The sequence below is a fragment of the Chaetodon trifascialis genome, chromosome 20, assembly GCF_039877785.1.
Source record: "Chaetodon trifascialis isolate fChaTrf1 chromosome 20, fChaTrf1.hap1, whole genome shotgun sequence".
Taxonomy (NCBI): domain Eukaryota; kingdom Metazoa; phylum Chordata; class Actinopteri; order Chaetodontiformes; family Chaetodontidae; genus Chaetodon; species Chaetodon trifascialis.
In genome coordinates, this window is record NC_092075.1 from 20584726 (window position 1) to 20708088 (window position 123363).

General features: G+C 40.9%; 3 protein-coding genes across 4 annotated transcripts; 2 read left to right on the plus strand and 1 right to left on the minus strand.

Annotated features, from left to right (window-relative positions):
* The first annotated feature begins 11027 nt into the window (after positions 1-11027).
* slc12a2 (solute carrier family 12 member 2) lies at positions 11028-84759 on the plus strand. Of its 2 annotated transcripts, XM_070989829.1 has the most exons (27): positions 11028-12067; positions 37196-37315; positions 39041-39116; positions 41077-41172; positions 45432-45571; positions 46344-46454; positions 46588-46696; positions 46812-46936; positions 47254-47338; positions 47449-47609; positions 47733-47840; positions 47979-48102; positions 48583-48684; positions 51769-51924; positions 52582-52681; positions 53765-53876; positions 56960-57100; positions 58709-58815; positions 60850-60929; positions 64241-64384; positions 68420-68467; positions 69551-69673; positions 70881-70992; positions 74574-74660; positions 77233-77368; positions 77687-77754; positions 79848-84759. In XM_070989829.1, the coding sequence occupies exons 1-27, from the start codon at positions 11483-11485 to the stop codon at positions 79981-79983; spliced, it is 3492 nt and encodes a 1163-aa protein (XP_070845930.1). In that variant the 5' UTR covers positions 11028-11482; the 3' UTR covers positions 79984-84759. The 2 variants fall into 2 exon arrangements, with proteins under 2 accessions (XP_070845930.1, XP_070845933.1); XM_070989832.1 differs by lacking the exon at positions 68420-68467.
* Positions 84760-86195: 1436 nt separating this feature from the next.
* On the minus strand, positions 86196-89694 carry LOC139348348 (major intrinsically disordered NOTCH2-binding receptor 1-like). Its single transcript, XM_070988347.1, has 3 exons — positions 89551-89694; positions 87733-87975; positions 86196-86387 (listed from the first exon to the last, which is right to left on the minus strand). Exons 1-3 carry the CDS (start codon positions 89692-89694, stop codon positions 86196-86198), a joined length of 579 nt encoding a protein of 192 aa, XP_070844448.1.
* A 1590-nt stretch (positions 89695-91284) lies between these two features.
* ajm1 (apical junction component 1 homolog) lies at positions 91285-114198 on the plus strand. The gene is made up of 2 exons (XM_070989656.1): positions 91285-91495; positions 109381-114198. Exon 2 carries the CDS (start codon positions 109435-109437, stop codon positions 112711-112713), a length of 3279 nt encoding a protein of 1092 aa, XP_070845757.1. The 5' UTR covers positions 91285-91495; positions 109381-109434; the 3' UTR covers positions 112714-114198.
* Positions 114199-123363: the final 9165 nt, after the last annotated feature.

Here is a 123363-nt window from a genome sequence, read left to right on the forward strand (position 1 = left end):
GCTTTGCCTTTATGCAAATCAGACATAACACTAACCAAAGGAACTTCAGAGCACAGATTTTTGTGTATCAATATTGATTTTTGACATAAACCTTCTTGTTTCTTTAATGAATTGATGTAGCACATCCAACTAAATAAATACAATAGTTAAATTTATTTCATGAAAATAAAAATATTATATGAAGGGATTTAGAACAGGAAAGCCTGGTGATATTCTGATATTTCAAACCAACAGCGAATGTATCCCACTAACAAGTATTGTGTGTGTATCACAGCCTGATGTACCTTATTCCTCTGTTCCATCGAGCCAAAAGCTGTTAAAAACACGTCAGTGAGTCACACTGTTGCACTAGATGCCATGTTCCTTCATTGCCATGAACACACACTGTAGTTTATTTTGACTCAATCGCACATATGGGCTGTATTCCAAAGCGCCTGCTCCATACTATAGAGGAAGGTAGTATACTGTCCTCATGGACCTAGTGCATACTGCAGTATGTAGTGCATACTGCAAAATGAATGTGATATTTCCCCTGGAAATTTGAAATCAGCGTCAAAACATATTTTTGTAAACGTTTCGATTTTTTCACAGTGTTCTGTGGTGTTTCCGATCTTTTGCTATGAGGACAGCTTCTTTTAGATATTTGAAAGTACCACTCTGTGTGCCTATTTTTCTGTAGTCCAAGAACAGGACTAATACAGTAATCTTGCTGAATTTGTGTAGCTCCAGAATAAGCACAGTTATTGTGAGAAAAACAGGAATGAACTGTTATTCAAAGTCCCAGTGAAAGCTCTTTATAAATGCTGCCACTTACCTGCGCCCCAAAGGAGCTGCCAGCATTTCCTCAGCTCCATGCTCCAGTGACGCCTGCCAAAACTGAAACACTGAACAACTGTCTCTCTGTGAAAATGTCACTCCCATCATTACATGTTTATATAAAATTATGTTTACACACTTACAAAGTCACTTGCTGTAGAGTATTTCGGTTTGCTGAGTGTGTGATGGGCTGGTGAAATGACACTGGCAGGTGGAATATTTCAGTGTCATGTTTAAGCCTGTGATGCATGTGAACCCCTCCTAATATATATTTTTTTTCTGTTTGGCAGATAATATCATGATTGGTTGTGCCTCTATCTTTTCCACCTTCTATAAATCAGACAGGCAGCTGCACAGGTGAATCATATTAAAAGACTAAATTGTTGTTCATACAGTTCACTCACTGTTTTCACTTTTCCATTCATGTATTGTATTACTGCTGTATTACTGCTCTGTTAGTTGAGCAGTTCTTGCCATATTATCGATGACTACAGTACTTGAATAGAGCTATTTACTGTACACCAGCACTACTTCTGCACAGCACAACTGATGGTCTCTAACACATTGGGAAGGCAAGAAATTCCACTAAATAAGTTGTGACTGAAAGTATCTGAAAAGCATTCCATTTCATTAGCAAGTGCAAAGCTGTCATCAAAGCAACCAGTGACTATTTTGAAGACTGGAGATAAAAAATTCTACTGTGATGAATAAAATCTTATTTGTTTTTTTTTTTTTCATTTTATATCTTTATTATTATTATTATTATTATTATACTATTCAGGTTATTACAAGTCATGTGCACTACGCATTACTGATGATCCTGCTGCTGTAATTTTTTTGTATATTTTTTTGATCATTTGTATTCATACTCCGCCCAGGAACAGTGTGAGACACTGTTGAAATTTTGGTGTAGTGGTCATAATTCGAATCACGGGTGACACAATACCCCAAAATGGAGATGTAAAATTCACTGCAGAGCAACACACAATCACAACCACTGGGACAACTGTACACATGAAGGAGAGTGTGTTCTCGTACTCCTGGGCCTCACGTTGCAACCTGTCAGGTACCTGGATGGCAACCTACATCACCGATTATCGCGGAAAGCGATCCATGTCCAGTCTTTGTCAGGAGGTGGGATGTGAAGAAGTGGGTAGACTGAGATGTGCTGACTCAGAAAGACAAACTTACTTTGTTTTCTACCTGCATCACACTGACCTGTGGAGGGGGCTATAATGCTCAGAAATTCTGTACGCCCACTCGAGAAAGAGCATGTAGTCTTTTTTGACACAACTGCTGGGGGTGTAAATTGATGTTGTTGTATCAGGTGAAGAGGGATAAAGACACGGCACTGTGTTTAATGTCACTGTGCTGCATTGTGTATTGGGAGTGAGGAGAAATTTGACACGAAAAGAAGCAGAAACACACTTTGACAACTTGCCTTAAGGCATTCAAGTGTGTGCATGGCAGCCTGAGATGTTCAACTTGAATCAAATCATTAATTAGAACTAATTAAGAGATGACAGGGACTAATTAAGAGGGCAATCTGAAATGATGAGGAGGGAAGTGTGAAGTGTCACCGTACACAAGAGAGATGTGAGGAAAGAGAGAGAGGAAAGATGAGAAGGTGTTTGTCAGAAATGCCTTATCATAGAATCAGCATCCGTCAACAGACAATCACAATGCTGTGACAAAGTAAAAGAAAGGTGTGAAAAATGTAACAGATATAAATGGAATTCAGTTCTCCCCATTTTTATCCATTCACACCTCCATCCATCAGTTAAAACACTTATCGTGTTCAGTGGCAGGGTGTTGGACGAAGTCCCTGTGTGCTTTAGGAAAGAGACAAAGGCAAGGTACAGCCAGGAAGAAGTCCCCAATGTAGGACTGAAAGACTCTCTAATACCAATCACACCTATACAGGCAATTCAGAGTTACCAATTCACTTGTATGTCTTTGGACTGTGAGGAGGGAATTATCAGAGAACATGCAAAAGCCACACAGACAGTTCCACACTGGAGGATTCAGGACACCTGAAGGACAAACACACATTGTGTCTTGATACTGTCTCTGTGCAGCCATTTATGGAAAGAAGGGTAAAGATTTTCACTCTCTGATGCACTATTCAATATTCAACATCACAGATATATTTATATCTACTCATTCATTGTCTGAATCAGGTTTGCTTATACTTTTTTCTGAGGTGGATTCTGAAGATGTGCCTTATTTCAGAATATGAAACACTTCAAATGCACTTACAGGAACAACAGGAACAATCTGTGATCATTGTATGCAGTTTGCATTTGAATGGCAACCACACACATGTAAATACACAGGACACAGTTGGAACGGCGTCATGCAGTGCATAATATGATGGTTGGTGCTATAGATCAAATACAGACTGAATTTGTTATTATTTTATATGTTATTCCATTTTTTGATTAAAAGAGAGGCCACTAAACTCATTGTGTAACATTTTGTTATAGATACATACATATATATACATATACATCAAGTTATTTTTTTTTTTGTTGAATCTTATTATGTGCCCTTATTACATTATCCACAGTTACTACTTCATGAGTTTTCAACAAATTGGATTTAAGTTCAATACACAGACATTCAGCCATACTCATCCTCAGTAATGTTTTATCATGTCTTCCCCAGTTTAGCTGTGCAGTGCCGAATTAAGTCTGACTGATGTTCTCCAACTGTTATTTTTACCCCAATATATACTGACACTGTCAGAAGAGAGGAAACTGAGGAGCTGAAGTTCTGGACCATCTCCAAAGTGCATGTTAATTTGCTTTTCATATCTTAACAGGATGAACCCATAACTAACCAGTTAGTTTACGCTAAGGAGCCTGCAGGACTGCATCTCCCAGTTAGTCATATCCTGGAAGATTTCAACATCCCAGACAAATGGGGAAAATTCCAATCAAATATTATTTGTGTTTGTCCATGTTTTTGTGTCTAAGTGACTAATGCGGGCAGCAATTTTTGAATTTGGTACATTATTGAGCAAGAGTGCTGCAGCCATCAGGCATCAGCCACAAAAAGGTCTGCAGTGTAATCCTTCCTTCAATGTACCTCCACTAAAAGCTTTTGTTTTTGCTACTGATGGGCTCAGATTGATGTTCTAAGTGTCTGACAACATTATGGAAAGGATCCCTACAGAAATAGACCTTTTTGTTCAAGAGTACGATCGCTATTGTTTCACCAGAAACAGTTGGTACATTGCTCTCGCCAAAGACCGTCTGTGTGTTAAACTGATTTAAAACATAGATCGAAGGGAGAACACACACATCAGTCTTGGAGATCATATGTCTGAAAACATGACATCTCTTTTGGGGTTGCACAAGGGAGCTGCCTTGGTCTGTTACTGCTGTCATTGTGCATGCTGCCACTGAGTGACATCATTAGAGAGCACAGTGTATGTACAATTACAGTTACAATTAGTCACTTGGCAGACGCTTTCATCCAAAGCAACGTACCTATGAACATATGTTTCCATAGTTACGCAGATGACACACAACTGTACATTTGTGCTTAATCAAACAATGCTGCAGCTATAGACTCCATAACTAACTGTCTTTTGGCAATAAATTAATGAAAGAGCAATAATTTCTTGAAGTTAAGTGAGGACAAAACTGAAAACCTACAAGCCGACCCTAAAACAAAAAGAGAATGCTGTTTAATAATCGATGTCTTTTTATGTGAAGAACTTGGTGCATGTGATTTCTATGTTGTAAAGTAGCTACTTTGAGCTGCATTGCTGCTGTATTTGACTGACATATGTCAACAAATTAATTAAATATGTTCTAATTTGTACACATTTGTGTTGAAGTTAACATTTTTAGACAAATTGTAATACAAAAATTGTTTGTAGATTTACTCATTTGGATCAGTTTTTAACTGATAGAAATTAGTAAATAGTTGGGTAATTATACACCTAGTGTTTTACCCTGAAAGGTGCAGAGTTCCTACTGTTTACTTCTATATTGGTGTTGGGCACAGCTAAAACAAACAGTAAAAAATTACCTGTTGAACAAAAAAATGGTCTTTTTTTCATTAGATGAACCAACTTAATATGAATTTTGTCTCCGTGTTTTACCTGTTTTGTAAGTGCACTCAAGTTTTGACCACCACCTGGAACCTGTCCATCCTGGTTGAGCGTGATGTATAAAACCAGTGAGCAGTAAAATGGTGGTGATGATAGTCATTAACATCAGGGATGATGGCAACTCATATTCCCAACAGACTATATAACACTTTGCAAGTCATTTGGGATTAAGGGAAAATAAGAATTTTATTCTGAGTTTGCAGTACTGCATGTTGGACGCCTTGTATATAAATAAAATAGAATCAGAAAAGTCAAGAAGAGAGTAATCATTTGGAGCAGAAATGCATCATTATTGTAGAGGCAGTTAGAGCAGCACAGGACTGAGCATGTGTCACAATAATGACCTCCTGCTGTAGAGAACAGCATTAACTGGATTAGCAGTCCTACTGGCTAATGAGCAGGAGAAACTATCTGGGGGGTCTGACCTTCCACGCTGCCGTGAAAAGATACAGCAGAGCCTGCACAGTGTGATTATCAGCATGACAGCCTGCTGAAGCACAGGCAGCCAGCTAGACGAGGCGAGGAAACTTTAAACCTGCTGTCATGTCATGGAGCAGCAGGAGCTCCATTTCTGTCTTCTTAAATGCTACTTAAATGCAATTAAATGTTTTCCCTCCTACAGACATATAATTCCTTTCAGAGGTACTATATTCTAATAAATAAATTGATATGTATGTTTCTGTGTGTGTGTGTGTGTGTGTGTGTATGTGTGTGTGTGTGTGTGTGTGTGTGTGTGTGTGTGTGTGTGTGTGTGTGTGTGTATTTGCCCACATTTGAGTCTCTTTCTCTCTGTTGAATGAAGTGACAACATATCTCAGAATCAGTCAGTGATAGGCACATTACCATGAACTTGGCTGCTCATTCTCATGCTCACCAGACTATGAATCCAAAATGTTTTTGGTGACCCTCTGAGCTTTCTTTTGTGCCACCAACATTCCACAGCTTCCACTTGCATGCGCAAAATACCACAAACTAATCAGCATTATATTTGTTTTGACATAACTGAAAAGCAAACAGACTCCTGATGCGTGAAACACATTTGTGTCACTCAAAGGTTGCTCAGTTTCACCCAAAGTTGTTTCCACATGTCCACACCCACCTCTAATGGACCAGGCTGTTTGTGGGTTGTTACTGTAATAATAACATTATTCATGAGCCTTTACTCTGATTGGCTGGCAGCAGCTTTGGCCCACACGCCCTCCTTTGACAGAAACAATAGCTGCTTTGCCAGAGAAAAGATGCTCATCAGTATACAAACAAAACTGGTTAAGATTTATTTACACATTAAATAACATCATTTGGTCCCACTGTGACGTCTCGTGGAGGGAGCAGTTTGTAGTAGTAGTTTCATACTCTGGCAGCACTTCGTTTAACACTTCTAACAGCAAGATTTAACACAAAGTGATTAAAGAAAAGGCTTTGCAGCTTTCTAGTGTCAAATGAAAAGATCACTGTAAATTTAATCTCCATTTGTCCAGTTGAGACAGGACTGTGTTAATAGCCAGGTAAAGTGAACAGCTGCCCCGAGGCCCCAAACCCCCAAACACACAAAGCTCACTGTTAGCTGCTTTTGGGGTAACAGGACTGAAATGCAATATCAGCTAAAATGAGTTTTTACTTGATGTTGTGGCCTTTCTGATAGAGTGGCCAGGTTAAAATCTATTTGTAAGAATTAAATCATTTGAGGATTTGCTTGTACATCACAGATATTTCTACATAAATTTCTGCTCAAGTTACCACAAACCAGCCAACACAGAGAAAAGTTGGGGTCAACCTGAAAGTACTGGTGGGTGTCTGGGTCTCTGTGTGCACTACACCTGATGCAGCATGGAGTAGATGGGCTACATATGTACAGAAGGTTGGATCATTGGCAACCAATTTTGTCTGGGGCCCCCTGATAGATCATTCTGGAAATGAGCAGGGAGGTAAAGTGTGTGTCTAAAGCTGGCTTAGCTGAGCCTAGCAAAAAGAATAGAGTCACTTGGAAACTGGGTACAAAAACATGGAAAAAGGTTGATGTCATGCTGAGATCGCATGATTGGAAAAAAAATGATACCAGTTGTTTGTTCTATGAATCCAGTTAAATCCGTCTGTGTTGATTCTTTATCCACAGTGGAACATTTTTGTCCAACATTCTTGGCTTTGTTTAAATCTATGTTCTTTGTATTTTTTGCTTTCCATGAAAGATATGTTCTTTACACTGGGCTTGTCTGTTGTACATGTTCAATGTGTAATATCTCATTTTTAAACAGTAAGCCTGCAGGCATCTTAATCTTGTTTGTCATGCTTTTGTCTGACTTGGATGCCCTTTAATTGCCTGTTTATTGATTACATTTTGGCAGCCTGCATATGTGAAAAGACATTGCTGCCTTTTCAGTGCTCAGTATAGTTTTCTGCCAAAGCTCAGCAAAAGTCTGGTTTCATGAGCTACCATTACTGTGACACTGTGATCATATTGTTAGATGTCCATGTATATAAACATATTTTTCGTTCTGATACCACACACTCCTTCTGCCCTTGGTCAATGTTAGCAGTAATGAATGTCGGCTATATGACATCATAACTAATATGTTGACACAACAGTTGTGAGCCACAAATATTCAATGGGCATGATCAGCTGTGTAAACAAGTCTACGCTGTTTAAAGAGCAACAAGCACTGTCTTAAAGGTAAAGATCACAGATCACAAAATATATCCTTTCCAGTTATTCCACCCGTAACATTCTTTATTTTGACAAAAGCAAAACTCAATCAAAAGTAAACTTACTGAGTTTGGAATAAACCTGTAATTCTGAGCTTGTTCAGCCTTAAAGTTGGTCCTTGGCACAGAAAAACTGTTTTGGTTTTCAGCTGCTCTCAGTCTAGCTTTCACTGTCCACCTTTACTATTCGAGGTATGCTGTAAGATAATGATAGGGGTAAAAGAGGATTCAGGTACTTTGTGTGTACAAATAATTAAAGCTGTAAAAACATTGTCATTCATATCAAAGGCCTTTGTTGCAGTACCATGGTGATCCATGTGAATCAAGTCACTGAGCTACCCCTGGCCTAATTTCATTTACCACCCAAACAGCCAAACCTGATTACTGTGATTCAATTTGTGGGGACAAAGTCAAGCAATTATTATTATAAGGTCAGAGTGATCAATATGTCAATACACTGGTCCTAATGGTTCCTTAAAGTTCCTGTCTGCATCTACCTTCCAGTTATTTTTGCTTGCTCTTTGTTCTGTGATATTAAGGGAAAAATTAGCATTAGATTTAGCCTCAGTTCTGAGCGATACAGCTTGCAACACCAACCTGATGATGAATAAGCTGATAAGCTGTCCCAAAGCATAAACAATACCCATTCAGCCAGCACGGTTTAGTGAGGCTCAACACTGGCTTCCAGTTCATCCCAAAGGTGTTGGGATGAACTGGTTCAGTCAAGTTCTTCCACAGCAAACTGGGAAACCCATTTCTTTATGGAGCTGTCTTGTGTACAGGCCCAGTGTCATGTTGAAACAGGAAAGAGACAAACACAAAGTGCTGACACAAAGTTGGAAGAACATGATTGTCTGAAATATTATGGTATCCTGATGCATTAACATGTCCCTGCCTCAGAACTAAGGGCAGAGACAGATTAAAGGGGAACTCTACTGATTTTACACATCAAAGTGTGCTTACACATGTTGGGGAGTTCTACTGCATGGGACAAATGGGACAAAACTTATATGAAGCCTTTGGGGCTCTAGAGTGAGCTGTGTGAAGTCTGATAAATTGCCTCAGCAAAGTGATTTTGCTTATATTTAGCTGATAATACTTCTGTAAATTTATTAAAAAAAATTTAATGCAGGACTTTGTAACAGAATTTAAATTGCAGCATTACTTTTAAAGTAAGTTAGTTTGCAGAGTAAAGGATTGGAGTAATTCTTCTGCCACTGGGAAAACATTTAAATGTATACCTTTCCTAAACCTGCAATAACGCATTAGTTTTAGTAACATGACCACTCATTTGGAGTCTTGTTTCTGCCCACCTGATGAATGTAACTCTAATACTCACTCCCTTTTTAGCCCAGTATCACACCAAAGTGAGTAACAGACCCGTTGATCCATGAGAGGATAGTGAGTCAGTGTCTCGTTTTGCCTTGCCTAGGCCGGAAAAGTGTGCAATGAAGTATGTGTTAAGGTGCAGTGCCAGCAGGGGGCGATAATGACAGGAACAAAGGAGGAACGTAGTATAAAGAGCAACAAAGTGTGCCTATGGAGGGTTTATGGTTCAAACACAGGACTTTTACCAAGGAGAACAGGGTTTATGTCCCTGTTTATGTGTGAAAATCAAAAGTCAACGCTGACTATTTTAATCTCAGTCACATATATAAGATCAGATATGTATCGTCATGTATTTACGTAACATACTCAACTTATGTAAGATACATACTTATTTCAACCCAAACCAGGATCTTTTCTGAAACCTAACAAAGTAGTATTGGTGACTACACCAAACGTGCAACTGTAACCTGAAACGTTTCTCAACAAGCTTTACTTTGAAATTGTAACCAGACATTGAATATCTGACCACAGAATAGGAATGTGTTCCTTTCACGCTTAGCAGAGGCAAAACTTGACACTGACTTGGTGGACCAGGGGGTCTATTACATGCTTTGGCATGACACTGGGTCTCTTTTAACACCGCTAATGCCTTAGGTAAAAATCTGGCTGTTTAGTTACTAAATGCTCAGCTGTTCACCAGCCTAACTGTGTCATGTTGCTGCTGAACGGGTTGCGTAGAGTGGGTTTTCAGAGTTCTTCTCTGAAAATGGCTTCCCGCTGTGGCCAAAACCAACACTATGTGAGCAGTGAGAAGGGATCAAAAAGTGAAGGTGGTGGTCAGACTGCTAAACAATGAGCTGAAACTCATAAAAAAAGCTCCACAAAGCTGAGGGGAGCTGCAGAGGTCAGGTGACAATTCTCTGAAGGTTCATCACTGTGAACAAACCTGTTCACAATGTCACATTGTTTTCACATTGTCAATATTAACACAATAATAATGATTATAGGACACTTTAAAATGAATGTCACTATTGGCTATGTAAAGTTGTCTTTTGTTTTTTTCATTTACCATAAACCACGATTCCAGTAATGGAATTCACAGCTATAAGTATTCCCTTGTGTAGGATTACCAGTGCTAGTCAACCTTTTGGCTGCTTTTGGCCACAAGTTCTCCCCCACATCATACCTCAGGAATGGAGAATAAAGTGGTAGCAAAAATGACACCATCCTTTAAACAGTGAAATGCCATGTTACATGTCTATTACGAGTTTATGTGTTTTTAGATGTTAGATGCAGATGCAGCAGAACATAGAAAATTGCAGTCTAATTTATATTGTACAATAATATTGTGCTACGTTTTGAAAGTGAATCTTATGGTTTCACAGTCAAATGTAAACATGTGCATACATGCATGGGTTTTGTTAGTGAGTGAGTTTGAGTAAGAAAACTAATTTGAAAAATGTGGAAATAAAAAGTGACCCACAGTTTATTCCCACTGACTTATGCCGAACAGAATGTGAAGTTTTGAACAAGTGAGTTAGCAACTGAAAATACTGAAAATGAAAAAAGTTTTTAGAGGTTACTTAGACTGCTGTGTGACCATGTGCCAGCCAAGAGGACACAGGTGTGGGGAAAAATCTAATTCTGTCATGGGCCCTACAAAGATTGGACCACCTTGGCTCCAATACACTAATTCAAGGCATATTCTGACAGAGAAGAACACCATGATACTCACTCTTGGGCCACATGGCAACAAACACCCTAAAGGTGTCACAGCCTACCCACGTGAATACAGGAAACTACAGACAGACAGACAGACAGACAGAAGCGCGCACACAATGAGTTTTGGTTAGCCTGTTGGTGCAGTTTTAAACCCGCCCCTCCTCGTCCTCATCTCTTCCTCTCGGCTTAATAACGTCACGCCTACTATTTGGGTATTGTGATATCTTCTCGCGACATTTCCCTCCCTCTTCCCCACAAAACGGAGCCGAGCTCGAGGACATCTCGCGAGCCCCCCCCCCCCCCGAAAGGGAGCCCACCCTTCAGTGATGCCGACTGCAGTGTGTATAATAGCAGCGAGGGAAGCTCCGAGAGTCTAGGAGGAGCTGCGGCAAGGTTGAAAACAGCATCCTGCCCTGAACAACAGAAAGACCAGAGGTGGACTGGATTAAGTCCGGCGTTTAGCGCGTGAAAGTCACCGGGGGAAATTTGGATTTACTGCCGCTTGAGAAGGAGGAAGAGAGTGGCAGAAAGTTTCGAGCCTGTTCGTTAGCCTCATGTTCCGAGGCAGCTAACGAGCTATCCTTTACTCCTAAGTTGCCGCTCTCCTCACGTCTGTCCTGTGCCGTTTCGGACCGGGCGGAGCAGCGTGTTCTTCCCTGTAAATTGGAAGCTAGCTGTGCGTGTGTCACGGAGCACCTCCCGGGCTTTCACGCTCCCTCCGCTTAGTTTGGCGAGCCGTAACGTGGTTTTTTTTCCCCACACGGTTTTACGTTCATTTGTGGTTTTTGTGCCATGTCAGCGCCATCCTCCGCGCCTTCCGCCCCGGCAGAGAGCGCCGCGACGGAAACTGATTTTCTGGCACCGGATCCGGCACTGAGGCCGGCCGGTCCGACGCCGAGCCAGAGCCGCTTCCAGGTGGACCTTGTGGCTGAGGCAGCGGGCGCCGCCGACGATAAGTCTCCTAGCTCCGACGCATCCACTACTGTCCCATCCAGCGACAAGGCAACTCCCACCGCTCCTCTTGATGGTCCGAGTGCTGATCCAGGAGTAGGCGGAGAGGAAGCCAAGGGCCGGTTTCGGGTGGTAAACTTCGCCGATCCGAGCGGAGCGGGGAGCGCGGCCTCTTCGGAGGCAGCGCCGGTTGAGGGGCTACAGAACGGCGACACGGTGATGAGCGAGACCAGCTTGCATTCATCCACGGGGGGCCAGCATCACTATCACTATGACACCCACACCAACACCTATTACCTGAGGACTTTTGGCCATAACACCATCGATGCCGTGCCCAACATCGATTTCTACCGGCAGACAGCTGCCCCGCTGGGGGAGAAGCTCATCAGACCCACCCTGTCGGAGCTGCACGACGAGCTCGACAAGGTAAGCCGCCACACATGGCTGTGCGAACGCTGAGTGAGACAGGCACGACGCCGCTGATACTGTCTCATGGAATAGAATTCAGCTTAGAACGATAATACGTGTGGTACTAACAAGGAATGCACACTACGTCTGCAGAAGACGATCAAGTCTCAATTCATCCTTTAATACTACGTTACAGACCCTGTCGTTTCATTTCAGGTCATGTGTTGTGCTTAGATTTTGTGCACATGTGCAGAGAGAAACAACATGTGCTTTTCCTCGCTACTTCTAGGTCACAGCAAGCCTACACGACTGCTTTGTTTTTTAGCATTGACAGATTAGGTCGTAAGATAGAAGCCATGTCTGCTGGAGTCGAGTTAGTGTCTTATCAGAACGACTGGGGCTGGTTGCAGGTGTACAGCAGATGTTTTTGGTGCTCTGTCATTTTCTAAAATGATAACAGCCCCACTCTTATCAGAAAGCTTTTCTCCAGAAAGAGAACCTGGCTGCTCTCTTCAGCCACAACAGCATTAGTGAGGTCCATCAATGATGCTGTGCATCAGGTCTATCTTCTGGTTCATCCTAAAGGTGTTTGGTGGGATTGAGGTCAGGGCTTGTGCAGGCCAACATCTTCTTCTTGGAGCTGCCTTTGTGTGCATGGTAGAGCTGTACATTACATTCTTCTGACATGACACTGGTGCCACAAAGGTTTAAAGTATTGGAGCACAGGGAACAGCATTGTAGTGTAAAATGTTTCTTCCCCCATCTCTAAAAACAACCACAAGTAGTGCAGTTCATCACTGACATGTGACTGGCAAATGACATTAATGTTGAGGAGGGCGCCATTCAAAGATCAGCTAGAAATGTTTGCAGACATTTTATTTGTTTGCCCATGACTGTAAATTACAGGGACATAAAACCTCTGTTATACAAAACATGTTCTTAATACCAGGCTGCACGGTGGCGCAGCAGGTAGTGCGCATGCCTCACAGCACGAAGGTTGCCGGTTCGATCCCCGGGTCAGGCGGGGCCTTTCTGTGTGAAGTTTGCATGTTCTTCCCGTGCATGCGTGGGTTCTCTCCGGGTACTCCGGCTTCCTCCCACAGACCAAAAACATGCTCATTAGCATGCTCATCTAAATTGTCCGTAGGTGTGAGTGTGAGTGTGAATGGTTGTTTGTCCTTGAATGTGGCCCTGCAATCGGCTGGCGACCGGCTCAGGGTGTACCCCGCCTCTCGCCCATTGTAGCTGGGATAGGCTCTAGCCCCCCGCAACCCCGAAAGGGATAGACGGTATAGATAATGGATGGATGGATGTTCTTAATACCTTCGAATGAGCGGTGTATGATCTAATTAAATTTATATAGTCACCCATACAATATTATTGATAGTAAATTCACATTGATCATACAGTAGATCTCTATAAAGTGGTTTTATTCTCTTGTTACTGATTTATACCAGAGTGTAACAACTAAAAATAATAACTGTACAGAATGCAACAGATTCACGTCATTGGCCAAAATGAAGGTCTGTGGGCAGACATCTCCTCATAAAACGAAGTCTCTCTGCACCAGCAACAGAGCAAGAGCTGTGTTCCTTACTTAATTTGACTTTGAGTTTGCTTAATTCTTTTACCTCAGTGTTGGTTGCAATTATATCTTCTTTTTTTTTTGCCAAATTGGAAATAAAGTTGTATGTGGTAATTTTACAATGGAGTAGAAATACTGCATATAGTAGGAAACTAATTACATAGGATAAGTTGATATCAAATGTTATAGAGCTCTCACTATTGTTATTTACTTAAGATAAAGTACTATAGAATGAAAACCTGCATTTTTAATTAACCAATAATTCTATATCATAAATACAAGTGGTATTTCTAACAAAACAAGTTGAAAATGATGGAAATCGTAAAAACACATTATTTTACATTGTGGCTTGATGTCTGGCATTGATAGACATACCTGCATCAGGTGGCAGGGCTTCCCAGGGGTATGAGTGGACAATCTGGCCGAAAGCTTCTTTCGAAATGGAAGATTTAAGGTTCCAAATGAGAACAACAGATGCAGTAGAGCTGCATTATCAACACCAACTGTTGCTCTCAGGTCATGAGAGAATGTGGTGAGCAGTCCCTGCTGAAGAAATCATGTGACCTTGTGAGACAGCTGGATTGTTACATCGTGCTGCCCACCTTAAACGTATAGCAGAGACACTAAAGCTGTCCTCATAGGAACTCTGGACAATGTCCGCTGAATCAGATCCAGACATTGTCCAGAGATGTCTCGTCACACATGTAGCACATTTGTCTGTGTCAGACGAGTTCTAACTTACTGGAAATACTTAAGGTGAGGGGTGGTGCCTGGGTAGAGCGTGCAGGAGGGGGACTTATCTGCAGTGATGGCTGTGTATGTGTTGATATCAGTACTGTTATGAGGTATCTGCAGTGTGAACAAAAGAGTGAAAGGCAATATACAGGCAAAGAGAAAAGAGTATGAAGCAGCTACACTACATGTCATCAACATGTCCACTCACTCGCAGTGTAGCAGAGCAGTGATGGAGACACTGTGAAGGACAGCGCATAAATACGGCTTCAGGGAAAGTTCTCACAGTGAAAACAGTATTGCCAAAACTCCACTGGTGGACACATTTCTACCTTTGCACGGTATATACCGACATATCGCCCAACCTTACCCAGACCATTATGGCTGCCATGTTGACGGGCCCAGAACAAAAGTATGTGTTCTTTGTCTGTGACCAAGGCGCCTTAAACCCTGGAGGAGGAGTGGTAATTTTGAAATTGGTCAAACAATGTAAGTGGCTAAATGAAAATGGTAGTTACACAGCAAAAGCACATGATTTTCTTCACCTCATCTGTCAGCGTGTCAGTGACATAAGCTCAGTTTGGCATTGATGGGCATCAATCATGTCCCATCATGTTAGAGTTCCCCCCAGGCGTTTCTCCTCTGTGGATGTTACTTTCAGTGAAATCAGCTGCTGTGTTTGGTTGGAAGGACACTTGGGTCGTAACTGCATGTGACTGATGACGGTTCTTGGAGATGATTCTAAAGAGTGATTTCTACTGGAACGCAGTGAACTGGAGTATGTTTATCTGAGCCTCAACAGCCTTTAATTGTCAAGGTTAAATTTTGATAAACTTCAGAGTGACTGTTGGCAACAGTAGCCTGGGAAGTACATCATAGCCCCGATAAATCTGCACTGGCTACTCACTCTGGAATAGAGAGCCATTCCAAAGGCTCGTTCTGTGAACATGTAGACTATGAATGGAAGACATTCATGAAATGCAGTACGTAATCTGTGGCAGCCCCCCTTTTAAATTTATGTCCAAAGTGTTTTTTTCTAAATTAGTAATACAGTTCTTTGATGTAGCTGAGTCAGATGATTATCTAGACTGATAAATCTGGATAACAGCATGAATCAGTGGAGCAATGTGGATAGAGCTGCTTGACTGTGTTCTGTTAAGTGTTGAGTAATTAAGTCAGCGCAGAACTCTGATCTTTGTTTCAGAAGTTTTGAGAGAGCCCAACTGATGAGAGACATGAGAGGAAAAGATGAGAAAATCATCTTCCTGCAGTGAAAATATTCATCTGAGCTATGAAAATAAAATTAAATAAATGAAAGAATCATAGAGCTGTCTCTGTTCTGAGTGTACAGAACTCATATCAATCATCTTATCTAACCTCCATCAAGGCTGCAAGCAAGAGCATCTTGTGTTCCTTTAAAGTCAACAGCTTTTGTCTGTTTTTCATCAGCAGATTGGTCGACCATTGCTCATCTGATTTTTCTTTGTCTTATTTTTCTGAAAATTTAGCATGTTGGTTTGTCATGTTCATAGTCTGCTGTAGTTTTAGTGCAGAATGATGTCTGTTGCAAAAGTTCAGTGCTATGTTAAGTAACTTCCTTGTGGCGTTTTGTCATGCCATCACTAGTTACATGATTGCAACACATCGAAGTTTTAAAAGTTTTATTATTACTATTGCAATTACTATTGTTATGTAATTATATTATAAAATCAAGTATTGTCAATAATAATAATGACTATTATTTTTATTTGGCCCGCTGCTCTGTTACATATACATTTGTATACAGTGTAACCTCTAATATTTTGCAATGCCAGCACTGCATGTATCCTAATGTGTGAGAGGACAGATGAACTTAAAGCAGTTCTTCAAGCAATAGCATCTGAATGTTGTATGTTTTTGACATTGTCACAGTTTAGGTAATCTATCAGTACCGCATAACTTCCTGTGGTTATTTTTTATTGTTGGCACATGGACTTGAACGTTCTGTACCACGTTACCATATAACAGAACAAACAGGTTTGATGTTCACTGTGAGGGATTACGTAACATAGGGTAGGTTTGTGTCTCTGCAGGCTGATTTTGAGTGTTTCAGTGTGATTAACACACTGAAACACTCCAATATGGTTTGAAACGTGATACCAATATATGTGATGTTGAGTAAATATCATGAATAGTAATAAAAACAGTGGTTGCTTTAAAAGTAGTAGTGTATGATTTGGTACTTTTGTTTATAATCTGTGAATAATTGACATAATATTGCAAAATGTGTGAATAATCATTTTGAATCTCTTTAGGAACAGCATTTAAATGAATGACATCACATTTATCACAAATTTCATACTGCCTGAGAAACCCAGTATGGGTTGGGCTCTAATTGGGCCCCAGTGGTGCCATACATTCTGACTTGCATGCAATTCTAGAAAGACTTTTACTGCCCTGAGCCATACTGTTACTACTGGAAATGACCATTAAGCCTATCGATACACAGGATGTGATGCAACACCCAATGGATTGTGCATGTCGTTGCTGTATTGAGAGTAGTGAAATGCAGCCTGCACTTGTGTGTAAGTTGTTCCTGTGCTGGGCCTGTTGAAACATTTATACAGTTATCAAGAACTGCAAACGTTTCCAGGTAACCTGCTGGGTTAGCTTCCTGGGACAGGTTAGATCTTGAGATATTGAGGTCTAGTAGTTTGTCTACTTTGCCTATAAGACAACAAGCACAGTGCCTTTGTCTAAGTTCACTTCCTGCACTCAGTTGTATAGTAAATGAAAAAGGGTGAAAAGCAATCTCCCTCCTCGTAATCTCTGATGCAGCTGATGAGCTGTTCCCACATCTAGCCATCAAGTAGTTTGTGATGAAAAGCTGCTCTCATATTTTCTCAAGGTTGTGTAGCTGAAAGAGGGCTCCCATTGTCCTCCTTAGTCAGAATATATTGGGTCTTAATGGCAAGTATGCAGTACAGAATCAGGAGTCGAGCCTGTTTCATTACCACAAAATTACTGCTGCTAGCAGATATGTATGATCAACTGATCACCGACAGGATTTAATTAGCTGCTGTGGTTGGCTCACATTCACAGAAGCAGCAGTCTTTGGCTCAAATGTAGGAAATAGCTTTTTGACTTCAAAATTCAGGGGGTTTGTGGTGCTTTGAAGGTCATGGTGACCGTGGTGTTTCCACTGTATCATGTCTAACAGTGAAGAGTTTTCCCCTCTCTGTACCAGATCGAAATGTGGGATGGAAATTCCACTGTGCCAATTGACTGTTGCCCATGGACTTTTCACAGCAATCAATGAGTCACTCGGTGTACTCTCAGGGTATTTAAAGAAATGCTGCAGCATTTCCTGCATTACCACTGAACACTTCAGGTTCTTCATGTAACCTGAGAAGGACAGTGATGGGGAGCTTGAGAAGAAGAAATTTGGGTGAATATCGGACATCACCAGCAGGGACAGACAGGAATGTCCCACTGTCCTGGTGTATTTGGCCCTTGATCAGGCCGCAGTAGCCACCACAGCAGTGTGCTGTTGGTGACAGGGCAGATTTATTCAGTCCGAAGCAGCCAAGCATAAATATGTTGTGCTTAAATATTGATGTCACCCTCTGTGTTGCTCCAGTGTAGCTGTCCATGCTGTCTGAAAAAAGGCTGGGCTATCATGCATAGCTATAGCATAACTTATAGCTTAACTTTTTGACTAAGGAGTGATATAGTTTGACAGTGGCATCTCAGCCGTATAACATTTCTTTGATGTGGCCTTATTGCCTATGCACACATGCTGCAGTCCTTGTGCCATTTGTTGCAGTTGTACTATCTTGCTGACCAGTGGCCAGAAGTGACAATTATGGGGTAGTGGTAAAAGCTATTAGAAGAAGGTGGTCTGCACACTGTATATGCTCCAAAATGTATTTACTCAAAAAGGCCTTTAATCTACAGGTGCTAGACAACGTGCTAGACAATATAACAGGTATTAGAAGAAGGTGGTCTGCACACTGTATATGCTCCAAAATGTATAAAAGGCTTTTTTAAGCTGTGGGTGTGAACAGAATTCAAGCTAAGACATCTTACATTCCTTCCCATTGCTCATGCAGTTATGACACCGATTGGTCGGAGATCACACACACTGCATGAATCTGAATAATGTAATTAAATCAAGCTTCACATTATGTTCACATTCCACAGCTGGACTGGCTGAATGAATTAATGCTTTTCATCACTGACCCACATTGTTGTTTACACAGTGTGTACTCAGTTTTCCCTGCAGTCAGCCTCCAGAAGTTTACATTTGGAGCATTTGGATCACATTTACATTTGTGTTATGTTATGTTATGGTGAACATGGTGGAAGATGGTGTGAACTTCAGGGGCATCGGGTAGATATGTTTTCCTCTTACTTACATCAGTAATTGGTCAGTGTATGCATCAATTCCTTTGTAATACTGTGAGTAATACATGACTTTAAATGACAAGCAAGTACCTGATTCTCAGATTGGTTATAACGTAGTATAGGTACATCTCTAATTTTAACTTCTGGATGTACTCCTAAAATCACAGAGAGATTCTCAGACATTCTCAGCTTCTTTCATTGCATAAAATATGATGAAATACAAAGTCTCTGAGTATTGTCTTATAGTCCTCAGAGGCTTACGGCTGAGCAACTGAACATGTCCTGACATTTGTCCAGCAGTGTTTCCCACAGGATTTAGTGAGACTTTGGTGGGTGGACCTTGCACCCTGTAGGGGGGCCTGGGGCATGCTCTCTCAAAAGAAAAGTTTGTACTTTTAAAAGTTAAATCCATCAGTCTGTTGCACACACTGTGAAGAGGCTAGATCTATTAACAGCTTTGTGCTCTTGTTCTGTTCTCTGGTAAACAATTGAATCATGAACACACTGGTTGTATAGATATGAATGGTAATGACTTGGCAGAAAGTCACATCCACAAAGCACGTAACGCAGTTTACAAATGGTCACAACACAAAATTGATGAGAGCATGCATTTGAGGCATCAAAGAATAAAAGCAAAAGTGTTTCATAACCATCCAATCGGTGGTAGCCACAGGTGTGTACAAAGGGCAGGGTCTTAATCAATGCCAGGTTATGACCCACACTCACCGGGAATTCCTTGATATCAATGATAACTTCTGCAGTAAGTTTATCTGTTTGCCATCATACATTGATAATGACAAGCTTGTGTTTGGACTAGTGTATAATGTCAGTGGAAACTGGGAGGTTAGTTAATGTGACTTTCAGCAAACAATGTTTTGTCCCCAGAAGCACAATGTTTTCTTTTTTTATTATTACAAGAAGTGCAAAGACCGTTTCAGTTCATTATGAAACTGTGACAGTCGAGGTAATTAATGGGAAGCACTCTCCAGCGTACTGAATCAATCAGGACACTCATAAAATTGGAGTTTAGGCTGACATCTTCATCACCCCCACAAATCTTTGTAATTGTGAAATTCTAGATTTTTTTTTAATATAAAAAAGGAGGAAAACAAGATTCCAGCCGCTCTGCTCAGCACACGCTGCCTGAAAAACAGCGAGTGTACAGATGTTGAGTTTGCTGCTCTTTACAGGAGATGTTGTGAAGTTGCACAATGGAACCTCTGTTTGAGTGTTATAAGAGCTTTTCTTTTTTTTGAGCAAAAGTCTCCCTCCCCCTGTTTCTACGCTGCCCCCCTTCTCTTTGTTTGCTGCACAGATTGTACACAGAATACACAGAAACAGGAAGCGAAGGACGCCCTGGGCTTCTGGTGTGGCCTTTGACAGGAGAGAGAGTCCTTTTGTCTCAGCATCAGGCTGATGGCCTTACAGCTGTTGTAACACGCATGCATGCACGCACGCACACAGAGGTTTACGAGCTGTTGCCAACTCTGTGTGTGTGTGTGTGTGTGTGTGTGTGTGTGTGTGTGTGTGTGTGTGTGTGTGTGTGTGTGTGTGTGTGTGTGTGTGTGTGTGTGTGTGTGTGTGAGAGGGAGGTACTGTGTGCTTTTTGTCTGCCGAGGACCTGGCCTCTTTCTTATCCCCACATCCAAGTGCGTCATATGCAGCCTGATGTCAAAAATAGCACAACAACCCCCCCCCCCCCCCCCCCCCAGACCATTTGTACCAGCTTACAGTAATTAAAGTGGGAGCATATGGGAGTTTGGGTTTTTTTCCCCATTTACCTTACAATAAGGTGAGGTGTTCACAGCAGTCGTACAGATTCAATGTAAAGCAAGCAGAATTATTCAGACATGACTGTTGTATGTGTGGGAATGTGCTTCAGTCTTCATTTCATCTATAAAATAATCCTTCAAAAACACATTCCAGTGGTTGGTTTTACCAACTTAGTACATGCTCGAGAATAAATGGCAATTGTCCTTTATCACAACTTTTGTCCATCATTTTTATTGGTTTGGTTGGTTGTTTTTATTTTTTCTTTAGCTGTGACCCAGATACATACTAAGCACTAACTATGTAATGGTGACACTGTTCCTAAATTTCTTGACACTAGAGGTGGAACAGCACTAAAGTCATGGTTTGGTTCACACCCCATAGTTTAGCCTGAGTCAAGTATGAGCATACCTTTCTTTACACTTATTTTGAACAGACAGTAGTGCGGGTGTCAGACAGTCTTGAAGTGGTACTTTGCCCACTGGGAACATTGGTTTCTTATTTCCTTTAAAACATTTCACTGAAACTTCTGCTCCACTGAGATAAAACATGGTGGCAGACAAACACATCAGAACCGTGTGGAGCGATGAGACTCTAACTTTCCTCAAACTAATACATGAAACAAACAGAAATGCTGTTTTTCCGTCATGTTTTCTACATCGTTCATCACTGTCCTTCCATCATCTTGATGCACACTTTTCTTCTGCAGTGGTATTATGGCACCTGGCTGGAGAATTGGCATCAAATCAAATCAAACTTTATTTATATAGCACTTTTCATGCATAATAAAATACAACACAAGGTGCTTTACAACAGTTAAAAACATTATAAAGGAAAACAGAGAAAACCCATCCCTCCCACTCTCTGTATGTACAAACACACACACACACACACACACACACACACACACACACACACACACACACACACACACACACATAACAGTAGGGGCTGGAAACAAGCGCTCATAAGCATTTTCTTTTGCTTTTAAAATGTGCAATACATTTGGGTGGAAACCAGTGATATATCTAATAGACTGGTAAACCACCAGTTTGTACTGATAGCATTTAAGAATGTAGTTTGGATTGGTGCTTCAATGGAGCAGTTGGTGCAGCTGTTCTTACTGCTGCAACAGCAGTAAGAACAGATTAGCTACTGCCAGCTGTACTCCAGTTTGCAAACACTATGTTTGTATTGACTAAACCAGACATGCCAGGGTTTAACAATAATGGTTGCCTGCTGGCGTAAGGCCAGTAGAAAGACACTCAGAGACAGGACACTCAAGAGCTGACTCTTGAGCTGATCATTGGCCTGACTGGTAATGTGATCTGATGCTCAGCATTTTTCTAATTGTCGGAATCGCAATTTTTTGATCTGATTGCTGATAAAATACATGAATTTGTAATGCTACTTTGGCTCTGATGCAGCCACCGCTGACTATCTGTCGTCAACACAGATTGGTTAGACATCACGAGTAATAGCCTATCGCCACTGAAGCCCTGCAGTGCCACAGATGGACACAGAGGAACACATTTGCAGACTTAAGCAGCTTCAGTGAGTGAGCACAGCTGTGTTTTCATGGTGAGGCAGCAGATATTTCAGAAGTTACAAACATCACGATCCTCTACATTGAGGCTCAAAAACACAACAACCTTAGGATCTGTTCCTTTGATGGCGAGAATGCCCAGTTTCTCAGTTACACCAGTGAAAATGTACCAATAATGCATTTTATTTTAGTGGTATACAGTTAACTATAATAGACTTTATTTATGTCACAATTAGGGCTGGGCGATATGGCTGAAAACTCTATTGCGATATAAGTGTTTTATATTGGTTGATATCGATATTTTTTATGACCTATTTAAAATAAGGACTGGGAGAAAAATACATTCAATTTAAACATTTTTATTTTAAATTGAACCTTCCTCTGATTATAATCCCCTCAGCTATCAAGGCAGAAAGGAAAGGAAATGTCAACACAGCCATGGAAAACACTCAAAGAATAAATGTAAAAAAAGTGTAAAAATGTAAACAGAGAGAAACCTGAGAACTTTTTTTCTGCAGGTTTAGTGCAGGAAGTTCACGAGCTGATTCACCTTCTGCTGAATAAAATGTTTTCAGATATGTGCAGTGTTTTGTAAACATAGCAGAAACTGAGGTAGACTTGACATCTGTAACATACAAACAAACAAACAAACATGATAGACAGTACAGTAACACTGACTGAACTATAAAACCAGCCTAGACATATGAACAACTTTAGTTACTCTTCTTACTATAAACATACATGAACTATTCAATTATATTTTTATTGCAAGTGTGTTTAAAAAAAAAAAAGCACGTGTAAGAGATGTTTATAACCTGGCTTCTCCACAGTGCTCAGTGAAGCATGTCTTTAGCTATATGATATGCTGCTGCCTCTGTTACGTCTTCGTGCCTTTTAGATGATTTGTCATCAGGCACTGAAGCAGATACCTCTGCATGGTGGTCTGCTGCTTGTGCGGTGGTGCTGCTGTTGGCGGACGTTGGCGAATACGGCTGCGCTCCAAAGAGTGCGCGCGGCTAAGGTGGTTAAACAAGTTTGTGGTATTACTGGTCTTGGTGGAGACGACAGTCTTGCATAAGTTACAGACCACATTGGTCTGACTACGGTCCAACTTATAAAATCCAAAAAACTCCATACTGACGAGCTGACTTTCCCTGTTTTATCGACAATTTCTTCGCTCGCTGCAGCGCTTTCTTTTTCTCATCTCACTCCTCGAGAAGCATCAAACACGAGACGGCGCAACCGAACATGATACTGTTACATGATTGGTGTGTTAGCGTGTCTCTCTCACTGATCAGCGATTACTCCCTACGTTGCTCGGTTACCTGAGAGCGAGTGCCTTTGTTCATGCAACTTCGTCGGAAGAAACTTCAGGTTTCTTCCGACGAAGAAAAAAAATGATCGAATGTTTTATCGAGCGCATTTTTTATTGATATTGATGACGTGTCTATCGCGAGACATATCACCATCGTTTTATCGCCCAGCCCTAGTCACAATAGCTAACTATACACTGCCTGGCCAGGAAACAAAAGTCACCACCAAACAAAAGGTCACACACTCTAATATTTTGTTGGACCGCCTTTAGCTTTGATTACGGCACACATTCACATTCATTGTTCTGAGAAGCTTCTGCAATGTCACAAAATTTAATTCCGTCCAGTGTTGCATTCATTATTCACCAAGATCTTGTATTGATGATGGGAGAGTCAGACCACTGCGCAAAGCCTTCTCCAGCACATCCCAAAGATTATAAATGGGGTTAAGGTCTGGACTCTGTGGTTGCCAATCCATGTGTGAAAATGAAGTCTCATGCTCCCTGAACCACTCTTTCACAATGTGAGCCCGATGAGTGCTGCCATTGTCATCTTGGAATATGGTTGGCCACCAGGGAAGAAATCCATTGATGGAATAACCTGGTCATTCAGTATATTCAGGTAGTCAGCTGACCTCATTCTTTTGGCACATAATGTTGCTGAACCTAGACCTGACCAACTGCAGCAATCCCAGATCATAGTACCGTCCCCACAGGCTTATACAGTAGTGACTAGGCATGGGTGCATCATTTCATCTGCCTCTCTTCTTACAGAGGAACAGAGTAACGCTGGACTCATCAGACCACATGACCTTCTTCTATTGTTCCACAGTCCAATCTTTATGCTCCCTAGCAAATTGAAGCCTTTTTTCTGATTAGCCTCAGTGATTAGTGGTTTTCTTAAGGCTACACAGCTGTTCAGTCCTAATCCCTTGAGTTCCCTTCACATTGTGCGTGTGAAAATGCTCTTACTTTCACTATTAAATGTCGCCCTGAGCTCTACTGTTGTTTTTCTACGATTTGATTTCACCAAACATTTAAGTATCGTTGATCACGATCAATCAGGATGTTTTTTCCAACCACATTTCTTCCTCGAAGACAATGATTCCCCACTACCCTTCCAGTTTTTCATAATGCCTTGGACAGTTCTTAACCCAATTTCAGTAGTTTCTGCAATCTCCTTAGATTTTTTCTCTGCTTGATGCATGCCAATGATTTGACCCTTCTCATACAGACTAACATCTTTTCCACGACCACGGATGTGTCTTTTGACATGGTTGTTTAAGAAATTAGAAGTTACTCATTGCATCAGTTCAGGTTAAATAACTTGTTGCCAGCTGAAAGATAATCGCCCATGCAGTAATTATCCAATAGGAGGCTCTTACCTATTTTTCTTAGTTTAATCCAGATGGCGACTTTCTTTTGGCCAGGCAGTGTATCCGTGAGTACTCGGTACCAGTGTAACTACTACCAAGGTACTTATTTTAGCTACCATATTGTGAATGTAACCTCACTTGCCCTAATGGGTTGGTGTTAACTTGTTAGCGTTTTGTAGGTGAAGGTCGTAATAATGTTAGCTAATGTTGAGCCTCATAGAACTAACTTGAACAAGATAGTGAGTGTCAACAAGTTAATTTTTTGATCCTTAATAGCCAGCTGACTGGCAAAACAATTGATAAGATATAACGTTACCTCTTACTCATCACAGGGCCGGCCATACTCTCATTCTCAACTCATGACTAACTGTTCCTAGCAACATTACTACAGTGTCTCCTGAAGCTGTCACTGACTGAGTTGCAGGATATTGTTGTTCGAGACTTGAAATATAATGGATCTGCATGTCTGTTTACGTAATCCATACATGGACTGCATAGATGGCGTACCGTTGTCAGAGTTGAATAGTCATATCTGTTGCAAATACGGAAAGTTATCGTCTTTGCTCCAAGGACCTATTCATCCCAAGTGCCCCAAAAGTCTTTACTGAGCTGGGAAAGGGGGCCTTTAATGCCACATTTCCACTAGCGCGGCTCGACTCTACTCTACCCGGTTGTTTTGTGTTTCCATTAGGGATAGTACCTGGTACCCTATACTATTTTTAGTACTTGCTCTGGCGAGGTTCTAAGCGAGTAGAAGCGATACTATATGTGTGACGTCAACAGCCTGTCGGCCACTGATTGGCCGGAGAGTGTCGTCACTGGTCTGTGACGTCCAACACCGGAAAAACAATCCCGCCCCCTCCATTGTAACGCCAGGCAACAGCAACCGCTGACTTTATTCTTTATTCTCACTCAAGGGAAATGGCTGCTCGTAAAATATCACCGTGGTCCGTCGACGAGGTCCAGACTAAAAAGCCACAAACTGAGCAGCAAATACAACATCGCCTCGATGTCCTCCATTGTTTGTCGGCTCTGTTTGCGTCCCGTACAAATTGACATCATGGCAGTTTCGCACAGCCGTGGTATGACAACCCCGCCTACGTTGAGGAGGTACTATGAAGTACTCCATTGTAATGGAAACTCAACCAAACCGAGTAGAGTAGAACCGAGTCGAGTAGAGCTGGAACTGTGTAATGGAAATGCGCCATAAGTGTGCTGCTCACTCTGCTCGGAATCAGTGGCAAGATTACGTGAATCTAAATGAACTGGAAGCAAGGACATCTGGCTGCAGATGTTTTCAATGTTGATGAATGTTGCTTTATTATTCTGTAATTTGTTCATTTTTTTCATTTTAATTTGCTACTACTATTACTATATGCTTGTTTTATGTTTGCTGCCTGTGTAATTTTACTGCTGCCTGTCTTGGACAGTACTCTGGAAAAAGAGTCTATGAAAACGCTGAACGATGACTTGCGCTATCAAAGTTTCCCATTTCATTTTTCAGGAACTTTTACAAACTGATGAGGCACATTGAAAGTAGCAGAGAAAAAATGTGGGTTACAATAATATTTTCAAACAGCCCACGCAATATTCCCCCCTTTCCTTTCTCAGAGCAGTGGAATTTAGTCCCCTTCAAGGAACACAACAATGGTGACCTTCATAATCACATTTCCTGTTGCCTGCAGTCCTCACTCTTGCAGCACTCGGCAGTGCACGACAGATCGACTGTCCTCTCCCAGCACTGCAAAGCTCAGCACTTCTCAAAGCACATGCACTATTTTCACCTAGGGGCTCAGTCACAGTATGAGGGGTGAATGATGACATCACCGTCTCACGTGATAACACCCCCCCCCCCCCCCCCCCCCCACCGCCTCTGCAGTATGGAGCAGCAAACGGCTGCTGCTATGAATGGGTAGGATTGATACAGGAAGATTAAATGACACCAGAATTGACTGCAATCAACACAGCATACTGGAACTAACAGTAAATGCTGATATTAAAAACATGGCCAGGAGTTTTCTGACAAATAATGGTGCATTTGTATTAATAAAGTGTCCCAGAACACCTCCTTGGAGTCATGCGGAAAGAAGCAAAGGCTTGCTGTAACTTGTCCTCCTCTAGTTCTTTTAGGCCAAAGTTGCTGATATTATATCATCATTTGGCTGATTTTAAACTGTGTTTTATTTAGGCAATGTTCATGTATGGCTGCACTTTGGGAACCTTGGGAAAACAATGAAAAATAGTGCAAAAAACAAAACAAAAATGTTTTCCCCATACTTTGGTATTGGAAAAAAATATTGGGTACTGTGCTGGCACTGATTTTACAAAGCCAAATAACCAAAACCCACAGTAAATGACAGTTAAACAATTGTGTGTTCTTCCCTTCATTTGAATTTGCCTCTTCTCAGGAAATTAGTGCTGTCTCTTTTTCCTTTCAATAATGTTCTAAGAAGTAAGTCAAGGTTTCCAGCACTTAATCATTCACCTTGAACTGAGGACACTTTGACAATGAGAGCTTTTGTCTGCGCACATCATTATAACCCACCATATGTCTGCAGAGCTGACATGTGATATGTTCTTTAGAAGAAAGTGTTTGGTGAACAAGTCAATGATCTTTGGAGGTCATTTTGATGTGATAACAGTAGCCTCTCCCTCCGCCTGAGGAGCGAGCGCGAATCAACTCCTTGTGAGCTTGTGGTTAGCATCATGGAAAATTGGCAGACATCCTTTGATATACATGTTTACAAGCTGCCACATGTGTACTTATGTGTACACATGCAAGCCGTATGGCAGGAAGCATCCACAATCTGGTCAATTTGCATTCAATTGCAAAATTAAATCGTTCTTGGTGGCCCATTTCTATAAACACTTGTCTGCCAAGCACATGTGATGGAAAATTAGACGTTAACAGAGCATCGGAGCAGAAATGCCTGAAAATTGTGTTTGTTGTCGCCAAATATTCCTGTATGTTTGGGACACCAAGCTTTGCTTATAGTCGGGATTGAAGCAGAGAGAGCACTCCTAAATACACAGATCTAAGAACATTGTGAATGGCGAGGCACACAGAAGGCCTACAGAAGGGTCAGACTTTTCTGTTTGTAATTTCTGTCTAGACAGATTATCTGAACTGCTGAATTATTTAGTTTGGAAGGCAAATTGCTAATTGGACGATAAACACTGAATGGCCCACAAAAGAGGACATCATGGCCCTGATATCTGTTATACGTTATCCAGATATTTACTACTACGCTTGAGGCCCGAAACACTGATCATTTCACCCAAGGACTAAAATAGCTGATGGGTTCTGAGATTGAGCGTCGCCTGACCAGTGAAGGAGAGCAGACTGGTTTTTGAGAGCCCTAATAACTGTTCCATGGATTAATCTATTATTTTAACCTTCAACACTCAAAAGTAATCAGAACATGAATGAAAACATGAGCAGATGTGTAAAATTAAGTAACACAGACCTTTCTAGTCAGCTGCCCTAAACTTTTAAAAACCAACCTGCTCCTGTCTGGTGTTTTTGAGGGTATTTTATATTCTTGTCCAACAGTGTTGCAGGTCTTTGCCTTCATGAACAGTTTATAAAGTTTGATCAAATCCAAGGCATGGAGTGATGTCATTATTTTTCTGGAAAGTTTGATACAATATCATGATATATTTTTTCTTCACGCTGATACGTTTGGCCCCAGTGTAGCCTGAAAATGTGATACCGTCACATTCCTACATTCGTCACGGGCAAGTCTTCATTTTAGATTCACCAGCTTACAATAGGTTTGTAAAAACTGAAACCAATTAAGGGCACATCCCTGCTTCCATTGCCTAACACATACTCCCTTCCATTCCCAAAACTTTAAACTTATCAGTGTTCCCAAAACTGCCTGTCTAGAGTGCATTCACAGATGCTGTTACCTCACCGAGCAACAAAGCTCCTCAGTGTTTTCAGGTGCCTCATTCATCACCTCTTTGACGGTCATGCCAGAGTCAAACAGTAATTCGACACAATTCCAAAACAAAAATCTCTGCAGTGTGAGGCCAGGCCATTTTGGTTCCATCAACAGGCCTCAGTGGGCAGCAGGGAATCCAACTCTGGGAGAGTTTCAGTGCAGTAAAAGAATAATGAACTGAGTGGTGGGAGGTTTTTCCAAACAATGGTGAGATGTCGGAGACAGTGGACATCTGATCGTTCCTCTCAATCACTGATAGAGTGATGCAGGGAGGGTGGGGGGCTCTGTCTGAAATGGGTATCTGAGAATCCATCAGCCAGGCTCAAAAGATGCTTGCCACAGCAATGTAAACTAATACGTATATGGGACACAGTGTACCTGTGGACAGTGTTACTGTCACAAATAGTAAAGGTTTAACAGCCACAGAGGCAACTCCCATTACTCTTCCAACAGTCAAAACCCTGAAAATATTCACTGTACTGTAATAAATAACATCAGAGAAGCTGCAACCAAAGAATGTTTGGCATTTTTACTTAAAGGTACACTGTGCTGGATTTGTTGGTTGCAGTCTGAAAACAAACCATTCAAAGTTGGCCCCTCCTCCCGACTCAATGAGAATGAGAGAGCAGTGGCGGTCAGGCGAGCCAGAGAGTGAATGAAGAGAGGGAGCCATGTTGGCCAGAACAAAGCCGGGAATCAGAGAAAGAACCTTGTTTTTGGATTCTTTCACTGTCATTATGTTCTAAAGCACAAATAAACACACCCAAGGTGCTGCACTGATGGATTTTGGTTGAATTTAGATGAAGTGCACGTTTCTTCCTGTTGATTGTTTGCCTCTCTTCTCTGTGTGCGTGAGTCCTGCCTTGGTTAAACACTCACAGACCTGCACCTCACGACACACGCAGCAGAGGAAAGATGGACTCAGCAACGTAACCTGGCCACCAGGTTTTGAAAGAATCTATTATTTCTGAAGAAAAAATGTTGTTTACATGAAGTGTCAGCTCATGCGATGGATGATGATGATGCATGTGACAGCGATACTTTGAAAAAGCACTCCAGTGAATAGGCGATTTTGTTTTCATATCTTTGTGATATTTTGCACTAATTTGGCACACATTTGACAACAGTAGGCCTACTGTTCTGCATATGTTGTTTAGAGACCAATGAAGAAATCAGCATTGAAGTGGTTATAATTAATGGATATTAGTATTGGACACTATGGCTTTGAAAGTTGTGCTTGGACGTGGATACAATAATCCGATTATGGTTGCTACATTTTTCTGCTATTAGGACCTTTTAAGTTAACATGAGGATTCATATTCAGGAACGATTAGATTTGGTCTTCTTGTATTTCTGAATATGGTAGTGAAAATGCCGCCTTCATTGCACAACGCCCATGTGTCAACCACCTACCACCCACCTTAACAAAAGACTATCTTCAATTTACAGAGCCACGTCTGAATGGACCTTTCCCTCTATTTCTACCAATACCAGTTGTATTGCCTTTTAAGTTATGTCAGGCAGTGTGAGCTTTCCAGTTCAGGAACAAAATAAGACTCTCCCAGCTCCTTGCTTTAAATGATGCCAAGTTACCTTCAGTATGTGGTTTTTAATTCATCAGCGCTCTCCTGTTACACAACCCAGCACAACTCTCTCTTCAGTAAAACTAATTGCCTGTAGTGATGCCTGTTTTTCCATAAAGTTCAGAGGGAAACTGGCAGTTGCAGCCTCACTGACATAAACAGGAGCCGTATTTGTTTTTGATTAGGTGTTTTGCGTCAGTCCTGATAATTTCTGGCAGAAGAATTATTCATTAATATGTAGTCAGCAGGACATGACAGTGTCTGCTGACTACAGTTGGCGGGTCCCTCAGGATTTGTAATAGGTCTTGAAAAGTTCCTTAAAACCTTGATTAACTTAAGTCCCAAGGTTAATTTATCTAGTAACTAAAATCTAATTGCTACATTAGGATTTCTTTTTTGTAATGATACCCTTCATGGCAAGTGATGGTACAGTTTGCACTGCCGTGCTAAGCGCCCGATGCTTTGTCATTGTTGTGCAAAGCCAGCCTTTGTGTTGCTTCAGCGATGTAGATAATGTTCACTAACTCATCCTGTGTCGTCTGCTCTGTTCTCTGTGCTGTGCATTCAACAGTGAGAGTGAGCCTCAGCCACATCAGGTCCAGTTCTTGAGTTTACGTTGGTATATCTGACGTGTGTCAGCCTTCCCCACTGATTTTGTTGCTCCCATCTACCTCTTAATAGGATGGTTTTTTGTATTATGTGCTGTAGTAATTTAGAGCCTTTTAGCCCTTAAGTGGAACTGCTGTGGCAGGGAGATTTGCACATCCTCTCTTGATCCCCAACATAAACAAAACGCAGTGTATCTAATACAGATTTAAACCAGCATCAGGACTTCTGAACTGTTTCCACCTCACACATGCAAGACAGACATGCAACATGAAGCAGGAGCCAGGTGACCTTTCCCAGGTTTTTCTTTCAGTCTCATAAACAGTGGGTCCCTTTATATTTTACCCTGCTGCTCTGTGATTGGCTTTAAGGAATGGCAAAACAAAACATTACATAGATTGGAGATACTAGGATTCTTGAATGATTCAGCACTGATTTGTAAAACTCCCTAAATAAAAAAATCTGAGGGCTCCATGGGCAGGGTTTTTCCACAGTTTAAAGATTTTACTCCCTAAGCTTCGAGGTATAGGTAACCTTTCATTAAAACACTCAAACATTTGTATTTATTTTATTTATTTTGTCAGAAGAAGTCATTCGAAAATGACTGTTTACCCTATGATGTACTCCATACTGTTTTTAGGACTTATCATTAGTCGATGCTAATAGAATGTCTACAGATCATAAGAACGATGCTAGGAATCCAGTTTTTCTATGTTCCTGAGCATCAGCATCATTAGTGCCAATAAGATGAATGAATACAAGCAAACAGGCAAACATTCTTGCAATGTACCAATGTGCAACCTGAATAGGTCATAATGCTCATAATGTGAGGAGCCCTAAAGAGACAGAGCTGGAGTTGACAGCAAGTCTGACCTGCTTCTACAGATCACCCAACAGATGCTCCCTGGTTAACAGTGTCCCTAATGCCACACAAGGGCAGCAGACCTTACTGTCAGTGTTGCATAATGACATCAGCAGCATGACCTGACATCGCTCTGAAACTATGAATGTAATATCCCATTGCCCAGCTGTTTCAATAATTTGTGCCAGAAGCAGATTTAATTATCTTTGAATTATTAAGCCAACCTCGGGCCACATGGAAGTCACTCAGTTTGCTTTTCAAATGGTTCAAAAAGCCACAGCCATGTCCAACCAAGCCTGGTTGTCATTTAGGGTTTGGTGTCAAAGCTCAGTAGTCTTTTGGAATTGATGTACCAAAGCACCAAAAACAGCTAAGTACCAAAAGCTCTTAACAAAGTCTGGTCAAATTTAGCATTATTTACTCATTCTTTGGTCAGGTAGTCCATGATTGAAGCCACAATTTTTCCAGTTTTATTTTGGGTTTGTACAACTGGTACTGTACATCATTTACTTAAGCTTTCTCAGATCAGTTAAAAACACAACACTATTTGTCATTAGCTGGCTAGCTCCTAAAATCATTGGGAGATTTTGCCTTTTAAGTTATTGGACAACACTTTGTGTGACTTAGTTCAATTAAAGCATACTGAAGTGTTCAGCACCAGCCTGTAGAGCTTCAGTTTCCCTTGGCCTGGCTTAAAACACACTTGGTTGAGACCTGTGTTGACCACACTTAATTAAAGCTGGTATGTCAAATGAGTCTGAGGTTATGTCGACTATGATTCTTAAGTCTTCATCTGCTCACTGTGAACATATGGCTGCTGCACACTTGAAGATTTTTTCTTAGCCATTACATCTGTATCTGCTAGAAGCCATTAATGTAGGCTCCGCGTCATTGCCCAGAGCTGGATGATATCATTACCTCACTTTCAGAGGGTCACTGCCCCCCAGGCTTTGGACTACTGCAGGGTTTCTTTCAAAGAACAATGGGTGAGACAGCAAATACTTCAAATTAAAGGATGGGAGAATGACTCGTGTGCTTGGAGACTTGCAGTAAGAGCACACTGTCTGTGTCATGGCCGATTGGCTGTTCAGAAAGGAATTCTCCCTTTAATTTCCTGCCTTGTCCTGTGTGTCTGTGTACACTAGCTATCTTTTGGGCTGATCCCAACACAGCCGCTGCCAAGAATTTTATTCTTACCCTGACTGATTTCTGTTTGATACCTGACATTTATTTTTATCCCAGCAGACTGTTTGCACTGTTTACTTTGTGGAATGAACTAGTCATGTATACCTTGGGGCTGGCTGATGGTGTACATCCGCCTATTGTCTTACTGTCTCCATTAAAGGGAGGGGTGGGGTGGTAACTGTAAAAGCAATGCAGGAGCCATGTGGTAATCAGTATGATATACTCTATCCCTCCAAATACATAATTCATAAGTACTCTACTAAAAATGTTATACCTTTAATATAAATGTTATATGTTCTCCTATATGTATGTCAAGTGAAATTTTCTTTTCATTTTGGATGCTTTTGCTGTTGTTAAGACTGATGCTGGCTCTGAGGCAACATTACCCCATTATAGTGATTCAGTCCCACATCTTATTTGTGTTTGTAGCTGCTACAGGGAATGCAAAGTTTCTCTGTTCTGGTAACTCAGACAAGACAAGGAAAAGGGTTTGCAGCATATCTCGCATAGTTTTGCTTCTGCTGGGTTTTCCAAGCCTCCTTACTAATTGGAAGCATGGTAGTGCACATTTGAAATGTTTTGATAAAAAACCCTTTAATGACACTTTCTAATGTATCATTGTTTCACACCAGTCATTCATACAATAATGAAGTTTAATACTAAAATTATTATTCAGGAAATATCAAAGAAATGAAGACTAAGAATCTTACTAAGCAATTAATGCCAGCTTCCAGTGCTGGCTGTGATACAGACGTATTTCATTCCATGCCCCAAAAGTATCGAAGTTTGTTAAACAACCCTAATTGGAATCTGCACCACCAATATCAGGTCAGGTATTTTCCAAAAAAGACAGTCAAGCTCTGTCCACACTCTGTCTTCCACACTCGCTTCTGGCCTCCTGGCTTCTTTCATCCTGAAAAGTAATTTTTTTTTCTCCTTTTTTTTAATCTTCTGATTTTTCTTTAGGGCTGCAACAACTAATTGATTCAATCAATTAAAATCCGTTACATCATCAGTTGCCACTATTCGCGCGCCAATGCCACGTCATGTGTGGTGATAACGCCGTCTGCTTTGGCTCTGGGTTAAGCACTTGCAAAACGTTGGAGGCAGGGATCAACTATGCAGCACAGAAATGCACAATTATAGATTCTAATTTATAAAGAAATGTAATCCCATCCATCCGTTTTCTCTCCATTCCAGCCTCGGATAAAGCTGTTTTAAAGCTAATGCTCAATAAAGCTAACTCTGCTGATAAAGCTTGATCCATCACAAAACGGAGAGAAAACAGGCGGAAGGTACTTTTGTCTGTTATATTTGTTTTTAAGTTAACTTGTCCTTGTGTGTTTGCCCAGCAAAACTGACACAAATCTTTTGGAGACGACAGATTTATTGAACACTAATTAGCTGCAATAAATATATTTTTAGCGCGTGGCTGCATTCCCAGTTTCCGTTTATTCAGCTTTATTTAACAGTAAGACAAGGAATAAGCTTTGTTTTTTGAATTATGGGAAATAAACAAATGTAGCTTTTTTCCCCCTTTTATCCAATTAATAATTCATTGAAATAAGAATTGGCAGATTAATCCATTATCAAAATATTTGTTAGTTGCAGCCCTACAATTCTTTATGCTTAATGCTAAAAAAAATCAACAAAAAAAATCTTTCATTTGTAACAATGCAGCTGTATCAGAACATCATCGTTACTTACATGCTTAAAACATAATCACAGCATCTTTGTTGATTTTATTAGTAATTAATATTGCCCCTTTAGCCAAACAGAATACCCTAAAAAACCATGACTGAATAAAACCCTTAATGAGGAAAGTCATCCTTGACTGGTGCGGAGAGGGATCTCTACAGCCTCTCTAGCTGCCATTGCTGGAGGGTTACTGAGTCATTGAGGGGACACATGCAGGGTGTTCATGTCGACAGATGGCCCAGGTGAAGTGATGCTGAGTGATGTGTTAAGCCCAAGCCTTCCCCCCCACAGGTCAGCCCAGCACATGCCAGAGGCTCGGCTCTCTTGGATAATTTATAGCACCTGTTTATACGTCCAGCGGAGTGTAACAGAGCCTCTCTGCTCAGAGATGTTCATTTACATGTCTGTCATGTTTCCTCTATCTTACCATAAACTTTGTTCCATTTTCTAGACATTGTGTTACATCAACAATTGCTGATGAACTATCCTCAAATGAAGGCTTTGTTGGGGGGGGGCACTGTTAATTTGCACACTGAGTGTTTCGCTCTTGGGATGTGAACAGGCTGGAGTTGTATCACCACACTTCCTTTCCACTGCTGTAAAATGACACAGTGGAAGAGGATCCATAAATCCAAGGTCATCCATTCGCAAAGGAAACTGACTGAATATGACACGCTGCTGTAAAAAGACACCTTTTCAATGGTAATGTAAACATATTTGTGCAGCAATAACATATTATTACTAATAGGTTAGCATTTTCCAAGAATTTGATTTTATAGCACAATGTGCCACATACATTCTTTTTAACGGGGTTATGTAACCTGCCCTTGACATGTCCAGTCCATTATGACAGCATTATTCTAAAAATACAGCAGGTATAGACTCTGTGCGTACTCGTGTCTGTTGGCAGTGGAACTGTATTGAACATTAGCAGCATGTTGATGGGCTCCAGAGTGAACTTTTTTACAAGTTGATGGTTACTCTCAATATGAACCAGAAGGGGTTTGTGGTGAGGGGTTTGAGGCAGGGCCCAAGAATGGTGATGTCTACCGGTATTTGTCACTGATATTCCTGAGGGATTTGTTGACTCCTGCCTGCCATGATTAGCCAAAATGTTCATTCATCACAAAACATTTGTGTGAACGCATTACCTGTTAAGGTTTTGATGGTGCCCTGTCAGTTGCAGCCTCTTTGCCTGTCACATGCCCGTTAAAGTGATGAACTGCACTACTTGTGGTTGTTTGTAGAGATGGTAACAGACATTTTTAACTTGTGCTACAATTTTGTGGCCTCTGCTACAAAACTTCAACCTCAAACACCAGTACAACGTGCAGAAAAAGTGAACGTGCAGCCCTGAATTGCCTTGACATTTACTGAACACATTCATGGCTCTCAGAGAACATTTGAAACATTTTTAGCTTTCAAGGGAGCAAGGCTTCATTAACAAGCAAATTTGTCATTATGTTTTTACTCCTGAGGGCAGGAGCAATGTGCATTGCAGAGAATGGGCTAACTAACTAAATAGCATTATTCTATGAGAATTATAGTTCAGCTGATGTCAGAGCTGTTCTGAAGTCATGCTGTTAAGCTTATTTTAGTTTGACACCCTTATGTACAATTCTACTGGCCAGTGGAGGGAGGAAATGCGGAGAAAGCTTCACAATAGTAAGTACAAAGGAGTCGTGTGCGGACATCCTGTATTGATCCCAAGGTCATTACAAGTGCTATAAACTGCAGGACGGACAATCTGCTGGATACCCAAAGAGTCCTGGCAGTGAGGCCACCAACGACACAACATTGTCTGTGCACAGGAGGGAGGCTTCCTGTGTTTTATCTGCTGCAGGAACACATGCTCTGTCTGTGTGTCTGTCTGGTTTAAAGAGCTGGTGTTGTCTAGAGAAAAGTGACCTGTCAGGCAGAGGGTTTCATCACGTTGATATTCCATGATTACTATGTCATTTCATGGCGGCTCAGGAGGTAGAATTGCGGGAGAGCAGCCTCAGCAGTCTGCATGTCGAGGTATCCTTGGCAAGATACTTATCCCGATGCTGTGCCATCGGTGTGTGAGCAGGTTGCTTAGCTGCCATACGAATAAATGGGTGAACGTAGACTTGTGTCGTAAAAGTGCTTTGAGTCGACTTCCAGTCAAAATGAATGAAGTATTGCCGTAGAAAAGCCCAAAATTTTCTTTGGAAACACAAAACCTTTTTCAATTTGTTTCCTACAATTTCCTGTTGCAGTTTTAAAATTTTTAATTTAGTTTTACTTTTGCTCAATTTTGATCATGGTTGTTCTATTGAAGAGGTATGATGGTCAAAAAAGAGAGGTATTTTTTGGGACATCTTGATTGACGTTTGTCTCAGCTTATCATAGTCTGCCATGTGGATTGCTTCTTTGTCCCATCACAACTAACACCGTGGATTCATCCCCTTTGACCAAATTCCAGTGTTCTGGCTCCAAGGTTACCATGAGTGGCAGTTTACAATCCAGGACTTGGAATGTCTTTGAAGCAGGCAATGGGGACAACAGTAAACATGATTTTATGTTTTGCTTTTCAGGAGCCATTTGAGGATGGGTTTGCCAATGGTGATGAGCTGACCCCAGCTGAGGAGGCTGCTGCTAAAGAATCAGCTGATTCCAAAGGAGTGGTCAAGTTTGGCTGGATTAAGGGGGTGCTGGTGAGTCCCTTTCAAAATGCAATGCTTTTTAAAAAAGCCCTGCTTTTTAGCTATTTTAAGGTGTTTCTTATTCTTTAAGTCAAGTTACCCACAAGCACTGTTAAAATCACAATGTAAAGTCAGTGTGTGTAAAAGTTTGGATAGTTTAGATGAAACTCTAATTAAATATTTGATCAAGGCTCAAGAATATATACTGTGTATAACAGTCAAAAGATCTACTGTATTACTCTGAGGTAACACTGGCTGTTCTAAAATAGAAAGAAACCCTAAGTGTTCATGTTCGTATGTTCAAGTGGTAAGTTAAACTCAGTGAAGTGGATTACAAGCGATAAGTGTGGCACTATATAATTTGAACTGTATGTGCAAGTAGAAGACACCCTGTTAAGGATTTTGGACCATGAGTGTGAATAAGTGGTGGATCAGATTTTTTTGCTTGGTCGTGGTTACACCACTGAGGAAGAAATGACTCACAGCAACTGAGACATGTTTAATTTCATTGAAAGTATAGTCAGCAGAGGATGAATTTTTCATGTTAGAATGTGTCTGGAGATCATCATCCTGCATTTATTTTGACATGAGATGTCCGTACTTCCTCTCTAATATAAACCTTGCCCTAATTCTTGTGTTTCTTGGAATGTGATAGCTTTGATCACATGGTCTAGGATATTTTCTGAATGTAATCTTAAAGTGATACTTGGCTGGTCTCTGCAGAGAGAAGGGGGTGCTAGGTCAGGGTCAGCTGATGATCTGTGCACCTAGAGCTCTTCACGTTGCCAAGACTATTCACCAGAGGGTGGAAATGAAATATTTTAGTCAATATCTGTTTTGTTGTAAGGCATAGAAAAAAATACAATAATAAGAATCTACTTGTGGGACTGAATCATATTAACCTACACAAGTATGAGAAAGAAGTCTTAACTGTATGAGATCAAAGTAAAGATAAGTGGTTATCCTTCAAGATCAGAAGACAGGAGAAGGAAGTTGAAATTTTCATTGAAAAGTCATGTCAATATGATTACAAAAGATAAAGAGTTAATAAAAGGTTATTCTCTGCAACTCTCTCAAACTATTCTGACTTTCACTTTTAATATTCTGAATTTACACTATTTACACAATTTACACAATTTCCAATTCTTTCCCAACAGTTGAACTATAAAGCTAATGAAGTATCAGGTTTGATTCGGTGCAGTTTAAACAAAGAGGGGGAGTTGTTCAAAATGACAGCAAATAAAGTGGCATTCAGCTACCTGTTAGCTTGAGAGTCAAATAGGTACAACATCTATTATTGCTTTGATTAAGTCTCCAGAAATATTCAAATCCAGTTCGAAAACTTTTATCTGTCTCTGCATTTAGACGAATCTGTGCTCGACAGCATTCCATCTTTTACTCTCATCACTTTGAACATGCTTTTATCACGACAGAGAATGAGCGTGTGACCTTACAGGACATCTGGGGGGTGAAGTTGTTGTGTTTTAGGCAGCTACCTCTTGCTGGTATGAGCCACATGCGCTTTAATTTTAATCCTATCCCTTAAAAATCCCTGTTTCTGTGTTGCAGTGAAGTATTAAAAGGGCAGCCAAATATTATTAATATCAAACAATGGTAGATGCCTTCATTGGTAAAGCCCGGCAGTATCCTTTGCCAGAAAACAGAAAACCTAGTGTCTGGTTGACGTGAACCTGTCCCCCCTCATGCACCCACTGTAACAGGCCTTCCTCTCTACAGGTCCGCTGCATGTTGAACATTTGGGGTGTGATGCTCTTCATCCGCATGTCATGGATCGTGGGTCAGGCTGGAATTGGTAAGGAGACATCACTCATGAAGAACTGACAATTTTAAATACAGTTAACTGTTTAGAATCTAGCTTTCAGCTCTCAGTACATTTACAGTGCCCTGTCCTCCAAAGGAAATTGTGAATTTGTGCTGTGGACATGGGAAGTTGTGTGTGCAATGTACCTGTGGTTAATGCATGAGAACAATGTTGCTTCACAAAAAGTAGATGGTGTAAGACTCAATGTTCCTTTTAAAAACATGGGATTATTTTGTTTTCTGCATTGCAATGCCATGCTAAGGAACCAACAGAGTAGACAACAGTGGCAGAGCCAATAAAAGCATCACATGTGCACTCAGTAAGCTAAACCTCTACATTTTATGGCAATATTAATGTGGTGTAGTTCTGCTGTTTCTGAACAGCTGTCACATCACACCATTACAGCCCCAGTGTGTGGTCAGTGGCTGGTGCCCTGCTGCCCCTTACACACTTTTGAATCAGTCAGAATGTGAGGACTACAAGCAACCAGGAACAAATTGTGTTAAACAGTTAAGACAAATTACTACAAATAATAAATACTTGCACACTACTCTTCCAAAGCATGCCATAGGTTTTTGACATTGAGGCTCAACTTCCAGGCAACTGTTGCATTCAGTTGATTATAGTATGAGATGATGTCAGCTTGAAAAGCCTTGAAACTTCTATTTTTTCAGTTTTAGTCAACATTTCTACTTTTACTGTGGTTTATGTTATTTTCACATGATACTGTGACTTATCATTTCAAGGCTTGAAATCCGTTTGCATTTACTGCACGGTTGCAGTTACACTGGCAAAACTGTGCCAAGAATGAACAGTCACACTGTTGTATGTAATGAAGACTCTATGCGAAGGCTCTACAAGATGATTTTCAGACTGCAAACCAGTTGAAAAAACACTAGAAAATGCTAAACTAAAATTATCGGTAATGTGAAGTATACATGACTCGCAATAAATTGGGTGAGAGGTGCGAAGCTACTGTGATGGTCTGAGAGTGAATGTTGACAGTGTGATCTGTGGAGTATCCAGAGAATGAGGGACACTACATCTGGAAGGAGGTGATGCTGTCTCAAATGTCATTTTTCAATACTGTGACTACCACAAACTAAATTCTGTTCACAATAACCTTACACATTTCCAAAAACCAGGTTACAAAGTGCATCACACAAGGCAGCAAATCAACAAATTTTCTAATCAAATGGGAAGCTATCAATATGAAGTGGAACCAAATAAAATGAGTAAAACTGCTTCTGATAATTAAAGAAAAGAGAACTAAAGAAATAAAAGAAGTTAAAGAAACATAAGAAAAAAATTAGGATATGTTCTCCGAAACAAAAGTATATTTTAAGAAGCATTTTAAAAAGTTACACTCACTCAGGCAGTGAATGTGTTGGGGTGGATGCAGAACTTTCAAACTGGACTCATGAAACCAAAAGTATCTGCATCGAGAGATACCAGGTGACAAAATACTTCAACCGACCCCTTAATGCCCCTTTTTTCTCAGACCGCCAGGGGCCTATTTGATACACATCCAATGTTTTACTTTGATGTGACAAAGACTGCACATAAGTGACAAATTCAAATATCACTGTCCAGAAAAGTCACCAAGCAGTGTGGCGCACAGCCCGTGTTTATTAGCACTGCGGCGCTCACTGGGTGGTCATTTCAGACGCAGCATTCAACGCTCTGTGTCAGCTACTTTCTCATTTCACACACAACACAACGCCCCACCGCACTTCTTGATAATTCTCCACTTTGATGTGAAATGTCACCACGAAGTGACACGTGGCAGACTTGACTGCAGCGGCTCGTCCTTGTGCCCGCGCTGCTACTTTTCACAGAGCGCTCAGAGTGATTGGATGGCCGGCTAGAAAACTGTTAACAGTGTTGCACATTCTTGTCATTCAAGCGCGGATTCTGTAATGTAAAGGTTGTCATGTGTTTTCTTCCACAGCTCTCGCCTGTTTGATCGTCGTCATGGCTACCGTAGTGACAACCATCACCGGCCTCTCCACCTCTGCCATTGCCACCAACGGATTTGTACGAGGAGGTATGCATTATTTTGTTTTCTAGAATGATAGGCTCGCTATAGTCATGAGAGAATGTGTCACACAAGCAGAAAACTATGGTGACTGGTGATTTACTTTGGAGCAGCAGAGTTCTTTTGGCCTCTTCCTGCTGTTTGGTGTGAAACGAAATGATCCTCGTGTGTGATTTTAAACAGCATGAGCAGCCATCAGTCATCAGACATGGTATAATATTATGTGTGCAGCTTTATTTGAAGTCAGATGGAAGAAGGGTTAAACACACATCACGTCTCAGTGAGAGGAGAAACGCACACTTTGTGATGAAGTGAATGGAAGCAAAAGAAGATCCTAGTTGGTGGTCCGACATGGGTATTAAGGCATTCCTCAGGCACCGCATCAGGCAAAATGGGCTTATAATTAGTTCAATGTTTCTTATTGAGATGAAGACAAAAATCATATTGAAGTAGAAAAGATGTTGTTTTTCCATAAATTGGATTCCTTTGCTGCTTTGAGGCAGACAGAAGTAGTGTCAAATATCTTAACTCTTTATGGACTCAGGGTTTTTTTCTGCTTCATGGGATAGAACCTAGACCTAGTGTTTTTGCTCATGCTGTATCACTGTTGTTTTTTTGTTCTTGGTCTCTGCTCTTTTTCTCCTTGCTGATCTTGCCTCAGCATCAGCCATAAACACAAAATATCACGCAAAAATGATCTGAAGAAAAATGTCCCCTGCTTCCTCTTAACTGGCTAACTTGCTGCTCACTGTGAAACTTTGCCAGGGAAAATGTAAACACAGACTCTTCTGGTCTGTGAGTTGTAAATCGTTTCGTCTGATTCTGCGAGGAATCCGGGCACAAGCATTTAGAATGACTACATGGAAACAACCAGTCTTGTCCCCAATGGTCTTGTTTGCTTGTCGGCCATCCAAAGGCATCAGTGTTAAACAGGGACTGTTTCATAAGCAGTAAATTTGCAGTAAGTTTAAACACCTGCTTCAAATGTATGGACTCACTGGGGATCAGAGCGCGGAGTGTTCTGGGTGCTCAGGTACTGCTGAGAACATGAAATGAAATCCAAATCCAGGAAGGCCGGTTTGAGTAATAGATCACTGACTTTGAAGGTTTACCAGGCACCAAAACACTGCAAAACAGTTTACAATTCCATGAGACAGGATTTCATAACTGTGCCATTTCATCCTCCATCTCCAAGATGAACGTAAGCAGCAGAGTTACCCTGTCACATCACCAAGTGGCTTACCAGGAATTTCAGCTTGCATGTACTTGATTGGCCAGCACAGTGTCTTGCTGGATGATGACACATTGCTTTGCAGCAAAAGTTGAACCTTGTTCAACTCTTTTGCTTGGCAGTGAGTGCATTAAAATGAATAAAGGAGCGGTGTTTTTTTATGCTGATGTCAGTCTAAACCCTAACGCTAACCATTTTACGATCCAAACATCTGTACATTATGCTTTCTAATTTTAAATCACCTGCTCAATACCATATTAGCAGCCTTTTAGTCCCCGCCTTCAACTCCCTTTCCTGCCATTCTCATGGCATTTCAGGGAAGCCTTGCACAGTGGCCTCAATTCACTGCCTGCAGAGTAGTGTTTGAAATGTAAGATGTAAGTGAAATGTCAAAGCGGAGCCATTGAGGGTAATTAATGCAGAGCTGCTTTCAGTTACAGTAGTGTTTGTTTTAGACATGATTACATTTTACTTTTTATTTACATTATGTCTATAAATGTAGGTTTTGAGTCACATTAACTGTTAAGTTCTTTTGTTTAACGGTTTCATGTTCTTGATTTTCTTTTATTCCTCATCCCTGGTCATAGTGGCATTTGGTTACCTTCACAGTCACACCCAGGTTTCCAAAAACGAGACAGTCATCTTAAATGTTTGGCCTTTGCTAAAAAAGGATTAGTGAATCTGTTTTAAATAACCTTAGCTTGGAATTTGATAGCTTCCATTGTCAAGACAATTATAATAACAACTTCATTTATATAGCAGCTTTCAAAACTGGCATGCTTCACAACCAAGGACAAATGAGAGAAGGCAGGAAAAACATCAAAACAACAAAACAGCTACACATAAAGATAGACAGAAAATAGCAATTAAAATAATTAACAGATGAAATAAGTAAGAAAAGTCAAACTATAAAGTTAGTCTTGAGAGACAATTTAAGGAGGGGAGTGAATTTTCTAGTGTGAGTTCCTCAGGTAAGCTTTCCCAAAAGGTTGGAGCCCTAAATTCTTCAGCCTTGACTGGGGAGTAGCTAACAGGGCCATGTCAGAGGAGGTCAAGCTACAGCTGGTGAGTAATGATTGAGAAGCTCGGCCAGGTAGCCTAGTGCCATACTATGCAAGGCCTTAAAAGTCAAGATTAAAGTATTGGCAGTGAGGTGAAGCAAAAGTCTTTACTGCCCTACACAGTGTGAGTGGATTTCATCACATGCCACAGCACTTACTGTAATACAGTCAGCCAGAGCACTGTTTGTTTTCTAACCATATCAAAACCCACATCAAACCGGATCAGTTTTCCAAGGTTTTTGTCAAGTGTTTGCTCCTTTTACCTCATCAGATACTTTGTTCTTATAAAAACTTTACCTTTGAATGTGATCAATAACAGATATGGGACAGATGCGACTCCCAATACTGAATAGTTCTTTGCCAGTATACATAATAGTACAAATAAAATGGTACTTTGCCAGTATATTGTACCTCTTCTCTGGCTCAGGAGGAGCTGTGAGTTATTTTCTTTTTGCAGTTAGCTGTGCTATGCAACACACCGGTGATGTCATAAAGGCTGGCTTTCACCAGTAAGGAATATGTCTTTAATCATTGTAAATCAGTGTTTAAACCTGTTGCACAAACATGCCAAGTCATTTTATTTATACAGCTCGATATTACAAATTACAAATTTGCCTCAAGGGGCTTTACAATCTATGCAGTATACAACACTCTTTTACCTCAGGCTCTCATTTAAGAGTTGCAAACACAGCTCCTTCAGTTAATGTCTAGATATGTTAAGGGTTGCAGTGCAAAGTATGTGAAAGAAGCTAATGCATAGCAGCCTGATGCGTCTCAGGTGTTTGAGTGTGAATGTGGGGTGACAGACAACCACAGCTGCTGTGCTGCTTACACTGTGCATACAAGGTGTATAAGGAGGGAGCAGTGAAGGTGAATTTCTGACACAAAAACAAGACATACAACAACAGTTGCCAGTTAAACTCTACCTAATAAGGTTTTTTTTGTTGTTGATTGTGGTAAGGGTTTCTCACTTGTAACACTCACTTCTGGTGGAGCTATATGTAAGAACACCAATGTCTGATTCAGTTGGAGCGGACTTTAAACAGATTTTACCTTCTAAGCGAGTGAGTGGGCACGTTGATGATGTTTCAGTCATGCCTTGGCAGTCCCTACCCATGCTCTACCGACACTCCACCCAGACTCCACCCCTCACTAACGGAGTATTTTTGGTAGATCAGAACACGGCTGACACTGACATTGCCTGCTGTGCACCACGTGTGAAAGGAAAACTCCAAATAATGTCTGGATTTCGTATGAGAAAATGGCTTATGAGTACAGATCAGAGCCAAGAGTTAGGAGTACCATACCCAGTCAGTCACGCTGTTTCAAACAGCTGATTGGCGGTGTGATATGTGATCCTGGAACTAAAATAACCTTTTGCTGTGGAGCATGGGCTGCTGTGGAGGCCTCTCCCATCTGTCGCTATGTGTTGCTGTGGTGTTCTTTTAACAGTCCACACCCAGAGAGGATAGTGCATAATTGACCATTTGTAATTGTGTTGTTAGAAGCCTCTGATGGCCCTATTTGGCTCAGACAACACACAGGTCTGAGGATGAATCTGGCTGGAGTAGAGCAGTTGTCCATAAATCAGAATGTCCTTGGGCAAGATACTGAACCCCAGATTGCTCCCGTTGTTGTGCCATCACTGTGTGACTGAGTGGTTGTTGTTCCTGGTGAGCAGGTTGGACCTTGAATGGCAGCCTCTGCCACCAGTGGAGGAATGTATGTGTGAATAGGTGAATGCTGACTTGTGTTGTAAAGTACTTTGAGTGGTCGGCAAGACTAGAAAAGTGCTATGAAAATGCAGTCCATTACCATTTCTATTTAACTCCATTTAACTCTTTGGACAGCTGACAGTTTGGACCACATTTATGGTTCACGGAGACAGACTATTGACAGTTATTTCCCAGTGCAGTACTTTCAGATGCAAATAAGTTAACTTTTGCAAACATCTTTTCTTTTACCCTCTTTTCCAGGTGGAGCATATTACTTGATTTCAAGGAGTCTGGGCCCAGAGTTTGGAGGCTCTATTGGTCTGATCTTTGCCTTCGCCAATGCAGTGGCTGTTGCCATGTATGTCGTGGGCTTTGCTGAAACTGTAGTGGAACTTCTTCAAGTAAGTCTCTGCGTCTTCTAGTGCTTTAAAGCTGCTAGTGATTCCTGCTGTGTCTCTTGTTGTTGGTGCAATTCCATTTCTTTGGCTCTCCTGGATACCTGACCTCTCTTAAGCCGTACAGACAGTTTGGAGCACAAGAGCGAACGTTAGCAATATGACACCCTTTATATAGCAAGTTAGGTAAGTTAACTATACTGAGGTTGTTTATTGGCTGTCCATTCATTCATTCATTAGCAATATCCCAGCTAATCCCAGCTGACAGTGACACTGAGGGAGAGGACAGGTTTGTCAGTCAGTCCAAGGACTGACACACAGACACAGACAACCACTCACATTCACACTTACAGGCAATTTAGAGTTGCAAATTAAGTTAACCAGCATGTCCTTGGACTACGGGTGGAAACCGGAGAACACAGAGTTAACCATCACAGGCACAGGGACAATATGCTACATGCTACATTCCCTCTTCTGTGCAAACATACATTCCATCCAAGTTCATCTGAAGAAAATATGAGCATCAGAAATCTGAGTTAGACTACTCAACTGAATATCCACCAAAGTTAGCCTTTTTTTCGTGCAGAGTTACCTTTTTCTGTTACTGTCTGCATGTCAATTTTAGTTTCATTTGTAAGCTCCCCATCATTGGATTTTTGTTTAAACTATTATATTGTCTTTTGCAATATCAAGTAAAAAATACATCAGAGAACTTGAGCGTTCCCCCTTTGGAAGTTCATTGTTATTCTATTTAACAGCTCGTTGTATTGTCTTTCAGAGTGTAGATGCCATCATGACAGATAACATCAATGATATTCGAATCATCGGCACCATCACTGTAATCCTTCTCCTGGGCATCTCTGTGGCAGGAATGGAATGGGAGGCCAAGGTATGAACAAAGTTCCCTCTCTGATACTGCATGTTACTAGAAATGCTTAAGTCTAAGTCTGAAAATTCCCACTACAGGACACACAGTATGATTGATGCATAACTAATGAAATAGTTAATGTGCTTCTCTGTAGGCCCAGATCTTCTTGCTAGTTGTCCTCATCACAGCCATCATCAACTACTTCATCGGGACCTTCATTCGTGTCGAGTCGAAGGAATCTAAGGGCTTCTTTGGATATGACGGTATGACCATGCACTGATTTCTCAAGTGAAAGGGTCTTTTAAGACAGGAATGACATCTGTACCACCTCACAACCTTGCTGCCTTTTCTGTGTTTAAAACTCTGTCTCGTTGTCAGCTTCAATCATGTGGGAAAACATGGGTCCAGAATTTCGAGGAGAAACGTTCTTCTCTGTCTTCGCCATCTTCTTCCCTGCAGCTACTGGTATTCTGGCTGGAGCCAACATTTCAGGAGACCTTGCTGTAAGTCACCTGGAACTATTAACAAAACACCCTTTGAAAAAGAGATTATAGACCTCAAGGGGTTTATCCCGATGAAGTACATTTGACTAAAGCTGGCAAATCAAGCAAACTAATTGTCTGCAGATTCTTTGGCACTTATCTTTGTCAGACCTCAACTTTAGCTGGTACCCCAACTCCTAGTCAGACCGCTACAATTGATGACATCGTTGCAGGATTAATGACATCATCTAAAAGCTCTTTATTGATAAGAATGAAAGTGTTTGTGAACTTCTAGATTGCTTGTAAACTTAAGTCTGTGTTGTGGTTGTTTGTTGCAGGACCCACAGCTGGCCATTCCCAGAGGAACGCTTCTGGCCATATTGATCACAGGAATAGTCTACCTGGGTGTTGCAGTTTCAACAGGTGCAGTATTATAGTAAATGTGAGATTCTTTAGCTTTAAGAATCTGCGCTTTTTCAAGTGGTGTCACAGTTCTGACCAGACTTTTAATATGCGGATAATACTCACACCAGGCTCCTGCATCGTGAGAGATGCCAGTGGAAACGTGAATGACACAGTCAGTTCTCAGCTCTTGGCAAACTGCACGAGTGCTGCCTGCAACTTTGGCTATGACTTCTCCGCCTGTAGGATCAGTGAAGAACCCTGCCGCTATGGCCTCCATAATGATTTCCAGGTATGAAGCTGCTCTATCAGAAGATGGTCATTATGCACATTTCAGAAACAGAGGTTAAAATAACTGTGTTGTTGCTCAGTGCAAAAGTCAAACCGCTCACCCAGCATTTAACTTTCCTTTCAGGTGATGAGTGTAGTTTCTGGTTTTGGGCCCATCATCACTGCCGGGATCTTCTCTGCCACTCTGTCCTCAGCTCTGGCCTCTTTGGTCAGTGCACCGAAAGTTTTTCAGGTAAGACTCGACCCGAACTGCATCAAGGTATCTTAACAAGTTACACTGATAAGCAGTGAGCAATTTACTCTTTGATTGTGGCACATTTTGTAGTTTTTGATTATGAACAACTTCAACGCGAACATTCTGTTTCAACAGGCTTTATGTAAGGACAACATCTACCCCGGCCTGAGCATGTTCGCCAAAGGCTACGGCAAGAACAACGAGCCCCTGCGAGGCTACATCCTGACCTTCGGTATCGCTCTGGCTTTCATCCTCATTGGTATGCCTGTGCACACTGCTCATTTGTATTCTGACAATTAGGCATTGTTATTGTATGAGATCACAATGAATAAAAGCCTAAAAGCTTAGAGATACTACCAGTCAGTATACTGCAATATGATGACGTTGGACTAAATTATATCTGAATTTTATCTGTAATGTCAGAATCATTTCCGTTTCCTGGAAAGAACAATGTAATTTGGTAGTAATTATTCCCATTTGCCTATAATAAGCACCAGATTTCCTAGGTCTTTCCTGAAAACTTCCTACAAAAACATTTGAAAATTACTAAGAAACTATGGACCCCTAAAACAAAGTGTTATTAAATGTACTGTTTCAGAGACCTTACTATTTGACAGACTGAAAATAATAAGTTTGACAGTAGTATGTCAGCAAGAACATGGTCTGATGGTGGTGTTAGAGGAAATTGCAGGTTTGACTTTTGGCCAATCTTAAGTTAACTGATGTTTTCTTCTTACAGCCGAGTTGAACATAATTGCGCCCATCATCTCCAACTTTTTCTTGGCGTCCTATGCCTTGATCAACTTCTCTGTGTTCCATGCATCACTGGCTAACTCGCCAGGTAAGATCAAGATCCAAAAATGGCAGAAAATATGATGTAAGACGTGCTAGATCAAGACGTTAACACAGCAGAGGAACTTATTAGGAGAGACATGCCTTGTTTGAGTGTAAAAACAAGCAGCAATGATAGCAGAGTCACGAGTAAAATGCTGTTTAACAATGACTGTGATGGGAAGTGATGAGCTTTCAAAAGGCATTACTTGAAGCACTTAGACATGTCCTGAGCTCTGAAGTGCCCCAAAGAGCTTAGGGCTCACAAGACTGGCTCTATCAGACCGTCCATGGAAAAGCTAAGAGAAAATCTGTGGTTGAGTGAATGTGTGTGAATGTGATGTGAACACAGTTTGCTATTTTTCAACAGCATAAACATAAGTGTCAAAGTTAACTGAAGTAAATCTCAGTGCAAAAAATTAGCAGCAAGCCTGTCCAGTGATCGTGGTAATTTAAATCAAGTGCTTTTGTTTCAAAATCTATGTGTGATTGACATTTACTTTACTTTTGGGTGCCATAAGGCAGAGACTCTTGGTAATATCAATTCAGTGGCCTTTGGGTTGAACAGTTTTAGCTTCAATTAAGGTTCGTACTGAAAGCAACACAGTTAGAAAATACCATGTCTATTTATTGTTAAGCTTGCTGGAAATGACAAATTACTCCTTCACTGAGTCATCTAAACAAAAACACACTTAACATGAAGTTCAATATTCAGGTATGACAAATGAATCCATTGATATGTAGGTGCATGCAATGACAACATACTGCACACACACACATGCACACGTGCAAATATTAGGCGTGTAAATCAACAATCTTTATAATTTGTAAAAAGCTCCTCAGGAGTAGGATTAAACTTAAACAGTTATTCAGAGAACTTTTTGGGGCAAAGAAAAAAATAAAATACTTTTTTGAGCAGTTTTAACATGCTACCAAAAATCAAAGCTTATTTGTCAGATTCTCCGTGTTTCCCTTTGATAGTACAATAAGCCTGGTCAAGCATCAGGCTCGGTAGTTTGAGGAAGAAATCTTAAAAGACTTTGTGACATAGTAGATTTTTAATGAATGATAATGCATTTTCTGTCAAAATGAAAGAAAAAAATTACTGATACAAATTGCTCCCTAATTCCTTATTACTATGTAATGTACTGTTCTTAGAAAGGAGATTAATCAAATTCCCCTGTCACCCCCCATTTTCCTTCAGTCACTCAATCACTATGTTGTTGCATTGAAATATATTTCTGCAGAAGAGTGTAGGTCAGTGTTACTGACTGTTACTGAGTCATTTTACATGATTCACTGGGCAACGATTGGAACTGACAGTTGTGTTCAGTTGAAAGCACGTTGAAGCCCTTGTAAATGTACAGTACGTCATTTCAGTGTTGTTTTGTTTGGATTTGCTGTTTACTGACAAATGCATCAGGAGCTGTAAGGTTCCTGCCTGACACAAACGAGGTATTGTCAGTTTCCATTAAAGTGAGGAGAGATCTCTGCTCATGTAGATCTACATAAACATGTCTGAATATGTCATTAGCTTGTCAGAGGTGATGTACAGCATACGAAAAATACTACCCTGTATATTTGCTAATTTTTTTTGTTCTTTAAAGGGTCAGTTCACCAAAATTGTAGAAAAGCATTCTCAGTTACATCCAGTGCTATCCATCTATGCAGATAGATTATTTGTCCAGGTCTTGAGATATCCAATACAATGGAATTTAGTTTATGACACATACAGAATAAAAACAAAGACACATAAATACTTCAACAGAATTATTTCTTTCCATAAACAGTTTTCAGGCTTCTCATGTTTTGCCACATCACCAGATGAAGATGTCAGCTTTGGTTCCATAAATTATTTGACAAAAGGCCAAAATGAAACTTGAACTTGACTTGAATTATTCATACATTTATTTCCAGATATTGAAAGACAGATTTGATAAGGGATTAGAAAGGATTAGATTCAGTAAGGAGATTCAGTGATAGATTTACTGTTGAATTATCTGTTGAGTGATGGCAACATCGTTTCTGGAACGATCCCGAGATCCTGCTCACCTGCCTTGCACTGGAGTGGAAATAGAAATGTCAGACACAGACATCTCAAAGCCTGGACACATGAAACCCAACCTAACTGTATGAATGAAAGCCACTGTAGGTGTGTGAGAAAATGTTTACAGTTTTGGGGTGAATTGACCCTTTACACTGTAGTGAACAGCTGAATGAAATGCATGTAGTTGATTTTTTTTTTTTTATACTGAGTACTGTGCTTTTTCCCCTCAATACCAAAGCTCTAGCAGAACTCCAGGTACAGATTCTCTATCTGCTTCTAATTCCTACGAGCAGGTCATATAATTACATGGACTTAAATGGTACATGACTCAATTAGAGGTAAGCAGCAATGTAGACATTGACAAATGGATTTTACTGCCTCTGCAACCACAAAGTGTATAAAACCCATTCGGTGTTCTGACCTCATCAGTGCTGATCTCTCCCCACGCTGGGGGACACATAAAACCCCTGCATGGGACTGAGAGGAACAGCACTGTCAATGTACCCTTTATGTCCTGTGGTTTGTTTTAGACTCTGTCATTGTGTAACCACACACACTCTGACTGTATCCCATCACTAAAATCCCACTAGTCTAGTTTCTGTGATACTCTGTAAACAAATATGGCCCCTAATAGCTGGTATAATCTTCTGGTATCCAGTCTAACAGGCTGCTAACTCCCATTCTTTAACCCCGGCACGTATCCAACTTTAACTTTATCCATGCTCTTTAACAGCAACATTTAATATTTTAAGACCATGTTGATGATGAAGCTTATGGCAAAGTGTTTTCTCTCATGTGATGACCACGCTTACCCTTGATTTTTAGTCTTTTGAATTGCAGGTCTGACTTAATTTGGTCCCAATTAAAGAGTCTTTGACAAATTGAACTTCTGCTCAACCTTAACATGAAGTGCATTTCCTCAGTTTACCATAACTATTAATTTTTAATTCCTGATATCCACACAGTATGCGAGTTGCACTCTGTTTGCTGTTAAATGTCCTTTGCCTTGTGTCGCAGTGATGTGACTTGTTTTCATTGGTGCTGTAGGGTGGCGTCCCAGCTTCAAATACTACAACATGTGGGTTTCTCTTGCTGGAGCTATACTATGCTGCGTGGTGATGTTTGTCATCAACTGGTGGGCTGCTCTTCTGACCAACGTCATTGTTATGGGTCTTTTTATCTACGTCAGCTACAAGAAGCCAGGTGAGCTAAGAAGTATTCATTCAGCACAATGTGACCAGTGAGTTCACATTCTTGTTCCTAGCCATGGTTTACAAGGGTGCAGACAAACATTTTTACCCCCAGAATATATCTAAAAATTGTTCTAAAACATGATGCACATAATAACTTTAAAATGACAATATTGATGATTGACAAAAATGATTAACTTAATTATCTTCCGACTTAAAATCATGTAACAGTTATTTTGCTTCAGTTTACTAATTTCAAGACACACAAAAAGCAAATGTGTCTCCGTGCAATGAAATGAAGAATTTAAGGGGTTTGAAGCAGGGTTAAAGGGTTGAATATCCTAGCTTAGCATCACCAGAAGTGAAAAACACACTGTCCAACAAGTCAAGTCAGTTTTGTTTATATAGCCCATTGCTACATGATTCTGAACTGTCAAGTTGTTCCACTTCCCAACACACTTTCTGTCTTCAAACACATGGCTGGCCTTGCAGCTCTGCACACACACCTGTGTGCACGCTCAGTTTGACATGCAGCTACACACACATTCGAGGCCTTCTCAATGTCTGTAACACCACATGGGTCAGATGGCCTTTGGCCCAGCGGGACGACCTGTAAACACACTTCCTAACTGCACTGTGTGTTTCTGCCTGCATGCGTCCTCCCCTCCAGATGTAAACTGGGGCTCATCGACCCAGGCTCTGACCTACCACCAGGCCCTGACCCACACTCTGCAGCTCAGCGGAGTGGAAGACCACATCAAGAACTTCAGGTACCAAACACGAAGAAGCACCCCTACTAACTAACTAAACATGTCTGCAGTTACTACCATGAAAGCTGAAGCATGCAGTGTTTTTATGAAAACGTCCAGCAATCTCATCAGACTGAAAGTGTAGATGATCACGAGTTATGACCATGCATGCTCATATTTTAATTACCATGCAAATCAGATCATTTGTTAGCTTGCTAAAATATTACCCAGTGACTAATGTTTTGACACACAAAGAAGCACAGTAGCTGTCATCACAAATAATAATGGAATAAACCCACTTTCCATGTTTGGTGATAATAAAAGAAACGAATGGGCAGAAACTGAAATGTAGCTATTATGTGACAAAGCACAGCTACTGTACCTGCTGGACTGTAAGCTTCAACTAATGTTCAGATGTACGTTTTTATTACTCTTTAATATGTGAACAGTATAACAAAACATGTCAGCTGCTCAGTGCATCAATATTAAACATTTCCTCATTTAGATCAGTAACTGTCTGGTCATAGAATAAGTAAATAGGCCCAAGATTGAGCAACTAAATGAATTTTGGGGTAGTGTTCATGAGACCATGTGATGGACAATTTGGGTAAAATAAAAACTAACTAATCAAAGATCATTAAATTGTAAATTAGATTTGTAGAAGAAAAACATCATATCGTGGGACCTAAAGCAGGTATTATTATTTATATGTCCACCATGTTGGTCATTCTCTGACAGTCTGCACATGTAGCACATGGTGCGGCTGTGTTTTTGAGGAGGTATTAGTGATAATGTGCCTTTGGACTGTTCCCATGGCAGCAAACCAAGCAGGAGATTAAAAGGCATCTGATGATGTCTTCAGAATGACTTGTGTGTTCCTCTCAGCTCCCTCTTGTCTCCTCTCACCGCCTCCATTAAATCCCATGGTGCTTAACATATTTGCTTTGATGTGCGCTACTCTGCTCCAGTTTCTTTGTCCTGTGCTAAAAAGACAGGAGACCACTGCAAAGGTCAGAGGAAAGTGGCTGCCGATGGAAAAGCTGGTGATGCTGTAATAATCATGGCAGAAGATGACGCTGACATGATATTTTCTCTTGACTGTAGACCTCAATGTTTGGTGATGACTGGTTACCCCAACTCTCGCCCAGCTATCCTTGACCTGGTCCACACCTTCACCAAGAATGTGGGCCTGATGATCTGCGGTCATGTTCGCACGGTGAGCAGATACTGTTACTGTTGTTCTCTTTCCTTTTGTGATTATTACAAAGATGCTCTATAAATCCACAAATGCTCCTCAAATCTTGTGAAGCTTCCAGGTCAGACAAATGTGATGTTATTATTGAAAGAATTGAATCAATGCTGCACATGTTTCTCAAAAGAAGCTTTCAGACCGACTTCATGATGTCAGCATGTTGACTCTATGTCACACATATGGCCATTAACAGGAACTAAAATTATCCTCTTACTACATTTGCATTCATCGCAAACGCTTCAGTTTTTGGTAAACAACCAAAGTGAAATAGAGGCTTTTGAATTGGGCTACACTATGTGTAAATCCTTCATTTGGTGACTCTGCAAAGTCCTCCCTGAGCTCTTCATAACTACTAGTTAGTGTGAAACTCGCGATTCAGCAAATTGAGTTACGCCACCCAAACATCATTACTGTCTCAGCTTGCACAGAGCTTAGCAGTGTGTTAATCATCATGAGCAGCAACAAAACTGCCAAAACCAACATGATGAAGCCAAGTGATGCAACAAACTTACCTGCCAAGCCCAGAATGACATACTAGTACTATAATAACAGTAATAACAGTGCTAACAATAATAAAAGTATAATAATAATAATAATAATAATAATAATAATAATAATAAGTATTACATAGTAATATACAGTATTGGTAGCACTAATAATAATACAAATAATAATGATAATAGTAGTTGTAAAATATTAATATGCATATACATCATTGTATTGCAAGATTAAGAGATTAAGGTTAAGATCGATACTTTATTAATCACCACACAACATATCATGCATCGGTGAACACAACAACACACACAACATGTACATGTCATGTTTAAGGTGAAATTATTCATCTGCGTTTGACCCATCCTGGTCAGTCCTTCCTCCACGGCAGACCAGGAACGATGGGCTGCCAGGCGACAGCGGCGCCCAGGGACCAGTTCCTTGTTGTCTCCATTGGTCAGGTGGTGATGTTTTATGGAGGATACCCCAGGTGAACACTGGGAGAACACGCAAACTCCACACAGAAAGGCCCCTGTTCTCAAGCGGCAGGCACCGGAGGCATGGTGGAGGACACGCCCCCCCAGCGCCCACAGCAGGAATTGAACCCAGGACCTTCTAGCTGTGAGGCGTTACCACCGTGCCACTGTGTCACCTAAACATATACATTGTTGTATTGCAAAATTGAATTAATGCACATGTTGCTGAGATAATTATAACTATGAGGTAATGCAGCCTCTGACAGGGCTGAAATCGAGTCCAATAAGTCCAGGGGGCCAGTCTGTTGACTCAGAGTGAGTGGCACTGTGAGTTAAATAGTTTGATGACCGCCTGCGGGAATGACTTCCTGTGCCGTTATGCGGTGCATCTCGGGGGATGAGTCTCACGCTGAATAAACTCCTCTGCTTGTCCATCAAGTCATGGAGTGGGTGAGAAACATTGTCCAGAATGACCCTTAAGTTGGACAGCATCCTCTTCTCTGACACTGCCTCCAGAGAGTCCAGATCCACCCCCACAGCGCCAGCGGACTTGCACATCGGTTTGTTGAGTCTGTTGGCGTCTGCAACAGTCAACCTGCTGCCTCGGCTCACAGCAGCAAACAGGAGAGCACTCTCCACCAACATTGTCCAGCACATGTTGAAGGACCTCAGCCCTGTCAGGAAGTTGAGATGGCTCTGGCTTTTCCTTTAGAGTGCTTTAGTGTTCTTAGCCCAGTCAGTTTATTGTCACTCTACACTCCCAGTTACTTGTAGTCCTCCATAATGTCCATGCTGACCCCCTGGATGGAAACAGGGGTCACCAGTGCCTTGGCCCTCCTCAGATCCACAACCAGCTCCATCGTCTTTGCCATATAGAGCTACAGGTGGTTCTTCTCACACCATGTGACAAAGTTTCCCACCACAGCCCTGCACTCCTTGCCCGTGCTGATATATTCAACTGTAGCAGAGTCAGAGAAGTTCTGAAGTTGACTGGTCCCCTGCTGGGCACCAGTGTTGCTGACCGCTCTGTCTGTCAGGTGCAGGTGCACAAACAGTGGTCTGCCAGTCAGGTAGTCGACAACCCCGGACACGAGGGGGGCCATCCACCTGCATCGCTGTCAGCTTCTCACCCAGTAGAGCCGGCTGGATGGTGTTGAAAGCACAGGAGAAGTCAAAAACATGACCCTCACAGTGCTTGCTAGCTTGTCCAGGTGGCGGGTGGGTGGGGAGATGAAAAAGCTCTAATGGAATGGAAGCACTTCTGTGTGACATTTCTTGTTAGTGATCAGCTGACATTTATTTACGTATTTACTGTATTAGTGGATGGATGAATATAAGCTAAAATTGGTCCATACATTGACTCTGCTGTCCATGGGCCATCTTTAAACTTACAAAGAACTGCTGCATACAGCTCAATATTTTGTCTTCTTGCTTGAGGTTAATTCACTGTTTTATTCATGTGAAGCTAATTTTCCCTTTAAAACATCATCATAGATCTCTTGTCTGTCTTCGCTCAGACACAGTAAAACTCTCTCTGAGTCAGCTTAGAGCTCAGAAATGAGCCATCAGTGAGCCACAGTGGTGATACGTTTGATGCGTTTGTTCCACCACACAGTGTAAAAAGCCTTTTACAAATCCCCTGCCAGGCATAAATACTTCACAATGGAAAGTCCATTTTGATTGGATGAATGAGGCTCTGTGCAGTCCAGCAGCTCTTTGGCTCTGTTGAACACACTGAGTGGCCACTGATCTGCCTTCCTGCCTGTTTCTGTTGCCTCCAGTAGGACATTAGGAGAGAGAGCAGGTGAAGTTTTGTAAACATTCCTAGCTAATGGCATTACAGTTTCCTGTCTGCAGAGCGTCTCGTGAGCTCTTTTTGTAAGAAATAAACAAAGTCCCTAATGAGAAGATTCCGAGCAGACTTTACATCTAATTTCACTTGTTCCAAACTTCCAACTTTCTGTGTGTGTGTGTGTGTGTGTGTGTGTGTGTGTGTGTGTGTATGTGTATGTATGTGTGTGTATGTGTGTGTGTGTGCGCGCGTGCGTGCATGTGCGCGGACATGCCTCCCCACAGGGCTACAGAAGGCCAAACTTCAAAGATCTTGCCACAGACCAGGCCCGGTACCAACGCTGGCTGCTGAAGAACGAGACCAAGGCTTTCTACACGCCGGTGTTTGCTGAGGACATGAGGCAGGGCACACAGTACCTGCTCCAGGTATGAAGACCGCACCGCCACAGTGGTGTTAGGCATGATATCTCAAATGGATTCAGCCTCTTGCTCTGGAGGATATCAGTGAGCAACAGACAGCAGTGTTGGTTTAGTGTATTCTGTATTTGTTTGTGTGATAAGCAAAAGCTTCTAATGACCCGTTTTCACTATTATTCAAGAATGTTGCCAATGAGAAATGTTTGAAATGATTTTTCCTGGTTGAGGAGCGTTGCAGCAGTCAAAAGTAATGTTATTTTAGTATCAAATACAAGGCCTCATTGGCTACATAGAAATTCTTCACTCGCCTGCTTCAACCACTGGAAAGACATGATGTAGAAGATGGCTGGACACGAAGAAGAAAATTAATCAATTAACTGATGTTCACAAATGAACTGATTAAACATGTTTAATGTGTCTTTTGTACACCATTTCTCTGGAGGTCACATATATTAGCTTTTATACCATGAAAGGACATATTTCATGAGCCACACTAGAATATGTGCCAGGCCAATTTTTGACAGATGACATGACAATCTACACAGAGCAGATCCAGCCAGACAGGAAGTCAGACACAGGAACTGTATAAAGAATTTGATAAATTTTCAAAATATGACTCCCTGTTCAGACTTCTGATCATACATCAACAATAAACACAAAAACAGACAATAAAAGAAACTATTTAATTACAAAGCCTACTTACTCATGGTTGAAGCATAAATATCAAGGAAAAAAATCCGCTAAATCTTAGTAAGTCAACACAAACACAACCTCTGAAAAACACCCGTTAAAATTTGGGGCTGTGTGTGAGACGGAACAGAAACGCTTGTTCTGTATTTCTCTCATTGCCCACAGATCCCTCACCAACAATGCGTGTCAGTAGACTCTGTGTTCTCAACCTGGTCTGTCACTCTAAGCTTCAAGCCCATTGGTTCCTGCTGAAGATGGAGTTTTAAAAAGGACCAGAAACTTTTCAACAAATGTTACTCAAACAGGAGAAAATATAGCATTTGTTGGGACTATTTTAAGTGGCAGATTAATCGACATGTGTTGCTTTAGTGAGTATTTGGGGCAGCAGTATGTGGGATCGAGTCAAAATAAACTACAGGGTGTGTGTTTATGGTAATGAAGGAACATGTCAGTGCAACAGTGTGTCTCACTGATGTTTTCCACAGAGGGATAAGATATATGTCTTTAATACACAATGATGCCTGAGGCATCATATATGAATATGTTTAACATCTGAAATTGTTGAAACTAGTTTTTAGAACATGTTTTGTGATGGCCTAGTGTGCTTTCCTTTCGGTGAGAACTAGTTTCCAGATCCACAGATCGTGTGGAGGAACAACACTTTCTTTCATTGCTGAATAAATTGATTTTGTTTAAATTTAAATGCAAACAAAACAAAGGTGAAATGTGCAGGCGCCTGTGAAACTGAGGTAATGCTCAGAGAGGTGAGTCTGCCAGAGTTTCCATCTCAAGTGCTAAAACTGGTCAAGTTCTAGTCTTGAGTATTTGCTGCTCCAGAATGACAGACTCGATGATGCTGAGCAAAGTGGCCAAGAAAGGAGTCAAGGTGTGAATCAGTTTGTGATTCCAATTGTTTTCCCTCTGAAGGCTGCTGGCCTGGGTCGCCTCAAGCCGAACACACTGGTGCTGGGCTTCAAGAATGACTGGAGGGATGGCGACATGATGAATGTGGAGACTTACATCAGTATGATCCAGTAAGTTGATCTGCTTCACAGAGACATATTAAAACCTGAGAGTCATCAGTCTGATTATTCTCTCTGTGAGACACAGCAAACAGTCTCGTACTGACATAGCCCAAATGTAGACAAAGGATTTTAGTTTTTGTTGGAAATTAGATGTTAAAATGCTGAGTCATTTGACTTTTGAGAGCTAGACATAAATGTTATTATACACTCACACAAACTCTCTAAAGAGGAATAATGATAGCTGTGAGAAGAAATACTCTCATGTCACTCTACTGGCTGCTTTCAGCAGTGCTGTGCTAATGGTGGATGGCTAATACACTAATCCACTGTTTAATACTGATTCTCTGAAAATATTGCCATGTTTGTATTCTACAGTATGGTGCTTTGCTCAGACTAAAGTGAATTACATGAAAATGATTGTCCATGGCATGTGAGAGTTCGCTGTTAGTCAATCTTGATCACCTGCAGCCTGATCAAATAAAGTGCCGGCACAGTATCCACTGACCTACAGAACAACGCAACGTAAATAATGTCGCACACTGTTTAAAGCCATATTCCCGTAATGCCAAACTAGCTAGCATTAGCTAATTTCATGGGGATTTTCAACCCAGTTACCACTGGTGGAAAGTAACTAAGTGCATTTACTCATTTACTGTATTTGGGCATAAATTTGAGGTTCTTGTACTTCACTCAAGTATTTCTATTTTCTGCTACTTTATACTTCTACTACACTACATCTCAGCAGTAAGTAAAGTAATATATACGTTGTATTTGAATAAATTTTAATTAGCTCCACATTTACCAGATCCATCATTAAACAGATGAATATGAACAGCATCAATAATTAGAATTCAATAATATATATTCTCTACTTTTGGTAGTTTAAGCATATTGTGATGCTAATACTTAGGTAGTTTTAGTCAAGTTTTCAATGCAGGACTTTTCAAGCTGTACTTGAAACAGAGTATTTCTACACTATGGTGTTACTGTACTTGTAAACATACTTGTGAAATGCTTGTACAGGCTAAGAGAGTTAAATAGAAAGAAAGAAATGCATGAGGTGTTCTCCCTCTTCTTACCCTCTCTCACCCCCAGATTGCCCCACTCTCTTCCTCCCTCTGTCTTTTCCTCCCTCACTGTCTTCCTCCCTCTGTCTCTTTCTCCCTCACTGTCTTCCTCCCTCTGTCTCTTCCTCCCTCACTCTCTTCCTCCCTCTGTCTTTTCCTCCCTCACTGTCTTCCTCCCTCTGTCTCTTCCTCCCTCACTCTCTTCCTCCCTCTGTCTCTTCCTCCCTCACTCTCTTCCTCCCTCTGTCTCTTCCTCCCTCACTGTCTTCCTCCCTCTGTCTTTTCCTCCCTCACTGTCTTCCTCCCTCTGTCTCTTCCTCCCTCACTCTCTTCCTCCCTCTGTCTCTTCCTCCCTCTCTGTCTTCCTCCCTCTGTCTCTGCTTGTGAGACTCAGCACTCTCTCCTCTCTCTGTGTGTGTACCAGTGTATCAGCTTATGCTGTGGCCCATCTTGCATGTCGTTAGACATTGTGGTAATGGAGGAAACCTTATTTGTTTCCAGGGAGGACTGTCCCTGGACGCCCCTACCCGATTATAGTTTTGCGGCTTGCCATCTGTTTCACTAGTGTAGATTTTGTAGGTCTGGTATTAACACAGGAGTACAGCGTTTGTCCATGTGAAATCTTGTCTGCCTGCTCAACCCTAAATCAGTCATGTGAGACTTTGCGTGAAGGACTTAAGCTGAATGAGTTCCTCATTGTAAAGTGTGGGGATTATGGCATTTGAGCTGAAGGTCAGAGATGGTTCAGCCCTACAATATTAAAATCACAGCTAATACGCTCAGCAATGTGCCCTTTACTTTCCATCCAGTGAGTAGCTGTGGTAGTGTACACACTACAAGGTTCAGCCTGCAGAGAAATATGTTGGAACCTGGTTTTTGTGGTCCATGTCTTTGTGACTGGAGTCTCTGTTTCATGTCACACATCATTCTGTCCGCTGCTGATTTTGACCCTTTTATTTATGTGTTTTCCCCTCAGTGATGCCTTTGACTTCCAGTTTGGTGCTGTTATTCTGCGACTGAAAGAGGGCCTGGATGTGTCCCATATCCAAGGACAAGGTACCAAACACATGAGTACACACATAGCTTGGTTCTAGAGATATGCTTAGCAATATGGTTAAAATCGGTATCGTTCTTCCAATATTCATATCTACAACCACGATTCCAAGTTTAGACGCTGTGTACGTTAACAAATTAACAAAAATTAACAAATAATCACAAAATTGTTTTTGTTTATGTTTTACAGATTCACAACTTTTATGGAATCTGGGAAATAAAAAAATCCCTACCAACACAAATCATAAGTCAATACTTAAGTCAAGTATTCTAAGTTGTGAACAGTACAGTGGAAAGAATAAATATTGAATGAATGGATGATAATGCATAATATATGCATGTATACATGTCTGTATACATTATGTACTGCGTGCAAGGTTTGATATGACATTGCAGAGCAGGATGATAAGAATGTGCATTTAAACCTTTAAAAAGATATAATCTGTAAAAATATGATCTCTAATGGAAGTAAGTGGATATTTTGGTGTTGGTTATTGACTCGATATGACTGATTTAACTTCATCTCAGTGATGGCCTGTGGGAAGAAACTGCTCTTTCACACAGAGCACTGTAGCACCCACCAAAGGGGAGAAGTTGCAACAGGTTGTGTCCAGGGTGTGATGGGTGTACAGTGATCGTGGGGGGGGATCGTGTGGCCTAGCTGTGGCTCAGGTGGTAGAGCGGTCGTCTGCCAATCAGGAGGTCAGTGGTTCGATCCCTGTCTTTGGCAGTCCACATGCCCAAGTATCCTTGGGCAAGATACTGAACCCCAAAACTGCCCCTGATGTGATACCATTGGTGTGTGAATTCATACGTACATCGTTTTGGATAATGCAAATGACTAATTGTAATTGTAATCTTTGCTGCTCATATCCTGACTCTGGAGGTGTGTAAGTCCTGAACTCTGAGCCAGTAGGCATCAGTATTTTCTCTTCAGTCCTGGCTGTATGCTGGAGTCAGTTCCTGTCCTGTTTGGTGGCTGATCGAAACCAGACAGTGGTGGATGAACACAGAGCAGACTGATAATTGAAGTGTAGAACTGGATCAGCAGCTCCTGAGGCAGGTTGAACTTCCTGAGCTGGTGCTTCCTCTTCTGGGCCTTTTTGATGACAGAGTCTATATTGGATGCCCACTTTAGGTCCTTGGAGGTCATCTGAAATCTAAAGATGCAGAAGCAGTGTTGGTGGACTGAAGTCTGCGTTCATCTCCACAGTTTTGAGCGTGCTCAGCTTCATGTTGCTCTGATCTTACTAGCCTCACCCAGCCTCACTCACTGCCTAGTCTTTGTCAGGAAGTTTGTGATCCACTGACAGGTGGAGGCTGGCACAGTGAGCTGGTACGTTTGGAGCAGAGAACTTCAGGGATGATGGTGTTGAACAGGATTCTTGCCTATGTCCCAGAGGAGTTGAAGTTATGAAGACTGTAGTGCAGTCCCATGTTGACTGCATCATCCACTGACTTGTTGGCCTGGTAGGCAAACTGCAGGGGGTCCACCAGGGGGCCTGTGATGTCCTTCAAGCGGGTCAACAACAGTCTCTCGAAGGATTTAATAACCACAGATGTCAGGGTGACGGGCCTGTAGTCATTTAATTCTGAGATAGTTTTTGTTAGTGCTTCCATTGCACTGGTGAATAATGTGGCTTGAGGTCAATGAAAGTAGTGTCTAAGTGAGGAGCGCGTTCTTTAACACTCTGACATCTATACACCAACTGCTGTTTATGTACAAGTAGATTCTGGCTTCCCTCATTTTCCCCTAATAGCTCTGTTACATGGTCCACTTGTTCCATACCAACTTGTTGGACTTGGAAGTCCGGTAGATGCAGTGTTGTGTCTAAGATGTGCTTACCAAACCAGGTTTCAGTAAAGCTAAGGGCAGCAGATCTGCAAAAGCCTGTGTTTGCTCTGGTGAGGAGCAGCAGTTCACTCATCTAGAACTGCTAGTATTACACTTACATAAAGTTGGGGCACTCGTGAGAGACAGGTTAAAAAAGAATGGCCAAAAAAAGAATTAATAACTGTCACTAAGGGGCAAGCTCCAAAAACACTGGATCCTACATTTCCCATGATGCAACTTGATAGCATCTTTTGTTGAGTTTATCAGGCTTATCTCAATCCCCGGATCTGGTCTGGGGCCAGTGTTTTTGGCGTAGCCAGCAGATGTGTAGGCCAAGACTTCCTCTTCCATGCACCAGTCAGTGTTTGCAGTTTGATGAGCAACTTGACTTTCAAACTCAACAGCTCTACATGACAGCTAATCTCTATAAACAGATATCCGCATATGGCTGCAGATAAATGTAAAAGCTGATAAAAAGCTAAATCGTCATTAGAAGATAGCGGAAGGGTTCTGAGATTGCCTTTCGGCAAATGTGTTCTACCTCTTTTGCTGGGTTGCTAAGTTAAAAGACGTGTTTACCAGGCAGAGAGTTTAGAGATGTCCATGAGCCGATTCTAAGGCTCTGGATCGGTGCTGATCTGGCCATATTTTAATAAATTGGTATCAGCTCAAGTAAAGCCTGTGAAAATATCAATCCTGTGTTTTATTCTATCTCAGCCTGCTGGTGTAAGCAATGCAGATCTGCTTTACCACAGCCGGCCTGTCCAGTGCATGATTTGGGTGTACAAGTGAGTGACTCACACTGAGTCTGGCAAAATATATGGATTTGCTCTGCTACGACACTCATTACCATTAGTAAAGAGCAGTGCTAAAAACATAGATGTAGGCTGGCAGCTTCCTGTTTTTAACAGCAGATCATATCAGTTATTGATAATCAGTATTCATTTTGTGAGTTACTTGATAAGTGGCCAAAATGCAAGTTGTTTGCCTGCAGCTTTGTGTGCTCTTTGCTGCTGGTGTCTGCACTCACCCACAGATTACTTTAAGGGAGCAAGCTCCACTCTTTAACAACACTGTACAATCAGAGTAGACTATTCCGGTGCCTCTGACATAGTGAGACATCGTCCTTCTCCCATCAGTGTCATGAATTGCAGTCTCCCAGTTAAATTTTGAGAAACTTGGGGACTTAATAGTTTATAATCAGAACCTTCAATATTTGGATGGAGTAGCACTTTAGATATAAGTTGTGTGTCAGATTAAGCTGTTATTTCAGTGAATCTCTAAATCACTGGACTATCCCTTTAACCCAAAAGAGATGCTGTTTTTCTCTCTAACTTCAGTATTTCTGTGTGAAGGCTGCATAAGCCTATAGCTGATTTCATTGTGTCAGCCTCACAGGCTTTAAAAACCTTTTCCTTATTTTCCCTCTCATTTCCTGCACCTCCCCCTCCATCTGTGCACTCATTCCATTTCCTCCCAGATGAGTTGCTGTCCTCCCAGGAGAAGTCCTCAGGCATGAAAGATGTGATCGTGTCCATAGACACCAGCAAAGACTCTGACGCCGATTCATCCAAGCCGTCCTCCAAGGCCACCAGCCTCCAGAACAGTCCAGCTATACAGAAAGGTCAGCCAGCCACAGCATGACACTCTCCACATTCATCTTAATGACTTTATATATTCCCACAGAGTCTACTAAGCAGACTTTAGAAGGAGGCTGTCACAGTGACACCCAGGTGACCTGCCAGTAAGGAAATCATTCATGAAGTTAGAATTTATTTCCATATATTCGAGCCGTCACAGAATTTACATACATTAAAAATCTCATGCATGCATCTAAGATTGTTTAGTGTGTGTGTGTTTTTTTAATCAGGGTTGCCTTGACCTTGTAAGTGGTTGGATTTCTGAAGCAATAAAGAGGTCCTTCAAAGTGCTTCAATTTAACCAACGGGGATCTCTGAGTTTGTGCTGTACCAACTCAGAATTCACCTATGATTCCATTTTTGTGCATCTGGAGCACTGGGCCAAGCTCGATACACTTCCTTTCTATCCATCACTCTCCACGTAGGCTACAAGCATACAGCAATTTGCTGATCTCTGTGAGGTATCATTTGCTGTTATGTTATGCTGTCATTGGCGTTCCCAGTTCAAATATGTGGCCGGTCACCCGCTTTGTTTAGGTCCCCCCGCCCACCACACCCAGTGCATAGTGGTGCAAGCTAGTGAGAAAATAATGAAAGAATGTGTGTGTGTGTGTGTGTGTGTGTGTGTGTGTGTGTGTGTGTGTGTGTGTGTGTGTGTGTGTGTGTGTGTGTGTGTGTGCTCACTGTTGAAATAATTAATTATGCAATGTGTTTATGTTCCTACCACAAAATTGTAACCTTCGTTTTGCATCACGTCAGATAAAAGGGACTTTAAGCAGTGACGTTAGAGGGACGGCTTCAGTGTCCGCAATACATTCCAATGGAAATCAAATGTCACTAAGCAACATTTAACTCTAACAATGGCTACTTCTAAATGACCTTTTGACATATTGCTAGTTATAGCAAACCAGGTAGCGGACATTTGTGCTACAGCATCAGGAACGACGTAGCCATCCCGTCAACCACTGCTGCATCAAGTCCCCAATGTTGCATCGCCCACAGCTTGTGTTCTTTCTTTTTAATATTCACCAGTTTGCTATGTTTTTGCCATCGAAATAACTGTATGAATCACTGTTGACACTTGCCCTGTCACAAATGTTGACATGCTTAAAACGACAGTGATAGCAACTGCAGCGAGCCAATAATTGGCATACAGAGCCTTTTAAAGGAGTAAATAGTGTTTCTCCTGTTGGAACATTTTTACAACCAATTCAGTTGGTCGGGTACTAAATTACGCAACATGTTCTCTTGTGCAAATAGAGTCTGCAGACACTCGTTGGATGCAGCAAAAGCACAACACAGTGTTTTTACAAGAGTAGGTAACACTGAAAGCTTCACTTTACATTGTTTACAAGCTATTAGCAAGTTAGACAGACAAACCAGGACATTTTCCCCATTCTGAGGTCCCCACATCATGCATTTAGGTAACAGTTAACTTGCCTTGCATTTGTTATAGAGTAATGGGTGATGGTCGTAAAGGTGACTCATAACGTTTTGACTGTTTTACACAGAAACTGGCCATAAAATACCCTTTTTTTAGTTAAACTACCAGTACAGCTTTTTGTGATATCTTTTTTCACATATCACTTATCATTTTCTTTTTTATAAGGCATGTTATGTGGGAAACATGGTCAAAAATTGTGTTTTCAGCACATGACATGTTTTCCAACATAAATTGTTTAAAAACCACCAGTACTGGCTACGTAATCATCGATCACAGTAACGCAGTAAGAAAAAACAAACGACTGTATTTGTTAGGCTAAAAATGGTTTGCGAGTGGTGAATGGCCTTAAATTTCTTCTGCCATCTATGTGAATTATTGGCTCTTAACTTTTAAATATGTCCTTGAATTGTGATTGAAAAGTCCTTGAAATATATTATTATGAATGAGTGGCAACCCTGGTCTATGATGCTCAGACACCAGTTCAGGTGACAGAGGAAGGCTTTGCATCCAGAAAGTCAGAGACCCCTCTTAATCCAACAACAGTTTCTCTTATTCTGCTTCTACACACATACACACACACACACACACACACACACACACACACGCACACACACACACACACACACCCACACACACACACGCACGCACGCACACACACACACACACACACACACACACACACACACACACACACACACACACGCACACACACACACACACACACACACCCACACACACACACACACACTGCCCTGTCAGGAAGTCGCCTCAATGACCCTTGACCCCAACATTCCCACTGGGCCCAGTTTGTTAGTCCACAGATGTCTTTGGCTACACTGTGTGTGTGTGTGTGTGTGTGTGTCAGTGTATGTCAGTATCGTGTATTAGTACCACCCACACAACTCTGATCAAGCATGCACAGGCTGTTCCCAGATTGTGGAACTGTAGTACCAAACATTTCTGACTGGAATCATGAATGCTGATAAAATATTTGCTGTTGATATTTGTTGTTGTTAGTTTGGTCAAGCTTTTCATATACAAAGAACAACGCATGCTGGGTATATTGGCTGAAATGTTGAAAATGGGATGAAATCATGATTTATTTGGTCAAAGTTCAACGACAGTATTAAATCACACAGGGCAGATCCCCCCAAGGAAATACCACTCTGTGCCTGTATCACCTGAATCTGCCGACCCAGGAAGAGATGATTTCCATTTCTTAGAACTTGGGTTTTATTTTTGTAGTTTGAACCATCATTTCTATCTCTGTACTCACCAAAATAACTGCTGAGCCCTATTTTTTGGTGGTACCTTCTCAGGTGATGGTAAAGATTTGTTGTGGTTGCTACTGACCAACGGTCTTAATCTGTGCTTCGTCACTTTTGAGATGTTTTAACAGAGATATGGTCTAATTCCATTCAAATTCACTTTTTAATTGTAATTGCTTCAACCTTGCAGTGGCTCAGCAGGCACAATCCACAATCCTGGTAGGCTTTAACTGGAAACACATACAGGAAGTGTTGAGTTTCATTGACAGTAGCTTAACAGCAATAGCAAAAAGGGAAAGTATAAGCAAATGGAACTAATTAGTGAAAGAAAAGAGTGTTTGTTCCAGAATAAGAAAATCGGAGTAGTATGACATGACTGTTGTTGCACTGATGGTAATGAATAGCATGTTGGGTTTACCATGTGAGCCCTTATAAAGACAGCTGAAGTATGATCATGAGTCACCAAACTGTAATGTAGAAATAGGCATGTATTTATGAATGTCCTCTCAGAATAATGTTGTTAGTGGTAATTGATGTGTGTCCTGATGGAGGATTCCACACACATTGCGAATATGTTGGCCTGATGAAGGAACAAAAAGTAGCAAAGTGAAGATGAATGTCTCGATTTGAGTAAACATCTGAGTCCCAGCCAAAGCTCGTACCTGAGCCGTCATTAAGGCAGGATCTCTGCCCAGCTCCCCTCCTCTCCACGGAGTTAATTTCCTTTCTGAGTCACCCTCCTCACTGTGTAAGATTTTCATTTTAATCCAAGCACAGTCTCAGTGGACTAGTTCAGCTTTGAGAATTAGAACTGATTCATGCGTATTTAATACTCTCACATGTCCATGAATGCTGCTTAACAAATGGCCAGTGGAAGCCAGATTGGTTTAACTAGAGAGCCCTGGTTCAGAGCTGCCGCTTTTATTGTTCGGATCAGGCCTCAGACGTTTCCAGAAATTGGGGAGAAAAAGTTCTCTGTTAAAACTCCTGCCAGTGGAGGAAAGAAAAGGATCTTGTTTTTCCATGAACCTGATTGCCAGCCAGTTAGCATGACGCTCACTGCTAACTGTTTTCCTCAGGACCGTGTGTGTGTGTGTGTGTGTGTGTGTGTGTGTGTGTGTGTGTGTGTGTGTGTGTGTGTGTGTGTATGTATGTGTGTGTGTGTGTCTATTCGTACTTCCGATATTCTTTGTAACTGTACATTTTCTATTGTACTTTATCCTGATTCATGACCAAGAAACCTCAGTTGTAAGTTGATGGCGCATCAAATCAAATTTTTTTCTCTCCTTTTGTCTCACATTCCCCAGATGACGACGATGATGGCAAAGCTACAACTCAGCCCCTGTTGAAAAAAGGCAGGACATCCACTTTATTGGGTTGCCTTAAAACCTTTCTCTTGCTTTCTCTGCTTTGTTTTTATCTCACTCTTCAATATATACAGTGTCTTTTACCTTTTGTGTGCGCCTTTCCTCTTGCTCTTGTGTCTTTCTATCTCCTCATTCTTCACAGTATACTTTGAATTGCTCTTGTATTAACATACCGTCTTGCACACCCTGCTGTCTCTGTCTTGTGTCTCTCCCTGTCTGTCCAGTCTTTCAGGCCAGCTAGCTACTTGGCTTTGGGGAATAACATTTTGTCTTTTCCTCTCTTTCTCCTGCCCTCCTGTTAACAGTCTCCAGCTTGTAGCTCAAGCCCAGTCTCTGAAGTTACACTGTATGTGATAGTGCCTTTAACTCAATCCAAGTCTTGAGTATTTAATGTTGTGAGTGTGTGCCAACATTTCAATTTCCTCCTAAAGCGTCCTCAGTCTCTCTTGCCTGCTGCTTCTTGTCTCTCTGGAGGTGACAGTTTGTCTGTAGCTTTCTTTTCCAGGATGAAAACTGCTCTTCTGTTTTCATGTTTCCAGCTAACTCCTGAGCCTCTCACAGCTTCTCTCCCTGTTTGTTTGCTGTTCTTAGTATTGATGGTGTTTCCCCTGTGATTCAAGAAATCACCCAGACACGTGCAAAATAGTGAACCAATATGTAACTTCCACAAAGAAAAAAGCCAAAACTACAAAACAGTCTACAGGGGAAACACTGATCGCATCTGTAGAGTTGAGATTTGATAGCTTGTCTTTTTCGAGTTTATTAGAATTGTGTAATGTTTTAAGTTCTCACCGTCACACTTTTCTCACAACCACAGTAGTTGTACTGAACAGTCCACAGAGCCAAACACTACATAGGTCTGACAAATCCAACCTATACACAGTTTATTCACCTGGGATGTTTGGTTACTGTCAAACCTGAGTTCCACTCTCAGGACTCTTAAGAGGCCAGAAAATCATAGTAATTACAGTTTTATGCTGTCATCTAAATGAGCATCTGCTGTGTTGGTGTTGTTTGCGTGTGGTGGTGTGTGCATGTGTGTGCGTGTTTGTTTGGCAACCGTCCCTGCAGACAAGAAGAGCCCGACTGTACCGCTGAATGTGTCTGACCAGAGGCTGCTGGAGGCCAGCCAGCAGTTCCAGAAGAAACAAGGAAAGGGCACAGTAGACGTCTGGTGGCTGTTTGATGATGGAGGTGAGTTTGAGAGAAAGAAATAGGACCAGCTTTGGGAGATTAGTCCAGTGGTCAACATTACCAAGTTATCCACAATACACAGTAGATCATAGTCCAACAGAGTGGTTGTGCACACACTCCTACTTAATGTTTTCCCAAAAATAGTGTTGTTAAACACCTTATTCTCATAAATGTACAGGAGCATTGCATGTAAGCATTTTTCACATAAACATATTAAGAGGGCCGCACGGTGGCGCAGCAGGTAGTGCGCGTGCCTCACAGCAAGAAGGTTGCCGGTTCGATCCTCGGGTCAGGCGGGGCCTTTCTGTGTGAAGTTTGCATGTTCTTCCCGTGCATGCGTGGGTTCTCTCCGGGTACTCCGGCTTCCTCCCACAGACCAAAAATGTGCTCATTAGGTTAATTGATGACTCTAAATTGTCCGTAGGTTTGAGTGTGAGTGTGAATGCTTGTTTGTCCTTGCATGTGGCCCTGCAATCGGCTGGCGACCGGTTCAGGGTGTACCCCGCCTCTCGTCCATTGTAGCTGGGATAGGCTCCAGCCCACCGCAACCCCGAAAGGGATAGGCGGTATAGATAATGGATGGATGGAAATATATTAAGAAGATATGGACGCAGACATATGTGTGCACAGTAATATCAGGCAAACTGATTTTAGCAGACTGCTGTCAACAGGACAACACAGCAGCATGGACGTCTGAATCCACAGTCAAAATTCCAGAGAAATGAAAATGAATGTGAATCCACAGCTGTTAGAAAGATCAGCTCTGTCAGTGACGTGCTGATCAGTGCAGCTGACAAAGGCAATATGTTAATATGCCCAGTTCTTTAGTGGGAGGGATGATTTTGGGTGTCTGTCAGCCCAGCAGCATTTAAAGAAGTGAACAAGGGCAGAGATGCTGTGACATGTGACACTTCAAATCAGGCTCATCATAGCAGCAGAGGCCTCTTTGGTTCAGGCAAAGCTGTAGTTTAGCCTTATGTCATGGTATTTGAAATGTTACATTTGGTTGAAATCTTTCAACAAATATGCAGCAGTGACTCTTGCTGGTTGGTCGGGGGGGCCTTCAGTAATATATCCATCAAGTTGGCCTTAGCTGAAAAATAACCACATTCCTAATTGGAAGAAAATTAGGATGAAAATCTCAACAGTTTAATGTTAACATCCCAGTGGCTCTTTGATGACTGTCTGTTTCTTGTCTCCTGTCCAGGTCTGACCCTGCTGATCCCCTACCTCCTGACCAACAAGAAGAGGTGGAAGGACTGCAAGATCCGTGTCTTCATTGGAGGCAAGATCAACAGGATCGACCACGACCGCCGAGCGTAAGTGCTGAGCGTTCTTCCCCTCCACTCTGTCAAGTCTCAAGGTTAACATGAGTAGATAATATTTACTAATTTACTCATAGTTTTGACTGTTTGCTTGTTTTTCCCAAGTGTACCACACCTGCTGGCAAATATGAATTCTTTTGAAAGTATAGCCTTATATTATCAAAACCACACACACCCTTGGACATTGTTGAAAATATGAACAATTAAAAAATACTGCTGCTACTTATGATAATAATAACAACAATAATAATAATAATAATAATAATAATAATAATAATAATAATAATAATTAAATATGGTAATTATTGTATTGGTATTATTTTTGTTTTATCTTTATCTGTCCTTACTTCAATTTTATATTCTTTTAAATTATTTATCTGTACTTTGTTCTGTCCTTGTGCTGCTGTAACTCCCAAATTTCCCCTCTGGGAGATCGATAAAAGATAAAAAGCTTTTTTCGGGGCTCATGGTATTGGCTGCGAACACAATCTAATGATCCAATGGCTATGACAGCCCAAATGGTCTTGCATTAGTTTGCATTATGTGTATAGACAACCTCTATACATACAGTACTTCTGCGTACTTAAATGGAGGTTATATGACATTGTCATATAAAAGCAGGCATGCAGCTTGTTAGCAATGAACGCAGTGCAGCCATCTGCTTTCCTTTCAGCACCACTCATCTGCTCAGCTGCTGCTGACAACATGACACACTGCATTTATCCACAGCTACAGATCCAAATAGTGTTTGCACAAGTGTACATTATGTTATGTATCGTTTCATGGGAAAAATGGCATCATACATACGAAGAGCCTTCAAATTTTAAATGTGGTGCTGATGTGCAACTCAGATAACACACAATTTAGTTGAAAATCATCATAAAAAAATTACTGCCTTTACTTATGAAGTTTTCCAATTTGAAATTGGCCATGTTTGTTTGGTGTCTTGCCAGTTCGGGACAACACATCATAAAAGAACTGATTAAGCCTGACAAATGTTCAAACTTAAGCTGTTTTTAGGTTTTCAGTGGCTATAAATGCAGAAGCTTTGATACAAGTCGTAATTGACTCTTGAGTCAGAGAATCAGTGTACCATTAAAATGGGTTTGTTGGACACTCAGAACCAGCTGCACTCAGTTAATCCACTCGAGTGAATGTTTTGTTGCCTTAATTTTTGTATCAAAGCTCTGTCGTTGTCCTATGGTTATGCAGTTGAGTGCAAAGTCTGCTTTAATCAGTCTAGTCTTTAATCAGTGTTGCATTCAGGGACACTCTAACTGGAAACTTCAGTTACGCAAGCAGTAAAGCCAACTGTTTACTGTGAGAGTACAGTCACCAGTAAGGTTTAAATTTATGCAGTTTAATGAAGTGAACTGAGGCTCTGTCTGCCAGGAAGGATTTAAGTGAATCGAACATATTTTGACTAATTATTGAAAGGAGTTGTCAGTAATGTAAGTTGTACTTTGTACTTAGTGAAAATGCTGAAAAACCACCAGTGTGATCCTTATGGAGGCTGAAAAATAGCTAAATGCTGGAGCTGCCAGTGTTCGAACAACAGCACATCATGTGAACATCCTGTCTGCTTGTGTGTGTGTGTGTGTGTGTGTGTGTGTGTGTGTGTGTGTGTGTGTGTGTGTGTGTGTGTGTGTGTGTGTGTGTGTGTGTGTGTGTGTGTGTGTGTGTGTGTGTGTGTGTGTTCCTCCTGGACTGTGTTTCTCAGAACCATTAGTGTGTGGCCAGAAGTGATCATTTCCTTGTTTTTGTGGGGAGAAGCTTTTGTCATCACCTCTCATGACTGTGCATTATCTATCTTTGCTGATATGAAGGCATATAGCGTGAACAAATACTCGGACTTCCATTGTTCACTTGAACTCTCTTTCAGCATTTTCAGACATTGATTTTTTGTGTCATTTATTAATATTAAAGGAAACGTTAATCATTTTTAGAAATTGCTTTCTTCCCTAGAGTGAGATAAAAATATTGATACCAATCTCATATCTGTGTTGGAGTCCGGACATGGTTAGCCTAGCTTAAAAATACACATCCCACCAGCTGTAAAGCTCACTGATTAACATGCTGTATTGTGTCTTTTTTTCCTGAAATAAAACAAAAGATTGGTATCCATATTTTCACCCGACTCTCTGTAAGAAAGATAACTCCAGCATTATCTATATCTGCATAAACCTAAACCTTCATGACAGAAATCAGTGTTCAGCACAAACCCGTCTCTCACCCTCTGCTCCTCTTACTACCCCCCCACCCCCCACCCCATCTCTCTGTCTCATTGTCCCCTACAGCTGCCTCCCACCTCCTTTTGTTGGATAAAATTAGCTTGGTGCTAGCAGCCGAGCCTTTTATCTCTGTGTGCAAGCACACAGCTCTCCATGCACTTTGAAATCCCCTTTGTGTTTGTTTACTGCAAAACTACAAACTGGCCATCTCAACAGACACCTGACGCTTCAGTCTGTCCCCATCCAACTTGTGTGGATTCATGCTACACTATTTTTTACCAACAGGCAAATAGTATCTATTAGTTAAAATTGTTTTGTTTTGTTTTGTTTTGTTTTGGTTCCTGGTTTATATTTTTTACTTCCATACCTCTTGATTGTACAGGTGTGTGCATGTGTGTTAAACTTTTAACTGATTCCTTCTGTCTTTTAATTGATCCAGTTGAAGGAGGTCAGTCCACCTAAGTAAATAAATCATACCCTCACAGAACTCAATTTCAATCATTTGCATGTTCATGAGAATGTTTCTGTCTTATCTTTTAAGCTGAAAATCACACACATTTGACATATCACCTAAGAACGTTAGCATTTGCTTTCGTTTGGAGTCATGTTTGTGTCCACCTGATGACTGTCCTTTGAGCTCTGGTTCTGCACCCACCAACTCCTGAGACACAAATCTGGCTCTTTAGCTGCTAAATGCTGCTCTAAGTCCACCAGCTGGTCTCTAGCCATGCTGTTTGTTGCTGAGCAGGTCGTGTAAAGTGGCTTTATCAAGGCTTTTTTCACTGAAAACAGCTTCCTGCTGCCGCTGTCAGAAACCAGGTTGATGGGAGCACTGAGGCCGAACCAAAGTTGTGAACCATAAAACCAAAACAGTGAGCTGCAAATCGCTATGAAGCTTAAAAGAGCTGAGGAAACCTTCTTCTCTGTGGGTTCATCACTATCAGTGACTCCTTTTCGTGAGCTGACCCACTGTTAATATAAAATATCGATCAGAGCAACATAATATTTCATTTGTACTGGGATTCACATTTCATACCAGGAAGTACAAAAAAGAAGCCCTCCATTTTTGACAATGCTCTCAAGCTCCCTACTTCTTTGAAGTTGAAGCTAAAGGAAATTAGTCTGGCACACAGAATGCCACAGTGCTCCCAGTAAAGCCTGTCCAACCTGCCTCCACCCTCCAAGAAACTCCAAGTTCAAACAGAGCTATTTAAAGCAGCTTCCCCTGGAATTCAGGATGACTCCGCGCTCTTATCTCTGTCCACAGCTCCTTGAACTGAAAACATCTAGCAGCTGCTTTTAGTATCTGTCCCAAAACTCTTTGTTTTTGATTTTTCTGTGCAGGATGGCCACTCTGCTGAGCAAGTTCAGGATAGACTTCTCAGACATCACCGTGCTGGGAGACATAAACACCAAGCCCAAGAAGGAGCAGTAAGTCTGCGTCACACTTGACCATCATTTCTATGTTAACATAACTTTTTACTCACCGTGTATGTTCTACTGGACATGGAGCATAAAGGACACAGGAAAAGCCAGCCAAATAAAGACCAGTCCTCAGTAAAGGCCTTGTAAAAATGTTAAGGCGGGGTGAAATGACCTAAGATAGTAAATTCAATGTAAAATCCATTTTCACATCATATTAGTTCAACAGATTTGTGTCATACTCGCCATGCTTCTCACCTCATTTGCTCAAACTGCTGTTAAGCTAGTTGTCAGTGAAATCATCACTTCCTGCAGATGTTTCACATTAAAAGCCCATTAAGATTACAAGGATTATGCCCACTGAGTCACTGGAGGTCAAAACTGTGGGAAGCTTTGTGTTCTATTCACGGTAATTTAACCAATTTCAAAAAAGCTGCAAAGTAGAAGGGACTGGAAGGAATCAGTGAATGTGTTGTGCTGAAGGAATTAATGCTGTAGACATGGACATTACTAAGTGCATCAAGACAACAGGTAAGCAAGGAGGAAGAGTCTGCATAAATCTGGATGCAGGAGAAAAAGAGGAAAGAAAACTTAATAAAGGCCTGTTTCTCTCCGCCACTGAGTTTAAATCACACCCCGGTCTCAAGAACATGTAATCATGGTTTTACACAGTCATGCAGATTTTTGAACAAATCCCCAGTTTAAGTTAATTGTATTTGCCACTTAAGTCGACTTGCTCAACTCAACTCAAACTCAGTAAGTAAATGTCCATCATCATTTTCCATCAGATTGTGAAAGTAAGTGTATGCACATCTACTCAAGTCTAGTAGGTCGAAGTTGAACCTGGAAGTAGCACTTTTAAGATTTCACAGATGTCTACAAGAGAATGTTGGCATTCAGTTAAAACTGGTTTTAAATTTGGATTCAAGTTTTCTGGTCATTGGCTCATGTGCTCTTTTGTAAAAATGTGTCCAGCATACTCATCATGTCTCCAGATCCCAGCAATGGTGTGCAGGTAAAATGTTATTGTGACCAATGGAAATGATTGCTAAAAGTATAAATATAACACTTGTGAAGTTCCATTTCTATTCTTTCCCATAGTCCTTTCCTCTTTGAATTACACTGAACCTACATAACATGGTACAGAGGCCTGACATATGGCTCAGCATCATACTGTATAGAGAATTTTGCAACAGCAGAAATCCAACTTTACCCATGTCTAAATAAGGCGCCTGATTTGGTATCCTAACTCTTGTTGTTGTAATGTTAGTGGAATGTTTCTGTGTAAAGAGAATTCATGTAAAAGGCAGAAGAAAACCATTATTCATTTCCATCGATAGGTTTCATCTTTCCTGTATGAATACTTCAAGTACAGTGTTTCCCATCTGTCATAAGCCTGCATAAATAAAAAATGATATCTATGGACCAATCTATGACCAGAGGGCCAGTGGAGGATTGGGTCGTTGCCACCCTCATGTGGTTTGTTTGTGTAAAGACATGACGTCAGTGCAATATTTAGATTATATTTCACTTTGAACAAATAATGATCCACCCATTTAAATCCATTTATCTATATTGATATATTGATTTTAGAAGGAACTTGATGACATAAAGCAGGTCTGGGGAACCTTTTTCCCATTGAGGTCCAATTCAGTTTTTATAACATCCTGTATTTGCCACTTAAGTCGAATTGCTCAACTCAGCTCAACAATACTTACCAAAAATACGAAAGTCTGGTGTTTTTGGAGCATTCCACAACTTTCCCAGTCTTTAGTGTCTCTGTCCCAACTTGTTGGAAACATGCTGCTGCATAAAATTCAGAATCAGCAGATATTTACAAAAAATAATGAAACTGATGAAGTCAGACATTAACTAATTTGTCTTCATATCGTTCTCTATTGAGTTTATGTCAAAAACAATTTATTCATGTTTTCGACTTTTTTGGAGTCAGGGTTGTAGTATTTCCACATAACTTGGTGATGTGGGTGAATAACAGTGTTGTTTTGTCTTTCTCCTGTAACTTAAAGGATCAGTTACATGTGGGTTTTACTTTTGTAGGTTTGTCAATCATTGTTATTAATATAAAATTGTACCCACTACGTAAATATCTGAGATGTGGGAGCATGGTAACATCACCACATCACCAAAAAGAAGTCAGACACAGATGATCAGACAGGTTGGAAAGGCTAGTCCAACTTGTTTGGAAGTGAAAACAAAGAACTGTAAAGTCATTACCTGAACTGTCAGTTGTAAACATCCATCACAGTTTACAAATCAGTTTCCTGCTTCTGCTTTGTCCTACTGCTCTAACCATAGCTGTACACAATTATTCTAATTGATTATTAGCAATATTTTAGCCGTGCTCCTTTCAGTTTGCCCTCCACATAAAGTGGCTCTGCTCGTGGTTCTTTACCTGATGGATGACTTGGTATCAACATCACCGACAAAGCTGATAGAAACAATGGCCAGAACTTCAAAATACAACTGAACTTCTAATAAACCAGAGTTTTGCTTTAAATCTCTGCTTGATTTGACCATATCATTTACAAGAGAAAATAACCATGAAGCTGTTGTTGTGCAGCACGGCCGCCTTTGAGGAGCTGATCGAGCCATATCGGCTGAAGGAAGACGACATGGAGCAGGAGGCAGCTGAGAGGCTGAAAAACAGCGAACCCTGGAGGATCACCGACAATGAGCTGGAGCTGTACCGCGCCAAGGTCAGCACGCTGCTGCTCACTATGATTCACTGCTGTGTCATTCTGTCTGTTTTAGATTCAGGAGTTTAAATACGTTGTCATACAGTGTCATATGATTACATCTTCCAGAGCCTTTTGGCACATGACGAGGCAGAGAGTGAATACTTTTCTAATCCACTGCAGCCCAGTTGAACTGGTTCTGTGAACAGAGTGGAAACAGTTGAGTGTAGATGAGCTGTGAGCTGTGCTGCTGGCTCACAGTCACTGTCGCAGCAGCTTGTGATGATTATCTGGTAAGCTGATAGCTGAATGTTTAAACCTGTTTGTTTTGCTCTTCAGACTAATCGTCAGATCAGACTCAACGAACTGCTGAAGGAGCACTCAAGCACAGCCAACCTCATCGTCATGTAAGCTGCTGTGTGTGTGTGTGTGTGTGTGTGTGTGCGTGCGTGCGTGCGTGCGTGCGTGCGTGCGTGCGTGCGTGCGTGCGTGCGTGCGTGCGTGCGTGCGTGCGTGCGTGTGTTTGTTTTTGTTTTAAGATGTTGATTCATCCCACTGAACTAATGTAGGAGTGTTTAAGAGATCATTCTTATATACCAACTGAGACCATATGATCTCTCCTGGGGTCTCATTCATAAAACAATACATGGGATCCATACTAAAAGTGTGCATGTGCCTAAACCCCCCCCCCAAAAAAAACAAAAAACTGGCTTATAAAACCATGTGTACGCACACCTGCAGGCAATGTTCCATTTCTAATTCACAGTCCACCTGGATATGTGCACACGTGGATCATCCTCATATCAACACCATAAACCATAAATGGTCAATGCATAGCTGCCCATTAATGTTGCTGCATATGAATGAGCCTGCTGATCAGTGGAGCATTACAGTGAATCATGGCAACAACCAGGAGAAAGATGAAGACACAGACATAGAGGTGCTTGTGGGTGAGGTGGAGGTCAGGAAGCAGCAGGAGTCACAAATGAAAGGAAATGCAGTGAGTGACAAGAAGTTGCTGCTGCAGGTAATGTAGCGACAGCTCAGTTGTGTTCACTGCAGCAATTCTACTCACCTAAACTCTATAACTAAATCGTACTTGGTGATACCTATGCACAGTATTAGTAGACAGTCAGTTTTTCAGGAGAGACTTTCTAAAAGCCTCGCCTCCACCATTATCCCCACAGTCATGATCGTTGTGTGTTGCCCCACTGCATGAATGTAGGGTTGTCACTGCGCTTTTCAGTGCGGCTGCTCACGACTCATGAGACGACATGTTGTTTGAACTTAAAGGTGTGTTCAGTGTTCAGGCCAATATTAGTTGTGAGAGGAGACAAAAGAAACGCAGCCCTGTCATTCAATTCAACAAGGCCACTGATGGCACAGCAGTCCTGGCACAAAGAGCGTTTACAACAAAACACAGGGATGTATGGACTGAAAGCTGAACCTGGCTCAGCTGTCGCCCTCAGCACACATTCCTGCTGGATTGCTGTATGTTACGCACGGAGATGAAATGATTGTGACCATGATAACTTTTCAAAGCAGTAAAATCCTGTTTCATAGTGTTATAAAGCTCTGAAGGAGCACTGCACAAAGTCATGAACCTATGATGCAAACTGGCATTCCTTGAACTTATTTCATCTTCTTAGTGGTTCTTCAGTGCAGCCCCTTTCATTGTTTAACACAGGGCTGTCTTCTGTCTGAACACCTGGTAACCTGGAAAGTATAGGACTTGAATTGGCAGGACTCGAAACCTTTGGGATGAAGAAACTTAGTATAGCTGCATCTAGTAGAGATTCGCATATCAGTAATTTAATAAACTCGAGTTGTTGTCCTGCCCTAAGCATCTGGGGTAGCATCAAAATCCTTTTCACTCCTGGCTCATTGGGTGTTTTGGGATGACAGTCTGATGCCGCCTCTGTAGATCTTATCATGGAGAGAAGAGATGCTGGTTCAGCCTTTTAGCCTTTAGTTGACATGTCATTGTAGTGTAGCAGTGTCCTCTGAATGGGACACAGCTACCTTTACTCTGCAGCATTATGGGAATTTGTAAATTTGGCCACAGAGCTTCAGGTTCAGAGGTGTTCATCAGAGCTGCTCTGATGATGCTCGTTAATTATTAGGATTGAAACTTGGAAACCTTCGCTCAGAACTTGAAACTGCTTGAAAAGGTTGTGTGAAGTGTCGTCCCAGCATCAGTGAATACAGCAGAATACAGAGCTGTAGAGACTAATGGAGCTGGTGGGCTGTTCACCTCCACCCACAACTTCCTCACCTACAGAATTAGATCAGGAGGACGAGGATAAGTTAAATGAATCAATCAGACCTCCACCGTGTTCTTTGGAATTGTAAACAAAGCTAACTTGAGTGTGGTAAAGTGTGTTATTTCCGGTCTTCAAATAAGTTTCAATGGTATTGGTTGTGTTATCAGTGAATTTGAGTGAAAGCTGCCTGTTAATGCTTGCCCTCTCTTTTTCTTGCATCCTCTTCCTCTGTGCAGGAGCCTGCCGTTGGCCAGGAAGGGGGCGGTGTCCAGCGCTCTGTACATGGCCTGGCTGGAGGTGTTGTCTAAGGACCTGCCGCCCATCCTCCTGGTGCGTGGCAACCACCAGAGTGTCCTCACGTTCTACTCTTAGATACACACAGAGAAGAAAATCCAAGTTTTTAAGTCTCACATCCACTTCTGCTTCTGGGAGCAGACTCACATACACATCCCAGTTCCAGTCCAAACCTAGAGGTGCACCACATACACTCCAGAGATGGTAGAAAACACAGCCACTGATGGAAACAATGCTGGCAATATGAATAAAGATGAAGGTAGTGATATTGGTTGAGATGTGTAAAAGCCCTACAAGTGATAGAGGAATGTCAGGGTTGGGGCAGGGGGTGGTTGGAAGGTTGGCCACTCTGCTCCTTTCTTTCTATTTATTCCAAAATGTCTGGGTTTTTCTCTTGTAGCTCTAGTTTCTTCTAATTTTCTCATAAAAATTTAAGTTTTGTCAAAATTGATTTCTCTCAGGCTCCAAAGCAGTCGTGCACAATGTCCACATTGTTCTCATGATATGGAATATCTTGATGTCATACTTGTTAATTGGACCAGTTGTTGTGTTTGTGATGCAGCAATAATCACCCTCTTGTTTCCTTAAATATTGGGAGAGAACCATGCAGAAAGCTTTGCAACACCGTCTAAAGCCTTATGGATGTGCCTTCCGGTTGAATCAGATGAAATAATTATAATCTCTATCTAGATTGACAATATTACCTATTATAGTGGTAAATATTGATAATAATAGTTAGTTTTATTGAGTTTTAAATGTGATTCTTTCTTAGTTGGAGCATTGTATTTATGCGAGTGGATTGCATGAATTTAATGAAGGGTGTCCACTTAATTGCATGAAGACTTTCTCTGTCATTTCTTTTTCACCCTAATCAATGTGTTTATTTTGGGTTTTTATTTTTTATTCACTTTTGAGTCTTCCTTTTTAAAGCTGTTGAATATTTACGACAGCTTCAGCTACTCAACACAAGACACAATTTATCTTTTAGGCACATTGCCTAAAAAAAGGTTCGTACGGGTCTTAAACTTAAGATCGTGTTGTTTGTCAGAAAAGATGTGAACGTAGGTTTCCATTAGCCTAAATTATGGATTTCTTTCAACAACGGTTTCTTTGTCCACGTGTATGGTTCCTCCCCTGAGAAGGAACGGCTCTGCCCAACAAGCTAGTTAAAACTTTGCCTTAATGCTAGAACTAACGATTGTCATGTGGTCCTTTTCTCTTATAAGCCATACTGGCTGGACGGTTTGTGGGTAAATGCAGATAGCGATCCATTAGTAACATGTTAGTAGAAGCCTTTCAGCACAGTTGTCTTCTATGCTGTATATGCATCTTAATTTTCCTCCCCTAGTCCACCTGCATTCGTCTGTTACAGTGCTTACTGTAGGCCTGCGTGTTGCTGGTGAAGTGATTAATCAACAGATGGTAACATATTCCACTTTGCCAGCATTGGCGCCACAGTAGTCTTGGGTTTTGCACTCCTGTCTCGCACACCTGTCTCGCTGCTCGTTTGTCTGGGTGTATGATGGACTGCTGGTCTCCCATTCCCACAAAGCCTAGAAGAGCAGAGAGAATGAACGACACACAAGCTTCACATTGGAAGACTTGCTGGCAGGAAGAATGTGACATTAGAATGTGTCAAGGCTAAGTGAAGATATACCTCTATGCATAAGAGCTTGTGTTGCGTAAGTACTTGTAATAAAAGTCCATTGTTCCTTCACGTGAAAGGATCTACTCGCCTCAGTTCATTTAAGGAGCACTTTAGGCAAGTTCCTTTATTTCCTACAAGAACACTTGCTTGTAATCTTTTTAAGGGTACCATGGCTCCTAGAAAATCCATGTATAGACCATTTTAAAAACTGAGGTTCTGAATAGGTTAATGTATTCCCCTGTTCTAACATCGTCATACACAGTGTTGACTTGGCCAGATTAATTTAGACATAATTGTGCTAAATTAAACTGGTTTCTGCTGTTACTAATTGGGAACTGCCACCTTCTGGAGTGGTTAAGCTCCATTTATTCTAAAGGTGTGTTCAGATTGAATGCAAAGTGACCTTTAGGAGCGCTGCCTTTGCTTAGAAAAACAATGCAAAGACACAGGTGGATGCAAGTTCACACTGGGCAGCCCAATTTCAGGTAAAAACCCATAGGAGTTGAAAATGTCTCAACATGAGGAAAAAATGCATCCCAAACACAGAGTACCAATTCATTAAAATAGGAAGGCAAGTAAAGAAATCTGATGAGTCTTAGTAAAGGTCAAAATAAAGAATGAAGTGGAAGGTACCGGTAAGTTTTGAAGTCCGTTGCAAGCCAGGTTACAGCCAACATCTGTACAGTAATTAAAGGAAATCACACATGGACTACTGAAACACTTCAGCAGTCACATTTGCATGGATAATCAAATTGGCTTAAGTAGCGCCCACATAAATGTTCTGTTTGAGTGGATTGCCCAGCAAAATGAATAATTCCATTTGGCTCATGAATAATGGTGTAAGCAGGATAATGCACAGCTCATTGTGGATGGTCCCATTCTTCCAGTTAACCTAAACAACACAATTCAAAAGAAAAAGCTCTATTATGGCTAATGGCAATTATGGATATTGTTTAAAAACTGTCACAAAACTAATGTAATAAAACAGGGTTTTGTTTATTTGTTATGTACTTTTTCTCTGCGTTTCCCCTCGAAACAGACAGGTTTAGCATTTAGCTTGTTACTTTTATGTACTTATGTCCTTTACTGTATGCAATTTCAACGGAGGAATGTGACACGATTCTTAGGTTAGTTGAATGTACTGTATAATAACGAACACTACCGCAAGGAGCTAGCATACATAGTCTCCCTCTCTTTTCCATTCTCATGAATATGAATTGTTTCCTGCTTGGACTGCAGTTAGCACAGTGCATTGTACTGTCAGCTTCATTGTGCTGTTAGCATTCATACAGCTGCATCCCATCATTCAACACTGCTGTTGTTATGGGTGTATATAAGCATTCAGAACGAACACATTAACTATATACACTCTCACGGTCACCAGTGTATTAAATATACCCTGAGTACTTTCCAAGTATGTGAAGAGCATGTACTGGGCCAGGAACTGTAACCCTTTTTATATCCTTGAAAGCACAGTCAAAGACTATGCCTGGTTCATTTATAGCACACAACAGGGCCCCCAAAATGCCATGATATCTTCCTAGCTCATTGTTAAAGGTCTTTGGGTCAGGGGTTTAGACCTGTGGAAAACCTTCCCGAACATCACATGTATATAAACCTGTCTTTAAAAGAAGAGTCCCAATCCCAGACAGACCGAGAGCTGACAGAGTCCCTTTTGCATCCATTTGGATCTCAGACATGTTGACAACCAGACCAGATCTAATTTGACTGAATTTAATTTTCACTTTGTTTTGAGGAACCGAGCGCAACCATAAATGTACATACTAAAACTGCATACTTTATATTTGACCCAAACGAGGGACTAAAAGTCAAGATATCTCTGCCTTTGTTGCTTTGATTTTGCTGTTTTTTGATATTCACCAGACTTTATTCAAGTGCAACACTAAATCACCTGCAGCGATTCAAAGCTACAGTTTGATTCATGTCTCTTGAGTATTGCATCATTTCCTGCGAAAGGTACAAATCAATTGTACATCGATTTCTTACATAGTAACTGCTAGTAGAATATAACGTGATGGTTCTTCTACAGTTCAGACTGTACTTTTTGTCAAATTTGTATGTCGTATACATTTTGGACAGCACTGGTTTCAAAACAACAGTGAGCTAGTGGGACATTCTGACATCTGGGGGCGCTATTGTGCACTATAATAAAGTCAAGGACTGTATCTTAAAACTAGTTCATTGTTCTGCTGTGAAGCACTCACTCTCCTTTGCTGTTACAGAGGAACAACATTACAAACAAGACCACGGGTTACTCTATATTTGTATAATAAAGAATATATATATGCCTATATATACACATATATAAATGTATCAGTCCGACCTGGAGGGGATCTTTGTCTTTGATATGTCACATTAAGTGAAACAAAAAGACCTCCTGTCAACATTTTACAACCAAATAATAGTGTATGTGTGTGTTGTTTTCTTCATTTATGTCCTGATAGATAGATTCTAAAGCCTGTCTGACAATACTACTGTGTTCTACTGAAGAAACCAAATGTCAACTGTACTCACAAGTCAGCCACCATGTCATCATTTGACATCTCCTAATTATTGTATGTATTTTTTGCCAAAGCCCACCCTCCTCTCCAGCCCCCATCCATCATGTGTCAAGTGATGATGATGGATGACAGTGTAACAAAATCATAATGGTCTTGATATCTCATGGTGGTTGACGTCATCCACATTGCAAACATAAACTAACCTGTAAATAAACTCAGTAGTCTCATGGCATAAATTAAGGGAGAGGAATAATTATGTCGAATTTCAATATGGAGAAAGATATTTATTTTAGTTTATAATTTTCTCCATGTTTTTTGGTTTTGTCTTTAATATCTTGGACTTGGTTGTAAGTTAATTTGCATGTTGATTTTTTTTTTCTTTTATTTTTTGTTGCCTTTTGATTTTAGCAAATTGTGTCTTTTTTCTCTTTTTGAGTCTGTGTATTTCTATCTTTTTAATGCCTTTTGAAGAAAAGACATGACAACAAAAGCAGATCAAACCTGTTTTCTCCTGCTTTCACACAAATGTGGATGGAATCGACCCAGCTGGTTGAAGCAGTAATGTTTTGATACACTGTACTGTTAACAGTCACAGATATGCTTTTTCTAACATTTTAACATTTATGATTACCAATACTTTGTACATCTTTATTGCAATAAATAAATCAAATGAAATCCGTTATATTTGACGTCTCCTTTTGTGTTCTTTATTGTTAATGCTGTCACTGAATGGGCAGGAAATGAAGACGATGCAAAGAAAATAATGCATCTGCTAAAACTTAACATCAGTTCACCTCAGAATGGAAAGTGCCAAACAAACAAATTAAAGAAGTCATACAGTTTAATGATGAAAATAAATGGATTTAGAAACAGATTTACAAATTCATTTTGAGATTTCTTTGAGATCACAGGTTGAATGAAGGTGGTTTAATGAAGTTGTGATCTTGAGATGATGTGACAAAAAAAATATACTGTTACTTTGACTGCTTTCGTCTTCCATACTTAAGGCTTAAGTTAGTTTCAATATGGGGCTGCACAGTGGCGCAGCAGGTAGTGCGCGTGCCTCACAGCAAGAAGGTCGCAGGTTCAATTCCCGGGTCGGGCCTTTCTGTGTGAAGTTTGCATGTTCTTCCCGTGCATGCGTGGGTTCTCCAGGCACTCCGGCTTCCTCCCACAGACCAAAAACATGCTCATTAGGTTGATTGGTGACTCTAGGTGTGAGTGTGAGTGTGAATGGTGTGTGTATGTGCCCTGCGATCGGCTGGCGACCGGTCCAGGGTGTACCCCGCCCGTCGACAGCCGAGATAGGCTCCGGCCCCCGCGGCATAGAAAATGGATAGATGGATAGTTTCAATATCCTATGCTGATGCTCTGTTGCACCTGTAACCACACCCAACTGTGATGTCACGGTGTCCCCTGCAGTACACATTCCATCACTGCAGCAAGGTGTGAAGTTCAACCACTGGAGGTCAGCAAAAACCGGACTTTCAGTTGCTGAAGTTGCTTGTAGAGCCAGTTGATCTTTTGTGTGACTACATCATCTTCCACGTTGTTTTCAGGAGGGTTTTCCCTTCCCTTTGAGCATGGTGGTTGTTACTTTTCCATCGTTCCAACTAGGCTCCACCCTTCAAATGTAGGTTTTCTGCAAGTACGCATTAAAGTCAAATAAAACCAAGGCATCCCTTCAGGAGCCTACTGGGACTTCATGGATGCTATGTCCATGTTTCATATCCATGTTAGTGTATATCCAGAGTTTACACAAACATGAGAGTCAGTATGATGTGTCAGATTTCATGGTGCAAAGAAATATTCATTTAAGATTTAACTAGTCCTCATCTGCAACCTTTTTCTTCACTGGTCATCTGTCTGTATTCCTAACATTTTAGCGTAGAGCCAGATATTTAAGCAACTACTTGCTGCATTACCACAAAATTTGCTGTAGATATTCATCATATCCAGAGAGTCTGCAACAGTTGTTTTACCATAACATGTTCACTATGACTCTTTTCTGGTTCTAGTTCTATGTCGAAGTGAAATAAGAACAAAACAATATATGGCCACCACTTATGGAGGGATGAGGTCCTTAAAGATCTATTATACAATGGCAACGTCTTCATCGATCAGTTTTTCCTCTGTAGAACCACAACTGGTACTATGATGACAATAAGTACTGCACAAATGGACAAAATGATGGAAGAAAGAATTTTACAAAGTCTTTTTCTCTTGTGTTCTGCTTCTTTCTTCTTCAGTAAAGAGTCAAATCCTGGTGTGTAGAGATCCTCAAGCCAAAAGTCCAGATCTTTAGCAGTCTTCTCTTCCTCCTGCAAAGAAAATGAAACTAAGCTTTATGAAACATCATCAGGTACGAAGAAGCCCTGTGATTCCAGGGTTGACAAGGCACTCCTTCACAAATTCTCCTTCTGAATTTATCATTTTCAGCTACTTAGCTATTAGCTCACTCACCACAAAACTTCCCTACATAACACTGTCTCTGTCAGAATGTGGTCTTGTGAAATCTGCTATCGAGAGTCATCATTTTAGCTGTCAAAATCCACAGTCATCAGTTAGAAATGAGAAGTCTGTTTTGTTTACTCCTGTGAGGAATCGAAGACCTGTTGTTTCAAAAAAGACTGTGATGATGGTCAATCTGCCACTGTTAGCGCTGTAAACTCTATTATGTGAAGTGCAAGAACGGAAGAGAGAGAGAGAGATGTTTATTATTATTATTATTATTATTAAAAGTGGAGGTCAGATGTAGGTCTATAGTTGGCTAAAACTCGTGGATCAAAAGTAGCTTTTTAAGAAGAGGTTTAACTGCAGCTACTTTAAAGGACTGTGGTTCACAGCCTGTTGATAAAGACAAGTTAATCATATCTGGCAAAGAAATGCAAACTAAGAGTAAAACATCTTTAAGCAGTCTAGTTGAGATGGAGTGTAAGAGATCTTAGTTAAGTTCAGAATGAACAGTGGGTGGCAGTGCAAGCAGACAATGACTTCTTACAGCAGCTCAAAACTGATTCCAGACGCAGTGTTTGCTGGACACAGTATTTTGCCATGTGTCAGTTAGTGCCCATCCTTATAAGTGTGACATTAAAAGAGGGAATGGGAAATAGATATATGATTAAATTGAGAAAATTGAGGTACAAGTCAGGAAATAATTCAGAGAGACAGTACAAATGCAAATATAAATATACAAAATCTAAAAAGTAAACAAATAATTTAATAACAATAATTGTATTCATTTTATCAACTGATGGATGACGTGACATCACATAGCTGATTGCATCTGCTTTTCTGGATACCTGGATATGTATTTGATATTGCCTGGTAAAAAGTACTGATGAGTGGGATGCTGTTGCAGACCATTAGCCACACAGGGTTGGATTATCTGGTTTGTGTTGTACTTATTGAACCCCCACCCTAAAACCTGTCCCCTTGTAGCACCCGTCAGTTACAGAGCACTATAATAATAAATAGACCCCTGAAACCAATCACTTCTCCTACTCCTTTGCTAGAATACCTTGTCCCAGGTTTTCTGTGTGTCAGTTACTTTAATTAAACAAATTACCACAAGGTAAGTACTTAAGACATCATCCGTCCCAAACACCCATTAAGCTTGTCAGTCATCCACAGCCTCTCTTACTGTCCACAAGTTACCTTTAAAAAATCTGCCAGGTTGCCGTGGATTGTTTGTGTGTCGTACTCTTTGACAGTCCAGGACGGCTTGGACTTCTTGTTGTCTGCTGCATCCATCGATCTTATGGCCATGAACAGAGGGTTCCTTTTAATGTTGGACGTCAAAGTGACTGGAGCGATGTGCTTCTCCAGGTATCTGTCCACAAACACCACAGGAGTGCCCTCTGGGGATGGAGGAGACCTGCTTTCAGTGCTTATCCTCCCCTTCCTCTGTGGAGACAGTGAGGCACAGATTTGAATTCTCATCACAGCCTCCTTTCGGCTTTCAACACAACAGAGGGGACGCTGGAGATATACAAGGTACCTAAATCAGAATTCTTTCTCATTAAATACACGATGACAATTATATGTGAATTTTATTTGGACTAAGTTTCTTTCATTTCCAGAGGATTCCTGTCAGCATTGATACTTTCACACTCTTTTCCGTCACTGCAGCTCAGAATAACACAGGGAAAGTTGGAAAAAAAGCATCCTTATCTTTAATTAGTAAACAACATCAGCACATCATTTAGCTGTAATGAGTGTGTTCTGCTAATTGCAGGCTTTTCCCTTTAGAGCAAGAGGGAATCCTACAGCCTTTCCTCTGTTTCCTCTGGCCATGGAGAGCAGGTTTTAAGTAATACTTCCACATCCTATTACCCAGATGACCTAGTTTTAAAGAAAATCCCTCTTTTCAGTCTTGAAATTCCTCTTTAACTTATTTCCTTCTCTGTCCTCTGCTATCTACTGTGGCTGAAGAGACAGTCTAACATTACATTTTCAGTGTATCACATACAGTATTAACAACAGTTTGCTCATCATCAGACAAACATAGCCGCAGTACTCTCTGTACTGCTAAACATGTTGAAAACACCAAACAAATCTCAAAAGACATGTGTGATAATTCCCACTCTTATTTATGGCCTTACTTGTAATATGTGGAAATTATTTCTAGTCTCAACATCCTCTTATTTCACTCCAGTGGTGTGATCATATTGTTTATATTCACCTTGTTGACTATCACTTTTTGCTGTCACACTTATCAAATTTCCCAGCAGGTATTAACATTTGATCTCGTATCATAGTTGATAGTAGATCTGCTTCATTCGTGGTTCTGATGATGTTGTTGTCATTAAGAATTCTGCCTTCTTCACATGAACACACTGGCAGCTGGACTGATAAAGCCATATAGCCAGTGAATAGCCAGTTTCAGATGCTGGCTATCCAGGATCACTGATGTTGTGGCTTGGTTGCGGCTCAGCTTTGTGATAGAGGCCACAGTGTGAAATTGACCTTAGTTAACATTGTACTTTACCCAATTTGCTCAGATTACAAGGGTCTGTATGGTGTGGTAAATTATACAGACTGTAATGTTGTCAGGGACAAACTTTTTGCTTTTGGACAACATAAACTTCATTTCCCTTCACTTGACTTCATTTTACTTGATTACAGTACTGAGCTCCACCCTTCTGTTGTTATTTTCCTCTTCACAAAATGTCTGGATTCTCCATCAAATATTAGACCATGCCCCTGTCCCCTGGATATGATGACTGATGAATAATTAACTAAAATGTTCTCCTGTTTCAAGCCACTATCTCCACACTGCTCCAGACTGTGATGATGATTTCTGCTAGAAGATCATTCATGCAGACTAAATGCACATCATAAATAATGTATTTGGGCATATCTGTAATGTGGAATAACATTTAATGAACCAAATACAATCCATGTCAAAGGGGAGACACACAGAGACAAAAGCATAAATGAACATAGAGTCAGAGTGACTGTCACAGTCCATACCTGAGAGTAGAGCCTGTTCTGCCAGTGTCTCTGACTGGACATCACCGCCCCGACCTGAAACATGCCATATGGGGCCGGCAACATCCCGACATCCAGCTGGAGGAACTTCTCTGGGTTGTTGTTGGGCAGAACAGAGATGTCCATCCTGGCTCTGTTGCTCCATCCACACTGACTTCATCACCTGCCGGCAGCCTAGCTGGATGCACATGCTCACTACAACTTGCAACCTCTGTAATAATTAATGAAGAGCAAGATATTTATGAGCCTGTATCACTTGCAGGTGTGTGTAACCCAACCTGACCATTAAGAGTCTGATGCTGAGAACCAACAGTGCAGTGCAGGGCTGAAAAGATAGAAGGCAGAGAGAGGTGGAGGCCCAGCGCTTTACTTTACGCATGCTACATTCATGCTGAAGTCATTGGAGTATTCTGTTACGTAAAACTGCCAGTGGTGTAACTAAACACATTTACTCCAGCAAAACATAGAAAACATATGAAGAGCTTATAAAATATGATGCTTTCTTACTGATGAAAGTAGAGCTGAAATGATTTCATGTATTTTTAATCATTTTGAGGTTTGGACTGTTAGTTGGACAAAACAGAACAGTGATGATGTCTCTCTGAGCTCTCACTTAACAAATATAATCTGCAAATGAATATGTAATGTAAATAATCGCTGCTTACAGTACAGCCTCATATTAGATGGTAAAAAAATGAACCTCAACCAACTACGACAGTAAAATGCAGTTCAACGCATCAGTTACAGTAATGTGTATAATACATGATAGTGTAACACTAAAGGGAGCCATTTTTCTGTACTTGTAAGATTTTCAAGTACATTTCCTACACACTCTTTCTTAAGCAGTGTCTTAAATGCAGGTTTTTTACTTGTGACAGAGTAGTTCAAATAGTGGTACTGGTACTTTTACAGAAGTAGAGGATCTGAAGACTTCATCCTCCCTGAAACATGCAGCTCTCTTCAGAAGAATGACACACTCTGTGTGTGCTGCGTGATGTCATGTCTGTTGTGCTGGTGCTTCAGTCCAGAGAGAGACACCTGGCAGCTGCTATGACTCTGACAGCTCATCTACCTCCTGGTGAGGCCTGAACCCTCCACCAGCACTGTGACCAAGCCACAGCTGACTGTTCATCAGCACTCTCACTTCACTTTCACATAGCATGCTGAATGTGATGAAGACTAAAGGCCAGATTTCAATGCAGTCTGCATTATTTCATTCATCAAATAATGGTTTGGGCTTAAATTTCCACCCCAAAATAATAATAAAAGATAGTCACAGAAGACTAAAATCAGCACATATATGTTTATAATTTGTCATTTCTGCTTAAAAAGAAAACCTTAACAAAACTCATGAAATCAGCCAATTATCACAAATCTTGCTGATTAATTGTCTGATGACTGACTCCTCGATGAAATCAGCTTCAACATGCACAACACGTGTGTGATCCTGATGGCGGCGCTGAGGGCAAGGTCATGGTGGGTCACCACCGCTGATAGATTCCCTCCTGATGGGAGCATAAATGTGCGCCACAGATTCCTTCTCGGAAAATATGTTCGTCACGGGCAAACAGATGGAGGAGGAAATCAGCCTCCTAGTCGGAGGTTTGAAGCGTGCCCTGTCCGTGCTGCAGGCGCGATGGAGGCACAGAGGGGTAGTGGTGGTGGTGGTGGTGGTAGTAGGGTGGGGGGTTGCGATCACGTACAGTAGATGTGGATGGTGCAGCGGGGTTGCGCAGCAATCCACCAACGATGTAACGTTCGGGAGGAGGAGAGAAAAATCCGTGGAGGCTGACCAATGAGGCGGATATTGCAGTTTTACCTTTTGCACATGTCCGATGTCGTCATTGGGAAACCACTATCGCACTGCCTCGTATCGCATCCCTGACAGAAAATGGATAAGCACAGGCTGGGAGCCCGGACTGATGCGGTAAGACATGGAGCTTTTGATTTGCAGCACCGCGCTGTCGTGCTGTGTGCACGGCTAATAGCCTGTGGAGGAAGACAAAGATCAGATTTTGCATTTTAACTCTATTAACTGCAACACGTCGGCTTTTTATTTCTGTTTAATGTGACATCACTGCGACGGTCACAGAGATTGAGCTCGGGAAGGATCGTGCATCCCATTTTCGGCTCTATGCACGCATCAAATTGCATTCAGCCATTCGCAGCTTGCAAAGCGTGTGGTTTTGTCTGTGCCTGCTTGATCTGAGCACAGTGGCTTACGTGTCCTGCTCATTACTGTCCAGTGTAGTCATTTCCCTGCTGGCTAATGCTGAACTAACATGTTCCCATCCTTGAACACTGACATCATCCTCATCAGGATTCTGGCTCCAGGCAGCAGCCCTTCATGCAGCAGCAGCAGTCAGGACATAGTCTGCAGTGTTTGCTAGCTCAGCGCGTCAATGCGACGTTTGTTCGGATTTGATGCATTTCTCTGCGACCCAAGTTCATTATATTTCAAATAAGACAGGCCGTGAGCCCTGCACGGCTGCAGTGTGACGGAGGTTGCATGGGTTGTTCTGATTTTCTCATGAGAAGACCGGCAGAGTGAGCTAGCCAGATGCTGCAGAGTTGTACAGAGGCCACAGCATGTGTGCACACAGATGATAGGTGTGTTATATTCAGGCAGAAATTTCGAAATTTTATTTTTGTGCAACAAAAACACAAACCTTACATTTGAGGGTAAATTGATTAACTTTGGAAAAATTTTGAGAACTTCAGAAATTCATCAGCCTGTAACACAATGTCAATTTTCATCTTTAATTACTGATCCCATTCATTAGCTCATCATTAAGCCACACGGTCAGAAACCGGCATACAGTGACCACATAAGATCTCAAGTGTTCAATTTACAATAATATAAAGTATACAAAAGCAGCAAACTCTCACCTGTGGTTCAGCTTCTATGTAATTTCACCCCGGTCGGTGATAAGATTACTCATCAGTTAATTCATTGTCGGTCAATGACTTACCAGTTTAAGAAACAATCATTATAGCACTATTTTTGGATTATCCATTGAATACAGTGAGGCCAATAGAGTGGAGCCTTTCAGCCTGCAGTACCCAGGTAGTCATACGTGGGTAGACCCGTGTCTCTGAAGACAGATAGTGATGGAGTGAGGAAACTGCTGCAGAGGCCACAATCGACACAAACCTAATGCCTGCACAAACATATAAGTGGTGGGTTTGTCACTTGAGGCCATTCTGTTTACTTTTATTCTTGCTTGCTTTTGACATTTTCTAATGTTTTTCAAATATGTTTCAAACTATTGATGAAGCCCCACTGAAAGTGGAGCCATGCCCTATTTATTATCTGTTGAACTATGAGTGAAACCATTCAAGTATTATGGGATAGCAGGCTCAGTGACTAGTGATGCTGATGTAGCCACTTGAAAGAGCAACAAGATTTGCAGTAACATGCAGTCGTTGAGAGACTTTATGAGGCGTTCTGGCACAGCAGTAGTTTGAACAAAATACTATCAGCATGCAATGTGCTCACAATGACAATGCTTCTGTACTGATATACAGATATAATAATTACCGCGCTCACATCTTAGTTTAGCATGTTAGCATTCCAACATTTGCTAATTAGCACTAAACACAAAGTACATCTGAGGCTGACCTGATCACCGGATCACAAATGGCAATCCATGCATTGATTGTGGAGACATTTCTGTCTAGAGTACTGTAGTGGACCCACAACCCAACTCGTGTCTGTCAGATAGGTGATAGTATAAAACTCGCAGCCACCCATAATTCACTGTTGCAGAAATAGATTGAAGCAGTAAAGCTACTAGTGATTGAACTGAACTGCAGCATAAGTGGAATCTGTTTTGTCACACTGTGAGGATTTTATATGCACACCAGTATCCTACTTCTGAGTATTGTCTTGCCTTTGATCATATTTTAGGATGTTTACAGGGAACATACAGTAACCTTGGTATTTATATCTCTGTGGAGCCTTTGATTTGGATCTCTGGGTTTCTTATCAGGCTGCTGTCTGTGCAGATGTGTCTGACTCTTCCACATCCCTGCCATTCTCATTTCAATCATTTCTGCAGTCATTTCAGCAGCCCAGGATTATAGCTGTCTCGACACTGCTGCATTTAAACCCTGCCTGCTGGGTTTGGTTTCTTCGTCTCACCAGCAGTAATGGAAAATGAGAACAAGAAGCATATTCGTATTCATATTTTGTTCAGGCTGTACCAACTCATAGCTTATTATAGCTTCTATCATGATGTTTTTCTGACTAATCACTACGTTGTTTGAAATTTTTTTTCCATACATATCCCCACTGATGCACCTTTAGTCTTCTCAAAAGTGCTTACCAGGTTCCTCTTAACAGGAAACTGAAGAATATTTTACACTGCTGTTGTATTTTATATATCCTGTGAAGTATAACATCTGAAAGAAATCAGCAATTTAGTCCATGAAGAATTATCTTTTTGGAGAGGAATATCTGCAGTTAGTTGCAGCTATGGGATAAGGAACGATGGCAGACATTAGTTACTGGTGAATGGGCTGCTCCACCTTTCATGAAACCTTCTCCCTCCACACCCACACAGCCGTCGAGTTAGGATGTTGAGGTTGGAGCACATCTGACTGAGGAAACCAGTGCTCCTGTCACAATCCTGTCCCAGTCTTCCCTTTGTTAACCAAGTGATTTAGTTGCCTGACATTAACTGAACCTTAACAAAGAGTATTTGTACAGATATTGTTTAAAATGTGGTCACTGACATTGTCCAATATCTAATATCTATATATTCAAATCAATATATTATGACTGGCAATAAGGTTAATTTAATTAAAACAGTGCTTCCTTTGAGCATACCATTCATGCAAAGGGTGGACGTTTGTGTGATTCAGTTTTCTAACCTTAACCATAACTTAAACATAACTCAGTAGCTATGAGCAGATATTAGTAATGAATAATTTGGATAAGATGAACATCTTGTAATTATGCCAAGTCATAATTGTGAGACTGAAGTTCCTATTACAAAAACAACGTATGTCATGTAAACATTTTTGTGATGCACTGCACATTTGTAGATAGAGCTGAAGCCTCAGCCACATTTGTGACACACAGGCTTACGTGCAATACGTGACTGATATATTACATTACATTACACTTTTCTTAGCGGATGCTTTTGTCCAATGCAATGTACAGTGTGTTCTCAACCATGTAGATACAACCCAGATAACGCAAAAATCATGCATGTACGTCAACTTCATCAAATATGCTGGTTCAAGTGCTACATTTAGAAACAATAAGAGATAGTATTTATTTTTTGTTAATTTATTTTATGGGTCAAGGTGCAGTCTCAACAGATGTGCTTTCAGTCTGTGTATAGAGTTTCTGCTGTCTTGATGTGAATGGGGAGCTTGTTCCACCATTCTGGAGCCAGGACAGCAAACAGTCTTGATTTTGTTGAGTGGTATCTGGGCCTCTTTCATAGTGAGCAAGCAGATTGGCAGTAGCCAAGCTTAGTGGACGGGCTGGGGTGTATGGGTTGACCATGTCCGGGATATAGGATGGGCCTGAGCCATTCACAGCACAGTTGACAAGTGCCAGTGTCTTGAATCGGAGTCCGGTATCTAGTGCTGCTTCATTCTGGATTTGCTACAGAGGTTGAATAGCATGTGAGCGAGTTGCAGTAGTCTGGGTGAGAGATGACTGTTGCAAAGTGAGGTGCAGAGGACAAAAACATCATGCAGGCAGGGAGTGATGCTGAACAAATTTAGGCAGACTTTTATTCTCTAACACAAAAAAACAACAACAAAGAAAACTTAACAATACCCTTTAGCTCCCATTACTCAGCTTAGAACAGAATCTGGTGCTGCTTTTCTTAACCAGTCCAGTCTCTCTCCCAGTGCTCTCACATATATAGTATAGGAGCCCGCCTTGCCAGTTCAAACTGACCTATCAGGTCAGCACTGCAGGAAAGAGGGTTGACAAGGTTAACCACAAACACATAATGTCCTTCTTAGCTTGCTCACACAACAAAGCCTCATTTCATTCTTCAGTGTGTTATCACAAATATCATACATTCAAAATAAGCAGATCATTTAGATATCGCACAGTATTTGTCTTAATCACCTGTCATTTCATCTCTCATCCTTTTGACCAATCAAATCTAAGAATCTAAGAAACCCACTCCTACAGCACATAAAAGGGCTATTGTTCAGGCGTGCTCACTCTTTGAACACTAGCACAAGATGGCCTCCACCAGGACTCACCCTCTGACAGGTTAAAACTTTGATTACCCCATGAGTTTACTAGATTCTTAAAAAAAAAAAGTGCTTCTAATGCTGAGTACAGTTATACAAGATTGGTATTTCTCAGTTAATTTATTGAACTAAAATTTAATAAAGAAAACAAAGCAATTGTGTGAGAGTGTCTGTTCACCTTACTTGAAAAACAAGGGTTTAACAAATAGTGAGGGAGGTGGGGCTTCCTCACAATGACGACAGCCTGCACCAGAAGCTTAGCGCATAACCTCCTTATATTGTTGAGAATGAATCTGCAGGAATGGGTTGTTGCAGCACTGTTTCCTGTGAACGATAGCTGGTTGTCCAGTGTTGCACTCACTGTCCTTACGGTCTGAACCAGGGACACCAAAGCAGTCTCAGTGGTAATGGAGAGGTCATGGATTGGAGATGTTTTTACAGGGCATTTGAGGATAACATCTATACCGACATTATTGTTCAGGGAGAATGCTGCAACAGCATCATGATTACAAAAATGTCATCTGACACTCAATAGCAAGGAGTGTGGACTCTGGAACTTGTGTTTTGGGGCCACATACATTATGTGTGAAATACTATTGGAGCAACAAAACCAAAGTTTTAGATGTAACAGAGCACAGGCAATCCAAGAGATGTTGCTGAAACTTCTTGGGGCTATTAAACTGCAGTAGGAGATTTATCCCCAATATGGCCACTACATCAGAAGCATTGAAGAGATTCATGAGACAAAACTCCAAACTGATGTGGGAAAATGGAGCAGGAAACAGCATTTAGTGAGAGTCAGCTAGCTCACATGTAATGGCATACTTCAGTCAAGAGGTTGAGGCATGGATTGCAAGAGGCTACTCTACAGTGGGTTTAGGTTCAATCATGAGCCAAAAGCAAACAGAAAAATGTGTGTACCACTGATGTACAGGGTTTCTATGCTGAGAAGGAATGAGAAACCCTTGGCTTTGATGGACTGGACCGAACAGCGTAAATGGAATTTAGTTTGTGCTGCTCACACCATTGAAAGATAACAGCAACATCACTTTCCAGAAACCTCAGTCCAACACAGATCTCACTGTCAACTGTTTTCACTGGAACTGTGTTCTACTGAAGAAAGTCCAAATTAAAACTGTTGTCAGTTTGTTTCGTGTTTAAGTGAAACAAGTACACTGTTTCTGGAAAGAGATGTATCTGTTGAATTTTGTAGCTGTAACTTTTCAATGCCATGAAGAGCACAATACCGTATGAAACCATGGTGTCTGAGATATTCCCGACTATCTCCTGTAGGTTACTGAGGTGACTTTTTGAAGTCTGTGGTTGGTTTGCCACTCACCAAAATTTTGATTTTGTCAGTTGGGCAATGATATAAAGCAAGTCTTGACTGCTAACCACTCAAGCTGAGGAAATGGCCCCAGATAATCATTCATGGTATGGCAACTTGTGGTAAAATGCCATGTTGTTAACAGAACTCATAGGGTGCCTCAGGTTGACCCCACACCTGTCAGTCTTCTTAGTGGATCAACAGCTATCAAGACAGTCAACTTACATTTCATTGTGCAACCATTTTGTTGTAAAATGACAAAAAAGTGACTTGACTAGAATTGGAAGCAATTTTGCGACAGTTTAGGGTCAACATCTATTGGCTTTTAGACAAAATGAATTATGGGGCACATTCACATTGGTTTCAGCTTGGGGCATTGTGGTTGGTGTTAAGCACACACACACACACACACACACACACACACACACACACACACACACACACACACACCTATAATTACACAAATTAATTATTACACCATAAATAATAACTGCGTAATACTGATATTTTATGCCACTTTGGGTGGGAATGGGTAAGATTTAAGATCGAAGCACACATACGCCCTATTGGCCCAGTGTTGAAGGGACGTGACTAAGACAACTTCATGTCATTCAGGCTTGAAAGGCCCATTTATTTGACCCTCAGCTAACAGCTTCTTTATTTGCAGTGCTATGGGTCGCTACACACTGACAAAGCACAGCTCATTGACTGGATTATAATGGAGCCTGCAACCCATTCTCAGCATGTTGCTAAGTATCCCTGCCTTTCTTTTGGACACAGTGTGTATCGTTACTTGCCTGACTCACCATCCTAGCTGTATGAGCAGGAGATTTTGAGAGTGACATATAACCTAATTTTTGCGAGGAGCAACATAGTGGAAGACAGTCTTTCTTTCCCCTTCTCTGACCTCGCTCTTTAGTGTTCTTAGGCATACATCATCTTAATACACTTTTCTGCAAGTGCTTCATGGTCTCGATGCAAACCTTAATGGAAACAATATATCTTTTTGTGCAAGCCCTCCATAATCCTGATAAACCTCACTGCAAGTGTTACATCTCCTTCATACACCTTACTGCAAGCGAATCAACGTCCTTATACACCTTATTGCAGGCATTAAAACATCTTGATACACCTTACTACAAACATTACATCATCTTGACCGTTACTGCAAGCATTACGTTGTCTTGGTACACCTTACTATGAATGTTACATCATCTTGATACACTTTGCTGCAAGTCCTACACAATCTTTATATACCTTAGTGCAAGCATTCCATCATCTTGATCAGGTTTGGAATTTCATTTCATCATTTTATAGGGCCACTTGGTATTGGGTAGGTATTGACACATACAGTACATCAACTAGATAAAGATGGCTACCATTACATAATAAACTGATTCACTGAACAGTAGCTAGCTCACAGTCAGTTTCTTACTGGCTAGCTAACTATATTGTTACTTCTTGAATCAGAATTTTCCATCCACCATCTAAAAAAAGTCCACTTTTTAGCAGTTTTTAGCTGCATCCTGAAAGTGCATCTTCAGAATCTTTTATGACATGACAGTTGCTGGGGAAAAGAAATAATGAAACTAACATTAATGTTGGAGTGCAACTAGCTACCAGTGTTAGCCGACCTGACATTAAAACATGACATTGACTTGACAGCTAGCTAGCAAGTGTTAGCTAATGTTACATTTGTTAACATTACTGTTGCAAACATTAGGCTATAATATTTATTAGGCATGTAACACTACTTAGGCCAATGGGTCAAGTAAGTCATTGTAGTGATATACAAGCCATGTGTAACATTATATGTTGAGCCTCTTGTCGTATTTGTTTGCTCATTTATCAAGCTTTCTTACATCAGCTCAAGTTCACTCAGTTTTGTGGCATTGGCACATATGGATGAATTTGATTAAGCCTGCTGGTTGGCCAGTCCTAGATTTGTGCCAAACTGTCGTCATAAATAGCCTGGTTTTCTAACAGTTTTCTAGCAGTCGAAATTGAATCCTCCAGTTGTTATGTGCACAGCTTTTCATTTTATGTTGCCCAATAAGAATTCAGAATCTCAATAAAAGACAATATATTGACTGAAAAGAGGCGGAGGTAAAAACAGCTGAATCAGCTGTGTCAGTGCAGGCAGAGTATCAAGACCACTGTGGCCACTGAGCATGTAATATTTTGAGAGGCATAAGGCCAAACCAAGGGGGCATGGCGGCAATCATCACTCCCATGAAATTCCCACGGTCTTGATGCACCTAACTGCAAGCATTAAATAATTTTGACACAAATTTCTGCACAGATTACACCTTGTTGATACACTATACTGCAAGCATGACCCATCCTCCAGCAAGGATTGTGTTGTCTTGGTACATGTTACTGCAAGCATTACATTGTCTTGATATACCTTCTTGCAAGGATTACATCACCTTGGTTTACCTCTCTGTTAGATCAGCTTGATATACCTTACTGCAGTACAAAGGTATTGTACCTTACTGTGTTACATAATCTTGATACAGTTTACCGCACACAGCGCTACACCACACTCCAATCATTACGTCATCTTGATACACCTGCACCTTAATAAACTTTACCGCAAACGTTTTCTTATCTAAGAAAAGACAAAGTAATCTCTGTAATCTAAATTAAAGTTAGGAGCATATCCATACCATTTTACCACAAGCTCTTGTAAAAGTTCTTAGCAAAATTTGTGAAATTTGAGTATTAACTAAAATGCCTTTCATGGTTCTCATGATCCAGTCAGTGCTTAAAGTGATAGTACAAACCAGATATGAAGCGGATGCACAGCAGTCTTGAAATCACTCGTGAACACACTGACATCATATGGAGATCACAAGTGCTTTGAAATCAAAACACTACGAAAAGAGTGGGATTCTTTGCATGCTTATTCATGCAGTTTAATGTTCTGATCTGCAGAAGAAAAAAAAACCTTGTGAGTTGCCAGATGACTGATGCTGAAATTAGTTAGCCAAAACCCCCCCTGGTTACTTTCTGCTTTAGTCCAGTAAGGTTTGCAGAAGGGGAGACCACAGAGAGTCCAAATGCAAAATGTAACATACAGGAATCAGACATTTTGAAGGGTGTTCAGTGCCAGTGGTGCAGTGTTCTGATGTACTGAGAGCTCAGCTCCATTGAATAGTTCCATACTCACTATGCACCATAAAACAGTGCTCACTATGCTCAGTGACCACAATTAATACTGCTACATCCACTGGAGAAGTGACAGTACCAGTGCACTACATCCGTTAGACTATCTCATGAACAAGGGACCAGTTAGAGGTATTAACCATCCCTTAAATGTGTCTTTTCCAGTTGTTGCTGATCAGAGGAATGGGTCACCTCGTATGGCCTTATATGGAAACTACTTATATTAGTATATGTATTAGTATATATTTTTTTAAACCTGTATTAGTATCAGCACTATACTGTCAGTAGTCAGTCAGTCAGTCATGTTGTGTTGGCCCACTGGCCACTTGCAGAAGAACTGACAGTGTAAAGGCAGAGCGAATCTCATTGCATGCAGGCATTTGTGGCTGCAAGGTTTCAGCCTCTGTCAGGTCATACTCAAATAATATATAATAATGTTCTTTTACCCTTTGAACCCCAAGTTTCTTTATTGGTTTTTCACTAATTTTAAAGCTTTATGGAATAGTCGGTACATGTCAGTGTTCCAGAGACATAAGAACCGCATTGCCCATGTGGATTTTGTCACTCCTGTTGTTTTTCTTTTTTCATTTCTGTCTTTTTTTCTCAAATTTTAAAAGTGGATTTAAGGTTGTTCATCCTTGAAGGATGCTGGAGATACTATTACTGGAAGGAGTGTGTGTTTGATGTTGAGTTGTTATTCTGAGAAGAGGTGATTTTGTTTGGATAGCTGTCTTTTCGAAAAACGGCTGCACTTCAACCTCATTTGTGTGTCAGTGAAGTGACAGTAGAGTACTAGTAGATGTACAGATGAGAAAGTGAATCTTCCAGTTCATTTTGAATGGAAATCCAAAGAGAGAGTTAACTCTATGTGATTATCACTCAGCTACAGCAAAGCCAGTCATACAATGGTGTCAGTCATGTCATGCTGGACATCAGCCTGGTCACCGTGCAACACTGAGGTCCAAAATGTACTCAACCTTTTCCTTCTTTCTTTAAAAAGCCATGACATGAATCAGTTTCTAGCAGTTCACACCTTATCCCCACTCATCTCCTCAGCCAGAGCTCTGACAGAGAGTTCAGTCTAGTCCAGTCTAGCTAATCAGCTAGACTGTTGGCTGCAGTCCAGAGGTGTAGTGCAGGGTATATGCAGGTAGCCACTTCTAAATCCCATCTGATGTGCATCATTCAGTAGTGTGCTGCGAGTCAGTTTCTTTCACAGGATGATGAAGGTAAGACCTGCTCTACTCAAGTACTAGCCTCTGATTGGCTAGTACTTGTTGCTTTTGTTGGTTTAATTGCTTAGATTTAGGTATGAGGAGTGATGATTAGTTAGTGTTAGGTAAGCCAGTGAGAGTTAGAGTTGGATGGGTCACGCCTTTGTCATCCTGTGGCTTACTTCATGTAATAACACAACGAAATATGGCCTTTGGAATATGTAATTAATGAATTGCTGTGAATTGCATGAATTACCTGCTGGTAGGGTTCGAGTTTGGGGCATGAACTGGGGAATAAATTAAGAGTATACCCACTTCTCCAGACACCACTACACAACTGCTACAGTCTGTGTAATGTTAACATTAATCACTTCCAAGTAGTATATATGAAGACCATTTATACAGATTATTTTTATGAAGTTGATTGTACAATGTAATGGTGATAGAGTAATGGCACCATTGGCATTTAGATTGGTTCCCCACAAGACTTGCTTTCACTATGCAGTCATGTCTGCACCAGGTACAATCTCCTGAAGGCTGACTGCCAATCTAATCAGGCTGGTACCATTTTTCATTTGCATTCTTGACTATTACAGATTCAATTAATGAATAAAGTCATGCTTTTTCTGCTAATGTTTTCCTCTACTCCACCCTCCACCCTGGTGCCAACCCCTACACCTTATAGGACTATGGCAATTTCAGTTTTTCTCTTCAGTGAACATGCTTTCTTCTCTCTTATTTCCAAAGTGGTGTTGATTGTGTCTTCACGAAATTTTGGAAACAAATGAATTGTATTCTATATTTCAGCTAATTGCTGTGCACTGAGGAACATAGAAAGCACTTTGGTTGCCTTTGCGACAGTTGCGCCAACAGTGATACCACTTGGAGAAGCTAGAGGGGGTTGAAAATGTGTCTGGTGGTTTATTATAATACAGACCCTAAGCAATGCCAAGTTGTTTTTGTGCTTAATCCTAACCAAACCTTAGCCATAGCATCAGTACATCATAAAATAGGTTAATTTCATTGACTGTATTAATGTATTTAGAAGGAACCTAAGGAAATAATTTCCACTGGTAATGGGGTGCATGGTATATAGCGATGCACACTTACACTTATGTGGTGAAAATACCAATGTGAAGGTAGAGTAACACGATGTGCTTCATCCAGCCTAACATAGAGTGCAGTACAGGTAACGTGGAATATGTCTCTTCAATAAATGTTGAGTTCATGCAGTTCAGGTCAAGTCTCTGGATATTCATCTGATACACCAAGTCCTCCAGTTACATGAAGTTATTAAATGGTTTCAGAAGTCAGTCGGGTTCATCATTTGAGTTGATAGACGCTGAAGTTTTGTCATCTGAAGATGAAGATAGCAGGTGTGTTCCTCAGTGGAGGCACAGAAAGAAAACTGATCAGTTTAGATTATCATCACCACTGGTGCTGACAGGCAACGTGGGAGAAAACTGGAAACAGTGAGAACAGTGCTTCCAAATCTAAGACAGTGAGTTGTGCAGAAGGCAAGGATGGCAAGATCAGAATAGCCATCTTACTATTCACACTAGGAGATGCAGCTTTTGAATTGGATAACATGATTAACATTGTGGGCTGTACGGTGGGGCAGCAGGCAGTGCGCGTGCCTCACAGTAAAAAGGTCGCCGGTTCGATCCTCGGGTCAGGCAGGGTTTTTCTATGTGAAGTTTGCATGTTCTTCCCGTGCTTGCGTGGGTTCTTCCCAGGCACTCTGGCTTCCTCCCACAAACCAAAAACATGCTCATTAGGTTAATTGGTGACTCTAAAATTGTCCTTAGGTGTGAGTGTGAGCGTGAATGGTTGTATGTCTCTATATGTTGCCCTGCGATCGACTGGCGACCGGCTCAGGGTGTTCCCCGCCTCTTGCCCATTGACAGCCAGGATAGGCTCCAGCCCCCCCGCAACCCCGAAAAGGGATAGTCGGGTATAGACAATGGATGGATGGATGGATGGATTAACATTGACCATGATGGATGGATGAAATTGTAGCTGCTTTCAGAGCATATTGCAAGCAATTCCAAGAAAACTGAAGTGTTTGAAAGACACTTTTGGGCTCAGCCCACAAGAACTTTGCTGGTGACATATGGCGTGAGGGTAGAAGGACAGCATCACATCCACAAAGACCCCAAAACTACACTAGTCATACATGGCTGCAGAACAGTACCACTGGCAGCAATGGACAATATAGAAATATACAAGAAACAAATGTAGAAGGAGCTCTTAGCAATAGTTTTCTCTGTCAAAAGGTTCCATCAGTATGAATATGGTGTGAAGGTTAATGTTCATTCAGACCACAAACCATTGGAAAACATCCCAAGAAAGCCACTGGGGACACAGTGTGCAGAATGAAGAGAATGCTACTCCAGCTGCATTGAAATAACATGAGGTTAGAGAAACCAGCAAGAGTAAGATAGGTTTTGAAAGTATACGAAAAAAAATCCCATCCCCTCGCTTCACGCCCTTCTCCAAAGCCACTCCTGCAAAACACATGAACGTGGACTGCCTGACAACTGCTGAAGGGGTCCATGAGAGAGTAGTGATGAGAAGACCAATTCTTTTCATGAACACATAAATAAGCAACCTTTTGGTCTTTCTGTCTGAATCTGCTTGCCTGGCCTGGCAGTTACAGAGTGCTCACACACCCACACACACCCACAGCTGTTAGCTGCTGCTACTGTCAGCTCTGGGGGTCTGTACTGGGGCGCTCTGACATTCTTGTGCAACTAGCTCGCTATAGCTTCAGAAACATATCTGCCTAACCTTGTGGAAGACTGTGGTCATGCACAATGAGTGCATGAATGGCCATTTGGGCCAAATGAAATGATTTACTTTAATTTACAGTTAATTTACAGTCAATATCCTCCTAAAAAGACCCTGGAATTCAACGTCAAAGATGAGATAGTAATGGTCATATCTCTTTCTGGTAAAGATGCAAATAGTCACATCTATTGGAAAGTATCAAGGTATCTTTAAATAAACTTAACAGCACAGAGTTTTACACCACATTTGTAGTTTCTGTTATACCACCATCATTATGGAAAGCACAGGGACTACTATCATCATAATTTGTTATTTTAAGAATTGCTCTGTTGATTTAATGTATATAAATGTAAGAAATAAATGTGTGCAAATAACAATGGGACATGAAAATAATGGCCAACAGGATTGGACATTGAAAGCTGGTTTTGAATTGATCCATTTCCAGTCCAGTCCACCAGACTGTAAACAGTATGTATGCTGAACATGTATCCTGATAGTGTTTACTGTGTGTTTGACCGGAGCAAGACTTGTATTCTTTTGTGGTCATTAAATTTGAACATGACCTTCACTGAACTGTTAGTGCGCTGTGGCGGTTACACTCTTTTTAAAGGATATTTACAAATACACTTGGCTGCAGTCGCCACCACATTTTAGGAAGACGTCAGCCATGTCAACACCATAATCACCCTCCATCTGCTCCAGTCTGAGCGTCTGCTCAACCAGTTGCTCAATCTGGGTCAGCTCCTTGTCCTGCAGTGGTTTCATACAGGTTGCAGCAGCTTGTATTTTTATTATTCTGTAAGCATTCTATTAAGTTCTCCATCTTTGTAATACTACTCTTTTTCATTTCCTGCATTCGTTTTACAAACATCTCTATGAATACAGATTATGATCTTATGAGTAACAGACACCCAAAAACATTTTGTTGAATTATTACAGTGTTAATATCTTGAAATGTCATTATTAATGAGTTCAGTATCATGAAGTTTCTTCTCTGATGTGGCTGATCGTAGACAAATCCCACCACTCAACTGCATCTTTTAAGTATGCACAGTGCCTGTCACTTTTCAACTGCCGCCTTTTAAAATCATATGGTAATTCATGCAGATTGCATGCACAGTCTGTGAGCAGAGGCACCAAACGGCATAATTTATCATTCACAGGGCTACGATGAGTGACTGGCACCAGGTTAAAAGCTCTGGCACCATTTAGCATTTTTCCAACCTAATTCTTATCTCATTTGTGGTCTGATAAACAGTAAATGCATTAAGTTCAGTGCCCCATATCAATATTTTCCAAGATACTGTATTACTCATGTGCTGTTAAGGCTTTTGTCATACAGAAGTGGACAGTTTGACTGCCTCTTATTGGATAGTCAGTGGGCAATGTGCTGATTGGCTTGTCAGCTCGGGCGAAAAACAGTCAAAGTGTGTACTTGTCTCTCGTAGCTTGTGGCTTCAGTGTCACATAGGACACTGATAGGAAACAGATAGGAAATTTGTCTGTCTCTTAAACTTTGTAAAACATTAATGTTGAAAATATTTCTGCTCAAATTTTGATTACTCAAAGACAAAATAGTTTTACAGCAACAAAAGCTCTTGACACGTGCAAATTATATCTCTGTGCTCAAAACCTTTTTTTATTTTTACAAATTTGCACATTCATATGTGTGTATTTTTTTCACATGCGCACAGAAGGGGATCGACAACTGCAGACTGAGATTATTTGTGAACATTATTTCACAAGCTCAAAATATTCACAATCCTTATCTGCTTCCATATTAACTGTCTGTTTTAAATCCTTAATCTAAGTCAATATAAACTCATTTATGGTATAGAAAGCTTGACATATTTTTTGCCTTATGACCACAAAGCCCAATCATAAAACATTACAAAATAAGGAAATTCTACCAACTAGAACCCAAGCTGTACAAACACTCCAGCTCTGCTCCCGTCTGGCAAGAAGAATTTTAAACAATGCAGAATTGATAAATGTTTGCTTTCCTAACTATAGTAACAGCATCAGCAGTGCAAGCATGTGACTGAGTTTTCCCCAGTGTGACGTAAGTGTGTGTAAAAACTTTGCTTTGCTACAAGAATACTGCTGCCACATTAAGCCAGCTAAATGTGATAGCACATCTATTCCCCTCCATTGTGGCCTTTGGCAATAAGCTAGTGTTTTTTTCACTCCAAACTGTCCAGAGTGGATAAATCTGAAAACCCCAGCTTTATATTTTAGTTTGGATAGGAGAAATAAAGCTTTTGGAAAAAGATTATGTAAGCCTGCCTGCTTAGACACACAGACACAGACCCTCTCTGTGACCACTCATTTTAAATTTCAGTATAGCTGTTAAGAAATTGTCTTTAACTTGTAATTTACTGTATGTTGTACTGTCAGGTGGTTGACAGGAACATAAATAATATGATTGATTTCTTGGCACAGTGCCTTAGCAATAAAACCTAGCAATAAAAGTACTGTTTTACACTTATTCCATTGTCTGACACACAGAAATAAACATCATGAATCTAGTTGTTTTGAAAGTATAGGTTTAGACAGAGAGCAGAGAGTCAGCTGTCAAGCTTGGGCTCAAAGCAGGACTCAGATGCAGAGACTCGTTCACAAGTTTTGACTTTATTAGAGAAGTCTTGAACAAACCTCTGGGCAGAGTGATAAAACAAGAGGCTATGAAATTATCTGACGCGTGATCTTCCCTAGGGGAAATCACACAGCTATGAAACATTAACAAAGAAACAAGAAACCAAAACAGACTATGCAAAATTACCAAACAGAAAGCGCTCCAATAGGGAGGGTAATCTAAAGAACTAACATCTACAACAAATAACAGAAAATCACTCCACAGGGAGGAATAACTATACAGGCTAGAGAAACAGAAAATCACTCCAACAGAGGAAAAAACAGGATAAACAAAACAATACAAATACAACTAAAAATCACTCGAAATCGAGGAAAGACCTATGTCAGGAAATCTACGAAAACTAAAACTGGTCTATGAAATATACAACAAAAAATCACTCTAGATCAGAGGAAGAAAAACAAGAACTTCGATATCAAAACCTGAGGCTGTGGCAAGGAACGCTGGCGTGATCATACAGGGACGAAACACACTGGCACAAGACAAAGGGAAACGCAGACTATTTGAACACATGAGGGCAAGGGAACCAGGTGGAAACAGTCAGGTAATTGGGGAGACAATCAGACTGGAGACATGAGGAACGGCAAGTGACCTGAAACGAGAGGAGAGTTACTTTTCAAAATAAAACAGGAAATGACGAGACAAAAACCCAAGACAAGACAATACCTCACCGCGGTGTGACATCAGCAGGCTGTCCACTGCTGACCAAATTTGACTGTTATGCATGGTTTTCTTTTTTTGCTGGTCATTTAACCATTTTGCTATTGTTCAGTTGTTGTTGGTTTTTTTTTGTAGATAGAAATGTTTACAAAAGTGACTTTTTCACAGTATTTTTCACATACTGTCAAAATCAGCAAGTTTAGTGTGGAGTCTAGAATTCTGTTTGACTCTGTTGTGAAATAAGGTATTTGTACTTTACTTGGACGTGTCTGCTATGGCTCTCATTGAAACTTGACTGCCTTAAAACTAGACTTGACTTGAAGGACGTAAACACCCAAAGGCTGAGGTAACTCGGTCCCACGTCAGTAAATGCTGGAAAATGCTTCATAGTTTTGGAGCAGTAGCTGGGCTTAAATCTTCTGCTATGTAACAAGGCCGTTTAATTTAACTGGAATTTAATGGCGATAAATGGTCAAGTGAGTGTGTTTGTGCCTATCTTTGTGAGGATCAATTTGAGTTTTAGACCTTCAGAGTGATGACATTTTTGCATTGAAGACTTAAGAGGACAGGAACTTGTGTGGAGCACACAATGCACTAAAATGCATTGTGTGTACCCACTCTCAAAAACATTGCTCTATAGCACTAATACTGTTTGAAAACTCCACAGGTTAGCATGAAGCTTGCATAACTTGATTTTTAGTGTGAAGTTGTGGGCCTGTAAAGCCCATTAGTACAGTAAAAGGGGATTGCACACGTAAAGTTGACAAGATTTTTTTGGAATATTGAGAGACAAAACCACATACAAACTTCAATTCTAGTAAGTTTTAAACTGGATAATACAGCCACTGTATTGCTTGTGGTTAGAATAACCAGTGCTGGATGCCTTCACACAGATTTAGATTCATATATTTATATTTGGCCTTACTTTGATGACATTGCTATCATTAAGGACAGCAAGAAGTCAAAACTCATTAGAGGAACTTATTTTAGACTTCAAATGAATGTCTTGTTATGGCAAAAGATAACAGAAAAGCATGAGATGGATCCCAGAATAGTTTGTTTCATTTTTTCAAAACACTTCAATCCCTGGTAACTGACAGAGTTCAGTGTTTTTGGAAGTGAAGAAGCTATAAAGCTGTGAATGCATGAAGTGTTGGCCAGATTTAAGTGAAAATAGATGACATATGCCTGGATCCCCCATTTTTCTTGGACAGATTAGTTAAAGTTATGTGTTGTTAGTACTTGACGGTTACTGAGTCAAGGTTAGATATCTAGGGAGGGCCTGTTGGTATTTCACATAACATAGATCACATTACTGACTGTGGGCTGTGCCACAGAAAAAAATGTCACAAGGTTATGTGGAAATGAATTAATGTTTCTGCATAATCTCAGTAAATCTATACTGATAGATGTCATTCAAGAAGACTCACATGCCCTTAATGATTTCAAATCTGGACAAAGTTAGAGAAGCCAGAAAGCTTACTACCACTCCTTTACCACCTGAAGTAGAACACCAAAATTAATTTAATTGCACAAAACTGTGAGCACATGAAAGATAATTGCAAGTAGAAAATCCTTGGACTAAGTTTGCAATAATGTTCTTTTTCAAAACCCAACCAGTCAGGCTGAATGTGCTGCACAAGTCAAAAACATATTCAAACATCAAGTTAAGTCTTGAAACTAACTTCTTTATCAGTAAACAATACTGAATTGCATTTCTTCTCCATGGATAATTGTTACTGACTGAAATTCTTTCTTGTGTGTTTCAACAGGCAACATCAACATTAAAGCAACTTGATGGAGAAAACTAGAGGAGTCCCTTTAAGATGACACGCACAGACCCGCCTGATATACTGGTATCAACTGTGCATCGAGATATAAAAGTGGTCCCCATTTCTTCACACTACAAGTCCTTGCAATCCTCCAAACAATGTGATTCTATAAATTTCAGCACACTGGAGGACAGTAAGAGCAAAGTCAATAAAAGGCACTGCCGTACCTTTGACTATAAGTCATTGGAGTACCCAAAATCACACAAATACTCAATGGAGTCCCCATACAGGAAGGCTGATAGGCATGCAGCTAATCCAGATGTTGCGTGGAATGCCTTGGGCCGCCAGCAGAGATATCGTTTCTCTGCTCCGGACATTTTCAGCCATAGGTTAACTCCTCAATCAATGGCTGCAGAAATGGCCAGTGAGGTAGCTGTCCCTGAACAGAAAAGAAGAACCAGGTCAAGAAGTGCCCCTCGGGTCCAGACCAGTCTCACTCCTGTGTCTTTTGAAGGGTCCTCATCTTCGGGAAGGAAGGGCAGGGAGTCCCAAAGGGCTCCAAGAGACTCTCGTTGGAGACCAGAAGTATCACCACGTAGGGAGTCCTCCTATGCAGCAACTAGGGCTCATATGCATGAAGTCCATCCTATTAAGTTGCAGCCTCAAATGGGTGACAGCAGTAAATACTCACCTCATTATGCAGCTGATAATTCTGAGGATGGAGGGCTGGATAAACCAGCAACTAGTCCTCATGTCAGGTGTCGGGTGGACATCAAACCTGATGACGCAGCATTACATCATTCAGGACGCCAACATGCTACACCTCAAATGGACATACCCTGGCCAAGGCAATACAGTGGGGGGAGCAGGAGTCTGACTGTGCCACGCCATTTCTCCTACTCTAGAACACCAACTCCTACTGATTCATTAGGTACAGAGAGCAGGCAAGCTTATCAATATTCTCGCAGCATGCCAAATAGTTACTTACAACCCATGGATATTCCTTTGCAAAGAATGCCTTCATCGGGTGATTACTATGGTAGGGAACGTAGAGCTCATTCCAGTCCTAATGTGCCAACCAAGTTCTTTTATGCAGATGACCCCGGGAGATATGTTACTACTGCCCCTCCTCAACCAAGTACTTACTTTCATGATGAACGTTACACCCCAGGACAAACATATACTCCAAAAGTGCAATATGTGCAAGATCCAAGGACTCAAATGGTGCATGCTGTAGCTACAAGGCCTTATTATCCTGAGATGGAGACCTATCCATACTCTGTGCAGACAGGGTATCCCAAACCCTATGCAGCAAATGAACCAGGGCCATACATCATACAGACACCTCCAACAAGAATATTTTATGGGGATGATCCAAGGTCTTATCAAATCCAGACTGCTCCACCAAGGTTTTATTATTCTCGCGACATGTATGCAATGCCACCAGAGCATCATATTCCAGCAAGAGCATATTATACAGAGGGCCGAAGACATGCTAGAGTCGTTCAGTCACAAACAGATGACTGGTATGGCTCAGATGCATCTGGTTATTCCACCAATCCTGCCTCATATGTATCCCAAGTCACTCCAACAAGAGTACGCCAAGAACCTGTGTTAACACCCTGGTATGCCAACCCATGTGTAGAACCTCAAAGAATTGGCACAGATTCTAAATCTTACTCAAGGTCCTGGGACAATATTCTCAACTCTCGTGTAGAGAGGGAACAACCTCTTCCTGTACAGCGGGGTCAGAGCTATGATGATCTTCTTGAGTCCAGGAAGCCTGCAGCAGCCACAGGTGACAAACCACAACCAGTGGTAGTCAATCTTTCTAGTTCACCAAGACGCTATGCAGCCTTATCAATGTCTGATAACTCATTAATTGACAAAAGCCCAACGGAGACATCAAAGAGCACTACTGGTAAACTCTGGTTTGTGACTCCTGAGATAACCATCACTGATAATGACATTCGACCGGGCAAACTTAACAAGGCTGAAGGACGGTCTGCCAGTTGGGACATTCTTGACTCCAGAGGCACTGAGGGTCCAGAACTGTCTCAGCCAGATTTTCAAAGCTCAACCAAAGAGAAGACACATGACAACGCCTCACTACAGCAAAGCCTTGAACAGCTTGATGAGCTTCTGGCAGACCTTGTGACTGATTACAAGCCACCCAGTAGAAGGGCAAGTGAGGACATTCTGGATCAACTAAAGAAGTTAATTGATGAAGAAGAAGCAGTATCTCTGTCCAGAAAGAGCTCAAAGGCAGGTACAGATGAACCAGCTCCTCTTGACAAGCAGCCAACCTCAATAAGAATGAATCCTGATGCTTTTCGAGACATGGATGGGGCCAGTGACGCAATGAAGAGTGCAGATGAGTGCTCCCCAGATCAGAGCCCAGATGAGGATGATACAATGATGTGCTCTAACAACAAATGCCGTAGGACAGAGACCCTGTTCAATGCTTGTCTATATTTTAAATCCTGCCACAGCTGCTACACCTACTACTGCTCTCGTAACTGTCGCAGGGAAGACTGGGACATTCATAAAGAAAGCTGCCTGTATGGAAGAATCGGTAGCACATGCCGTCACATCATCAAACACTGCCGGGAGACTGTTGAAGTTCACAAAGCCTTCTCCCGTATTGCCAAAGTTGGCTACCTTTCTCGAGGTAGAGGAGTTCTCTTCCTTGGTTTTCCAAACCCTGCATCATCTAGTAATTTTCTGCAGTATGGTCTGGATAGTCTACTTATGTCTCCTACATACCTGTCCCTTCGAGAGCTTGAAAGCTTCAAGGACAACCTAGGGGAGTACTGTAAGGAGCTGCAGGAAGCTGGTAAAGAGTATGACCCCAATGAATGTTTCATCTTGAATGTTTCTATTGCTGTTGGTGACCAATTGCCTGATGGGCCATCACCAAGGAACCAAGCTCCAACTGTCAGAAAATATGCAAAGGTGGCACTGGCATCCTTCAGCCCTGAGAGAAAGGTTCATAAGAAAGAGAGTGACATGGAAACACTGATCCTCACTCCACCCCCAGGAACAGCAGACATTGACAAAGAGGGAGAGGAAGGCAGGAAGGCCAGAGAAATCTGTTTTATCAATATACAACGGGAGTTAAGGATTCGGGGTGTTTTCCTGCGCCATGAATACCCACAGGTGTATCAGCAGCTCTGTGAGTTTGTGGAAAGTAACAGAAGGTTCACACCCACAACTATTTATCCAATTGATAAGAGGACCGGTAAACAGTTTATGTGCATGATTATGGCTGCCTCCGAGCCCAGGACTTTGGACTGGGTAGGCACCCCGCATCTCCTTGATGACATTATTTAAGTGCACCTTTTGTTGTAAATATATATGTATAGAAATACATATATATTGTTACACATATTTATATATCAATCCAATTACAAACATTTGTAGATAAGTATTTTGTTATCAAAATTATATATATATTCATGTCTGCTTGGTCAGTATTATTCTTTTTCAGAATATTTCCTGTCAGGTGCAGAATGAGTACAGTGCATTATTTATTTTAGTCTTTTTTAGCAGGTACATACTTTTTATCCACCACAAAGTCATTTATATATGTATCCTGGTCATTTACTGTTTTAGGAAACATTCCCTTTGGTAGGGATGACCTAAGCTGACATTCTGGTATTCAGATTTTTTCAAATTATTTGCAACAACTGTATGTTCTTCTAAACTTAGCCTCTTTAAATGAGACAGTCACTCTCTGTAGGTGAGTACAACATGACTATTTTTCATATGTGACTTTAATGGAATATCAGGCAGAAAATATTCAACATTATTTTCTTAGCTACGTAAATACTTTCTATGCAAAGTTGCTTCATGAGTTAAGTACCACATTCCTGTAGAAGAAGTTGTCTCTATTATATTATATTATATTATATTATATTATATTATATTATATTATATTATATTATATTATATTATATTATATTATATTATACACATTGGTAAAGAAAGTTTTTGTTGAAATTGAGATAAAATGTTGAAAGTTTTGGTTGCAACTTAAATCCTCATCATAAGAAAATAATGAAAACAGAAAAAGAGATAGTTGTGCTGCTTGAAACATCAATAAAAAAAAACAGGCACAAAATCTTATTGTTTCATAGGTACAGTAGGAGTACTATACTGAAAGTTAACATTTTCCTCTTTGAGTCTAATGATGTACTTTGGAGAAAGGCTAAATTCAGTAGTTTTTTAATTCTGCACTGGAGAATTACTGGAGTACTACTGGACTTGAAAGCAACCTCCACAATGGATATTGAAATGGTGCCAGTTACCTGCCACACAGTAGGTGTTGGTCTGTACTGTTGAGAATTAAACACTGTGAATAGTGAGTTATCTACTACAAAAACAAAACTTGGTAAAATATCAAGAAATCATGCAATTTCCTATAACGTTGAAGTTGATGAGTTGTATTTTTAGATATATTTACAAATAAAAATATATGAATTAGCAGCAGGAGTCATTGTCCTTAGAACAAGATGAGCCATATTTGGCACAGTAGCTATATGGTACATAAATGCTTGAAGAAGACATTAGTTGTGTATTTGTGCTGCACTAGATTTATTACATGTGTGATTTATATTGTCTTTTTTCAATTTTAGTAAATCAGAACCATTGCATTGCTCATTGGTTGCAGACGTTTAAGCAACATTTATCAACTTGAGCCATGTTGCCTCATCTCTCTAAATACAGTACATTTCTTGATTTTGTTTTTGTAGTGTCCTAAATCCCAAATTTCCTGCCAGCACACTGATGATTTGAAATTTTCATTTAAGTTTTTTTTTTTTTTTTTAAATCAACAGACTAGCTGGAGCATATTGGATGTTATGCTAATATCCAGACTATTTCAAATGGTTTGACTGACCCATTTGACAAATGACTCAACATATCTGGAAGATGTGAAGGAGTGTTTGTCAATCAATCCTCAGTAAAGGTTGAATAAGCTGTTTTCTTCAATTATTAATCATTGTTCTCCATACCAAGTTTTTTCCCTTGTGATATCAGCTTTCCTTAGAGTTTATAAGACAAAGTACAGTGAAACTCGAAGCACATATATATTTGAAAATCTGTTTCACTGAGTTATACTTGACTGACAGGATGTGCTGTACAGTTTCAGTGAAAAGTGGCTGCATGTGACTCTTTTTCTATGCTCTGATCTCATTTTAACACAACATTGATGATAGTAACTTGCTTGATGAATGGACTTGTGAAAGTGAAAACTACCCTGCTGTGTAAGAAAAAATAAATAAATTTTCCATTTTTGTCAGTCATTCAAATTAAAATATCATGTCAAAGGCAATGAAGAAGAGACCTCACTAAAATGTCTAGTAATCTTGTATTTTTTTATACTTTCAACATGTGTCTGAGTGTGTCTATTTATAAACCATATCTAATAAATGGAATGGGAACTCTGGGTGCTGCTGTCTGCCTGTTCTTTAGGTGAAGTGCAACAACACTGGATCTGTCTAAGCATATCAGACAGTCAGGTCTCAATTGTTCATATTTTTTCAAAGGAGTGAGGGTAACAAGAACTCATAAGGGTGAGAGATCCACTGTTTGTACATGAGGAAGAAAGTTGGTTTGTTGGTTTAATTGTCACAATTTAATTTTCTTGATAAAGAGTAAAACCTATGCATGATATGTTCTGACCATTGTTATTGTGCCAGACTTTGGCTTACAAATTTCAGTCGAAATCAAGCATATGGTAGACATGAGGGTTAAAAATGGTGGACAGGGCAGTGTGGGGGAGGGCACACATACCACCAACCTGCCACACATATCTATCATCATTGTGGCTGAATTGACATCAACCAAGTCAGTTTAGATGTCTCAAGTCAACCAAACCTTAACATAGCATGTGAAATCACCAGACCCTAGTAAAGGTTTTTTAGAAGCAAATGATGAAAGACCTATTTTCTTATTTAGAGATGAAGACAGTTTCAAGTTTCAAGTTTGTTTAAAGCTCTAATGAAGTTTCTAGGTTACTTTCCAAACACGTTTTAGGGCTTCAAAGACTAGTGGGTTGAGCACCCATTTCAAGAATTTCCTGTTATTTTCTAGTCCCAAACATGGTAGTTTATTACTTATTTTGCTCCCTACTAATTACCCATTTCTAGCACTGAACATGCAACAGAATTGGTGTGCTACACCAAACATATATTTAACAAGAGTTTGGAGTTTTTTAAGTCTCAGTGAAATATGGTAGCCACATTGATTTTCCTCCACATTTCTTTTTAATCTACTTCAACTACACAATGCAAATGGTATTGAAATGCAGAGGCTTGTGCAAGCAATGAGATCTCAGTCTCACTGAAAGCTGAAAATTGGCACTATGTCTCTGCCTGCCTGACTGTCTTTTTAGTATGCGTTTCCACAGACAGCGTTTCCTTGCTGAGCCACTGTGGAGGGATACATCCTAGTAGTGTATTTACGTTTATTGCTAATATTTTGTCTTGAAAGGGGTTGCAAATGGAAACTTTTTATGGGAATTAATGGGAAATAACAAGAATAAAATGGAAATATAGCGGTTATTTGCTCAGGTTGTATTTGCCATGCCATATGTCGACAGAAAAAATCTAAAGAAGATTTCTCTCCAGAAAATATTTTTGGACCCTGTATTCTCTCCAGGGGTGTCAGACACTGATGCCCTATGGCTCTTTGTCAGACTCAAAGAGCCTCAAGTTTGCCTGGACTGGCACCAGTTTTTCAACTTGAGCCTTTTGCAAAAATTTCCCCAAACTTCCTGGAAATTTTACATAGACCTTAAGCGATCCTGGCAACAACACACAGCACGAAGGTCCCCACTCCATTTGTGTAAGTCAGACTGCTGAAACCTCATCATCCTTTAGCTAATATTTCAGTTTTATTCGATTGTTTTAGTGGTTTCTTTTGGAGGTATTACATCAGGACCAATATAAACAAGGAGGCTGATTATGAGGACCAATAATCCTCTCATTGTGTAAGGTGTGGTATGATTAAACGGAAGGACGTCACCTTGGTGTATCACACCTACAGTACCATTCTTCTCCTTGTCTGATTCAGCTTTGCGCGCTCTCCCCTCTCTCTCCTTTCATGTTCATTGTGTCCCCCTACTCCACTTCCTTCAGGGACCTCTGTGGGACTTGATGGAGCCTCAGACTCTGAAGATGAGATGACTCCATGATTGTTCCAAGCACTGACCTCAGTGCATTTTCCACCATCGATTTCACAATCAATAAATCATTTAACTTCAGCCTGTGTGTGTGTGTGTGTGTGTGTGTGTGTGTGTGTGTGTGTGTGTGTGTGTGTGTGTGTGTGTGTGTGTGTGTGTGTGTGTGTGTGTGTGTGTGTGTGTGTGTGTGCTCAAGTTGAATGTAGGCTGTGACAGTGAAGAAATGTAAAGCAGTAAGGGTAAATTAGTGCAGGCCCTCATTCCTCTGGCTGGGCTTCAAGCCACTCAGCTCAGCATCTTTTGTGACTGCTGGCAGTCTGGCAGGACTATGGAGGCTCAGATAAGTGCAGCACATTAGTGCACTGTGGTTCATTGAAGAGACCAGCTCAACTGTGGGCACAGTCAATAAAAGTGCTCTGAAAACCCACCAATGAATGTGTGTGTGTGTGTGTGTGTGTGTGTGTGTGTGTGTGTGTGTGTGTGTGTGTGTGTGTGTGTGTGTGTGTGTGTGTGTGTGTGTGTGTGTTCACACGGAATGTAGGTCGTGAGCAAAAAAGAATCTAAGGCAAAAAAGGGTAAGTAGACTCTGGGCCTCAGTTTTGCCAGAGCATCAAGATATGCATCGTGGGACTGCTGAGACTGAACTGGATATTATTCATTAAACTGTTTCATTTGAACTGTTTGTATGATTGAATGGACATGACTATACATCCATCCATCCATTATCTATACCGCCTATCCCTTTCGGGGTTGCGGGGGGCTGGGGCCTATCCCAGCTACAATGGGCGAGAGGCGGGGTACACCCTGAACCGGTCGCCAGCCGATTGCAGGGCCACATGCAAGGACAAACAAACATTCACACTCACACTCACACCTACGGACAATTTAGAGTCATCATTTAACCTAATGAGCATGTTTTTGGTCTGTGGGAGGAAGCCGGAGTGCCCGGAGAGAACCCACGCATGCACGGGAAGAACATGCAAGAACATGCAAACTTCACACTTCACACCCCGCCTGGCCCGGGGATCGAACCGGCAACCTTCGTGCTGTGAGGCATGCGCAATACCTGCTGCGCCACCGTGCAGCGGTGAGTATGACTATGACTATACATACATATTTTAAATTTGATTCATGGTTTGAAATCAAAATGTTTAAACAATTTCATCTTAGCCAGCACACTTTGCCAAGAACAGCATCAAGGAGGTACCCACACTCTTTTAGGTCTGACTCCCCTCTGCTCAGCCCAGTGGTCCTCTGGTTGGAGAGTGTCCTTCCAAGAAAAAAAAACATGAATAGTTGCTTGTTTAAAAGCCTTACTATGACCTATACCAGGTTACCAGATACACTAGTGACCAGAAGTTTATGTGTTGGCCCATGAAAAGGCATGATGTTACTGAACCTGGAAACCTCACTGTGACAAGATTTCAGGAAGCTGCAGATGAAATGAGATATAAGAAATAGTTCCAGCACGTAGCTCCCCCTAAAACAGAACCAAGATCCAAAAAAAAAAAAAAAAAACATTAAGTTACATTGATGAAAGAAGAGTGTAACAAGAGAGAAACCATCTTTTAAATTAACACACACAGTTTCCCTTTCTCATCAATCTACAGTTTTTTCAAAAAATGGCTAAGCCAGGAAAAAAGGAGAAAAGAAAAAAAAAACATGTGCATAATATTTAACAGTTGAATAAATCTATAAAAGATGATGATTTTCTGACACCATTCAAAAAAATGTTTTTCACTGCCGATTTTTTCTCTTTTTTCTGGCGGTTCACCTGTTTTCATAGAAGAGGCATCACAGCCACATAAACCACACATACACAGCAGGAAGGAAAGTATGACAGTATGTGGAATGGGGTCAGTGAGCGAATGTCTGAGGGGCAAATGGAGGCCATTCTACTGTGTCTTATTGTGCAGAACAGCACATGCTCACACAATATGGCTCACGTTCACGAAGCAGCAGAACAACACGCTGCCTGTGGAATCTTGGCATCTCCAGTGCAGAGCATTCAACATGGAACATATTTCAACCAAATTCAATCAAATCAAAGACTCAAAAGATTGGTGAGACACAACAGGTCTTGAAATGAGATTTAAAACATAGTTTTCCTGTTGATGAAGGATCAATAGTGACATGACAGCTGAGTTTATTTTCAGTTTGATCTCTAAAAATGTGGTCAGATAATCTGGATAAACTGTCATGATATGGAGCATTATACAAAACCCTGCATATGTCGTTGCAACTAGTGTCATTCCTTTTAAAATGATTTGTTTCTACAAAACACACCAGTGTATGGCAAACACAGTTTGGCCAGGTTAGGGTAAAATCTTGGTCATGGCTTTAAAAGGGCAAACATTGATTGCAAGTCTGTGACAGGACCCAAACTATGGTCTCCTACATGAAATTTGGACATGCTACACACTCATCCACCACCTGGACCTCCAAAGGACACACTACTTCCTGCTTTGGCTCTGAATGTTGGTTTTACAACGCATAAATCTTGAGGTATGGAATAATCGAATATGAACATCAATCCTGAGGATGTGGGATTGTTAGAACCTGTCAGCTCCTTTTTCTTGTCCCATCAAACTTTGGAAATATTGTATGTCCCACTAATATAGCCAATGTCATTGACAGTGGATGGAAATAAAGGACACAAAACTATGACAGAAAGACCTAAGTTGTAAAAAAACAAAACAAAACAAAACAAAACAAAACAAAACCTCATTTAACAATGCTGCCAAACACCGTTGTCAGTATGAATCACTGCCTTTTCTGCCAGCTCCCTGTGAATGTCCCTGCTGAAGGACACCCAGGGTGGTCATCCCTTGCACTTGTATTGTGTCTCTTGGAGGATTATCTTTGAGGCTGAATCTAGGACAAAGTTCTACGGCTCTTGAAAAGGGAACTAAGCTCATGAGGTAATGATCAAGATGGGCCAAGAAACCTTGGTGGTTCCTGAGCACCGGCTCATTATAAGCCCTTCATTTGTATAATCCTCTTTCATTATACAGCATCACTACCTGTGCCGTAACCTTATATAACCCTGAGATGAACACTGGAGCTGTTGCCATAAAAACAGCTATAAAATTGGCAATTAACTGAGACCAACTGAGCTAAAACACTGTCATATATTCCTTAACATTTTTCAAAATATTTTCAAATTTCCATACTTGTCCAGAATCAAAATTCCAGACTTCTCTGCAGTTTTCGCACCACATTTGACATCTGAGTGAAAATAGATAGTTTATTATGTTGATAAATTGCTTTAAAATCCAACTATTCTGACTGTTATTTTCACTATTATGATTCTATGTAGGCTATTATGTTACCTAATAAATGCCAGAAGATTGTAGCTAGGTACTGCAGCTTATACAAATCAGTTAACCCCAATCCATGAAGGTTTAGTTTCCTTACACAGACAGTCCATTCACCTTTTTGATAACTACATCACTGCATGACTCAGAAATGTTCAGACAAGCTCAATATTTGGTGATCTGTGATGCCATGCATACATGCATTCATACATATTGCCTCATTTCTCTCAAACTAACTGGGTCGTGGCTGTGTGGATTTGGTGGTTGTGAGGCACTTGGAGCAGAGCTGTTTTCCAGGCGGTGACGTACAGAGAGGCAGCTCTGTGTAGGAGTGAGCATTCAGTCACTTCTTGCTTTGCTTCTGACGACATGAAGCTCGCTCTGACCCTCACTCTCTCACACCATGGTCAACATGTCGGCTGCGCTGGCTGCCTGCTTCAGACACTGTGAAACACACAACTCTGAATTTTATACTTTAGAAACAAATACTAGTGGCAATAATCTGGAAATGCAAACATTTTTCCATTCTTATCCACACCTGGAAGTAACTGAAATCAAATTCCATACTTTTCCATACTGTGTAGGAACCATGATATATGAATTACCTCACCACTTACACTGGTACTGTTGCTGTCTGAGACACCTCAAAAGTGTAGTAAAGTCACCGATAGTTTTATTGGAATGGGAAAGGTCTTGATAACAATGTGTGAAATGCCCAGACGGAAGTCAGGGAGGAAGTAAGAATTCTAGTCCAACTGTAAAAACAAGTTCTTTGATTTCAGGCTTGATCAGTTGTCTGACTTTGAATGCGGTGCTCACGGGTATTCTGTGTGTTACTGTACCGAGTATCTGTGGTTTCCTCGCTGGTGGAACGAGATACCAAACTCCATTCGTTCTGCAGAGTCCCTCTCAAACTTTAGAAGACTAAACACCAAGCTCTTTACTGAACACCTTCTTTCCTAAAAGAAAAAGAAAAAACAACTCTCCTTTCACTCCATGCACTCAGGATAAAAGCATCTGCCAAATGACAAATTGTTATTGTAATTGTAATATTTCTGTGTGACATGAGCTTAGTCACTGTGTAAATAACCCACATGTTGAGTTCATACTGATATAGACCACTAGATGGCGATGTAGCTACTTGTGAAAAAAAAAAATCCATAACAATGATCAGTACAGGGCTCCATTGTTGGAAAAAAATGTGTGTGTGTGTATATATAAATATATAAGAGACAGCAATGACACAGAGTTTCATTCCATTAAATGACAATAACTAGTGGAACTATGTTTAACAAACAGCACATCAATAAAAATATGATAAATTATTTAGGTTGCAATTTTTGCTGTTTTCACTTATGATTTTAATGTGATTTTTATATACTTGTGTAAATTCTTTCTTGAAGCCAAACCTGTGTTTTTAAGCCTTCACTCCAATCTGTACACTATTCTTAAACATATTTTCTAAGATGATCTTTTCACAAATCTTTATTTGTCAGTTGACAGTGGAAAACTGGGACAAAAGTATGACATACTGTACTGGAGGTCTTCAAGACTGGATCTCAGCCCAGAACATGGCAGTTTCTGTATATAGAGTATGCCTTAAGGCCTCAGTATACTTCTCACAAAGTGTCAAGACTACAAAGACAAAAGGCGCATGCTGAATCCAGCTGTACAGACTTCATGACACTTGCAGACTCAAGGACTTAATGGACGTGTGCCCACATCAAGTCCACAAGAGGCCTCAAGCAGACATTCTGCGGACTTCCAGAGTGTGTGCATGAGGTGCAGACCAGACTTTACTCAGAAGATTACCTATATACCATATCAGTGTGGATGTGACAATGCAAAACAGTCTCCATGGAATTACTTGAGGTATCATCTCATAGCGCATGTTATCCTCTCTTGGTCCAGCGCAATTGCAGACTTGCAATGAAAACAGTGAACATGACCAGGTACACTTAACATAAGTCTGTTAAGATTCAGTCTGCAAGTCTGGAGGGTGCACATTTGGATTCAGACACAGTTGTTGACAGAGATCAGATAGGCAGTAGGACGCAGCCAGGAGGAGGCCATGACAGCAGGCTTTTCACCACGCTTTAAAGTGTGGACATTCTCAACAGGTAGAAAAGCTTTTGCTTTCAGACGTGGTAAGACAACTGTTGTATACTGAAGCTTTGAGCCACAGAGTCAGCAGGACAGCCGATGAGGTGTATGTACAAATCAGTGTCTGCAGTTAAGCTTTTGGCTGCTTAACAAAAGACAAAACAATTACATTTTTGCCTGCCTATGAGACTGTGTACAAGCCAAAATAACACATATACATTAACATAGAAATACACAGAAGCACATTGTTTTCAACACAATTTCAACATAATTAGGAATTTCATATATCTTAATTATGACATCTTGCAATTACGATAAAATTACTCAGTACATTATGAGAAAAAACTTGTTCTTAAGGGTTCTGATTCAATAATAACAATAGATAGAATGTTAAGATGTTCTGAGATAGTACAGAGTACTTTTTCATTTTTTTGGAAGTTGTATAGTTTATATGATATATAGTGACCATTTACATTTTCCTAAGCTTTCAACTGCATCCCACGGTCTTCATCAGAAGATTGATGAATGAGATGAGTGCATAATCAAACTGTCACAAGATGATCAAAGACACCAGCACTTATCAAAGTGTTGATTGAAAGCCCTGGAAAAAGCTAGTAAGTGGACCCTGAGTTGAGATTTTTTATTTATGTCTTTTTTATTTTGTTACTTCATTTAAAAGTTTCATTCTCAAAACCATATTACATGCTGTAGTCCTTACACAAAAACCATCCGCAGACACTGAAATTAAAATTCAGTTAGTTTCTAGGACATGGGGACTTATTTAAAGGTTGACATCAAGTGTTCCCAAAATATCTCTGTAAGACTTTCTAAAGATGAGATTCTTTTCTTATTGTTGCACGATGCTAAGTCATAATTAGGAAATGTGACAGTCAGAACTGAAAGAATCGTCTGAATTTTTGATGATGACATTGCACTTCCACTGAAATATGCCACTCTGTATGTAAAGCTATTAAGTGTACAGAATCATGGCAGTGCTGTGTGAAACATTCACAATAGAGCAGTTTTACAGGGTTTAACCCTTGTTCAGTCACTTCAACAGCAGATTGTGTTTTTGCTTTGTTCCTCACCTGCTGTGTGTGGACGCATGGGGATACGTAGTTCAAATTCAAGTAAAATTAGGCTAGTTACATTAGCCTAAGCAGCACAGAAACATACACATTGGCACAGTGTGTAAAGCAGTGAAACAGTTGAACAATCAATAACCTGTTTGTTAGAAAGAAACTATCGCTTTGATCCGTTTGGTTCACAAAAATGCAGCAACTGAAGAACACTGAAGAAAAATCATGAAGAAAGGAAATCATGAATCCTCTCCATACTCACAAGTATGCTGTAAGAGACAAGGGACAAAATCCACAG

Excerpts from the sequence above, each read along its gene's own strand:
- slc12a2 (XM_070989829.1), top strand. The coding sequence starts at position 11,483 with ATGTCAGCGCCATCCTCCGCGCCTTCCGCCCCGGCAGAGAGCGCCGCG. Across the intron at positions 52,682-53,764 it reads GACCACATCAAGAACTTCAG|ACCTCAATGTTTGGTGATGA; the intron begins GTACCAAACACG and ends TCTTGACTGTAG. Across the intron at positions 69,674-70,880 it reads GTGGCTGTTTGATGATGGAG|GTCTGACCCTGCTGATCCCC; the intron begins GTGAGTTTGAGA and ends TCTCCTGTCCAG.
- LOC139348348 (XM_070988347.1), bottom strand. The coding sequence starts at position 89,694 with ATGGACATCTCTGTTCTGCCCAACAACAACCCAGAGAAGTTCCTCCAG. Across the intron at positions 87,976-89,550 it reads AGAACAGGCTCTACTCTCAG|GGGAGGATAAGCACTGAAAG; the intron begins GTATGGACTGTG and ends CCACAGAGGAAG. Across the intron at positions 86,388-87,732 it reads ACCTGGCAGATTTTTTAAAG|AAGACTGCTAAAGATCTGGA; the intron begins GTAACTTGTGGA and ends CAGGAGGAAGAG.
- ajm1 (XM_070989656.1), top strand. The coding sequence starts at position 109,435 with ATGACACGCACAGACCCGCCTGATATACTGGTATCAACTGTGCATCGA.